Below are 144,179 nucleotides of genomic sequence, written 5' to 3'. Positions count from 1 at the left end.
TAAGGCAAGATGATGGCATTGATGTTCAATAATGCACCGATGACAGTGATATACAACCTACCCCTATATGATAGTAAGAGGAATGCACCTAAGGTCCAATGGATGTCGCAATAGAAACACCACCTTATCCTGTAAAAATCATCCAGAAAGACTAGACCCATGGTTAAATCACATAATGAAAGAAATAAACATGGAGAAGGTAAAAATAGGATCATGTGTTTTTTGATTTTGAATTTTATAATTTTTTGGATTTTTGTCATAAATAAGGCATGAAAAATACTCACATCACACACCAAACAAAAAATGAGATAAAAACATCACACTACTATGTACAATATGTACAAGCGTGACATAGTCCAATAGGTCACGCTAAAGTGTGCCCACAACCGGCCATAGGCCAAGGGTTTCTATACCTGCACTCATGGAGGAGTGGAGATACCACATGGCTCACCAATGTGGGGCCATGCCAAAGGAAGTCAAACTGCCCAATCTGGAAAGGTTGACCATGCCTAGGACATTCTAACATAGTCACACTTTCGAGATTAACTTGAGGACATAAGGGAGGATTAAGACATAAAGGAGGTACAAGGCACTCATCAATAGGTGGTAAGGAGTTGAAAAATTCACTAGAAAGTTCAGTATTAGAATCCAAAGACTTGACTCAGTCCATGGGTGGCAATGCCAAAGAACACCCAGAAGGTGCCCCCTAAGTCGATTCAGGATTGAAGTTGTTGAACTCTACGTATTCCAAATTGGAGAGACTAGAGGCAAAAAGAGGCATAACCTCCCTATGATGATCAGTGGGTGGATCCATGACCTCCATTTTGACTAACCAAGGGGGTTCGTCATCAAGGGAGTCATGTGGAGCAAGAGGAGTGACAGTCCATGTGGGCAAAGGAACCTGATCATATTCCATATTAGGATGGAGTTTCTGACTAGTGTCAGGAGGTACTGACGGGACTGTCGAAGAGGTAATCTCTTCCACAATAGGTGGTAGAGGGTGCTCACTAGCTTGATCAACTTCCATAGGAAAAGGAGGCACCTCCCAAGGATCAAGAGGTCGATGGTGTTCATAGGTGTCAGAAGAGATCATATGCATAAGAGTTGTGGTATAGTAGGAGTGTTGGGTAGAGGGAGTTGAGGAAAAACCCCCATAAGAGATGAGATTTTAAACAAGCCCACACCAACACTTTGATACTGACCAAGGTTACCTCCCACAAGTGGTACAAAATTCCAAGTAGTGGAAACATGAGAATATGGCACATAGAAGTCAAGTTGATCGATAGTGACAATATTGCCTTCATGAGGAAAGCAAAGTAGACGAAAATTAGATGAGAAAACTACAGTCATCACATAAAAGAAACTACTACCAAGGAGTAGGTTGTAATCTAACGTGGCGTTGACAACTTCCACATCAACATGGACATTTTTCCCTCCTATTCAATGGAAATTTTTTTGAAGAACCCCCTTTGGGACAAAATTGTGTCCATCAAACGCTTGGAGAGTCATTTTGGACATAGCGAGTGTTAGAGAACCAAGAGCCTTCTAACAAGATACTGACATAACACATGTGTAAGATCCCTCATGCACCTAAGTGCAAGGAATATTCTGATGGAAAATATGCACAATGATTTGAAAAGAAATCTGATGGGAAATATGAGAAGTGGCTTTCTCAACATTAAAAGCGATGAGACTAGAGTCAGACAAGTCAACTCCACCAAGGGTAGAAAACAAGGCTTTTTGATTTAGTCATCGGAGATTCCACAGTAAGAGAATTGTTCTGCCAACGTTTCAAATCCCAACCGGGATCCATCATCAGGGCAACTTGAAGCTTGATAGAAGAAGAGCAGCTTATTATGTTATAAATAGAGATGAGGAAAGAAGAGGGGAAGGTCGGGCTCTCAATTTCTTGAGAAGTCGGCTGCCTCTTGATTTTTATTTTAATAATTTTTTAATATTTAATTTTTAATTTAAATTTTTTTTTTTTTTTTTTTTTATAATTATTATTAGTATAAAATTAGGAGGTTCTTAATGTTTATAATAACAACATACTACTATATATATTTTGATTAAAATCAATGAACTAATAATTTATTATAGTGATTAAAATAATAATTAGATATGTTAATTATTATAATTTTATTCTATAATAAAAAATAATTAAAAAATAATAAATAATTAATATAGTATTAATAAAATAATTGGTAAAACTTGTAAAATCAAATAATAAATAAAATATTATAGTTATTTTAATTATTATTATAAAGTAATAACTTGTTATATTAATTATTTTTATAATAGTTAAAAAAAAAAATTTATAATAAATATTATAATAATGAATAATATTAATATAAAGAATTAATACTTATAATTATTATTAATTATTTAGAAATTAATTATTATTATTAATATGAATTAATTATTGATATTTATTATTTGTTAGTTAATGGTTAGTTAATGGGAAATTAATCAATTATTTATTAACTTTAATTATTATTAATTAAAATCAATAATTATTAATTGTTATTAAAGAAAATGTTATTAAAAAATATATAGAACTGAAATATAACTACATTTATTATGTTGTTAATCTAATAATTAGATATATCAACTTAATAATAAATATAATAAAAATAAATATAATTATATTATATAATTATTAATATGCTAATTAATATAATAATTAATATTTAATATAATAATTAATGTAATCTTTAATTAATCATATAGAAACATAAATAATAATCTTAATTAATACTATTTATTATTTATTATAAAATTCTTATAAATATTTGAATCTTAATGATTGTTATTATTGTATTTACTATATTAAAAATAGGTTTCAATTAACTACCTAATTAACTAATATTATAAATTTCTAATGGAGAATTATTATTATTATTATTATTATTATTATTATTATACTGTACAATCTCAACAAAGACAACGGTATGGAGATTAGTGGAAGCTGGTTTCCCCTAATCAAAAAAATTAACCCAACAGTATAATAATAATAATAATAATAATAATATAATAATAATATAATAATAATAATAATAATAATATAATAATATAATAATAATAATAATAATAATAATTCTCCATTAGAAATTTATAATATTAGTTAATTAGGTAGTTAATTGAAACCTATTTTTAATATAGTAAATACAATAATAACAATCATTAAGATTCAAATATTTATAAGAATTTTATAATAAATAATAAATAGTATTAATTAAGATTATTATTTATGTTTCTATATGATTAATTAAATATTACATTAATTATTATATTAAATATTAATTAGCATATTAATTAGCATATTAATAATTATTAATTTAATTTATTTAATTTATTTATTTATTATTATTATTTATTATTAAGTTGATATTCTAATTATTAGATTAACAACAATAATTAATGTAGTTATATTTCAGTTCTATATATTTTTTAATAACATTTTCTTTAATAACAATTAATAATTATTGATTTTAATTAATAATAATTAAAGTTAATAAATAATTGATTAATTTCCCATTAACTAACCATTAACTAACAAATAATAAATATCAATAATTAATTCATATTAATAATAATAATTAATTTCTAAATAATTAATAATAATTATAAGTATTAATTCTTTATATTAATATTATTCATTATTATAATATTTATTATAAAAAAAAAAAATTTAACTATTATAAAAATAATTAATATAACAAGTTATTACTTTATAATAATAATTAAAATAACTATAATATTTTATTTATTATTTGATTTTACAAGTTTTACCAATTATTTTATTAATACTATATTAATTATTTATTATTTTTTAATTATTTTTTATTATAGAATAAAATTATAATAATTAACATATCTAATTATTATTTTAATCACTATAATAAATTATTAGTTCATTGATTTTAATCAAAATATATACAGTAGTATGTTGTTATTATAAACATTAAGAACCTCCTAATTTTATACTAATAATAATTATAAAAAAAAAAAAATAAAAATTAAATATTAAAAAATTATTAAAATAAAAATCAAGAGGCAGCCGACTTCTCAAGAAATTGAGAGCCGACCTTCCCCTCTTCTTTCCTCATCTCTATTTATAACATAATAAGCTGCTCTTCTTCTATCAAGCTTCAAGTTGCCCTGATGATGGATCCCGGTTGGGATTTGAAACGTTGGCAGAACAATTCTCTTACTGTGGAATCTCCGATGACTAAATCAAAAATATTGCACCACAGAGGTCTCAAATCCAGAAGGCTTTTTGATGTTGAGGACAACTTTGGAAGAACTCCAAGGTAGACATGGCACAAGGAGCCTGGGCTAGATACTCAATAATATTGTAGTGTTGAGTAGCCTTGGCAGAAGGATTATGTGTTGTCTTCCAAAGAACACTGTTGGGAGGGTGATAAATGGGTTCAAAATTCTTATCCAAAGTGAGAGGTCCAGTGAAGGGTAGTGGAGTTGATGAGTCCTTAGATGGGGGCCTTAACTCAGGAATATCATAAGATTTGGATCACGTAGTCATGTTGACATCTTCCGTGCACATGAAGATGGATGAGTTACGGGAAGATGACCCTCCATTTCCCCCTTGTAGAGGTCAAGAAGGCTTCACAACCATCTTTTGCTAGGGTTATGTAGAGAATGGATGGGTTAAAACAACACGTTGTTGAGTAGACGGTGGTGAAAGAAGCTTATGGACCTCATCCATTCGAGGGGATTCATGAGTAAGGTAGTCAATTTGAAACTTTTACAGGGGAACTTGAATTTATGGTGACATTCACTAGTGGCCCCTCCCTGACTCTAAGGGTTGGGTTGAGACTCCTGAGAATTTTCATTCTTTCTTTTATTTCTCTTATTATTCTTCTTACCAACAAATTGTTGGTTGTTCTTCGACTGAGTGAATTTCATTGTGAGAACATCAATGGATGGCTTAGGAAGGTGTGCTTTAGCAGAGCCAGACACACTTTCTAAGACTTGAGATGTAACAATCAATGTCCAAGTTAGGCAACAAGTTGGCTCACAGGATTGGAAACAGACCCAATGACACCATCAACATGTGGGCCAGGAACAGGTTTGGGAGGGTCAACGGAAGGCCTAGGGGTGTTAGCAAACACTTCATAAAGCATACCCAACTGTGAACAGATAATATCCAACTATTGGGCATCTAAAATAGCTTGTTCCTAGGTAATGGCTCGAAACACAGATACATACTCAGAAATTTGAGGTCGGAGGGATCGAATGAACCATTTACGTAATATCTCATGAGGTAACTTGGTTCTCACTAACCTCTTGCGACGATGCCACTCATAAATATGATTAGAGATTAACGTAGCATCATCTTGCTTGAAATTATACAAGTGGTCAGATTTGATATCATACCGAGTAGGTAACTGGAAGAGTTTACAAGAGATTTTTTAGTGTAAATCACATGATATTTCATTTGTTGACGCGTTTCGAACCAACCAGTGTGGTTCATCGTCAAGACAAGTTGAAGAATCAGATCAAGCTTATGCATGTTAAATAGTCAGAGCAGAACCTCCAACGGCTACAATTCCTAATCAGGCAACAGCTATATGGACCAACGGCTAAATTTGACTGGGGAACAGCTAGTTAGACCAAGGTCATAAAAGTAAGTTATATAGGAAGATGGTTATATTAAGACAGAGGGACAAATAACCATACCTTTAATAAATATATATATATATATATATATATATATATATATAGATATATATAGATATATAGATATATAGATATATATATATATATAAATGAAAATAAAGTAATTTTAAATGTTTGTTAATAGTTAGTTATAAAAGGTAATAACTATATAATAAATACATAAGAAATATAAATTTTAGAATAAGAAAAGTATATTAAGTTAATTTTATCTATTTTGTTAAATTAACCTAGAGTATTATTTAATAAATTAACCAAATATTAATTAATTGCTTATATGAATACACCTAATGGTTTAAACTTTTATATATATATATTATATATATATATTAAAATAAATTAATTTTATTAAGATAATAGTTAGTTATAACCGGTCTTAATAGTTTAAAAATAATATTATTAGAATAAGTCAAGGGATGCAAAGAATAAAAGTATTTTAGATAACTAGATAAAATTAATTGCATATCTAATTGTTAAAATAACTTATTATAATACAAGCAATTAAACTAAATTTTAAATAAATGAATACAAATAAAAATGAATAAAAAGAGGAGCCAAAAAAGGAGGGGAAGGGAAGGAGGAAAGCGCCTAGGAAGACAATGCTGGGACCCAGTAACTATTGATCTTCCAGCCATCCTCTCTATTGAGATTGCTCGGCCTCTTTTCAATCTCAAGGGATTCCCTAAATTTCGGATTTTGGAACTGCGAAACCCTAGCAATGACACTAGCCTCATCAATACAAACATGATGCTTGGTTTTTTCCACATGCTCAGCTAAAGCATGCCGAAAAATATCTTATAAACTTGTTATGGATCACAGAAGCCTCAATTCAATAACTGGAAGAGTGTTAGGAAAGTTTGAGCAAGGGAGGCAAACTCACCGCAGGATGCAGTATCCAACTCAATGTACCACTTTGTGTCATCACCAACCAATGTACATTGGAATAAGTGAAGTTTAACATAATCATCCACCAAAGAATTGGAGGAACACCGCAAATGATAAGTTGTAATGTGTGTGGATGGATTCTCCCCAGTCTTTCCTTCAAACTTGGGAACATCATAAGGTAATTTGGTGGGCATAGGTGGCCACCAAGGATCATGATGGATGGGGTCCTTAGTCAGTTTTGCCAAATCTGGTAAATTGAGAGAATATAAGAAAGGATTTTGGAGCTAACTAAATGGCTCATAGGCGGGAGAGGTCCCTGACCAACCGTGTGGTCCCCCCATATAAGGAGTGGAATCATGCACCTGCTGGTGAAGAAAAGGGTTTGCCCCGGCATAAGACTGTTGCAGGCCAATTTGATTGGAAAATGGAAGTTGCACCCCGGGTAAATACCATTGTAGAGAAAAGGACCCCTAGCATTAGGGGAATTTTTTCATGTATTTCTCATTTTTCATGTAGCAGGGTCCATCAAAAGTATGCAACATGGGTACTCCTTGGATGAGAAATTAAATTTTCATCCAAAAAGTACTCCCATTCGAAATTTGAGTAAAACCTTGGGGAGATATGTTGAAAATATGAGTTGAAAAAGTAGTTTTATTATTTTATTATTTTTTAATATTTTTACTTTTTTACTCTAGAAATGGTGAATCATCCCCCATGGTTGACATCATCATCTTGAATCCTATTAGTTCTTATAAAGCTTATTCTGTTTGTACATTTTTCTTAGGAGGACCATTTTAGACCTTAAAATTCCCCTAATGAAGCATGAATGTTGATGGAGTTGTACCTGAGGATACAAGAAGGACCGCCTCTTGCAGTAGGACTGACAAAAGGAGGATACCCTGTGTGAGAAATGGTACTAGTAGTATGGTTTCCCCTAGGAAAACGAACCTCGCCAGTAAAAGTATTGGTAGGTGGCGCCCCTTCAAAAAGTGAACTGTACCAAGCCTGTGACATAATAGAAGCAGCGTTTCTCCCAGGCTGACCAGGGACAATGGATGATCCTCCCCACATATTGTTGGACCTAACCATGCCTAACTGAGGGACAAGAATAGTTGGTTGGGAAAAATGTGGGGTAAAGATTCCTGAACCTACTGGCTGACTAGGCTAGGGTGCCATGGTCGGCATAGGAGATGGTGTGGGCATGGAAACGTTCGAGAAATTTGCATGAGTCATAGAAGAAACTAGTGGAATGCTCCAAGAAGAAGTAAGAGGTGTGGACGAAGGAGTGGGTATAGCCACACTGAGTGGTGAAAATGATGTCATGGTAGTTGATACTGCTGATGTAGAAGGTAAGGAAATCTCAGACTCTACCATAGGGTAAAGTAAGGACAAAGGAACATGAATGTAGGTAGGTGTGGAACCATCAGGTTTCCACTGCAATAACTCAATTCCCAATAGATCAATTAAAGGTGGGTTGGTAGGAGCGTCAGAGTCATCTGCAAAAGTCTCGATAGAAACCAAATCAGTACGAAAAGGACTAGGTATAGAATCCAAGACAATGTGGTCGTATAAGTCTTGAGCACTGACAAGTACTCTCCATGCAAGGGTAACAAGTCCACCTTGTTCAGGAGGCAAGCCATGAATACGATGTGACCGTCGATGAAAAAATTCAGCCAGGGTGGTAACTTATGATTTGAGTACAATTATGTTAGTACAAACACCCTAAGGCCATAACTATTGACTTGGACCAAACATCACACACTAGAAACATCCTAGAAGATAGCACACACAAACCAAAATACAAAGAAGCTGGTGGTGGAACAATTATACCAGTGACGTGCTTCCCAGCCCTTTTATCTTTGAACTCGGTGCAAGTGCCCTTATTAGCCATGGTGCACCCTCCGAGAGGACTGAGTGATTATGACTAATATCTTTCCTAGGTACATAGAAGACAAACCAAACCTTGCACCTGTGTATGATCCCTAAGAAGATAGGCAGCTATGGTCACCACATACAATAACACGACCTGGGGGGATAGTCGCACGACAAATCCACACGCAAGGGAAGGAAAATTAACCCCAAAAGGAGCTAAGACGAAAAACCCCTTGAGAGTTTTCTCCCAAGTGGTCCCCAAGTGATAATGATACCATTTGTATGCGTGGAGATTCTGCTATATTGAACCACCCAAAAGTAGGAAAAAAGGGTTGTGTCAGTTTGCCTAGCCCAAGTGTGACCTCATGCTTAACCCTCTTGTGAGAAGGGCTTCCTAGACCGCACTACTAAAAATGGATTTAACTCCCTACCGCAAGCTACTAAGTTGATTTTGAAGTCTTGGAGCAGTTAATTCACACTCCTATCTCCAAGACCCTTGCCTAAGCTAGTGTTGGTGTACCACTGATGAAAATAAAAGATGAATCTAGTTAACTTTATTATCGCGTTGATTTTAGTGGTTGTTGTTTACACAAGCGGGATGCGGCATGAAACTGAGATGGTGTGAATGACTCTTACTTAGTTACCCTAATGCAACTATATGTGATTTTTTGATTTTCAATTCGATGAAGGCTACTATAGGAGGGTAAGAGCCTTCTAACACACCAATTCCTATTGTAATGCACCTCTAAATCTTCTTGAATGAAAATTATCCCAAATTTTATGAATTAATCACCCAAAACAAACCAAGGAAAACCAAAAATCCAACAAGAAACCAAAGGAAACGACTCCCAAGAAAGAAAGCAAAGCACTCTAGAAGCGCCACAGCTAGGAAAAACAAATCCCAATCAAAGACACATTGAAAGCAATCAAATTGAAAGCCACAAGTGAAAAGAGGAAGGGAACTGTCATCAAGTTAGGGTTGTAGTATAATTTCCCAACCAAGGCCAGTGGTCTACAAAGGTCACAACCTGACCCTGGAGGCAGAAAGGACTAAACAAGATCAAATGAGGGTGACACAATGATCCAAATGGATCCAAGAACACTCTCTAGGTCTTCAAAAACTCGAAAAATCATGCCAAAGATCAAAACCATTGCATGAAAAGAGCCCTTAGAATGGCAGAAAAACACTATCGGGAGGCAAAAACAAGAGAAAACCGTGAAAAAAATAGAGTATGGGAGGCGTGAACAATGGATGCACAGTAGCTGTCAGATCTGGCCGATCAATGGTCCATATCAGATTGACAATCACAATCGGCACTTGCAGACAGGGGATATCGACGCTTAACATATGTGTGTAGCGACAGCGATCGACAGAGTTAATTAGGACCGTCAATCGAGCGCGCTGATCGACGGCCCATGTTGGATCACAAGATTGCTATCAAAGATTTCAAATAGCACTTGCAAATGGCCCGAGGCATGAGTGATATGCGATTGCAGTTAATCGCATCACGATATCGCAATTGGAGAGACATTATGAAGCGATCTGATGAACTGGACCCGATGGTTTTATCAATATTATTTCATAAGATTTGAGGTCCGCAGAAAAGCCATTTTTAATGCATTTTCACAGTTTTTGTTTATTAAAGGAAATGTGAAGGATGAAGGCCGATGCGATAAGCCAGACCCAAAAGGGTTCCTTAAAGCTATTTCATATTATTGCAGATCTGCCATAAGCCATTTCTAATGCATTTTCACGATTTTTAACATATTTCAAAAATACAAAGGGGAGCCTTGGAGCAAGGCTGAAGCGACTTGCAATAGCAATAAGGATAGACCTGGTAGAGGAATAGACCATATTTAAGGACTTCTGAAGTCTGAAATGAACTGTGTTTTGGCAGACTTTCACAGTCGTGAATGCATTTTCCTGTGTTAGCAGAAAACGATTGCGTTCGGGATTCTGAAGGATTTCAAGGGCCAAGGCACTCTTACATTGAAAATAGATGGCCACCTCCCCTTTAGGCATTATGCAATGATTGTGTAATGCTGGAAGAGGGATTCGAACAGATAGATGCCTGGGAGATAGAAAGCCGAGAAGGAGAAATGAACAGGAAGCCCATATCGGCTTTATAGCCATAGTAAACGGAAGACATAGGAGGCATTGCTGAGACAGAACTAAGACAGAGACAGAGAGTGATTCAGAGAGTTTGTGTACTCAGAGAAAGCTTGAGAGGTTCAAGAAAACTCTTACTATTAGATTTGGTGTGTATTGAGTCTCAAATTGAGCTCATACTGTTGTAAAAATCTACTTTAAGACATAATAGAGAGGCCACCACTGAAGGCCGGACCAGGTGATGTAGCCCATGAGCATTGGATGAACTCCTTATTAAACTTGCTATGGTTTTATGTGTTTGTCTATTATAGTCTTTTACCACTTCATAGTCTATGTATTTCGCAATCTGATCGATCCATTGCATAAGATAACATAGGCAAATCCATGCACATTAGTCTGTAATACCTTATTAATTGTCTTAGATCTCATTATCAGATCAAGTGGTATCAGAGCTTTAGGTTTACTAAGGTTAAGACAAGCTTGTACTAGATTGGTGAATGATAACTAGGTCAAAGCTCAAATTAGGAGGAGAACTGGTTGAAGCTAACCTAGAAATTGGTAGAGTCTATCCTAAGAGGGAAATAGCAAAAGAAAATCTCTTGCAATCAGACTCTCAGTTCATGGATAGTTTCATGACCATGAGAGCCATGGTAGAAGAAATGTATCAAGAATTTAAGAAAGGTCGAAGTGAAGACTCTTCAACCTCCAAAGAAGATAAAGGAACAGAAGAATCTCTTATAGATGGCCATTTTGAAGGCAAAGGGAAAGGAAAAGAGGCTCCTCTATCAACACCTCTTGATAGACCTGAAAAGAAGAAGAAGAAAACATCTTTGATTAAATTAGATGTTAAATTTGATTTGCCAATATATGATGGAGAATTAAATGCAGAGAAGCTAGATAACTGGATTAGAAAGATTGATGTGTATTGCAGGGTGTAGAGAATTGATTTAGACAGGAGTAAAATTCAGCTGGCCAGCCTACACCTTGGAGTAACTGCCTTGGTATGGTGGGAAGGTAGGACACAAGCTGACTTGAAGAAGCATGGTAAAATTCTTTTTGCAATTAAAAAACAATTCTATCCACTATCTTATATGCAACAAGCTATGATGAGTTGGCAAACTCTTCACCAATTAAAAGGGCAAAGTGTACAAAGCTACGCCCAAGAATTCAAAAAAAGAGCTTTGACTCTAGGCATTTCTTTAGACTCACCTAAAACTTTGCTGAAGTATATAGGTGGTCTACACAACTATTTGAGGCACACCATTCTCATGTTTAACCCTACTAGCATAGATGAGGTATCTGTCCAAGCTACCCATCTAGAGGATAGAGGCAAGAATGTGAACCCAAAGATTGGGGGATCATCAAAACCCACTGCAAGAAAGAACAAGGAGAAGAGGAAGCAGAAATGGAAAGAGAGGAAGGCAAATGTTGTACAGAAGGCCAAACCTTCATGCACTCACTGGAAGAAGGATGGACATGATGATGAACATTGTTGGTCTTTGCATCCGCAACTGAAACCCAAGAATTTCGATGGAAAGAAGAAGAAGATTTTTGCTGCTATACAGAAAGATTTGGGGTCAGACTCAGGTGATGAAACAACAATTGCAGCCATAGGTATAAAAGGTAAAAATTCTGAAGCATCTACTAGTAATTCTGTACAAACTATTGATAGTGAAGAAAATGAGAGGAAGAGACATGAGCTTTTTCATATTAGAGTTATTTCCAAGAATCAAAAGATTGATACTTTTTTTTACAGTGGCTCACAAGTAAACTTAATTTTTGAAGCAATTGTAAAGAAGCTAGGATTACTAACCACACCTCACAAGAAGCCATATCCATTAGGTTGGGTATGTGATAAATCAAAGCTACAAGTGACTAGACAATGTAAACTTAGGTTTTCTTTTGGGTCAGCATTTGTAGATGAGGTTGAGTTAAATATTGTTCCCTTGGACATATGTGGAATTGTTTTAGGAAGTCCTTACTTGTATGATAGAAAAGCCATTTTCTATAGAGATGAAAATAAGTATCAACTTGTTAAAGATGGAATCAAATATATTGTAAGAGCTCATAAACTCAAGAATAATTATACTCTCATAAACTCAGGGCAGATGAAAAGAATTGTAAATTCATGCAAGCAATTTTTACTGATGGTTGTAAAGGAAAAGAAACCTGATAAAACCAATGTATTTGAAGGCTATAATGCTAAACAACAAGCTGATTTAGAAAAAGTTGTTTCAGAATATGATATCCTATTTCAAGAACCTAAAGGTCTGCCACCCAAAAGGGAAATTGTACATGATATTAATTTGCAGCAAGAAGCTCCATTGCGTAACATCGGAATGTACAGGTTATCCGCTTTAGAGAATGCAGAGATCAAGAAGCAGGTATAGGAGCTGCTCAAGAAAGGGTTCATAAGACCAAGCATATCACCATGCAGATCTCCAATCGTGTTGGTGAGGAAGAAAGATGGTTTGTGGAGGATGTGCATTGATTACAGAGCACTCAATAAAATAATGATCAAGAATCGTTATCCCCTTCCTCGCATTGATGATCTATTGGATCAGCTGAAAGAAGCTGTTTACTTTTCCAAGTTGGACTTGCGTAGTGGTTACCATCAGGTCAGAGTAGTAGAGTAAGATGCATGGAAAACTGCTTTCAAAACAAAGCAAGGGTTGTATGAATGGCTAGTTATGCCTTTTGGCCTAACTAATTCTCCTGCCACTTTCATGAGAGTTATGAATGATGTACTCGAGCCTTTTATTGATGATTTTGTAATTGTATATTTGGATGACATTCTTGTTTTCAATAAAACTTGGGAAGAACATTTGAAGCATGTAAAGTAGACTCTAGATGTTTTGAAGAAAGAAAATCTCTATGTTAAATTATCAAAATGTGAATTTGGTAAAACATCTTTGAATTATTTGGGTCATATTGTAGGGGGTGGTGAATTGAAGATAGATCCCTCTAAGGTTGCAATCATTGTAAACTGGCCTAAACCCAAATCTGCTACAGAAGTTAGAAGCTTCCTAGGAGCAGCACAGTATTGGAGAAATTTTATTTTTAACTTTTCCTTAGTTGCAGCTCCCTTACATGCTTTAACAGGATTAAACAAGGTGTTTCAGTGGGGAGGCAAATAGCAGAAAGCCTTCGACACCTTGAAAGAAAAAATTAGTACAGCACCAATACTAGCATTGCCAAATCTTCAACAACCATTTGAGATCGAAACCGATGCCAGTGACTATGCCATGGGAGCAGTGTTGATGCAACATGGTAAACCCATATGCTACCATTCTGAGACTTTTAATTCTGCAGTAGTTAATTATCCTACATATGATAAAGAATTTTATGCATTAGTCCAGAGTGTGAAAAAGTGGAAACATTACTTAATGGGCAAAGAAACAATTATACATACTGATCATCAGCCACTTCAGTATTTGCACTCACAAACTAAATTGCAACAATCAAGACACTATAGGTGGATGGGTTTCCTACAGCAGTTTCATTTAGTCATCAGATATAAAAAGGGCATACACAATAAAGTTGCAGATATGTTGTCTAGGCCAATCATAAATGCATCTGCTATACTTAAGCATAACTCAGTAATGCATGAGAGCTACATTGAACAATATGCTCAAGATATAGACTTTAAAGAGCTATATGCAGCTTTAAGTAATGACAAAAGGGTAGAAGAATTGGATTACTATGTTAAAGACCAACTCTTGTATCATTTGGGAAAGCTATGCATTCCACAAACTGAAAGAGTCAACGTAATTAGGGAAGTCACACAGTTCTCTGATATCAGGTCATTTTGGTGTAAGTAAAACAGTTGCACAGCTGCAAAGATGCTGCTATTGGCCAAGTGCATGAAACAGTTTCTAGATATGTAAGAGGGTGTACCATGTGTGCTAAAAGTAATCCCAACAATAGAAAACTGGGCCTGTAGACTCCACTACCAGTCCCTTCCCGTCCTTGGGAAAGTGTTTCCATGGACTTTGTTGGGGGATTGCCAAAATCTAGAAAGGGACATGACTATTTATATGTTATTGTGGATAGGTTCAGCAAAATGTGTATTTTAATACCTTGTAATAAGCATATTACAGCTGAACAAACAACGACGTTGTTCTTTCTGCATGTCTGGGTGCATTTTGGGTTACCCACTTCCATAGTGTCTGATCGAGACTCCCAATTTGTTGGGAAGTTTTGTTCAAGTCTGTGGGAATTGATGGACACCAGACTGAAGAAGAGCACAACCTTTCACCCACACACAGATGGCCAAATAGAGGTAGTCAACAAGACAGTGATCCAGTTGCTCAGGGGTTATTACAGCAAGCATCCCAAGCTTTGGGATGAATATTTATGTTATGTGCAACATGCTTACAATTGTGCTAAACATTATTCTACACATAGATATCCTTTTGAGACCTGTTTTGGTTTTATACCAAGGCATCCCTTGGATTTTGTCTTTGAAAAAGACATAGCAGTTGCTGGACATAATGATGTGGACAAAGCAACCAGGTTCATCGAAAATTTCCAAGAAATTCACTAGGCAGTGCAGGAACGGTTGGAAAAGATCCAAGCCAAATACAAGGCAAGGCATGATAAACACCAGGTGGAGCACAACTTTCAATTTGGTGATCAATTCTGGCTGTATATCAACAAGGACAGAATGCAAGGTGAAGGAAAGAATCTAAAGCCAATAAGGTATGGGCCTTTTAAGATACTTGAAAATTTTGGTGAGAACACTTTCTGCCTTGATCTTCCAGCATACATGAACATCTATTTAGTGGTAAATGCAAAAAATTTAAGATTGTTTGAACCTTCATTAATTGAAGATACCAAAGAGCAAAGTCAATTGCCTTCTATTGATGATCTGTTGCCTGAATATCTCAATGAGTTGCAAGAAGATACAGTTTTGGACAGGAAGGTGAGAACTACGCACAGAGGGGATGTTGAGTACCTAAGAATTGGACTCAAAGGTTCAAAACCCAGCAGTGCAAAATGGATAGAGATTGGGCAAGTGAGGTAGCTGTATCCTCACTTGAGCGATGCTTGAAAACCAACTTTTGGTGGTCCAAAAGCCTTTTTCAGTGGGAAGGTGTGATCCAAATGGATCCAAGAACACTCTCTAGGTCTTCAAAAACTCAAAAAATCATGCCAAAGATCAAAACCATCGAATGAAAAGAGCCCTTAGAATGGCAGAAAAACACTATTGGGAGGAAAAAACAAGAGAAAGTCATGAAAAAAAAGAGTATGGGAGGTGTGAACAATGGATGCACAGTAGCCGTAAGATCTGGCTGATCAACGGTCTAGATCTAATCGGAAATCGTAATCGGCACTCGCAAACAGGGGATATCGGTGCTTAACATATGTGTGTAGTGACGACGATCAGCGGATTTAATTAGGATCGTCGATCAAGTGCGTCGATCGACGACCCATGTTGGATCGCAGGATCGCTATCAGAGATTTCAAAGAGTGCTTGCAAATGGCCCGGCACATGAGCGATATGCGATTGTGATTAATCGCATCACAATATCACAATCGGAGAGACATTATGAAGCAATCTGATGAACCAAACCCAACAGTTTTATCAATATTATTTCATAAGATTTGAGGTCCACAGAAAAGCCATTTTTAATGCATTTTTGCAGTTTTCTTTTATTAAACGAAATGCGAAGGATGAAGGCCGATGCGATAAGCTAGACCCGAAAGGGTTCCTTAAAGCTATTGCATATTATTTCAAATCCACCATAAGCCATTTCTAATGCATTTTCATGATTTTTAACATATTTTAAAAATACAAAGGGGAACCTTGGAGCAAGGCCGAAGCGACTTGCGATAGCGATAAGGACGGACTCGATAGAGGAATAGACCATATTTAAGGACTTTTGAAGTCTGAAATGAACTGTGTTTTGGTGGAATTTCACAGTCGTGAATGCATTTTCCTGTGTTAGCAGAAAACAACCGCGTTCGGGATTCTGAAGGATTTCAAGGGCCAAGGCACTCTTATGTTGCTAATAGGTGGCCACCTCCCCTTTAGGTGTTATGCAATGATTTTGTAATGCTGGAAGAGGGATTTGAGTGGACAGAGGCCCGGGAGACAGAAAGTAGAGAAGGAGAAACGAACAGGCAGCCCAGATTGGCTATAAAGCCATAGAAAATGGAAGACAAAGCAAGCAGTGTCGAGACAAAGGTAAGACAGAGACAGAGAGTGATTCAGAGAGTCTGTGTACTTAGAGAAATCTTAAGAGGTTCAAGCAAACTCTTACTATTAGATATGTTTTGTATTGAGTCTCAAATGGAGCTCATACTGTTGTAAAACTTTGCTTAAAGACATAATAGAGAGTCCACCACTAAAGGATGGACCAGGAGATGTAGCCCAGGAGCATTGGGTGAACTCCTTATTAAACTTTCTATGTTTTTATGTGTTTGTCTATTATAGTCTTTTACTGCTTCATAGTCTATGTATTTCGCAATCTGATTGATCCATTACATAAGATAGCATAGGAAAATCCATGCACATGAGTCTGTAATACCTTATTAATTGTCTTAGATCTCATTATCAGATCATACAAAGCAATGAAAACACACTCAAAAGAAATTTTCTATATGACAGATACACAACCAATCACAACACCACCAATTGTGATGAAAACAAATAAGAGAGAATAGGTGACTTATAAACAAGTGACCAAACCACACAAAGGCAACAAAAGACCAAAGTAGGATATCAAAGAGATCTAAGTAGTTACCAAAAGCAACCAAACAAATCTGAAATAGATATCTAGAGATGAGAACACTAGTCCTCAACCAAAGCACATAAAGAATTATGCAAGAGAAACCTTGAAGAACACAAGCAATGGATGATACCAACCAATAAAAAAGAAATGGCTCAGATCTGATAGAGATTAATAGCTATCAACAGCAAAAACAAATATATCTAACAAATAGTAGTAAGTTTTGAAGAAAAACACTTGGAAAATCAAGTAAATAACTGAAAGAAAACTGAAAATTGGGAAAAACAGATGGAAAATAGGCTGATTTTTCAATCAGCCATATCTTCCTCATACGAACTCCATTTCAGGTGGATTTTTTTTGTTTTTTTAGGTAAAAAATCAAGAGTATTACAGATCTGTAGTTATTTTTACTTAATTCTATATATAAAACAACAAAAATGAACAGACAAATAGTTGTGTGCAAGGGAGAAAGAAACACAAACTGCCCAATTTTCAATTGGCCATAACTTCCTCATACAGAGTCTGTTTTCAATGATTTTTTTGTTTTTTGTTTTGGGGTAGAAAGATGAGAGGAATACAAATATGTTTTTATTTGTACTAAATTCTGTATAGAAAATAACAAAAATTAATAGAAAAAATAGTCCCACATGAGGGCAAAAGAAAAATAAATTGGCCAATTTTCAATTGGCCATAACTTCCTCATACAGAGTCCATTTTTAGTGATTTTTTGTTTTTGTTTTGGGCTAGAAATATGAGAGAAATGAATATCTATGGTTATTTAAATCAAATTGTGTACACAAAATTCTAGAATTTGATTTTAATTCTAGGATCTATTATTCTCTCATACAGTGAAAAAAAATAAAACTCTAGATCGAAGATCAACTTAGATCTGAAGCAAGTAAAATCAAAGGAGATAAAAATGAACCAAAAAAACTACAGTGAACTCAATGGGAAGAAGAAAGCACCAATTATGTTGCATTTAATTATGCAAGGAGCTATTGCTCTGTGATCTCATGTCTGATTGAGATCACCAGACAACAAAATATAATGACTAATACAATATAATACTAGCCCCCAATAAAAATGGTCATGCATGCAGCAAGCAGTCGTATCTATGCTATAAAGATAAGAGATCACACCTAGAATCCTCACATGTCGGGGAAGGGTTTTGAGTTTGATGTAGATATTGCGCTCCTATCAAACAATCCAACATGTATACACAAGATCTCTATCCCTGCTCACAAACACAAATAAATAAGGACAATAGTTGATCTTCCTCAAAATATCGTCAGATCAAAAGAAATAGATACGATCATATAACATACTGAACACAAATTCATGTAAGGGAACAATTTTTTTTTTAACCATATAAATCAAAGTACATCAAATGTATATCTTCAACTACAAATAAGATCCTCTCCTCCAACTTGCACTTGTCCTGCTCTCCCAAGACAGTAGAGATCTCACGCTATAGTTTGGATCCTCCCCCTATTCCCTCTTGGTGAGATTATAAAGGCTCATTCCATCCTCCATGAGAATGTATCTAGACACCTAGGGGATTGAGAAGTTAGGAAACTTCTACAAGAATGGACTCCTAGCCAACTCATACACAAGTGGGTCAAGTTGATCTCCTTGGGAATGAAAACCTATAGAAACCTTTTTCACAATTATGAGCTTTTCTCAATTATCTCAATTATGAAATAAATATTATCTCATAATTATAATATTTTGGTGAAATAATTATGAGAAATTTCTCACTTATGTAATTCCACCCTTTTATCATGGGATAAATCTCACATAAGTAAAAGAAAAGGTGAAAGGGGATGCATTTAAGCCAAGCAATCGAGGTAAGTTGATATTGGGTTTCTCTCACTATAATGGAGTGGAAAATAGGGTTATAGAAGATGTGAAGACAACATTTATTCATAGGGATCTAGAAGAAGAGATCTACATGAAGCAACTAGAAGGATTTGTAGTGAAGGGTAAGAAATAACTGGTATGTAGGTTAAAGAAGTCTTTGTATGGGTTAAAGCAATCACTAAGGATGTGGTATCAAAAAATTGATACATATATATGAGGAATTGGCTTCACTAGGAGCAAAGCAGATCATTGTGTGTATTTTAAGTTAATTGGTGACCATATTATTTATTTGGTCTTATATGTGGATGATATGTTGTTGCTTGGAAATGAAAAATAAATTGTTTAGGATATGAAGACCCAATTGTCCTTAAAATTTGACATGAAGGATCTTGGTGCTGCAAACTATAATTTGGGCATGGAAATTAAATGAAATTGGGCAAAGAGGAAGCTCTAGTTAAACCAGAAAAATCTTGTCGAGCCAATATTGTAGAGGTTTAATATGGAGGATAGTAAACCAATCAAGGTTCCTATTCCTGTAGGTGTAAATTTATGTGCTAAAAAGTGTCCCAAGACACAAGAAGAGGAAGAGGACATGTCTCAGTTCCATATGCGAGTGTAGTTGGTAGAGTAATGTATCCAATGGTTTGTACCGTACTAGACATTTCACATGTAGTGGGAGTATTGGGCATGTTTATGTCAAAACTAGGGAAGGAGCATTAGACAACAATAAAGCGGGCTTTTAGGTATTAGTGTGGCATTAGTGATTATGGTTTGTGCTACCAAGGAAGACTGGGATTGGACAAAGTGTTGGACATACGAGGCTTTGTTGATGCAGAATGGGATGGAGATATGGATTGGAGAAGATCTACAAGTGTCTATGTGTTTAACCTATTTGGAGGAGTAGTTAGTTGGATGAGAAAGAGACAGTCTATAGTGGCACTTTCAACTATCGAGGCTAAATACATGGCAACCATTCATGCAAGCAAGGAAACAGTTTGGTTGCAGAGATTGTGTTCAAATATGGGATTGGTACAAGGATCAATAAGGATACACTGTGACAACAAAAGTGCAATTTTATTTGAAAATAACCTTGCTTATCATTCAAAGACAATGAATATTGATGTTTAGTATCACTTTGTGATGGATATGGTTGAAGAGAAAAAGGTGTTCCTAGTAAAGGTGGACATTTTTTAAGAATGATACAAATGCATTGACAAAGTGTGTGAGCACTGAGAAGTTTTCTTGGTGTAGAGAAACATTGGGCATTACAGCCTTGGACCAATGACTATGCACTCGTGTTCCCCCCTGTGTTGAAAGAAAACAACAAGTGGGAGAATGTAGGGTATGTGTTATATTCTTTCCATGACTAGCCCCAGAATATATTTTTTGGAGTCTGGGGTAGCACCCCAGATTTTTTTTTTGGGACGGACCCAAGGATGGTGGGTGAACCTATTCTTGGTTTTGCACATGGATTTTTGTGCATGGTTTTGGGCACAATGGTTTTTTGCCCATGGTATTGTTTGTAAATCTGGTCAAGGGAACTATGGTTATGTTCTATTCTAGGGTTAATGGATTGGGGTTTATGAATGCTTCAACATGTATATATATGTATTGTAACATTGAAAGGAATATAATGAAAAATCAATCTAGTTTTCCTGGTTTGGGTTCTAGGATAAAATATCTATGTATATTTTAGTTTCTCGCCATTGTTTATTTTATTTTTTAGGAATTCATTTGTAAGTAAGTTATAACCTACACCTAGGACCTGCGAGGTGAGAATTTTCTCATTAATCAACTGGGAAATATGCTATCCAACCTTAATCTCAAAACCTTAGTCATATTTATTGAACATAATCAAACCTACTAGACTACAATAATCTACATCTATAACACCAACATCAACAACTGTTGAGTTCTTGAAAGAAAACATAAACCCAAGAGCTATTCGAGCATATGTGACTTTGGGTATGGCAATGTTTAAATCTGTGGGCAACAAGGCCTTCCCTCATGTAGACAACACATAAGAAGTCCCACTAGAGAGATGATATCTGACTGATGAGGCTGAAACTCTAGAAGGCCAGATAAAATTAGGAGAAATCTTCTTTACATATAATTTTGGCTCAGAGACACCTTTCACACCATTATTATTCAAATACACGACGTTCCCATTCAACTTTATGCCCCCTTGGGTAGCCTGTATCGACCTTATGCATCTTTGGGACATACTCCTCTAGCTCTGGGACTGTTTTGGGATTCGTTGACCTGTTGTAAAGAGCCATTTCCCACCTACAAAAGAAAACAAGTCGAGAGTTGTAGATGGAAAGAATGTGATCTTGGCATGTTCTTGACTTACACAGAGATATTGGAAACACTTACCATATCCCTAAGTCGTTCCCATCGACTAGGAAATTCTTCTAGAATGGATCGAAACAACCCTTTTTTCTTTATTAACGAAGATATTTCTTATCGCAATGATTCTTGGCAAGTCTTCAATTCTTTGACATGTATTGAGGGAATCCTAGGAATGCAGAGGATTCATTATTTCATAAATGCATATGTGAAACTTGTCATCTATAGCAAGAAGTAATAGGATACAGGATAAGAAATCTCCTCATAATCCACAAAGGATTAAATGGTATTATAAGTCTTTTCATGGCCTAATAACTCCCTCTCTAAACCATACACTATGCTACAAAAGTCAGCCACAAATATGCCCTCTATCACAAAATGTAGCCCTAAATCATGTCCTCCATTAAGAAACCTGGTCATAAATCACATACTTTATTAGAGATTTGGAGCATAAATCATGCAATCTATTAGAAAATCTAGCCATAAATCATGCACTCTATGAGAGAACTCAACCATAAATCATGGTCTCCTCAAGTTCAAGCTTAGACGGAGCATGCATGATTTTAATGGAACTGAGGAAAACATCAAGTTAATATCATTTTACATCAAATGAGTGATTTTCCGTTCTCATGGATTCGTTATTTGTTGCTCTTCTTCTTCTTCTTCTTCTTCTTTGTAAAGGAATCAATCTCCATTTCCACCATTTCATGTAATAAACAATCTTAGGAGACTCATAAATGGAACTTAGATGTGATGCTTCAACATCTGGATAAGGAACCTGCTTCGAAGAATTTGAACCTGATAAAAGCGGAGCTCAGAGATATCGAGATGGTGACGGAACATGGTGCAATCCCAGTGGCTCTATGACATTCATTCACAAAGGGTCTTTGCAATTTTGGAAATTATCTAGCAGTCGTCGAAATCCTAAAATGGGTTCAAAAGCACAATTTTTGTTACTTTACGAGCTCATGTACACTACCATAATTCACTAAATGCAGGAAAAATTTGCAAGGAATTTTGGTTAATATATGAGTTTAGCGAGCATGGAAACCATTGGGAGCCTTAACTTATAATTCCTGAATGAATATCTAAAGGCTCTTAATTTGTTCTATAGAATGAGACAAAAAGGCATGCAGCCAGATATTGTCATTTATAGTCTTCAAATTTAGGGTTTAATTAGAGCAAAGGCATAAGTGTGTCTTTATTAATTTATATGAGGATATGAAGAGTGATGGATTTGAGCTTGAATCTATGCATGAAGTAAGGCTAAGGATGCAAATTAGACTATGGGTTTAAATCCCACAATGTAAATATAAGGAGATTTGGAATTCACTACATGATGATACATGATTATATATTTTCTAATGTCAGTCAAGGCTTATACATAGTATGAACCTTGTTCACCAGTAATCCTATGAGCAAAGAATTGTCTCACAATTTACCAACACAAGTATCAAATTGTTTTAGCATTCTCATCGATAAAAATGAGGAGAAAATACAATATCATTGAGGTTAAATCATGATATTTTGTTTTTATAAGCTATTGAAAAAGAAGAAAAAAAATTGTCGCATAAGTACCAAATATTGACAGTTCCATAGGTCCTAGAGGTTGAACCTAGTGCTCTGATACCAAGTGTAAGGACCTTCCCTATGACTATTTTTTTAAAACTATTAATAATCCAGTTAATTTTGGAATAGAACCATAAGAAAATAAGTATTTTCAATTAAACTAATCATTTTGTAGCTACATCCATACCAAGATCACATAATACCTTAAACACCCAACAACATTGGAAACACATAGTTATTAAGTAATTTACATCAAATGTCCATAATATACAATGCATTCCACATATCATCTACTTTTTTACATTCTAGTAACTATACATACAACAAAATCATTTGATAGAACATCATGAATACAACATGTACCATTCACCCCAAAATGGAGATTCGATCTTGGCCTTGCGACTACTTGCACACCCTTCTTATTGTATGTGTCCAAGTGTGAATGTTGATGTGCTTCAACCAAATGTTAGTGACCCACCGGTTGACCTCCAAACCTACTCCTTGGGTACTCTTCCTCCTCGCGGAACCCCGGGCTGCAATAGGGTGGTAGGAGAGGAAGAAAACTAGTTGATGGAGGTGCGCATTCTTTGGCTCAAGAGTCCCCTCTCTAAACATCTCCTCCTCACCAAACTCACTATAGTTCGTATTCACTTACAATAACATAATCTCATCCATCCAACAATAGGGTAAGAAAGAGTCTCCTCTCCCATAGCTTGCCCCTTCTTTTATAGGATGCTTCATGGGTGACACTTCGTACTTCATACCTAATTAATTATTTTTATTAATGCAAAAGTTTGATTATTCACCCACCCATGTGTCACCTTCTCAGAAAGCCTCTCCAAAACTATTTAATTATATTTTAATTCAAAAATAATATTTTCCCTCACCCCAACAAGACTCCCTATTTCTTCTCCTAGTTGTCCCTTGATCCCCCTTTTTTACTCCTTAACATGTGTTCATTACCGAAGTCAATTGAGAAGTCTCAAATTTGGTCCCCTAACTTCCTCCTAATTTAAATCAATTTTCCTCTTATATGAATATTCTTATGTTGACTCTTAGCACATGGAGGTTCTCTAAATTTCTCCAATTTAATTAATTAATATTTATATTTTATTCACCACCCTCTTTTCTTAAAGAAGTTTAACTATTTTAGGATAAATATTTCTAATTAACTCTATGTCCCTCTTAACCCCCTTTTACCTATTAAAATTCTTATGTACATTATCTACCTAATATTTTCAAACATAGGAAGGGTATAGTTTTCAAGTGGTACAATATTTTTATGTCTTCCTATCCTCCCTTTACCCCAAGTTTTATTCTTTATTTAATTGCCTTGGTTCTAGAACCTCATTTACCACCTTATGTGAATTAGTAGGTTTTTCATATCTTGATTATATTCAGTAGTTTCTTCTTGATACCAAGGGTGCCAAGTCAGTCATGTCATTCAAGAACTTCATTTCAAAGTTCCAAGGGTGTCACACCTAATAGTTTCTTCTTGATGCCAAGGGTGCCAAGTCGGTTTTCCCCTTCAAGAACTTCCCTTAAAGTTCCAAGGGTGCTACACCACTTTACCTTCAAGCATCCAAAGACTACGAGGGGAAGATCTAGGTGAAATGAAAAAGACCACTATCATCTCTCATGTTTCCCTCTATAGTGAGATTAATGGTGTTGGGGATCGAGGAATCTGCCTTGATGTGCACGCCTAGTAAAATCATGATAAGCGGCCCAATCTAGGGCATGTCCCCATGACAGCGTGATCTTCAAGGCAAAGGTATCCCAACCCTTCTAGCCAAAGTCACTTCGGGAGTGCTAGTGGGTGAAATTAGGGACACTGTCCCACCCCTCCCATGAAGTTCCATCTATCTATACAGCCTCGTCACCCATGTGTGTGTCATTCGGACAAACAACTAACCATTTCATGTAACCACTAACATGTCATCATAATTTACAAAAAAAATCAAACTAAACTTTAAAATTTCAAAGAAAATATTTAATTCCATCAAAGCAGATGTCATCAACTCATCACATGCAGGTATATCTAGTGGTCTTCTACCATACTTGATAATTATCAGTAATAATATTTCACAGTGATAGTTATTGACATAATACAAAATTTTAAATCATCAACATGACATAGTCATCCACATAGTTTCTCACCGTGAACTAGAACTAATGTAAGTATCCAAAAAATTAAACACGTACATCACCACTATCATCATCATAACATGAGTAGAAACATACATATCCATCAAAGTTATCATTATCATAACACTGACTAGGAAATAAACATATCCATGAGAACTATTATCATCATAACATCGACTAAGAAACAAACACATCCATCACATCCACTAATAATAGAGTCAAGTGTGTGGATCCTCAACCTGAGGTCCTTAAATAATAATAGTGAGCCTTAAGGTTATATCAATGCTAATGTCATATTAGGGTCAATCAACTAGAGCACAGCAATACATACAACTTCCATCTTCAGCTTTGCCCCCCAACTTTGAGTCTGCAATTTCAACTTGCAATCTTCAGCCCTGTAAAAGTGACAGAATCCATAATTCCTTTAGATGTGTGAGAGCATAAGACTCAAAATCAGAGTTTCCTTCTTCCTCTTGAATTCTCCTTGCTTCCTCAACCTTTGGTCTTACTTTCTTCTTGTTTCGAGCTTCAGATCGAACTTCTTTCTTGGGGTGATTGAATTGGTGCAGTGAAAAGTGAGGCCGAAGCTACTTCTATTTATAAGATTTCCATGAAGTCGAATACCCTTCTTTAGGCCGACTTCTCGCTGGTAGAGCCGACTTGTGCTAGGAGGCTTATTTTGAATTTCTAGACTCAAAATAAATTCTTTTACAAGATACAAGTTTACCATTAAGGTATATACAAATGACAATAAATATTATGGCATGACAAACCCTAGAAGCATGAAGAACATGCTTTACTTAGAAGACCAATTAAAAGAAGGGGGAAACTCATGCTTGAAAATAATATTTTTTCTTTCTTGTTTTGCTTGTTACATCACATATACATAATGACATGAGTACAATGACAATTATTAAGGCTGAAACTGGTTACATTTTCCTACATGAAAAACCATAAATTTGATTTGAGAGGTCCTGCACGAACAAAAACTATTATGTTACGAAAAGTTAATTCAAGATATGTTATAATTAAAGTTAATTGACCCGACTAGTTGCATATTCTTTCACAGTTACAGTCATATGTACGTTAGTTTACGAGTGAAGTTGTACCCATTGATAGTAAGAAACAGTGCAATCTTTGGATCTACCTCTGAAGATTTCAGAATTCATTTTATTATTTGTATCCCAAATATCAATTATCTCTATTCTAGGGTATCAATTATCTCTATTCTAGGGTATTCGTTGATTTGGTGATACGGTTTTCGTTTCTCGTTATCTATAGCCTTCTGTCACTTGGTAACGATAAGAAATGTTTGGTCAGATCTCTCAAGAGTTCTATATATGCAACGAGAGAAGTGCGAATATATAGATTTATATTGTCAAGATTAGTCTATATTCAATGAGTCTAGCTTGATTCAAGTGCTATTCATTGAGGAGATGAATTTTATTGGAGTCTAAAAAGTTTCAAAGGATCTCATACATAGACCTTGCTAATCTATGTATTGGAACACGTGTAGATGGTATGGGATTTGGCATGGGTGATGTTGCTTAGCCACTATATTGAAAATAACACCCTATGGAAATAATATGTCCAGTAGGGAATTTCCTTGACAGGGCTTGAAGGGTGCAGTTTCTTTAAGCAATTCAAACAAAGTGAAAGTTTATATATATATATATATATATATATATATATATATTATATATATATATATATATATATATACTCTAGCGAATCTGGGAGGGTTAAACCAACGTTATGAACTTATGTATATTGCTAATAATAGATCATGCATTGTTTCATTATTAGGTAGTTTACCGTACAACCACTCAATCACAACTATGTAAATATCAAATTATAAATAAATGGTCAATGCAAACGGTATAGTGCAAACGGTTAATCATTTCCTACGGCCCATAAAAATGTAATAACAATATTTTCACGGCATGAGCAATAGGAGAAAATATAAGGTAGAGTAGCGTAATCACGATTGGGAAAGAACATGGGTGTTGGAGAGGTAAATCCCTTTGCGGACAGAGGTGATCCCTACTAGCCCAAAATGGGTCTAGCAACAATCAAACAATGCTATCACGCAAGTTCCCAATTGCAAATTAAAGGTGGATAATGAGAACCTACTTGGATTCCAACGCTGGTGTTGTAGAAGATTTGACACTCCCGTTCCTTTGCTCCGGCCGGTCACGATCCTCACGATCTCCATGAATGGACACCTGCACATGCAAAGAACGACATGAATACAAGCATAAAATCCAATAGATGCAATTATATATCAGTCAGAAAAGATATAACTCGAACATCATCACAGTGAACAACAGGAATGGAACCATAATGATAGTCATCTATTATTGATAATCAACAAAGGAGTATACAACCATAGTTATGACGTCAAATCCTCCTTTGGCTGGGTGATCAGCTACATATGTCTTGCAAAGCTTGCCAGGATTGGGAACAAGCCTCTCTCTCTTTGATTATGAATGCAAAGAAGACTCTTACAACAATCTCTTAGACTTCTGACAGTATAATTCTCCCTATGCTAAAAAAACTAGCTTTTCAAATGCAACCGAACAAGCTTTTATAGATGGAGGAGGAGGAAGAGATACAATGAATCCAGACATCCATGGGATTAGCATTATCCTCGAAAAGCTATTATGGATAGAGACACGATGAATCTCGACATCCATGAGATTGGAATTATCCTTGAAAAGCCTCATGAGTCGAAAGGAAAAAACTTTCGGGCGTGCGTTTGTTAAAAAGCTTTTCCAAAATTGGTTGGCACGGGTAAGACTCTGAGACAGAGCGCCAATGGGTGCGCCCTCTTTGGAGAATTTCCCCCATTGGCACGGGTGATACACTATGGATCCGCGCTAATGGAAAAAGGGGACTTTTTAAGGATATTCTGCAGGAGATGTCTTCAAGGCATATGAAGTCCATACTTAGGGGAACATAATGCAAGTGTTTTCAAGTTATGTCACTTCTCACAGGTCCCAGAATGAGTCCTCCAAAGTGCGGGAAAGGGGTAACAGGGACAGTGACAAATGGTGACAAATTACTGTGTAACAGATGCCCCCTAAAGCATGAGGCCCGAGAGAGAGAGAGGGGTGAAATTCTTTACAAGAACACATGCAGCTGCCGCCGGAGAATCTGCATAAAGAGATACAACTGATAGCTCCAGTACATGATATATGTGGGTATGGGCACAACCATCCATAACAGAGTACATAATAATCTAGATCCATGGTATGGGAGCAGCCATCCGGTAAGGATCGATGAATAGACTCAGGTATGGTCGCAACCATCCAGTGAATGAGTCATGTAACAATAATCCACAAAATCACAGCCAGGATTCCAACAGACAGAATCCAGGGTCTTGCACTCCATCTCGACCCAAACAAAAGTACAAGTTCAAGCATGCGAATATATGAGTTGAAGACGAACATGCTTGAACATCGTCTGATTACCAGTCAATAATGAAAACTGTTAACAGACGCGAGAGGTACCACCAATAATGACAATGGCCCTCAAGGTACTATAGGTACAATCTACGGCGTGTGAATCAGTGAGATGGCGTTGAACATCCGTAGAATCATTCGATCGGAGGCCAATGATGAAAACCTCACGTCGAACATGAAGAACCTGCCATTGAGGCATGCAGGCTCCAAGGCACCGGAAGGGAGTCTCTAGATCAGCTTCCTAGATAATGAGATGAAGTCGACAGGAAGTGATCTTGATCGAAGGTGGGCCATAGTGTTTCCCACATCATCGACACGAGATAGAGAAAGAATGTTGTGGTGGATCATAATTATGTGAGCTATCAGAGGGAGGTTGTTATTCTGTAGAGGCCAACTTCTCTTGAACATATCGGCGGCACGACAGTGGACTTGGCAGTATTTGACATCAATGGATCAAAGGTCATGGTGACGAGGCAATGAGTAGATGAGAGGTCAAACAGGATCACCCAAATCCATGGAGGCAAGTGAAAAATGAGATGAGAAGTCCCCATCCAAACACGAAAGCAGACAAGTGCCATGTTCAAGAGCGACATACTGCCGACAGGACAATAATTATGGTTCCATTTTCCCCCACCATTTCTGGCGAGGACCCCAGTTATTTTTATTAACAAGCTTGACGGGGATAGCATATGCTTGTAACGTCATCTCGACGGACTCCAATGTCATCAAGTTTTAACGAGTCTGACAGAGGAAGAACTCGATGTCTTTTCATGTTTAGAGAGTTTGAAAAGACAGCAGAAAAGAAAACTCCAAGGGTGTCCTTTTTCGTAAAGTTGTGTCTCTCGAGCCTGAAAAAGTATAAAACAATGCTCGAAAGAACCGCCCGACCATTACGATCGAGGAGTACTTTTCATGAGTAGTGATTTCGACCTGAAAAAGTAAAAAAACGATCGAAACCACGTTGCTTCGTAACCGTTAACGAACCTGAAACGACAAAGGTCCGACAATCTTTTCGTTTTTACACGGTCGGAAAAGAGTTTAAAGACGACCACCTCTTATTTACGTTTAACGAGTCAAGAGGGATAACTCGGCGATCTTTTCATGTTTAGCGAGTCAGAAAAGAGCTGAAAGATGACTCCACAGTGACTTTTTCGTGTATTTACCGAGTTCGAAAAAGTATAAAATACAACTCGTTTCACCATCGAAGTTGCGTAAAAGACCTGTTGCTGCACAAAAAGCAAGCGTAAAATCCATTTTCGACCAAAAATATATTAAAATACTCAAAAGGTAACTTTTTAAACCTAAGTATAAGTCAAAAAGTTATAAATATGGTGAAAATAGTAAAAATAGAATCACTTTTACTTTTTACCTCTCTGAATAGTAGCAGTGGTCTGTTTGGGGAGTGAACTTCAGACGGTGATTACAGCCAATCCCTGCAACCATTTGGGATTTCGTCGGTTCCAAGTAAGAGGCGCTTCCCTTAGCTCCATTTCCATACATTTTTTATGCATTTTGCTTCCTGATTGACCTCTGCAAGGGGGAATTAAAAAATTTAGGGCTTCGCCCATTAGCACGGGTATCCGGCATGGACCCGCGCTAATGGGGCGATTTTTCTAAAAGGGTCGCGCTCATTGGCGCGACTGTTTTAGAAACAGTCGCACCAACCGCGCAACTCAATTTTCCGCTTAAGATTTCTCAACACATTTTAAATCTGATTGGATTATAAGCTTACCAGTGATCTAATCGTGATTTATATGTTCTTGTGGATGCAGAGAAGCAGGAAAAATGGTAGTAGAATGGAAGGAACGAGAACATGATGCCGAGGATGTTTTGGCCCTTGAGGATGAAGGGTGTATGAATGCCCTAAGGGACTGCGGGCTTAATAAATTCTTTCTTACGCCTTACTTGCGCGCTCAGCCCGAGCTACTACAATTCATAATTGATCTGTGGGATGTTGATGAACAAGTGTTCCATTTATGGGACCAAGTGTTGGGGCTCGATGTGTCCGATGTCTACTTCATCACAGGGTTATCACGGAGAGGGGTGAGGCCTATTTTGACCGGGAGAAGATGACTGAAGTTCGAGACCGAGTGTGCCCAGGGGCGCAATTTGGAAGGAACAGTGCAAAGGTGGATATTCCCACCGTTCCGGACTTGATTCTTAGGGTGATACTATTCACCATTACTCAAGCTGCAAGAGTGCAGGCGCCCCATGAGGCAAGCAAGAACCATCTTTTGTTGGCCACAGAATGCCTAAATCCTACCATCTTTGACTGGGCCAACGCAGTGACTACTAACATCAAGAGGCAGCTTACAAAGTGCAAGCGAGGAAAGGTAAAGCAATTTGGGTATGGCTCGATCGTGGTATCGTTCTTCTTGGAACGATTACCAATTTTTCAGGGACAGGGAGCTATAGTGGCTGATCCTTTGCCACGATAGCCTAGGATGGCTCGATGGGCAGCACTGATGCCCAGGGGAGGAGGGGGCTAGCAGATGTCCTGGAGGCCCGAGTTCTTCATATGGCTCCGCCGTCAGCTGATTGTGGTGGAGGATTGGCCCTATGCAGGGACTGACTTCACCGGAGACCCAGATCTCCCATTGCCAAGGGAGAGGAGTGGGACGAAGAGCTGGGTAAGATCTCTTTTTGTTTTTGATGTTTTATATGTATTTTTTTTGTTAATACATGTTTGTCCTAACAACAATTGTATATACATGCAGATGTTGGCCTAGAGTGACCAGTTGGCATGTCTCCCATCGCTCGGAGGAACCAGCCCACAGCCGACCCTCAGGAAGAGGGTGCCGAGGGGGATGAACTGATTCAGAATCTCGAGGGACTCGCCCGAGGGATTCCTGATTACGCTAGACTGGGAGATATGCCACTAGCATATTAGAGGCACACAGTGGGGGTGCCTAATCGTGTCCATCGTCTGTTGAGATGCTTGGTGCGCGCGGTGTTGTGCTATCATGAGCACCACCGGGACTAGACTCTTAGGTTTCCTTTTCCTGCATATTTTTTGAGAGACATGTCGTCTCCGGATGTATTTGAGAGGAACATGTATTATTTTTTTTGAACTATATGATGCACGTGGTGCAAACATTGCAACACACATATATATACATATGCCTATTTCTATGGTTTTATTATTGCGCTTTATATGCTTTCTTGTATGATGTTTTACATATTACACAAATGTCTATCTAATACATGGTTAGCCAATGCATCAGTTAATGTGTCTAATTGTCTTGGAATATGCTGATATGTGATGAAATCAAAGTTCCTTTCTAACAATCTCACACGTAAATACAACCTTAGAATATGATGGTCTCTGACGGAATATTTCCCATTGAGCTGGTGGACGACAAGTTGAGAGTCTAGGTTCACTACCAATGCACGAATGCCGAGATTAATTGCTTCAGCAAGTAGTTCAATTACAGCACAATATTCGGCAACATTGTTAGTGGTACGTCCCAAACACACACCTTGAAGATCTATCAACTCGCCATGAGGATCATAGATCACCCACGCCGCAGAGGACAAGTTACGAGTACTGCGGCAAGCACCATCAGTGAAACCAACATAAGGTGTATCAGACATCTGCACAAGAAGCGAAAGACACAATAAGTGGCAGTCACGCCTTTAAAACAAAAATACACACACACACAACACACCTGCTAAAGTACATGTATGTACAAAACAAAGTGTACAAGCATCACGCATAGTACTTTTTCAAGTACAGCCAGTTTCGGGGCTTCCCGAGAGGGTTCCCTTCATAGTGAAATAGCTCGTAGGCCCCTTTTTGCAAGACTTTCTTGACAATGTAAGGGCCTAGCCACACAGGCTCGAGTTTTCCTACTCCCAGCTTATCGTTTGCCTGATCGTATAGCAGGACTAAATCTCCCTCAACAAAAGAACGTGGATGGATAGTCTGATCGAAGTGAGTCTTGACTCACTTCTTTTGTGCTTCAATGGCAAAAGAGGCTAGGCGACGGGTCTCATTTAGCCGTTCCAGGTAAAGAAGGCGTTCTTCTAGCGGAGTAGTGTTGGGAAGTAGTTCGACGGCCAATTTTAATGAAGGGATTTCGCACTCGATTGGAAGGGTAGCCTCCAGTCCATAAACTAGTTGAAATGGAGTGAAACCGGTGGCATCCTTCATGGAGGTTCGGTAGGCCCACAAGGCAGGGAACAACATCAAATGCCAGTTAGACTTATGCATGCCAATGGTACGCTGAAGCATTGTAACCAAAATCTTGTTGATAGCTTCAACTTGGCCATTGGCCTGAGGGTATGGAGTCGAACTATCATGCCGTAAGCCCAGCTAGGTTGTTAGTTCTGTCATCATATGATTACAAAAATGCTTCCCATGATCAGTGACGATGGCTTGAGGGACGCCGAATCACGAGATAACATGGTTGAACAAGAATTGCGCCGATGTGTGACCATCTTCAGTTAATGTGGGCATCGCCTCGGCCCATTTAGTGAAGTAATTGACGGCAACGATAATAAACCCATGCCCCCTAGCTGAGCGAGGGTTTCAATGCCCCATTTTGCAAAAGGTCTGATGGTGACAACAGGGTGCAATGGAGCGGGAGCCGCTCGCATCTTCCGCTGGTATATCTGGCACTCATGACAAGAGCAGATGGCAAGAATGCAATCCTTAAAGATAGAGGGCCAAAAGTAGCCAGCACGGAGGATTTTTTGGGCAGTGGCATATCCGGAAATGTGACCACCACAGGCGCCAGAGTGGCAGTCATTAAAAACATGCTCAGCTTCCTCAAGAGTTAGACATCGACGGAGAACAGAGTCGGCGCCGAGGCGGTATAGTGTATCCCCAATGATACGGTATGGTTGAGACTGATGACGAATCCTTCGCCGAGCATCTTTGGACACGCCGGGGCGAAAGGAGGACGTTTGCAGATATATGATGATATCCCCGTACCAGGGATCGAGGGTGCTAATGAGAAACAAAGTCTCATCCGGAATACGATCCTCTGAGTGAGAGGGCGAGGAAGAAGATGGCAAAGAGCAAAGTAACTCAGCAAATACAAGGGATTTCTTGGACTTGGCAGTGGTAAATTCCAAGTCAAATTCTTGGAGGATAACAATCCACTTTGAGTACTTTCCCCCCAGCAACTGGCGTGACAAAATGTACGTCATGGGGTTGTAATCAGAAATCACAGTGGTAGTGCGCAGAAGAATGTAGTGACGGAAGCGTTGGACAGCACAAACGACGGCCAAAGCCAACTTCTCGACATAAGCATATCGAGTTTCTGTGTCTAAAAGGTTGTGGCTGAGATAATATACAACATGCTCAGTTTCATCATCGTCAGTTTGAACGAGAACCATGCCGATAGTGGTGTCGGTGACGGCCAAATACAAAGTGTAGTCGCGATGATAGTTCGGAGGACGCAGAAATGGAGCGGAGACAAGGAGACCCTTGAGACGCTCAAAAGATTCCTGAGCGACGGTATCCCAATGGAAAGGGACATCTCACTTTAGCAACCGTGTGAAACCTTTAGCCACCTCGGCATAGTTTGGAACGAATCGTCTTAGAAAGTTTGCTTTACCCTACAAGCTTTGCAATTGTTGTAAAGAAGCAGGGGGAGGAAGATTCACAATAGCCTTGAATTTAAGGGGATCCAAACTGATGCCCTCTTGGGAGACGATGAACCCGAGAAGTCGGCCGGATTCAATGCAAAAGACACATTTGTGAGGATTGAGTCTGATACGGTAGTGTCGGCAGCGAAGAAAGATATCACGAAGGTGAGTAGGGTGGTCCTGACGTTTGGTTGAATGAGCTGGTAGATCATCCAGGTATGGCTATAAAATGTGGCGAATGTCATGAAAATCGTAAGACATTGCACGTTAGAAGGTAGCACCGGCATTTTTGAGACCAAAAGGGAGCTTCTTATAGGCAAAAGTGCCCCATGGACAGATAAAAGCAGTCTTGTGTTGATCAGCGGGAGAAATATTGATCTGGTTATACCCAGAAAAACTGTCCATAAAAGAGTACATTTCGCTTCCGACACACATGTCAATAATTTGATCAATGAATGGTGTGGGGAAATTATCTTTAGGACAGGCCCGATTAATATCACGATAATCGACACAAACACGGATGGTACCCTGTTTTTTGTTCATAGGCACGATGTTGGAGACCCAATCTGTGAGCGGGATAGGGTAAATAAAACCAACTTTAAGAAGCTTTTCCACTTCTGCCTTAATAGCTGCAACCTTGCGGGGGTGTACAGGGCGTAAACGTTGACGAACAGGCTTAGCACCTGGATACGTGAGTATCTCATGCACCACTATGCTAGGATCAATGCCGGGCATTTCTTCGTAGGACCATGCAAAGACGTCACGAAATTCGCAAAAAAGATTGGTATAGAGTCGAATCTCCTCCGGAGTACAAGTGACTCCAATGTGAAGATGTTCAACAATCCCTGGTTTCGCAGAGATGTCGATAGGCTGGGTTTGCGTGATGTTCGCCATATTTCCTTCAGAGGACACTTGATAAACTTGGATAGGTGTTTGAAGGGTTTGAAATGGGAGACAAGGAGCAAACCGCTCGAGACAAGTAAGCATATCCTGATGGGCAGGGAGAAACGAGGAACGATGGTGAGAATCATGCCAAGGAGGTTCTTCGGGAGACATAGTCTCAATAATGGCTTCGTTAGAAGGGAATGTTTCTTTTAAAGGGTCGGAAGAAGTCTCATCTCCAAGCCATGAGGATGGAACGAATGAGTCGGGAACCGTGCTCGAAGGAGCAGGTTCAGGAGAGGGAGCCGATGCAGCAATGATTTCGACGTAGTTGAGCTCGGCGGGACTCAACGACATCTCATCGCCCCAAGATTCTACTTCATCAGTGGGAGGGAGGATCCACGGACCAGAACGAGTAGTAATCATATTGACGGAAGCGACGTTAGGAGGTGGGAGCGGAAAAACACCCATGAGGGCGGGATCTTTAAAAAGCCTGGATCCTAGACTCTCATATGATTTGGAGGTATGCTCCACAAAATGGATGTTGCCTTCAGAAGAGGAAGCGAAGAAAGATAGCTGGTCTACAGTAACAATCTTCCCTTGATGAGGGAAATGGATGATACGGAACAAAGATGAAGCGACAGCTTGCATCGCGTATGTCCAGCTACGTCCGGGAAGGAGGTTGTAGGTAAGATTAGCATCTACAACTTCAACTTCCATCTCGACCGTCTTCCCTTCCAAAGAGATGGGCAAACGTTGGAGTATACCATAGGGACGGGATGCTCTTCCATAAAAAGCTTCCAAGGTTGTGGGAGACTGGCTCATCATCGGAGAACCAATAGCTTTCCAACCGGCAACAGACATGATGCGAGTTGAAGCACCTTCATCAATGACTGTACGATGAATCGTTTTGGAATTAATAATAACCTGTATGAGGAATGCGATTTGGTGAGGCAGTCTCGGCGTATGGCGTTCCAAGTCAAAAGTAATCAAATCCGAGTCAGCCGGGTCTATGCCACTGATAGCCGATAGCAAGGACTTCCTCTGAGAAGGGCAGCTCTGGAGAACTTCTAAAGCGGACATAGCCGACAGAGTCTGAGCTAAGTCCTCAACAATATTGTAGTGCTGTGCAGCATGAGCGTTTGGGTTGTAAGAAGATTTCCGGAGTACTCCTTTTGGAGGGGGTCAAATAGGCGTCTCAGTGCTAGGTCTCTCAATGTGGAGTGGGCCTGAACTGGACAGAGGAGCACTAGAGGGGACCTCAAGCTCTTTCCCGGCAAATGACAGATATTGTTTTGTTTGAGTACTGATGTGGACTGGTATCGTTACAGCCATAAATACTTGAGAACCGAAGGAATATGGAGGTTGAGAGGGGTCAGCCACCATTTGAGTTTTTTGCGAGGGAAAGGGTTCTTTGAGCACCGCAGGAGTCCCAGGAGCGCCTTTCAACAAACGACTAACTTCAGACCGTCTAGGGCAGTCTTTGGTATAGTGATCGTCATCGCAGATAAGTCAAGGATACTTGGGTTTGCGCTTGGCACCTTCCTCGGGTGGAGGTTTAGGGGAGTCCTGTTTAGGTTGATCTGGCTTATTCTTCCCTTTTCCTTTCCTTTTCCCTTTCGAGGCTTTGTCTGCCGTGGTGGACTGGACGGCATTGACCTCGGAAGTAATATTCGAATTGGGTGTAACCTAAGAAGTGTGTTCATTCGAAGCATTTGATTTTTGCTTCCCAGGGTTCGCGGAATTTTTCTTCGAGGATGAGTTAACAGAACCAATAATACCGTCAACAGTGGGTGTCGACAGGGCTTTGGATGTTCCTGGTCTCAGGGCATCAGGCAAATAATTATACAATGTACCAGACTGGGAATAAACCAAGTCAAGGTACTGAGCGCGCACGATAGCTTACTCTTCAGTGACACATGCCCCCATGGCAATGTCCCGTGCTATTGGAGGAACGAACGAAGTCGTAAACCAGTCGGTAAGAAGTTGGTCGGGAATCCAAAACTTGATCATACGTCGACGCCATCTCCATTCATGGATATGATCAGAGATATGCGTAGCCGTTGTCTGTCTTAAGGATGTCAGGAGGTGTGTACCCATTTCATATCGAATGGGCAACTGAAAATGAGTAAGAAATGCCATAGCCAACGAGTTAAAATCCTGAAAGGATCCGCGAGTGAGCTCAATATACCACTTAGCTACAGAGCCAGTGAGAGTCCTTTGAAAAAGGCGAAGTCGAATTGAATCATCAAGCCACGAATTGGATGAACACCACAAGTGATAGGTCATGACATGAGCTTGAGGATCTTCGTTAGCTTTACCATCAAATTTGGGACAATCACCGAGAATTTTCGTCGGAACCGGAGGCCAATAAGGATTATGGAGAATGGGATCATTGGTCAGTTTGGACACATCCGGTAATTCTAAGGTTGCTAAGAAAGGTAACTGAGGATTGAAGGACATCTGGGGTTGTGGGTAGGATGGAGCACCAGGGTTCCAACCAATTGGCGGTTGCCCCCATGGGCTTTGTCCGGACGGATTTGGCCCCATAGGGTTTTGTCCGTAGGGATTTTGGTTCTGCCCCCCAGCGTTCCATGGATTACCAAACTGTCCTGCAGGAGCACCATACGGTTGCAGATAATTCTGATAAGGATTTGCCTGCAGTTGTTGATAATTTTGATATGGGGCAAACGAAGGTTGCCCTTGGGGTTGCTGGTAACCATAAGGCGGCTGGACTCCAAACTGAGTTTGAGAAACAGGCTGAGTTTGATAGACTGGTTAGGATTGAATTCCAACTTGCATTTGAAGACCGAATGGGGCCTGGGGTCCAGCCTAGGGCAAAAAACCGGGTTGAGCAGTGCCAGAAGGATGTCCTGTAGGTTGGGCTATCTGGCCGAAAGGATGACCTAGTTGATATTGAGGTTGGCCCACCTGCCCAGAAGGTTGTATTTGCTGGGGGTGGAGTTGTTGTTGCACAACTGAGGATTGTCTTGACAAACCAGATGGACGAGTGGGCTGGGCAGTTGGTTGGCCTGATTGGATTTGAGGCTGGCCGACTTGCCCAGGTGCTTGACTATACTGGATGGTGGGTTAACCATACGGTTGACTAGCTTGTCCAGATGTTGGACCATACTAGACATTAGGTTGGTTTGGGTGAACATACGATTGACCAATTTGTCCAGTAGGATAACCTTGCTGGATACCAAGCTGGCCTTGTTGAACAGAAGATTGACCTGAGTTACCAGAAGGTTGAGCATAAGAGGTGAAAGATGGACCACCAGAGGCCAAAGGTTGTCCCTGGAAGGGTTGTCCTTGTTGGTTCCCAGGATGCCCTGTGTAAGATTGTTGGTCTTGATTAGGTGGTCCTTGGGATTGCGCAGACGATACTTGGCCACCATGATAAGAGGTGGGGCCCCAATCAATTGACAACGGGACTGAAATCTCAACAGTCGGTTGAGACGACAAAGGCCTACCAAGATGTCGTAAATACTGGTCGTATGGCCCCTCTGCTGGGACATTTGACGTAGGGTCAAAGACTCCGAATATAGAGGCCGAAGGACCACTAGAAACAGGAGTCGAAGAAGCTACACATACCGTTGGAATGGTTGGGATTGAGGTAACAGACGTACTGCGACTTTGTGGAGTAAAAGGCTCCGTGGTGGGAAAAGCGAGTTGTGACCAAATAGAACTCGTGGAGGGAGTCCTAGAAGACATAACATCCTTTAATGCTTTATAGCCTGGAGGTAGTCTCCCAGTAGTAGGGGTGCTACTAACAAGTATAGGTTCCGTTGCGGTGGGAATTTCACTGCTCGTCGCAACGGATTCTTCAGTCGAAGTAGGGGATACTTCCTCCATATTGGAAGAAAATAGTGGGGCCGAAACACGAGGGGAAGTGTATTCCCAAAAAGGGATACCGTCCTTAGAAGGTTCCCAAACGGGGTTCCAATGAAATTCGTAAGTCTCGTCGCCTGGAGCACGAGAATTAATCGGTTGTATACTCGGAATAACAGGAAGAGTATCACTCACAACCGGTATCTCGGCAAAGGATGAAGACGAAATTGGTAATTCTGCCAGGATGAAAACTTCACAAAATCCTAGGGAAGCTAACGAGAAAGGACCCTACTCAAACTAACGCAAACAAGATCTAACCGGGTAAATGTGAATCGCGGCCAAATAAATTTTAAGACAAAGGAACTGAACTTGACCTTTTCATGTTTTAAGAGTCAAGAAAAGGACAAAAAGATGACTCTAGTCTCCTTCGAATGTTTAGTGAGCCCGAAGTGACAAATGCTCAGGTGAGCCTTTTCTTTTAGGGAGTCCGAAAAGGATCAAAAGTGACTACTCTGGAGAACTAGGCAAAGGGTTTACCAGACAATCCGTAAAACTGCATATACACCTTGGCAATCATATGAAAACCAAGGACTTCCCGTACGGCAGTCAATCTTCCCGAATGCTGTGTTTAGTGCATTACGGCTTGTAAGGCGGCAGACACGGCTTCCTGTGGATAAAGGATGATAACCTAGTGGGGTCTCCACATATACTCGATAGTACGTGGGAGCACAAATCTGTGCTAGACCACTATCGAGTCACAAAAGGAGGAATCACCCAACCATAATGTGAAACAACAGTGACTAGGTTTAACGATGTCGGAACACGTCTCTAGCCTAGACCTCTAGATGTATGCGTTAAGTTCCAATGCGTTTTTAGATTCATTCAGTTCATTTTACAGTTGATCTTTGATTAGGTTTCAGTTTCCAGGTCCTACCGTATGTAATCTCTCACAATTTCCTAAATGCAAGCTATATGCCAAAATATATCATTCCATTCGATGAATACTAACTATGGAAGAGTTGAGATCTTTCAATCGAACAAAATGATCATCAAACAATCAACAATGACTCTAATGCAGCTAATGGAAATAAACGAAACTTTTTTTTCTTTTTTTTTTTTTAAAGTGACTAATCGCTAATAACAATGAAGAACTCTAATTTCCATTAACTAATGCAATGCAAAAGAGATTGTTTGTTTTCTTTTCAATGGCAAAATGCACTAAACAAATTTTGAGAGATAATAACAAAGAGTAAAAAGACAAATTTCACTCAATGAAAATAGAATCAAGTCTGAAACACCAAGACAATCTTTCAAACCAAGAAAAATCACAAAAACCTCAATGAGCTATGTGATATAAGCCCAAACGAAGCCAAGCGAAATCCAAACGAAAAAAGAGGTAGATTGCTCGAAGAACACAATAAAAAGTTTTCACAACCACTAGACAAGTGCAAAAAGTAGCCAAGAAGTCGATTGGACAATCAAAGAACCAAAAACTCCCACGGAAGGCTCGATGTACAAAGCCACTAGATGCTCTAGGGCTGGAATATGAAATCGATGGAAAGAGGCAAACACCCGAAGGATGAAGGTCAAAAACCAGTCAAACAAAGCTCTGACACACTCCAGTAGTTGAAAAAGATGTGACAAGACAGAAATCCAAGCTCAGAAGGCTTCCAAACAAGCAAACTGGAAAAGTTCACAGGCCTGGCGCGACTGTCAGGCTGTAACTCGCGCTTTTAAAGGATTAGCGCGAGTTGCTTTTGTGCAACATGTGCCCACTGGTGCGACTGTCAGGGAAAAAGTCGCGCTAATCAAGTTTTCTAACTTAAAAATAAAAACAAGCAGTCCACGGCTTGATCAACAGTATCCAAATAAACCAGGCAGCAAGAGACAACTTAAAAATTCAACCCAGAAAGCGTATCTAAGCAAGCAAAACAAGAGAAAACCAAAGTGCAAGACAAACTCCAAGCTGTTCGGTTCGTAAACCAAACCGGAGATTGACTGAAGTGGCGTTGATCTACTTCACTAATGCAGAGCAATAGCGTTTCGAAGGCTACCTGGCCGTACTTCAGGCTCCGTCCAAATTTTACGAATCAAACAACAAATAGCGTCCCCAGTGGAGTCGCCAAATTGTTGGAGAGGTAAATCCCCTCTGCGGACAGAGGCGATCCCTACTAGCCCAAAATGGGTCTAGCAACAATCAAACAATGCTATCACGCAAGTTCCTAATTGCAAATTAAAGGTGGATTATGAGAACCTACTTGGATTCCAACGCTAGTGTTGTAGAAGAGTTGACACTCCCGTTCCTTTGCTCTGGCCGGTCACGATCCTCACGATCTCCGTGAATGGACACCTGCACATGCAAAGAACAACATGAATACAAGCATAAAATCCAATAGATGCAGTTATATATCAGTCAGAAAAGATATAACTCGAACATCATCACAATGAACAACAAGAATGGAACCATAATGATAGTCATCTATTATTGATAATCAACAAAGGAGTATACAACCATAGTTCTGACGTCAAATCCTCCTTTGGCTGGGTGATCAGCTACATATGTCTTGCAAAGCTTGCCGGGATTGGGAACAAGCCTCTCTCTCTTTGATTATGAATGCAAAGAAGACTCTTATAGCAATCTCTCAGACTTCTAACAGTATAATTCTCCCTATGCTAAAAAAACTAGCTTGTCAAATGCAACAGAACAAGCGTTTATAGATGGAGGAGGAGGAAGAGATACAATGAATCCAAACATCCATGGGATTAGCATTATCCTCGAAAAGCTATTATGGATAGAGATACGATGAATCTCGACATCCATGAGATTGGCATTATCCTTGAAAAGCCTCATGAGTCGAAAGGAAAAAACTTTCGGGCGTGTGTTTGTTAAAAAGCTTTCCCAAACTTGGTTGGCTCGGGTAAGACTCTGAGACAGAGCGCCAACGGGCGCGCCCTCTTTGGATAATTTCCCCCATTGGCGCGGGTGATACACTGTGGATCCGCGCTAATGGAAAAAGGGGACTTTTAAAGGATATTCTGCAGGAGATGTCTTCAAGGCATATGAAGTCCATACTTAGGGGAACATAATGCAAGTGTTTTCAAGTTATGTCACTTCTCATAGGTCCCGGAATGAGTCCTCCAAAGTGCGGGAAAGGGGTAACAGGGACGGTGACAAATGGTGACAAATTACTGTGTAACAATGGGGAATCTCTGAAGATTGTCATGGTCACTGAACAACAAATAGCCTAAACAGGACATGAAAAAAATAATGCTCCCAAAATTCAATTATATCCTGCACACATATAAAAGCTAAATCAACTAATAGTTGAATATAGATATGGTTTTTTAATATATTTATCAATTAATTTTGTTAAGAAATTAGTAAAATTTTAATTGAAATTATTAAATTTATATTATTTAACTATTTTAAAAAAATTTCAAATTGGTGAACATATAAAAATCACACATTTTAAAAGCTTTTCAACCCGGTGAATATTTAAAAGAAAATGAATATATTTTATTTTTAAAAATAAATTTTAAATTAAATCAATGAAAAAAATATAAAATACTTTGATTATATCATTATCTAAGGGAAAAAAATATAAAAAAAATAAAAGCATAAAATAATTACACTTTCATTTTATAGTATAATATTAAAAATAAAAATAATAATAATAATAATTATATAAATATATGATCAATAATTTGTAATCATATAAAATACTTTTGATAAATGATATACTTTGCTAACTTTCTAATTCCTTTCATTCATATATATATTCAAATTTTACAATTTATATATTACATAATTTGAATCATATAAAATTGGTTTTTCTCTGTATTTTTTTATGTTATAATTTTTTTTTTTTGTCTTTTTACTAAAAAAAAAGTTGAGAGGGATTTGTTGTAATGATAGATTTAACTTATGCAATTTACAAAATCTAAATATTCCAAAAAAAATTAAGTATTGAAATTATTTATACATTAAAAAATGCAAATTTCAATGTCAAAATCTAAAACATTTAATTCAAACAAATTTAATAACTGAAATTTAACATTTTAGTTATATTTTTAAATTTAGAATAAAATGGTGAATAAAAAGTTAAAACTATATATAGATAATATTTTTTCCTTGGTTAAAAGTTTGTTATTTTAGACCTAAAGAAATAGGTTAATAGTCCATTCTCCTTTAAATTTGTTATTTTAGACCTAAAGAAATAGGTTAGTAGTCCATTCTCCAAAGGGATTTGAGAGAAATAGAATTTTGCCACTTTAGACTACCAACCAATAATTCTAAATGGTTTGGTTTTTCTTAAATAACAATAATGAATCAACCTACATTATTGCTAATTTAACAATTAATTTATACTAAAACTTTCCCACTATTAAAAAAATATCTATATATAAACAATTTCACCATTTCCAAAAATTTAAAGTGACGTAACTATGCAACTTGCAAGTCACTTCCGTTCATCCACCACATTGAAGGGCACTTTCCACTTGGAAGTAACGCAAAGAGTTGATTTCATGAATACGACTTGATGGCGGATGTGCATTCAACCGATCTTTTCATCCGATTGGCAGCTTGCTTGAAACATCTCACTGGTCGACTTTGTATAATCAATAATGTTCACAGTCCAGAGCATCTGAAGTTTATGGTCGAAAATAAATATAAAAAAGTAGCCATCCATGTCATGGAAAATAAGTCTTAGGAAAAAACCATCCACTTCCAGACTTTGGAAAGTAACGCAAAGACTTTGCAGACTTAAGTTTATGGTAAAAAATAAATATAAAAAAGTAACAATCCATGTGTTAGAAAATAATCATCCACTTCCGGAGTTTGGAAAGTAACGCAAAGACTTTCCGGGCTTTGGTAAGTAATGCAAGACTTGTCTTAGGTGATGACGGGATATTGACTTAGGTGCGATGTGTTTTCGACCTATCTTTTCATGTGACTAGAACCTTACGTGATTCAGGTGGGATGTATATTCAAATTATCTTTTTATTTCAAAAGCAATCAGTCTTTAACGTCTCATTGTCGACTTTCAATAATGTGAATCACTTCACTTTCAATAATGTTAATCACGGTGGAACACACTTGTAACGAAAATAAATATTAATAATTTTTTTAAAGTGCAAAAATACATTAAAGGAATAGAAAATTTGGGAAGAATATTTTGAAAAACTAAATCATTAAATTTTGAAACTCATATTTTTAATAAAATAAATATTATTTGAAAAAAAATTGAGATATATATAATGTATAATTGCACATACATTTTAGAGTGCAACTTGGTGTACCTGTATTGCATTGAGATAAGTCATTTAATGAAAATGTCTTTAGTAGACAATGCTAACCTTAGCAATAGTCTAACGAGATGGAGAAATTGGCTAGAAAGTTATGGAAATTCCAGTCATATTTAGAGAAAATCCGGCAAAGATTTTTCTAAATCCAAGTTATAGTTGTTAAACTTCAAAATTTTAGGTGTCCTAGACATTTTTGATGTTGTTGAATCCATTCCCACCATCAAAAACATGGTTCAAACACTGGCTCTACAAGATTTTTTGAATTTATTTTGCCTAGATTCCGGCCACTTTTGGCCGTTTGGGCAATTCCTTCGCCTCGTTAGACGACCCCGCTAACCTTATTGCCAAGTGGAAACTAAATAAGCAACCAAGTGTTGTAGATGTGTAGCGACAACAAATTTAGTGCCATTCGTTTTCAACCATGTCAATGATTTTCTTTCGATAGTATATATTTAATAGTGGATCGACTTGATCCTAGATTCATTATGCTCCACTACTCACACACCCAAGTGATTTTGGGACAACCACCGTTATTCCAAAGTCATTTCTTACACCTAACTAAGTAGACTTTTAGATATTTCAGTCTAAACCATCTAGTTTTGATTATTCTGAGGTTGAATAAAGCCTCAGGCATTAAGGCCATAATGAAAATCCACACACTAAATTCCATTTGTCCAATCATAGTATAGGTGAGTTAAAATTAACTAATTTTGACCTAATCTAAAAAATTTATGGCACATCTACCACTAACAAGAAATTTTACATATTTCAATTTTAAAGAATAAAGAATTAGGATTGGGAAAGGATTTCCATTGGTTTGTCTTTCAATATATCATAATCCTTATGCATCAATGTTAATAGGTAGTCTCAATTACAATGGAGTGGTGCCTTATAATGAGTAAGTTGGTTGGGCTATTTTTCTTTCTTTTGTTAAAAAAGGTATAAGTCTCATCTACAATCGTACATGGTACCCTTTCACATGCCTTCTTAAAAAATGCCCATTATTAAGTGTTTGGAAGAGGTCCTTGGTTTTTCTAAAACCAAGGATTCTGAATGAAACCTTGATTCAAAAAGTTTTAATCCTACTCTCTTCGTAATATCCTTTGTTCTGGAAAGAGGTCCTTGGGTTTAGGAAAAGACAAGTTTTGAATGAAACCTTGGTTCAAAAGGTTCAACCCTATTACCTTGGTAATATCCTCTATTTTGGGGGGAGGTCCTTGGTTTTAGAAAAATATAGGGTTATGCATGAAACCTTTGTTCAGAAGTTTAACCCTTTTATCTTAGTAATATCCTCTTTTTCTATTTAGATATGCTCATGAATTTGTCCCATACTTCTCAGTTAGTGATGTGTTTGAATGCCTCACTAATATGATCATAGAGTTCATTCGAGTGTCCAATTCAATGATGGGGAAGCCATTGGCTTCATGTGCCAGAACTTGTTGTTGAAATGCATGTATGAAAAGGGTTGCAAAAAGTACTCTTGTTAGTGTTTGAAGGTGCCAATAGGAAAATGCGGTATTTCAACACAAAATTTTCTAGGTGAGGATGAAAAATTACGTGAATTGAAGATCAACCTAATGAGCCTAGGTATTGCAACAAGAATGCTGCAACTCCCAGGGCTACTAGCTTTACTTATCAACCTGAGGTTCGTACAAACTTGGAGGTGTCTGTGCTATATACACAAGTAGAAGTGAAGGTACTGCGTGATATCACTGCTAATCTGGCAAGAGACCCTAGGGGTTCCAAGCCATACTTCTATAGGGTCAGAAGAAGCTTCATTTTGATGGAAGGAGAGCACACCTATTATAGGGGAGAGCTATTCTACAACAGAAATGAAGAAAACAACATGCAAACCTAAATCAACATAACCTAATTAATCATGAAAACAACTAGACTAAGCAGAATTACTAAGCAACCCTAATATAATGCTAATTATCTAAGTTGTAGAAGTAAAAGAGCATAAAACTAGACTAAGGGGTGAACAATGGAAACTAGGCTAAGTCTGTGTTTAGGTGGAAGAGAAGTCAGAGGTCAAAATGGCGAAAAGAGGACGTGATGAGCAACAACGCATGAGGACCGTTGGATCAGGCGGGTGAAGGGTAAATGAACGGTTGAGATCAGGCAGTAGGAGGGTACATAGGAAAATGGGTGAACATGGTGGACTAACAGGATGAATGACTGGGATTATATCACGGAGGCGATCGAAAGATGAACGGTGGAGATCGGCCAAGCCAGTTGGCAATCAGGTGAAGTGACAACTGTCAAATCAAGAGACAAATCGACGGTGGAGAGTTCAAGGTGATAAAGTGATCGGGTGATGCGACAGCCGTCAGATCTGGTAGGGCAGATCGACGATGGAGATTGGAGCGTGAAAAGAAACGTGTGGAAATGACGAGCGGGTTTGGAGGGCGGTAAGTTGTATCTCGCATGCCCTCAAAGCTGTAAATGGTTTTGTAGAATTTTTCGCGATTAGCCTCCCCGGCCGACATGTAGCACGAGGAAACTACCCATATCACGTGCTCTCAACCTGATAATAGTCAGAGGGAAATCCACGTGATATGGCATGAGGGCCATCGGATCTGGCAAGGCAGATCTATGACGGAGATGTGACCGAGCAGGTTGGTGAGCGGGTGTGCGACAACCATCGGATCTGATAAGGCAAATCAATGGTGAGGATATAAAAGGAAGAAAGTCAAATGCGAAAAGAGGATTGGGCTGCGATTCGTGGGTTTTGCGTGTGAAAGGTGATCGACGATTAAAAATCGTTTGAACGTGAATTAACAACTCTTGCTGAGCATTTCAGGCTGAAGGAGAATGATAGCATGAGAGATCTAGGAAGAGGGTGGAGTTATAAATGACAGAAAGAGAGAGTGAAGGGGTGAATAATTATGAGAGGAATAGAGTGACAATGCAATGAACTTCAGTGACTGTGTTTAAACAACAAACCCTATGAATACCAAAACCCTGTGTTTTTGGGGTTACTCGAGGGTTCCTTCCTCACCTCATGGTCCCAGAGAGAGGAGGTGAGGCCGAGACACCTATGAGCAACCTTCTGGATCTTTTCTTTGTCAAGTTACTAGTTAAACAAAAGCATAAATGGGACAAATTGAAACACAACCAATCTGCCCTGCACTACTTGTAATGAAAACTACAACTATTTAAGCAAATGAACAAGAAATAGAAAACTACTTAAGTCAATGAGCAAGAAACCAGAAATCTGTGTTGAACCACTGTAATGAAAATGCATCTATTTAACCAAATGAATAATCAAACCATGCATCTATGCTAGTGCTGTAATGGAAATGAACTACTTGAGTAAATGAATAGAAAGCATGATTCTATGCTAGAATACAATACAAGAAAGAGGAGCTTTGGCTGCTAGGGTCGGGCCCTAACCCAAGAGCTTCAGCCCTCTGAGTTAACTCAGTGCTGGCTCAAATCAGAACTCATCTTGATTATCAAATAACTGTATTACATCAAAACTGTTACAAGTCAAAAGGTCTGAATACTTGCTAACTGGCTGACTGACTATTGGTTAACTGCCTAAAAAAATTGAGGTCCTAAGCCTCTCTATTTATACATTTGAAGGCTCAACGACTTCCCTCAAAATTAGGGAGGTACAACTCCCAACTTAATGGTAACTTGTCCTTTCACTTTCACTAGCTCGACTGCCTTCTAGTAGGGAGGCTTCTTGTACTTCCACTTGCTTGGCTGTCTTTTAGTACTCCTGATTTGGTTGTGTGTACTTTTAGCTGATGGAGGGATATCTTAATGGATGGGCAGTAAATGAGGAGGATTTACCTCCTGTAATTCCTCTTTCTTGTCCTATTTGAGTTTTTACCAAGGTCTTTTACCATAGTTCCTTGCTTTTACCTTTTATCCCTGCATTTCCCTTGCTTTTATGCTTTATTCCTGCATTACATGCACATTAGACCACAAAGCAAAATATCCAACTCTAACTCAACTCATAAGAAAAATATAATCAAAAGTATGCAATAAGTTGTGAAAATAGTTGGTTTGGCTAAGCTAGGAGGTGAATTAAGGCCAATTAAGGCCCCCAGCATGATGAAAAGGAGAGTCTCCAATAGCCATATGGAAATTTTTGTGGTTAGGTAGGGTGGTTTCATCTACAGAATAGACAAAAAACTTCCTTGGCTTCGTCCGCGAAATAGACAAAGGTGAATGGTGTGTCAAACCAATCACATAACCTACATGGAAATTTATCTTTTCAGCTGGGTTCGTTCGTAGAATAGACAAGGGTGCATGCCCCCTAAGCTTCGTTACATTCACCAGTTTACTCATGGCAATAGGGTGGATGGAATGAAGGTTGGAGATATACTTTCGATGCAAAAGAACCATTTAGGGATGATGTTTGACTTGGAGCTATGCTTGGCCCGGGAAATGAAAGTTGGTCAATGGTGACAATTTTTCCTTCATGTGGGAAACACATCACTTGGAAGAGTGTTGAAACAATAGCTTCCATGTTATAAACATAGTCACGTCCAAGAAGTAGATTGTAATCTAACGGTGTTGGGACTACCATTACGTTCAGGTGAATGGTTTTCCTTCCCAAAGTTATCGGTAATTTAGGAAGGATCCCTAACAGTCGACTGATTCCTTTGTTAAAGCCTGACAAATTCTGTGTAATAGGCATAAGCGATGGTGAACCAAGTGCTTTCCAAGCAGTTGAGGAAAGGATACTCACTGATGCACCTTCATCTATGATAGTGCCAGACACGATCATTTTGTAAACTTGTACTATGATCCGGAAAGGTACATAAGAAGGAAGGCGAGATCTTGCTAGTCGATTCCAATCAAAGGAGGTGACTAGACTACTTGGAGGGGGTACCGAATAAATGGGAGAATTAACCCCTTGAGTTACGAGAACTGGGGGATTTTCCTCCTGTTGTGAAGGAACAGGCGGATTGCCCCCAAGTTCATCGGACTCTAAAGTAACAAAAAGAATTTGAACGGTATCATTCTCACTCTCTTCGGGAAGGGTATGATCTTCTAAAGGTAAAACTGGGTCAACTGTCACCTCAACCTGTTGACTTTGGTCTGGTATAGACTCATAAGTTTCATTTTCAGAGAGAGTGGTTTTGACCGACGGTTGATTTAAGTCAGTCGGTTTTTCAACTAGTAAGGGACTTGGTGAGAGTTTCCTATAACAAAATGGAAGTCGTTGCGGTGAAGCTGGATGGTTGTCCAAGACTCTTTTGGCTTCATCCAAAAAGGGACAATGGTGAAGGGAATGATTACCTTCACATAACCTACATGGAACTTTGACCTTTCCTTTCTATCCATGAACTTCACTATTACTAGTTGATGGTGTGCTGTCAACATGATCACCATAAGTTGATGACACGGATGGTGTGAATAGGGAGACCATTCTCTCAAGATCCGAGGAAAGCAAGGATAGTCTTGATGAAAATGGTCTCCTTTACAAATTATGCAAGGAAATTTGGGTTTAGGAGATTTAGTGTGTGGATTTTCACCAGATGATTCATGGTTGCCCCCTTGTTGAATTGGCTTCTTCTTCTTCTCCTTCCCTTTCTTCTTCTTCTCAGCCACCTGGTTACTAGCATCACTACTTTCACCAAGCGAAGAGGAAGAAGGGGAGGGAGAAACAAACGAAGAAGAAGGCGAAGGGTCAACTTCAGTATTAGTTAGATTTTGATTCGATTGCGGGGGAATCACGGTATTTTGAACCATAGAAGTTGAGAATAGCCATACTAGCAGGCCAATGGTAATTCCTGGAAGGGACAATGTAGCCATATATGGAGCACCAATATTTCCCCAAGAAGAAAAAGGACTAGGATTCCCCTCAAAAGGGATTCCTTGATTGGTGGATCCCGGATTTGTCTCCATATATTTCAATCTAAGAGCAACCAAGGTAGGGATGTTATTCCGATTTCAATTAATTTTAATGACGCTTTGACACAACTTTGCTTTTTCAATTTTTAAGAGTCGAGAAAAATCTAAAGATGACTCTAGTCTCCTTCGATTTTTAATGAGCCTGAAGTGACAAGTGCTCAAATGGACCTTTTCTTTTAAAGAGTCGAAAAGGAACAAAAGTGACTACTCTGGAAAATCTAGACAGAGGGATTACCAAACCAATCACAAAACTGCAATATACACCTTGGTGGTAAATTAAAGAGAAATTACCAAGGACTTATGTACGGCAGTCAATCTTCTCGAATGCTGTGTTCAATGCATTGCAATCAATAAGGTGGCAGACTTGGCTTCCTATAGATAAAGGGTATAAGCCTATTGTGGTCTCCCAATATATACGTGATGGTACGGAGAGCACAAGTCTGTGCTAGCACTTGTCGTATCAAGGAGGAAGAATCACCCAACCTTCGATGAAAACGATAGTTACTAGTTTTTATGACGTCAGAACACGTCTCTAGCCTAGACCTCTAGATGTGTTGCGTTAAGTTCCAAAGCATTGTTAAGTTAATTGAAATTTATTTTAGAGTTGATCTTGTTTAAATTTTTCCTTTCAATGGTTCACTGCGTGATGTTGATTTGAAATTCCTAAAATGCAATCTACAATGATAAACAATCGTTGTTTATTTTGAGCAATGAAAATCCTAGCTACTAGGGAAAGAAGATTACAATTCTTTCAAACAAAGAGCAAAGATCACACACTAGTGCATTTTCATAAATCATTTTTCGCACATAAACTAAATGAAAATGAAAATGCATGTATTTGTTTTCATTCCCCTTAATGTGAAAAATGCCAAAAAGGAAAACTAAGTGTAGCAAAGATTTGAAATATTTTACTCAAAGCAACATTTTCGATGATTTGTTTTTCAAAATAGATAGGAAGACTAAATGACACTTTTCAATTTTGAATAGAAAATGATTTCGACACTTTGAATATCAACAAATCAAATCAAATACATGAAAAAAAGTTCAATTGACTATCTAGGGAAGGAAGAATCCATGACACTTCTCTGACACAAAACGACAATTACGACACTTTTTGTACCAAAATGATAGATCGATTTAAGCAAATTTTCGACAAAGGATTGTAAATGATGAACAAATACAAAAAACATTCACTAATCCTAATCAATGGAGGTTGATCTATGTGATGCAAGCAAGCTTCAGTAAGAAGGCACTGTTCATAAGCAACAAATCAACTAAACAGAACTAAAAACAAGGACAAAACCCTCAATTTCAAGAATGGAAATAGGTTCAGTCAGTCATCACACTTGGGCTTCACATAAAAAGGGATGAAACGCACCTACTACACTTGGGAAGTACGATGCATACTAGTTTACAGTGACAGACAGTGCGATGGGCCAGGGAGCACAATTAAAATGGGTTTTGGCTCAAATATGCAACTGTTTTCAATGAGTTAACTTGAGCTATGATGGACAGTAAAGAGAAAATTACTGAGCTACCAAAAGGGCATCTAGAATTCTTGTAAGTCAAATGTTTAATTCATAAATTAAACCATAGATTGACTGAAGCAGCATTCATCTACTATGCAATTGTAGAGCAAGAGCAGTTCGAAGGCTACCTGGATGACTTTAGGCTCTGTCTATAGTTTATAAAACAAACAATAACAACAAACAAACATCTATTCGCTCCCCAGTGGAGTCGCCATTTTGTTTATGGGAAAACTAGTGTCTTTTCGATTGACTAGCCCTCTAGGTTTGGCAGCTACCCTAGAAACAACAATTTAAAGCAATTCATGATTTCTTCTATGTATAATAGATAAGAGAAAGACAATAGGACCATCCTGGAGCTTCTGCTTAATCCTTTGCTTAATCTCTCTCCCCCTTGACAGAGCTTGCAACTCCTCCTCGTACTTATCCTGCTAGGAGAGAACCTGTAGAAACATAGTAACAAAGAACCATCAAAGCATCTTGATCTATTATATCATAAACATTATAGAATGAGATATGTAATGAACATACAATAGCATTCACAAATGATAACATTCACAATTGCACAGTTATATGGAAGAAAACTTGAAGAACTTTATTAAATAGAAGGGAGAATTACAACCCAGTTGTCTGATCCAACATCATCCTCCCAGCATCAATCCATATTCACCTCATGAAATAGCAAGATCACACCAACAATACAATGCTCTTTCCTCAAATACAAACTATCAGCACTTCCTTGCAATTTACAAAATTCCAGCCTAGATCTCTTAGATGAGGGATGCATTTATAGATGTGTGCAAGGGTGTGAGTCATCTCTAGGTTTTTGATTAGTGTCATTCCACTTGTTGCAACTGGTTCCACTTGGAGGTTTCTTGGATCTCTTACTCATCCTTGGACGAATTCAGAGAGGCAAGTGTCATAGGATTTCTAGAAGATCCCATGAGCATCCACTTAGTAATTTGTCTCAGACATTTGTCCATCCTCGCCTATCGCACCCTACAGAAGGCCTAATCAGTATGCATCGCACCTTAGCAGTGTACCACTCAGTATGCATCGCACCTGGCCAGTGTAGCAGTCAGTATGGTTCAGTTTAGGCCATTTCTGGATGGTTTTTCAGGTGGAACTTTTGGGGAATTATGTAATCATATGACCATGATCTTTTAGGGTATGAAACAACACTTTTAGGGGTTGAAGAGCCCTAATTTATCGACATATAATATTGGGGTTGAAGTGCCCAAATATGTCTATAAAACCTAGTGGGGTAGGAATTCCCAATTCTCCCTCTATCTCCTCTGTCATTTAAGTGTTCAGCCATTGGTTCAGTTGGAATAGGTTCGTCCTAGTCATCTTCCCCTATAGGTTCCTCGAATATGTGAGGTTTCTCACCTAAGGGGGCTTCCAATTCACCATCAGTGAAGAAGAAGGGAGGTTGACTGTTGGATTAGGTGGGGGTATTTGGCAAGAATTTTCCTGAATTATCCCTAATCCTATGAGGCATGAAAGGAAATGTTTTTGGGTTTTTGGGTTTTTGTGAGATTTTTGTTTAAAGTTGGAAAGTAATTGGATAAAGTAAATTGGTGATTAAATGAAAGACAACTAGCAAAATGGAAACTACTTGCAGAATGAAATTGCTAAATTGAATGAAAACTACTAACAAAAGGAAACTACTTGCTAAATTGAAATTGTTGAATAAAAGACTATTGGAAGAAAGAGAACTACTTACTAAATTGAAATTCTATTTGCAAGAAAGGAAACTAGATTAACTTTCAGAATGGAAAGGAAAGAAGATAAATGACAAAATGAAAGAAAGAAACTGGATTGCTTTTGCAGAAATAAACTAATGGAAGAAAGTTGGAAACTAGAAAACAGAAGAAAAGAGCAGTAATCACTACTACTCTGACACCTCCCTGGCAACGGTGCCAAAATGTGATGAGCCTAGGTATTCCAGCAAGAATGCTGCAACTCCCAGGGCTACCAACTTTACTTATCAACCCAGGGTTTGTACAAACTTGGAGGTTGCTGTGCTATATACACAAGTAGAAGTGAAGGTACTACCTGTTGTCACTGCTCATTTGGCAAGAGATCCCAAGGGTTCCGAGCCAGAATTCTATAGGGTCAGAAGAAGCTTGATTTTGATGGAAGGAGAGCAAACCTATTCTAGGGGAGAGCTATTCTACTACAGAAATGAAGAAAAGAACATGCAAACCTAATCACCATAACCTAATTAATCATGAAAACAACTAGACTAAGCAGAATTTCTAAGAAACCCTAATCTAATGCTAATTATCTAAGTTGCAGAAGTAAAAGAGCATAAAACTAGACTAAGGGGTGAACAATGGAAACTAGGCTAAGTTTGTGTTTAGGCGGAAGAGTAGTCGGAGGTCAAAATGGTGAAAAGAGGATGTGATGAGCAATAACGCATGAGGACCGTTGGATCAGGTGGGTGAAGGGTAAATGAACGGTTGAGATTAAGTAGTAGGAGGGTATGTAGGCAAATGGGCAGACATGGTGGACTAATAGGATGAATGACTGGGATTATATCGTAGAGGTGATCGATAGATGAACGACAGAGATCGGCCAAGCGAGTTGGCGATCGGGTGAAGCGACAGTCGTCGGATCAAGAGACAGATCGACAGTGGAGAGTTCAAGGCAATAACGTGAATGGGTGATGCAACATTCATTAGATCTGATAGGGTAGATCGATGGTGGAGATTGAAGCTTGAAAAGAAATGTGTAGAAATGACGAGCGGGTTTGGAGGGCGGTAAGTTGTATCTCGTGTGCCCTCAAAGCCGTAAATGGTTTTGTAGAATTTTGTGCGATTAGCCTCCCCGACCACCACGTAGCATGGGGAACCACCCATATCGCGTGCTCTCAACCTGATAATGGTTGGAGGAAAATCCAGGCGATATGGTGTGAGGACCATCGAGTAAGGCAAGGTATATCTACGGTGAAGATGTGACCGAGCACGTTGGTGGGTGGGTGTCTGACAACCGTCGGATCTGACAAGGCAGATCAATGGTGAGGATTTAAAAGGTAGAAAGTCATACGCGAAAAGAGGATTGGGAAGCGATTGGTGGGTTTTACATGTGAAAGGCGATTGATGGTTAAAAACCGTTTGAACGTGAATTAACATCTCTCGCTAAGCATTTCAGGCTAAAGGAGAATGACAACATGAGAGATCTGGGAAGAGGGTGGAGGTATAAATGACAGAAAGAGAGAGTGAAGGGGTGGATAATCATGAGAGGAACAAAGTGACAATGCAATGAACTTCAGTGACTGTGTTTAAATGACAAACACTATGAAAACCAAAACCCTGTGTTTTTGGGGTTGCTGCAGGGTTCCTTCCTCACCTCATGGTCCCAGAGGGAGGAGGTGAGGCTGAGACACCTGTGAGGAACCTTGTGGATCTTTTCTTTGTCAACTTACTAGTTAAACGAAAGCATAAATGGAACAAACTGAAACACAACCAATCTGCCTTGCACTACTTGTAATGAAACTGCAACTATTCAAGCAAATGAACAGGAAACATGAAACTACTTAAGTCAATGAGCAGGAAACCAAAAATTTGTGTTGAACCATTGTAATGAAAATGCATCTATTTAACCAAATGAATAATCAAACCATGCATCTATGCTAGTGTTGTAATGGAAATGAGCTACTTGAGTAAATGAACAGAAAGTAGGATTCTATGCTAGAATACAATACAAGAAAGAGGAGCTTTGGCTGCTAGGGTTGGGCCCTAACCCAAGAGCTTCAACCCTCTAAGTTAACTCAGTGCTGGCTCAAATCAGAACTCATCTTCATTATCAAAGAACTTTATTACATCAAAACTGCTACAATTCAAAAGGTCTGAATACTTGCTAACTGACTGACTGACTATTGGTTAACTACCTAAAAAAATGAGGTCCTAAGCCTCTCTATTTATACATCTAAAGGCTCAACGACTTCCCTCAAAATTAAGGAGGTACAAATCCCAACTTAATGGTAACTTATCCTTTGACTTTCATTAGCTCGGCTACCTCCTAGTAGGGAGGTTGCTTGTTCTTCCACTTGCTTGGCTAACATTTAGTACTCTTGATTTGGTTGTGTGTGCTTTTAGCTGATGGAGGGATATCTGAATGGATGGGCAGTAATTGAGGAGGATTTACCTCTTTTAATTCCTTTCTCTTGTCCTATCTGAGTTTTCACCAAGGTATTTTACCATATTTCCTTGCTTTTAGCTTTTATCCCTGCATTTCCCTTGCTTTTATCCTTTATTCATTCATTACATGCACATTAGACCACAAAGAAAAATATCCAACTCTAACTCAACTCATAAGAAAAATATAATCAAAAGTATGAAATAAGTTGTGAAAATAGTTGGTTTGGCTAAGCTAGGAGGTGAATTAAGGCCAATTAAGGCCCATATAATTACTCAATGATGAGACTCATCACAACTTGAAGGTATATTTAGGAAATTGAGTCATCTACAAGGGAACAGATGCAACAAGAAGAAATACCACCCACACTTATGAAGGAATCCAATGACTATGGTACAAATATGAGATCACATTCACTTTGAATCCATAACTGATGAGGAAAAGAATATGAGAATGGTAATGGATCGAGAGGATTTATCATACCATTAAGAGGAAATAACAAGATGCAAATCCAAGCCATAGATATTCAAGTTCAAACCTGAAAAGAAAACTCGACAGGGAAATTTATTTCAAAGTCATGAAAGAGCAGGAATAATAGTTTGAAGCAAAATCTTAGTTGCGTCACAAATTTGTAGAAATTTCAAAGTATCTAAGCAGCAAAAGATGAGTTGGCATATGGATTGTAAACAACAATGTTTTGGTATCTTAAAAATTATACTGATCAACTGTAGTGACCACTGCTTGTAATTTCCAAATGATCATTATTAATAGAAATTTCACATAAGAAGCAGAATTATCATATGGGAATTGATATGGTTTTTAAAATTAAATGTTGTGGTTATATAAAGGTTATATTATGCACATGAGTCAAAAAATTCTAACTAAAATTTACTCTCAAGACGTAGTATAATTTCCAATCAAATACAAATAGGCCAAAGGGCCATTCATTAACAATATCATAATTTTCCACAAATATATTATAAAAACAAACAACACATCTACAAACATGCCTTCCATGAATTCTTATAAGCTCTTTCGAGTCTGACGCTTTGTTTAATACAAATCCCTTTTGATCTGGTCACTGTATGTTCCCCCTAAGAATATGATCTATGAGGCTTGGATATATTGTTTGAAAATCATCCTTGCCATTGTTGGTCAATGAAAATCAAAATTCTTTCCAAGACAAGACAAGAGAAATGGATTAGAAAGCATATTTTTTAAACTCATTAAGACAATCAATGTCTTCCTTGAAATTTGTCTTCCTTCTTTATAGAAGACAAGTCTATAATTGTGTTTGGAAGCGTTGATGCCATTTTAATAATGGAGAAAGGGCTTGACAAGAAAAGAAAGCCTAATTTTCCACACGAAGGTAACTTACATGTATTTAAAATAAAATATTCCTATAGCATCTAAATCTAGTTCTATCCATATCTCAAGTGATGAACAAGCAAACATTCATGTGCATGTGATCAGCAACAAGAAATGGTGTCTCTCTCTCATAGAACATGGAGCATATCATGTGCTTTTTATTTATGATTGCATAGCTTGTTCATTGACTACAATGGGATTCATTAGAATTATATTTTAAGGAGAATCTATTTAAAATTTCTATTGCATCTTTTGCCGAAAAGTTCGGCTATTGTATCAGGATAATTAAATTCAAATATATGTTAAAACCATTAATCTCTCAGAACAAAGCTTCTAATTTTGAAAAAAATGCATGCAAGAAATAAAAATGCTAAAATATTTTGCAGCTTTATTACAATACATCTAGCATAACTTGAGTCATCCAAGCCTCTTTTCATAATTAAGCTGCAAATGCCATCCACTTAACCATTAACAAAATAGGCACAAGGAAGGTATCATATAAACCTTTTTCTCAACTTCCAAAATTGAAATAGCTTCAACCCTAATTTGACCTCGTGGTATCCTATCTATAGCTCTACTTTTCCAATAACTTCTTTTGTAGTACCCATATATTTAAGGATAAAAACTTGATATAACTAACTCATCACACTTAGTAAGGAATAACAACTTTTATCCCCATAATGAGGATTTCTTTTGCATGATTTTGATATGATTTCTCCATAATACGTAAGCTATACAAGAAGTAACCAAAATCAATTATGGCACATCAAAAACCATGATTGTTTTTTTTAAAAGAACATATTCACAAGTTTTTATCGAGAATAATAAATTTGTTGTAGGAAGAAACCACCCAACCATGGTCTAATCACAGTTAACCCACAACCAAGACATGGAAACTTTTCCTTTTCTAGTAAGTCTAATGATATCCATAATCTGATTGATAAAAAACATCAATTACAACTTATGATACAAACACCATCAATATAGCTACAACTAAGCGATCTCTAGTGGTAATTGTCTTGGAGTCTAACATCTATAAAAGGTCTACAAAGTAGTCACTTCATTATCCACTCTTGACAAGTTACAACAACAATATTTTGTTCACCCTCATACAAAAACTCATCCAAAGAATCCAAATTTTAAATTAAATTCCATCTTTTTAATTAGTATGATTGAAGAGCATGATGAAGAAATTAGGTGAATTTTGGTACATGTTTCATTTAATTAGGAAAAATCCATCTCAATAAGCAATCCTTGTAAGAAAAAATGGGTAGATTCCAACCATGTGACTGCATTCTAGGATATTAAACAATTTTTTTCAATTCTTAAGTGAATTTACTGCTAAAATTTACACCATGAATTTTATATTCATGTTAATATTAGCTACAAATTCCTTTAAGTTTTTTCTATGATTCCTTATCAATATTGACTGTCTCAAAACAAAAATGTTTCTACCATTAAAAAAATCATTAAGATAAAATAATAAATTTGAGATAATTAATATCATGGTGAATTATTAATGGCATTCCAGAAAAAGAGACAACACGTAACCATTAGCGGAATTTTGAGGTCTAAAATGGACCTCCCAAGGAAATTATAAAATAATAGTGGAAATAATAAAATAAGATTAGATTACATCATCAAAGTTTAGAGAGAAAAAAATAAAAACTACTTTTTCAACTTGTAATTTCAACTTATATCCCTATGGGTTTACTCACATTTTGAGTGAGAGCAGTCATTGGATGAAACATTTTATTCCTAATCCAATGATTACCCATCTTGCGTACTTTTGATAGACCCCGCTACACGAAAAATGAGAAATACATGAAAAACATGATTTCAATCACTTTTTTTCATGTATAATTTCTCATTTTTCATGTAGCAAGGTCCATCAAAAGTATGAAACATGGGTACTCCTTGGATGATGAATTAAATTTTGCATCCAACGAATAATCTCGATAGAAATTTGAGTAAAACCTTAGGGAGATAAGCTTAAAATACAAGTTGAAAAAGTAGTTTTATTATTTTATTATTTTTTAATATTTTTACTTTTTTACCCCAAAATGGTGAATCATCCCCCATGGTTGACATCATCATCTTGAATCCTATTAGTTCTTATAAAGTTTATTTTTATTGCACATTTTTATTAGAAGGCCCATTTTAGACCTCAAAAGTTATCTAATGCAACAAAGAACTTACGCCATAGGTTATGTCCCTTGATTAATATAAATATGTAGAAAAACCATAAAGACATGCATTGTATTTTTTTATATGGAAAACAAATATAAAAAGTACATAGAGACAAAATCTTCCATGGAAAGAATATTACAATTTATGTCAATCAATACTTGCATAAACTAACTTGAGACATAAAGTGAAAATAAACTCTCTGATAAATAAATGATCCTACACAAGTAATATAATAACTTTCTAGACAATATTGTAAGCACAAGGTCTTCAGAGGAAACAAGTATATTTATCCTTATCCTTGCTTACATAGTCATGTAAACAAGTAAGAATGGGGAGAAAAATTGCACCATAGGAAATACAAAGAATTTCAAATGCTTATGCTAGGCAGACATAGCCTTTTACCAATTAAATTCAATGTCTTTTCCAGGAATATCACTGACTATTTAGCTTAGATCATGGAGAGGAATATATAGGAACTACCTATGTCCAAAGGTAGCAAGGGGAAGGGGATGAAACTCAACACCTAACATGGGGCCATATTCTCGAAATAGTCTACCTAGATGAGTTTTGATAGCAAAAATAGCCTAGTGTTAGAAAACTTGTTCTGAGTATATTGGTTCAATGACCATATGTAAATCTTATTTCTCGCTTCTCTTGATCCTTGCTTCAATTTGAAATGAATTCAAACTCCTTGATGGCAGCCTCCTTGCTTCTAATTCATAAGAACTCCCATTCTGCAACAATGATCACTCTTGAGATAATGAAACATAAGGGTCTTTGACAATATCATGAATCCCTTTGAGTATCTCACGATTAATGAGCTCAACAGTGAAGACAACAGATGGATAATCATGATTATTCACAAACTTGTGGTTCTCACTGCCTGTAGCTTTAAAACACCTTTAAAATGATTCCAATTTTTTTCCTATTTAGAATTACTTCCACCAACCCATTTTAAGCCCTTGGCAATATATTGACCTTCGTTAGCCACTGCAAAGTGTTGAGGAGGATATGTATGCCCTATACGAATAGGAATACCTTGTCATCAAAATATTCTCTATCAAACTCTTCATAATATCAATGAGCTCTCTTTCTATCATGACTCGAAGATCTTTTCATGTGTCTGACGACTCTACCATTTGTTGGGATGGAGTCCCCGGGGTCAATTATGTTGAGTTTTGAGTCAATTTTGTAATATCTTTTTGTAGCAAAAGTAAAGTCTCCGCAAAATGTGGAAAGCGGAGCGCGAAGCTAAGTAAAGTCAAAGGGGCTTTAGTCCCTTAGGTGGGTAGGTAATAGAGTTATTCTGAGACCCACCCATGGTCCGCAGGCCATGGTATTGTAAATTAAATGCTATAAATAGATGAGTCATAACAAGTCTTAGGAAACAATTTAAGTGAAGAATCATTGTAAGGGAAAGGTGATAAGGCAGGAAAGTCTATTTCTTGTACTTAGGTGAAAGGGGAAGGCTCCTGCAGCTGAGTGCATGGAGACCTTGGTAAGTCTGCAAGCTGAGTGTGCGAGCCCCTGCAGCTGAGTGTGCAGGGAAGAGAAGTTTGTAATTAAAAGTTTATTCATAATAAAGATTGTTTTGGGAAGCAATTATGATGCAGTTGTGCCTTGTTATTTACTTATGTTTAAGTTTATGTATCTTCGCTCTGTAATCTGTTTAATGTGAATGAATGCTTATTTACTGCGCTGAACTAGTGGACCTATAATCTTTATGCGTGATAAGTACAATTAAGGACCTTTGCGATGATCTAAAGGTACTTTAGTTAAGTTTGTAGTAGTATTCTGTCGAAAGCAGCAGATTTGCACGAAGGAAGATCTAAGCCACAAGGGTATCAAGAAACCATAACACAAGCCTCTGGATGCCAAAACCTGGTTCTATCATCCCCAAATACTACTTCAGGTGAGACTGCAACCTACGCTATGCGAGTTGTTAGAAAATTATATATTATGGAGCAATGGAACACATAAAATATTGCAGAAATATAAACACAGAAAGCGCATAAAAAAAGAGACACAGATATACGTGGTTCACCCAGTTTTGGGCTACGTCCACCCGAACAGCCAGTCTTCCTTTTCTATTATCCAGCAAAATGAAGAAACACAACCTACAGCAGATCCGCTGTAATATCCTCTGTTTTTTCTCACAATTCTCACCTCTCTATTTACCACTCACAGAATACACATCTATCACACAGCCTCAAATACAATGCCCTCATACAAAGAGAGGGGTTGCCTTCTAGGGCAAAAAACCTTAAATAAACATAACTTCTACCGTCAGATCATCTTCCTAATGAGCGACTCAGATTGACTAGATTAACTACCTATTACAAGGAAATTTACAGCTGTTTTAGCTTCGGGGGCGCTGCCCCCGAAAACCCCCCGCCAGGGGGGGTTCCAAAGGTCACAAGGCCCCCACTGGACCCCCCCCCCCCCCCTGGACCCCCCTGCAGCGAATATTTTTATGGGTGGCGTTGCCTCCCCCCATTTCGAACTGGGGTCAATGTGGCGATACCTTTGAATATAGAAGATAATCAGGCTCTACACCCACAATCTCCCACTTGGAGACTGATTGTAGCAACTCCATCTAGCAACTCCACGCTCCATTGTGTTGTTGACAATGACTCCTCTCTTGGACCTGGTTGTTCCTCATCTTCATCGTCATCCTTGAAGACCAATTGAAACTGAGCATATTCTCAGTTTCTCTCCTGGTTACAACTTTTGTTAGCATATCTGTAGGATTCTGGCTAGTGTGTATCTTTTCCAGCTTCAACTCTCCATCTTCCACCACTGATCGTATGAAATGGTACTTGAGCTGTATTTGTTTAGTCCTGGAATGAAATGTCGAGTTCTTTGCAAGATGAATGGAACTTTGGCTATCACTGTATAACATGCCCATATCATGCTCCTTACCCATTTCACCCCATAAACCTTTGAAATAACCAATTCATTTCTTTACTAGCCTCTGTAGCAGCAACATACTCTGCTTCTATTGTTGAAAGTGCAACAACACTTTGGATTTTTGAAACCCAACTGACAGCTATTCCTCCAACAGTAAATACATATCCTGTAGTGCTCCTCCTGTTATCTCTGTCACATGCCATATCTGCATCAACATATCCTTGTAGGGATGTTTGAACCACCACCAAGCATAATGCTTGATTTGTGGTACCTTTCAAATATCTGAGAATCCATTTCACTGCCATCCAATGTTCCTTTCCTGGATTGTTTCATGTACACTGCTTACAACTCCCACTGCATGTGCAATATCGGGCCTTGTGCAGACCATTGCATACATTAAGCTTCCAACTGCTAATGCATATGGAACTTTAGACATATAATCCATGTCTTCTTAGGTCTTTGGGCACATTTCCTTGCTAAGTTTGAAATGGCTAGCAAAAGGTGTACTAACTGGTTTTGCATTGTGCATGTTAAATATTTTCAACACCTTTTGTATGTACTCATTCTGGGACAATGTTAATTTACAATTTTTCCTGTCTCTAGTTATTCTCATACCAAGGATTTGTTTTGCACCTCCCAAATCCTTCATTGCAAATGAATTTGCCAATTTTCTTTTGAGCACATTTATTTCCTGCATGTTAGATCCTGCAACAAGCATGTCATCTACATACAATAACAATATAATATAGTGCCATCATTTTTCTTTTTCAAATAAACACAATGATCAAAGTGACATCTAGTATAACCTTGTTCAGACAAAACTTGTCAAATTTTAGATACCACTGCCTTGGAGCATGTTTTTAAGTTTTAAGCCATACAAGCTCTTCTTCAACCTTCACACTAGTTTCTCCTTCCTTCACCTTTCTTTCCCTCATATCCTTGGCTGCCGCATATATATCTCTTCCCAACCAAACCCCATGGAGAAAGGCTGTCTTACATACTAACTCACTGCTCAAGATGCAAATCTTCAGCTGCTACAAAGACTTAAAATAGTTCTGATTGAAGTCATTTTAACAACAGGAGAAAATATTTCATCAAAATCAATACCTTTCTTCTGTGCAAACCCCTTCACCACAAGTCTAGCTTTATACCTCTGTTTTCCTCCATCTTCTTCCTTCAGCCTGTAAACCCATTTATTCTTCAATGTAGTTTTTCCTACAGGCAACCTGACTAAATCCCAAGTCTGGTTATGCATTAAGGAGTCCATCTGTTCTTCCATGGCTACCTCCCACTTCTTCTTGCTTTCAACCTGCATTGCTTCTCATAACATTCGGGTTCACTGGAATCAGTCAACAATAAAATAATATAATGAAGGAGGGTATCGTTCAGGGGGTCTACTTATCCTGGTAGATCTTCTAACACCACTTTCAGGTGTTTGGGGTGCCTGTTGTTGTTGGTGGTTGTTTGTTGTTGTTGTTGTGGTTGTTGATTATTATTATTTTCAGGCACCTTTACTTTTTCAGTGATTTCATCAAGAACTGCATATTCCTTGTTTTCCTTTTCCTGTTTCTTTTCCTGCAACTGATTCTTATACAAGACCTTTTCATTGATATTACATCTCTGCTCCTAATGATTTTGGGTTTTCGTAATCAGATAAGTGATAACCAAAATCATTAACACCATATCCAATAAAGGTACATTTCTTTGACTTTGCCTCAAGCTTGTTCTATTTTCTTTATCAATATGACAATGGCCTCACAACCAAAAGGCTTTAAAATAGAGTAGTTTACCTTTTTACCTGTCCATGCTTCCTCTGGAACACCACCATCCAAGGAACTTGAAGGCCCTCTGTTTATTAGATAAACAACAGTATCTACAGCATCTGCCCAAAACTGTAAAGGCAATCCTGCATGCAATCTCATGCACCTTGCACGCTCCATGATTTTTCTGTTCATCCTTTCTGACACACCATTTTCTTGTGGTGTTCTTGGAACTATCTTCTCTCTGCGAATTCCATGCTCTGAATAGTACCTATCAAACTCTTTGCTGCAATATTCACCTCCATTGTCTGATCTAAGACACTTCAATTTCTTTCCCGTCTCAATCTCAACCAAATCTTTCCATTTCTTGAAAGTATCAAATACATCAGATTTATTCTTAATACAATAAATCCAAGTTTTTCTAGTTGCATCATCAATAAAAGCAACATAATAACGAGAGCCACCGAGAGATGATACCTGAGAAGGTCCCCATACATCTGTATGCACAAGCTCTAATTTTTCATTCTTCTTTTCTTTCCCAACTCTGCGAAATCTGACTCTCTTCTATTTTCCATAAATGCAATTCTCACAGAAGTCCAAATCAACATTCTTCAAACCCGGCAACAAATTCCTTGAGTGAAGAATCTTCATCCCCTTTTCACTCATGTGTCCGAGCCTAGATATGATAATGCTGCATCTGCTCCTTTGGAAGTTAAAGCATTAACAGAGTTAGAAATACCATTGCATAAATACAATGTACCAACCTTTTCACCTTTTGCTATTACCAAGGCTCCTTTGGTGACCTTCCAAGCTTTATCTGTGAAAGTTGTCACACAACCTTCACCGCCTAACTTCCCTGTTGAAATCATATTTTCTTTAGATCTGGAACATGCCTTACCTCCTCTAATAGCCATTGGTTTCCATTCTGCTGTTTTACAAGAACCTTACCCATTCCAATGATTTTACAGGGTTTATCATCACCCAGACGAACTTGTCCAAAATCTCCTTGAACATAGTCATGAAAGTATTTCTATCAGTGTGGTGGCATGGAATGAAGCCCCTGAATATACCACCCAGGAATCAGTAATATTTTCGAAAGAAAGAATCAAATCATCTTGTAACACCTCACCTGTCACATTTGCTTCATGATTGTTTTCTTGCTGTGCATCTCCTTCTTTTCCCTTCCGAGATCTACAGTCTTTCTTTAGGTGTCCTTTCTTTCCACATTTCTAGCACACTATCCCCGATATGGACTTGGATCTGCCTTTCCTTGATTTACTGCGATATACTGAGCTCTTTCCTCTTTCCATTTTTCTTCCTCTAGACTCTGCACTCAAAGCATTTCCCAATGTCTCACCAGAGCTTTTCCGTCGCATTTCCTCGCTAAGGATAGCACCGACAACATCATCAAACTTTAAAGTACTAGATCCAGAAACGGAGTTACTAATGGCCATTACCAAACCATTCCAACTTTCTGGTAATGAGCACAAGAATAAATAAGCTCTAACTTCATCATCAAAGTTTACCCCTACAGAACTTAACTGACTTGTAACTGTATTAAAATCATTTAAATGGTCTGCAACAGATCCACCTTCCGACATTTTCATATTAAACATAAGAAATACCTTGTTTGAGGCCGAGGGTTTTTCATATAGTTTCGACAACGTCTGAATCAAACCCTTTGTCGTGGTTTCCTTCGAAATGTTGAAGGCGACTGACGCAACAAGGCACAACCATATTGTTCCGAGTGCCTTTCTATCGAGAAGGTTCCATTCTTCATCTGTCATACCCATCGGCATCTTTGATTTTCCGCCCAATGGTAGGTATAGATCTTTCTGATACAGATAATATTCCATCTGCATCTTCCACAACGAGAAGTTTTGGCCGTTAAATTTCTCGACCCTAAACTTACCATCTTCCGCCATTGCTCCCACTCAAACCAGGAACCCTTCTTTCCTGTGAGTTTATCAGCCAAATAGACCTTCGGCTCTGATACCAGTTGTTAGAAAATTATATATTATGGAGCAATGGAACACATAAAATATTGCAGAAATATAAACACAGAAAGCGCATAAAACAAGAGAGACACAGATATACGTGGTTCACCCAGTTTTGGCTATGTCCACCCCGAACAGCCAGTCCTTCCTTTCTATTATCCAACAAAATGAATAAACACAACCTATAGCAGATCCGCTGTAAGATCCTCTGTTTTCTCTCACGGTCTCACCTCTCTATTTCCCACTCACAGAATACACATCTATCACACAGCCTCAAATACAATGCCCTCATACAAAGAGAGGGGTTGCCTTCTAGGGCAAAAAACCCTAAACTAAACATAAGTTCTACTGTCAGATCATCCACCTAATTCTTGTGGGGAAAAGTATCCGATGCGGATGACCCTATCCCTACTCTAAAGGTGACAGTCTTTAGCAACAACTGAAAGTAAAGCTTTGATGTTTTCCTTTATGAAAGTACAGAGAGGGGGGAAGAAATGATCAACCAACTTGGTGTCCTTCGCTTAGTCGATCTTGATCCTCTCTCTTTGTCTCTTGTTCCCAGCTCCTTGCTCTCTTTGTCGGTCCAGCTACACACAAGCCCTGCACAAAACGAGAGAGGAAACTACAAGATACAAGTACTCATAACTGATGCATGGATTAGAGTGAATCAAATATACATGTAAATACAATACATCAATGCAATACAAGTATATAGGAGAACATGCAAAACTTTATTGATAGAAGTAACAGGGTTCTGAGAAGGTTACAACCAATGATGGCTCCAATCCAGCAGCACACTCCCCAGCAGCAAGAACTCTCCTCTTCACCTCTAGTAAAAACAATCACCCAATAGCTCTAACTGTAATCCAACAACACCTCCTGCTTTACACAAAATTCCAGCCTCCTTAGACCTCATAGAAGAGCTCTATATATAGGATAGAAGAAGAGAGGATGAGTCAGCTTGAGACTGACATGAAGCTGCCTTGTGTCCTCTCCCTCTTCAGTTAATCTTCAGTTCTTGAGTCCACTTGGAGATCCTTGGTTACACATGGTGATCAAGTACCTCTTACTCATCATAGGGCGAATCTTATGAACCAAGTGTCAGTTTGGAAGCTTCCTGGGCAGTTGACACCTTGCAGGATGACTGTGCCACTTGGCCAATCTCGCCCAGCGCAGGTAGCCTTCATTACTTTTGACTTCCAGCGCAGGTACAGGAGTGGGACAGTTGCATTACAGCGCAGAAGCTCAATTAAGCAGCTGACATGATCCAAAATAAGCCTGTTTTGAAGTGTTTTCAGGTGGAGAACTGATTGGAAGTGCTGTTGTTTGATGACCTTGTTCTTTTAGGGTAAGAAAACAACATGTTTAGGGACTGAGGATCCCTGTAATTATTGACATTCCATGCTCCATGATGCGAGGCACAAAAATGTCTATAACAGTTGCCCCCTAAAGTATGAGGCCGTTTATCGGGTGAAATGCTTTATCTAGAGGATCCGAAGTTCGTTCCAGTGCTGAGGAGAGTGCCCCCTGTAATACAATACAATACAATACATTATTTTTCATTCATCATTATTCTCATGATCTAGCTGATGCGGGCATTCCCATGCTCAGCTTTTTATAAATACATTTTGGTACATATGACAGACGATCGTCTGAAGATAGACTGATAATTTTCTGTTGAAATTATCATCCTTTGAGTAGGATGATCATCTGCTGCAATGATGTACATGGCAAATGCTTTTATATTTCCTGAATATATATCGCAGCAGCCCGAATGGATGAAACTAGATCCGGGGTCTTCAAACTCGTTCGATCTTCACTCTAAGTACAAGTCGATCCATGTGAGAATTGCGCTGAAGTCGAACATGGAAAGACATCGCTTGATTACCGGTCAATAATGAAAACCGTTAACAAGCGCGAGAGGAATCACCAATAATGACGATGACCCTCAAGGTACTGCAGTACAATTCATGTGGCGTGAATAAAGGACTTGGCGTCGAACGCCACGCAAAATCTTCTGGTCGAAGGTCATCGATGTATACCTGTCGCCGGAAGTGAGAAACTTGCCATTGAGGCATGCAAGCTTCAAAGTACTGATGGGGGTGTTCCTAGATCAAGTTCTTGGATAATGAGCTGAAGTCGACAAGAAGCGATCCGTCAAAGGAGGGCCTTAATGAATCCCACATCAATGACACGGAATGGAGCTAATGACTTTAGTGGAGGTGAAAACAAACTGTGACATATGATTCAGGGTGGCGGTCATGATGGATGAAGGATAATGTATGGCAGTGGATGGGACAGGTTGACACTTTCAGAATGACCTACCTTATGAATGGATCATTAACATACGACACTGATGCGATGGATCGTAGCATTATACCCAAATGTGGATGGTTTGAGAGGACCATGGTGATGAGACCGTGTGAAAACAACAACCCAACCCGATGTGATACGGAGGAAAAGTGTCATGTTCAAGAGTGACTTGCTACCATTAAACTTTGAATGTTCTTCCAATTTTTCCCCAGTCATTTCTGACCAGTACCTCTTTATTTCTGTCAAGCTTGAGGAGGATAACATATGCTTGTTCTATAACCTTCCCTTCGGGCAAGCCCATCGCTATGATTTAACGAGCCTAGCGATAGGGAACCTCGTTCTCGTCTAAAGACAAGTTTGTCGCTATTTAATCATTTAACGAGTCTAACGACAAAGAAAACTCGGTCCTTTTCATTTTTAGAGAGTCTGAAAAGGTACAGAAAGTTAACTCCATGATTCCTTTTTCGTCAGCAAATCCCTTAAGTCCGAAAAAGTATAAAACAATACAGAAGGGATGGCTGTTCGGTACTTTTAAACGAGCCGAACAAGACAAGCGCTCGATCCTTTTTGCAATAATCCCTCAGGTCCAAAAAGATTAAAATTTAGAGGAGGGATAGCGTTCCGTCATTTAACGAGCTGAAGGCCAAATACTCGCAAACTTTTCATATTTTACGAGTCAGTTGAGCTAAAGACTGATTTGAACGAGTCGTGATAGTGAGGATTCGTGTGATTTAATTTTCAGGTGTGGATTCCAGGTACAGGTTGAAATTAATCCAATCACGCAGTGTCACAAGGATGGCTAGGTGAAATCACTCTTCGCAGCTGTTTCTCAAAAGAGGTAAACACACACAATGGAAGTGAATGATGGACCAAATGAACATGTGGAGTGTGATGGATGAAAACACGATCAAGGTTCTTATGGCTGATGAATTTACGATCTCAAAAGAGTTATTTACCGGTTCATTTTTTCCATGAGCTTGAAGAACTCTGGGAATTGCTCACACTTTTCTATTTTTTATCGACATAAATTCAGTCCTAAAACTGTTCTCGGATTTGCGTTTATTTTTTATAACGAGCATGAAATTATGATGCTAAATGCTCAATATCACCATGACATATATGAAGCTCTCATGAACGTAAGGACCAATTTTTATAGAGCTTATGCCTTACCACAGCTGTGCTCACTTTTGGCAAATTTTACTTTTGCCCCACAGGCTTTCTTTCATGCAAGTTTGGAAACGGCTAATCTTAAAACCAGATAAATAACCGCCCCTAGCTTGCACTCCAGAAAGTTTGCATGCCCCCAGGTATAGGATAGAATTTCGAGGCTGCCCCTCCTCTCCCCTACTTCTGCTTTTCTTTGGGTGTTCACATTTATTTGTCATCTTGCTAATCTAATGCTAACGATACTTGTCTTCTCGTTATTTTAAGGGGTCTTACGCAGTACTCAGGCTTCCGTCGGCCCACTTTTAACAAACAGCTATTTATGACAATAGAAGAACACTACTCAAAGATAAAACATTGGTATTATTGAGGGAGGCTTGCCTCTTTCTTATTATTCCAAAGACGGTTCGATTTGCTGCCGCAGATAAATCTCTTTCTTCGGCGGTGCCTATCATTGGGTTGTCCTAAGATGGTTACCCTCTGTCACAACAATATACGGTCTCCTTCTTAATAGACTTCCCCTGCTTATCCTTCAAAACACATGTTTCGATGGGCGAGGCTTGAATTTAAAGATGGTGACTACTTGTTGTAATAAGGGAATTCCTACTCGGGCATTGCCCACTTTTTTAGACAAAGGTGAATGATTCCCAAACACATAACTTTAACAAAAGATCATTTTTCCAGAACAACCCCACTTCCTACGGACGGGTACGGACTAGTCATGTTCTCCTGCGGAAATTCTGTCTTATACCCGGAGTTTCTTCTGCCCGAAGCAGACCAAGGTGCATGCCCCCTGGGTCCTAGTCTTTCTTTCCGAATCACTCGCGCTCATCGGGAAGGAGGACCGGGGGCGGAGGCGAATCTTGAGTGAACAGACCATTTAGGATTGGTATTTGACTATTTGCGATGCGAGATCCCGGAAATGAAAGTTGGTCTACGAGCTTGACCACCCTTCCTTCATGTGGAAAACACATTACTCTAAAGAGTGAGGAGACTATCGCTCCCATGCAATAAATATAGTCGCGTCCAAGGAGTAGGTTATAATCCAAGGGTCCTTGAACTACCAACACGTTCATCTTGACGGTCTTCCCCTTCAATGTAACAGGTACATCAGGGAGGATCCCTAATGGTCGACTGGTTCCTTTATCAAAACCTGAGAGATTTCTCAACTCAGGTAAAAGCGCCGGGGAACCCAGTGCTTTCCAAGCAACAGAGGAAAGGATACTCACAGACGCCCCTTCATCAATGATAGTACCAGCCATAATCATTCTATAGATCTGGACAATGATTTTGAATGGTACACTGGCTGGTAACCGGGGTCTGCCTAGTTGATTCCAATCAAAGGATACAACCAGGTTGCTTGGCGGTGGGACCGAATATACGGCCGGATATGACTCTGATGATGTTCCTTCCTGCGATAAAGGAATGGGCGCATTGCCCTGATGCTCATCGGAGTCGGTGCTGATGAAAAGAACCTGGATGGTGTCATCCTTGTTCTCATCAGTGAGGGTGTCGCATGAAGACGACTCTTCGACGACGGTGTCATTTGAAGACGGGTCTTCAATGACGGGGTCATTGGACGATAGAACCTCTGAAGGAAGAACCGGGCCAACTGCCGCATCGACCTTTAGACTTTCGTCTAGTCTAGATTCAGTAGGTTCATTCTCAATGACCGACACTTCAGCTGACCACTTGAGTGGTTCAACCGGATTTTCAACTATCGAGGGATTAGGCGCGAGTTTTTGATATCCAGGTGGAAGTCGCACCGGTGACACCGGCGATCTTCCAAAACTCTCTTGGCCTCATCTAAGAATGGACATTTGTGGATGGCATGATGACCTTCACACAATAGACAGGGTGATCTTGGTCCCCTTCTTCGTCCTTCACTCTCGCTGGTTGACGGAATGCAATCAACATGACAACCAGAGGTTGATGCTACCGATTGTGCAACCTTGGGGACCAGTCCCTTAGTATCCGGGGAATACAAGGACAATCACGATGGAAATGGATCCCTTTGCAAATGACACATGGCGATTTAGGCCGGTCGGTGCAGTGTGTGGGTTTTTGTCAGCTTTCTTCTGCTTGCCCCCAGTCGCCTTCGCCAGAGGCTCCTTCTGCTTCTTTTCTCTCTTCTTCTTTTCCTTCTTCTCCTTGGGAGGCTGACTTTTGCCAGCTTTACCTTGCGAAGACGAAGGATCAGAGGAAGTATCATAAGAAGTGGAAGGCTGGTGGGTAGTTCTAGATTTTTCTGACTGTTGATTCGAATGCTCAGGATTAGTGGCGATCTGGACTACATTAGTTGAAAAGAGCCATACAGGGAGGCCGATTGTCAATCCTGGAAGCGACAATGTAGCCATATGAGGCGCACCAACATCTCCCCAAGAGGAGAAGGGATTTGGACTTCCGCCAAGGTTACTTCCTTGGTTGGTGGGCTCCATACTTTTCAACTGAAAGATCAACGTGGGAATAACAGGTGATTATGTTCCGCTTTAAAATAAATTTTATTAACGATGCTTTTAGACACAAACTTGCTTTTTCATGTTTTAAGAGTCGAGAAAAAGCTAAAGATGACTCTAGTCGCCTTCGATGTATTAACGAGCCCGAAGTGACAAATGCTCGGTTGACTTTTTCAGTTATAGAGTTTGAAAAAGGCCAAAAGAAACTGCTCTGGAGATCTAGGCAGAGGGTGTGCCAAACCTTTCGCGAAACCACAGAATACGTTTTACGGTACGGGTGGTCGATCTTCGTGAATGCTGTGTTCACTGCATCGCGATCAGTAGGGCGGCCGACACGGTTTCCTAAGGATAAAGGATAAAAACCTATAGGGGTCTCCCAATATACGCGACGGTACGCGGGAGCTCAAGTCCGTGTTAGTGCCACCGACTCTCAGGAGGAATCACCCACCTTCGTAGAGATCGACAGTCACTATGTTTAACGACGCCGGAACACGTCTCTACCTAGACCTCTAGATGTTTGCGTTAAATTCCAAAGCGTTGTTATGTAAATTGAGTTTATTTTAATGTTGATCTTTCTTAACAGTTCGCCTTTCAGGTTCGCCACGAGATGTATATATACAACTTCCTATATGCAATCTAAGAATGAGAAGCAAATCTTTTCAATCTTTCAACTTTGAAAACCTTAATCTACTTGAGGGAAAAGAAGGACACAACTTTTTCCACAGATCAAAGAACACACACTAAAATGCACATCTTCCTAAATCGTCAAGCATACAGTCAAATGCAAAATGCACAATGCATGTATTTCTTTTCGTTATCCTTAATGTTGATGCTAGACAAAAAGGAAACTGTTGTATGATTTTGAATCTAATTTCAAGTAGAAATAAACAAGCTTGTCCACAATCAAAAAGACACCTTATGATAGACTTGTTTAAAAACACAGGAAATGTATAGATTCAAACCATGAAATGCAAATCGAACAAACTCAAACAGCTATGAACAGTAATAAAACTAGCTCTTAAGATCACAAAGACACTTTTACAGTTCAGGATCTAAGAGGTCACAGCTATACTGGTTCGCTTTTCACAATGGGAAACTGTAACTGCAACAAGAAATACTGAAAGAACATTCACAGTTTCATCACACAACTGAGGTGGAATAATGTCAAGGAGAAGTGGCTTACAACAAGTACAATAACCAGCAAGCAATCAGCCAAAAACAAGTGCAAACAGGGCCAAGACACAATAGGAAGACTGAGCAAGACAAGGGCTAACTGGACCAGCGCAGGTTCTAGTCTGCCAATTCCACTCTCAGCGCAGTTCCCGAAGGGAGTACCTGCGCTGTAATGCAGGCTGCCTGTGTACAGCCTGCACTGACTCACGAGAGTTTCGTCTACAAAGTTTTCCGGGTCATAAAAAGCTCAAAAATGCACTGTTTTTGATGAAATAAAAAAGCTATAGGTCAAGTACAGGCTAAGGTATGATCAAGAGGATGAAGATCTATCACAAAGAGTAAAGAGTCTTTTGTAGATAAGCTCTTCAAATCTTGAATTTGCTCAGCAAATGAGTAAGAGTAGCAGTCTCTCTACTTCGCTTTTGATATAGTCAAAAGCTTTTCGATTTGGTACTCTTTTCTTCAAGAAATGAATAGCAAAATACTACAAACACCAACAAGATACTAGGCTTCCCCAGCGGAGTCGCCAGTTTGTTGTGGGGAAAAGTATCCGATGCGGATGACCCTATCCCTACTCTAAAGGTGACAGTCTTTAGCAACAACTGAAAGTAAAGCTTTGATGTTTTCCTTTATGAAAGTACAGAGAGGGGGGAAGAAATGATCAACCAACCTGGTGTCCTTCGCTTAGTCAATCTTGATCCTCTCTCTTTGTCTCTTGTTCCCAGCTCCTTGCTCTCTTTGCCGGTCCAGCTACACACAAGCCCTGCACAAAACGAGAGAGGAAACTACAAGATACAAGTACTCATAACTGATGCATGGATTAGAGTGAATCAAATATACATGTAAATACAATACATCAATGCAATACAAGTATATAGGAGAACATGCAAAACTTTATTGATAGAAGTAACAGGGTTCTGAGAAGGTTACAACCAATGATGGCTCCAATCCAGCAGCACCTCCCCAGCAGCAAGAACTCTCCTCTTCACCTCTAGTAAAAACAATCACCCAATAGCTCTAACTGTAATCCAACAACACCTCCTTGCTTTACACAAAATTCCAGCCTCCTTAGACCTCATAGAAGAGCTCTATATATAGGATAGAAGAAGAGAGGATGAGTCAGCTTGAGACTGACATGAAGCTGCCTTGTGTCCTCTCCCTCTTCAGTTAATCTTCAGTTCTTGAGACCACTTGGAGATCCTTGGTTACACATGGTGATCAAGTACCTCTTACTCATCATAGGGCGAATCTTATGAACCAAGTGTCAGTTTGGAAGCTTCCTGGGCAGTTGACACCTTGCAGGATGACTGTGCCACTTGGCCAATCTCACCCAGCGCAGGTAGCCTTCATTACTTTTGACTTCCAGCGCAGGTACAGAGTGGGACAGTTGCATTACAGCGCAGAAGCTCAGTTAAGCAGCTGACATGATCCAAAATAAGCCTGTTTTGAAGTGTTTTCAGGTGGAGAACTGATTGGAAGTGCTGTTGTTTGATGACCTTGTTCTTTTAGGGGTAAGAGCAACATGTTTAGGGACTGAGGATCCCTGTAATTATTGATTCCATGCTCATGCATGATGCGAGGCACAAAAATGTCTATAACACTAATGAACGGCCCAGATTGACTAGAAATTAATATACTTTTACAAGGCAATTTTATAGTTGTTTTTAGCTTCAGGGGCGTTGCCCCCGAAACCCCCGCCAGGGGGGCTCCCAAAGGTTGCAGCCGCCCCCCCTGGACCCCCCCTGCAGTGAATATTTTACGGGCGGCGTTGCCACCCCCATTTCGAACTGGGGTCCAATGTGGCGATACCTTTGAATATAGAAGATAATCAGACTCCACACCCAACACGGGTTGTTGCCGAAAGGCCCAGTAGTTTGGATTTTGTTGGTTGCCACAGTTAAAGCTAAGCCTGGGTCAGGCCCCTTCAAGCCAACAAATTGTTCCATTGTCGAGACCGGGATCTATCTGAGGAATGTGTGATGTTGAATACGTGGTTACCTATTAAGAAATAAATTGAGAAGTGGCTCGATTGGAAGGAACACACATTTGCAGCTCAGGAGAATAGAAACTCGTGGTTATCCAAGGAATAGTGGTTGAAGAGATACCTATACTTAGATGAAACCGAAGCCTTTTTATGTTTCTTCTCCTATGAATTTCATGAGTGGCAGTCTAGATTAGCGGATAGTCAGGGTACATGGAGACTTGATGGCCCTATTATGTGGACTCCAGAATTGGTGAGGAGCATGGGAGATTCAGAAAACAACATCGAATGGGTTGCTGATCACGGATTGATCACATAATCATAGGATTTGTCACTCAGCTTGTGATTGATATATCCGTCAGTTATAGTGGAGCAGAGCGCAAGCTCTTCAAGGGACTGTGAGGTAAGTATTTAAGATCTCTGGAAACTTAGATTAAGATGATGTTGTGTAAAAAGCGAGTTATGTTCATTACCTCAATGTTTAGGACTATGCAAAGTGAAAAATGCTTCAGAAGGAACGAAGAATCGAGCTCTGAATATATTCCCCTATTTGGATCCTTGTTGAGTGATGATGAAGGCACTATTTAGAGTACACCGTGAAGTGCATTGCAGTTGTTGTGTCAATGTATCCCGTGGATACCTCATCCATCCACTTTGCCTCCACCTCCACCTCCACCATTCAACATGGAAAACATAATGAAGATGCCGATCTTCAGCGGGGTAGGGAGCAAAGACCCCGAGCAATTTTGGTTTGTTACAAATGGTGTGGATAGTGCAACAGATCACTAATGATAATTTAAAGAAAGCACAACTAGTCAAGGTGCTGCAAGATAGAGCGCTGACTTGGTATATCAAGTACTGTCAAGATCACCCTGTCGCGACGTTGGCAGATACTCAACAAGCATTGAACAATGAGTTTAAGAAGCCTAAATCTCAGGCGTAGTCCATTACAGAGTTGAAGGAGATACAACAAAGGGTATATGAATCCTCGTGGGATTTCGATCAGAAGCTAAAATGCCTGATCCAGTAGGCTAATATGAACATCATGGATGAACAACACAAAGATTGGTACATTTCTTCGTTGTTGCCTCACCTAAGATTACCATTATCACAACAAAAGATAGCAACTCAAGAAAAAGCTATGGAGATCACGATGAGGTTGGAAGCCTTGCTAGTACAAGATACGAACATTGGAGTACAACAGATTTACTCACAGCTGGAAAGTCTGCACCTGGAGTTGCAGAGCCTGAAGAAGGGAAAGGAAGCCCAGCCTGAAGTTTGCGTAGAAGTTTGGTGCTTGAAATGCAAGGTCCATGGTCACGATAAGGACCATTATCTGGTTTATCATAATTATCTTATTAGGGGGGCCTATCCCCCTGAAGCTAGAAAATACCGTTGGGCCGAGCATAGGAGCAACGCCATGGTGCGTTATTTGTTAGGTTACAGGACAACATGCGATGGACAATTGTCATCTACTATAGAAGTTTGTACAAACCCCTCAACAGTTGTTTTGCAATTTCTACAAATCTATAGGTCATGATGAGCGCCATTATCGAAGTTATGAATTAATGATGGATAGGAACCCAACCTATCGAATGCAGGCAGAAAATCAACCTGAGGATCAGGGCACAGGTGCAGTGCACAGAGGATTCCAAGGTTGTGGAAGAGGAAGAGGAGGAGGGGATGGCATAGGTCATGGAAAAGTTATTTGTTATAACTGTGGTGAAGCTGGACATTTTTCGTGTGACTGTCCAAACCCAACACATCCATCTTGTCAATATTGCAGATAGTTCGATCATGTGATAGAATATTTCTTGATACTTATAGAAAATATGCAAGAAAAGAAGACGCAAACCCAGAAGCCTATGTAGAATATCTAGATGACGAGGGTGGAGCCTCTCGAAGAAGATCATAGTGTTAATATCATAATGCCCTGTGGTACAGCCACAGGAGAAGATAAGGGAAAGAATCCAGAAACTGAAGGATGGGTGCACAAGGCTACTGAAAAAGAAGTTGGGTTTGACCTCAACCGAGCGAAAGAAATTTTCATGGAGGCTAAGAAGAACTTTGCTGAGGGTTCTATGTCTAGGAATCAGGAGAAATCAACTAGGAACAATGAAGTGAAAGATGTTGATCCCTCACTGTTAGCTACTTTTCTAAAAAGTTGTATGAATCTATTGAGAGATCAGAAGATGGTAGAAGGGATCCAAGAGCTGATCGACAATTACACAGGAAAAATTAAGATTCCTACAGAACATCGCGCTGTGAGGAAACTAGGTAAAAACAATAAGCAGACTGTGCACGAGATGAAGTTAACTGCGCAGATAAGAGAGTATGAACTGGACCAAGTCATCCTAGATCTTGGGTTAGATGCAAATGTAATACCTAAGCAGACATGGGAAAGGATGGGGAGACCTGCATTACAATTGTTTCCTATATAGCTACGCATGGCCAATCAACAAAAGATCATTCCTATGGGGTGCCTGTATGGGGTAACAATGGACATTGAAGGAGCGATTGCGTTCGCTGATTTTGAAGTAATTGAAATAGTGGATGAAAACAATCCTTACCCTATGCTACTAGGAATTGATTGGGCCTTCAACATGGACGTGGGGATTAATCTAAAGAAGTAAATGATGAAATTTGACAAGAAGGCACTCAAGGTTATTGTGCTACTGGACCCTGCTAAAGGAGCACACTACACTTAACTGGTCCGCGACTATGAGGACGATGATGATTTGGATCAAATATACAAGACTACTATGCGTGAAAAAGATTGGATAGAGATAGCTCCTTGTTTCTGGGAAAATTAGTGTCTTTTCGAACGAATAACTCTCTAGGTTTGGCAGCTACCCTAGAAACAACAGTTTAAAGCAATTCAATGATTTTTCCTATGTGTAACAGATAAGAGAAAGATAGTGGAACCAACCTGGAACTTCCTCTTAATCCCTTGCTTGATCTCTCTCTCCTTTGACAGATCCTACAACTCCTCCCCATACTTAACATGCTTGGAGAGTACCTGCACAAGTACAACAATAAAGAACCATCAAAGCATCATGATCTATTACAACATAAACATTACAGAATCAAATATATAATGAACAAATGATAGCATTCATAAATGATAACATTCATAATGGCACAATCATATGGGAGAAAACTTGAAGAGTTTTATTAATAGAAACGAGAATTACAACCCAGTTGTCTAATCCAGCACCATCCTCCCAACTTCAATCCTTCTTCACCTCATGAAATAGCAAGATCACACCAACAAGAATACAATGCTCTCTCCTTAATGACAAACTATCAGCACTTACAATTCACAAAATTCCATCCTTCTGATCTCTTGGATTGGAGATCCATTTATAGTTATTTGCAAGCGTGTGAGTCATCCATGGGGTTTGATTAGTGTCATTTCGCTTGTTACAATTGGTACCACAAGAGAGGGGATTGGAGATGGTTTCCTAGTTCCCTTGTTCATCATTGGGTGAATTCAGAGAGGTAAGTGGCACAGGAGAAGTTTCTAGAAGATTCCATGAGCAACCAACTAACAAACTGTCCCAGAAATTGGTCCATCCTTGCACATCGTACCCATTAGAAGGCCTAAATAGTATGCATCACACCCTGACAATGTAGCAGTCAGTATGCATCACACTTTGACAGTGTAGCAGTCAGTATGGTTCAATTTATGCAATTTCTGGATGATTTCTCAGGTGGAGCTTTTGGGGAATGATGTATTCAAATGACTATGTTCCTTTATGGTATGAAACAACTCTTTTATGGGTTGATGAGCCCTAATACATCGACATATGAGTTTGGGGTTGATGTGCCCAAATATGTCTATAACAGTTGCCCCCCAAAGCATGAGGTCGTAAAAATTCATGTCAGGTGAAATGCTTTATCATGAGGATCCGAAATTTCGAATTGGAAGGTGACCTGCATAAGTTACAATACAATACATCATAATAATATGATTTTCATGATCTAGTTGAGGGAGGCATTCCCATGCTTAGCTTTATAAATTTCATTTCATGTACATAGATCAGATAGTCGTCTACAGATACAGACTCGTGATTCTACAGATATAGAGTCACAATCCATGATTAGGATGACCATCTGTGTAGAGCCTTTGTAAATTTGATGTTTTTATATCCCTGAATATATCATAGCTCGGATGGATGAAACTAGATCCGAGGTCTTCAAAATTGTTCAATCTTCGCTCGATGTACAAGTCAATCCATGTGAAGAGGTGTTCTGAAGTCGAACATGGAAAGACATCGCCTGATTACCAGCTAATGATGTGAGATGTTAACAGACGTGAGAGGGATCACCGATAATGAAAATGATCCTCAACGTACTACAATACATTTCACGTGGTTTGAATACATGATCTGATGTCAAACACCATGCAAAATCTTTAGGTCGAAGGCCATTGATGTCAACCTGTCGTCGGAAGTGAGAAACTTGCCATTGATGTAAACAAGATTCAAAGCACTGAAAGGGTTGTTTCTAAGTCAACTTCTTGGATAATGAGATGATGTTGACAAGAAGTGACTCGTCGTAGGAGAGCCTTGATGTATCTCACATCTACGACATGAAATGAAGAAAATGATTTCTAGAGGTGAAAATGAACTGACGACACAAGGTTCAGGAATGGCGGTCATGAAAAATGAAGGTTGGAGGTATTGCAGCATATGAGACATTAACTGGATGATGACTTCTCAACTGAATGACTTCTCTTGAACATGTCAGCGACACTGAGATGAATTGGTAGCGTTAACCCCAAAAGATGGATGGTATGAAAGACCAATGGTATGATGACTGGTGAACAGAATAACCCAACCCAACTCAATCATGGAGATGAAGTGAAAGTATCATGTTCAAGAGCGACTTGCTACCATAAATTCTTCAAGTTTTTTCCCCTTTTCCCCCAGTCATTGCTGACTAGTACCTCTTTATTTTTGTCAACCGTGAGGAGGATAACATATGCTTGTTCTATAATTCGCCCGAACCCATCGCTATTTGATGTTTCAATGAGTCTAGTGATAGTGAAACTTGGTCTTGTCTAGATGGACAAGTTTGTCGCTATTATTTTAATGAGCTTAATGACAATGATAACACGGTCCTTTTCATGTTTAGAGAGTTTGAAAAGGGACAAAAAGAAAACTCCATAAGTTATTTTTCATAAAATAATCCCTTAGATCCGAAAAAGGATAAAATAATATAGGAGGGATGATGTTTCCAATACTTTAACGAGCTGGAAAAGACAAGTGCTCGACAATCTTTTCATGTTTAGAGAGTCTGAAAAGGGTTTAAAGACGACTCTATTTTGAGGAACAAGTGGTGTCTAGGGTAGCAACTGGTTTCGATGATGTTGGAACTTCTCAAAACATGTTGATTTATGTGAAGAGGCTGGCTAATAAGACCACTCATTGCAACTATCCCTCAAAAAGGGTAAAACAACCAAGTGAAAGTGTATGATCGGCCAAAGAGATGGCGGTGATGGGATGAACAAAACCAAGGCTCAAAAGGCTGATAGAATGGCAATCACAAGGGTTAAAAATTGAAAATGGGTTCATTTTTAGACAAGCTTGAACCATAGGGAACTATGCTTGGATTCAATTTCATGTTTACACAAGCTTGAAACGAAAAATTATGCTTGAGTTGGTTTGCATGCCCCCAGCTTGATGAAAGGGAGAGTCTCCTGTAACCAGATGGAAGTCACTGCAATGAAGCAAGACGGTTATCCAACACCTCTTTGGCTTCATCCAGATAGACAAAGGTGAATGGTGTGATAGACCAATCACATAACCTATAGGGAAACTTATCTTTACCATTAGGTGCATGCCCCCCAAAGCTTCATTACATTCACCTAAGTAGACTACTCATGGCTATCAGGTGGATGGAATGAAGGTTCTTTTACGAGATCAAGTGAAAGACTCGACTAGGATTTTACGAGATCTAATCATAGACTCAACTTGGAACTTTTCTCCAGGGGTCCTTTGTTTCATTTTTTAATGAGGTTGACACAAGACAACTAACTATCCTCGGACTCCTTGTTTCTATTTTTAATGAGGTTGACACAAGACAAAGAACTATCCTCGTATTCCTTGGTTTCATTTTTTAATGAGGTCGACAAAAGACAAAGAAATATCCTCGGATTCCTTGGTTTCATTTTTTAAAGAGGTCGACACAAGACAAAGAACTATCCTCAAACTCCTTGTTTCATTTTTTAACAAGGTTGGCACAAGACTAGGAACTATCCTCGGACACCCTGTCACAACTCATAAGAAGTCATGAAGGAGAGACCTGATTCCAATGCCCCCGGTACACGATGAACAACATCACTGAATTGATCGTCAGTTGATGTAGGTATGGAACAGGTTGCCACATAATTAACCTGTGGTGGGGATGATACCATTAGTATAAATGGACCATTTAGGGACGATGGTTGACTAGGAGCTATATTTGGACCGGGAAATGGAAGTTGGTCAACAGTGACAATTTTGCCTTCATGCGGGAAACAAATAACTCGAAAGAGTTTTAAGACAATAGCTCCCATGTTATAAACATAGTCACGCCCAAGAAGTAAATTGTAATCTAAAGGGCCTGGGACTAGCATCATGTTCAGATAAATGGTTTTCCCTCCTAAAGTAATAGGTAACTTAGGAAGGATCCCTAATGGTCGACTGGTTCCTTTGTTAAAGCCCAACAGATTCTGTGTAATAGGCACAAGCAGTGGCGAACCAAGCGCTTTCCAAGCAGTTGAGGAAAGGATACTCACTGATGCACCTTCATCTATAATAGTGCCAGATACAATCATTTTACAAACTTGTACTATGATCTAGAAAGGCACATAAGAAGGAAGGCAGAATCCTGCTAGTTGATTCCAATCAAAGGAAGTGACTAGACTACTTGGAGGGGGTACCATAGAAACAGGAGAATTAACCCCTTGAGTTACGAGAACTGGAGGATTTTCCTCTTATCTTGATGGAAAGGTGGACTGCCCCCAAGCTTATTTGAATCTGAGGAAACAAAAAGAGCTTTAGTGGTATGATTTTCACTCTCTTCGGGAAAGGTATGATTAGCTAAAGGTGAAATCGGGTCAACCGTTACCTCGACCTGTTGATTTAGATCGGGTGTAGACTCATAGGATTCACTTTCAGAGAGAGTGGTTTCGACTGACAGTTGATTTTGGTTAGTCGGTTTATCAAGTAGTGAAGGACTTAGGGAGAGTTTCCTGTAACCAGAAGGAAGTCACTACGGTGAAGTAGGACGGTTATCCAACACTTTCTTGGCTTCATCCAGATAGGGAAAAAGGTGAATGGGGTGATTCCCTTCACATAAACTACATGGAAACTTGACCTTTCCCTTCTGTCCATGAACTTTACTATCACTAATTGATGGTGTGTTACCAACATGATCTCTAGAGGTTGATGACACAGGATGGTGTGAACGGGAAGACCATTCTTCCAAGATCCGAGGAATGTAAGGACAATTTCGATGAAGATGGTCTCCTGCACAAATTATGCATGGATATCGAACTTTGTGTAGCTGAATGGGCAGTTTATCATCATATGTTGCATTCAAAGCAATGGTTGCTTGGTTGTCCCTTTGTTGACTTTGCTTCTTCTTCTTCTTCTTCCCTTTCTTCTTCTTCTTAGCCACCTGGTTACTAGTACCAATACTTTCACCAAGCAAAGAAGAAGAAGGGGAGGAAGAAACAAATGAGGAAGAAGGCAAAGGGTCAACTTCAGGATCAACTGGAGGTTGATTTTGTCTAGTTGGAGGCATACTCGATTACGGAGAAAACTCGACATTTTGAACCAAGGAGGTTGAAAACAACCATACTGGCAAGCCAATGGTAAATCCCGGAAGGGACAATGTAGCCATATATGGAGCAGCAATATTTCCAAAAAAAGGAAAAGGACTAGGATTCCCATAAGAAGGAATTTCTTGATCGGTGGACTCTGGATTTGTCGCCATATGTTTCAACCTAAGATCAACTAAGGGATAGGGATGTTATTTGCGGTCAATTAATTTTAACGACACTTTGGATGAAAATTTTCTTTTTCAATTTTAAAGAGTCGAGAAAAAGCTAAAGATGACTCTAGTCGCCTTCAATTTTTAATGAGCCTGAAAGGGCAAGTTCTCAGATGGACCTGTTCTTTTAAAGAGTTGAAAAGGAACGAAAGTGACTACTCTAGAGAATCTAGACAAAAAGATTTACTAGATCAATTGTAAAACTACAATATACACTTTGGTGATAAATTAAAGAGAAATTACCAAGGACTTTATGTATGGCAGTCAATCTTCCTGAATGTTGTGTTCAGTGCATTACGATCGATAAGTTGGCAGACTCAGTTTCCTATGGATAAAGGATTTAAGCCTAGTGGGGTCTCGCAATATATATGCGATGGTACGGGGAGCACAAGTCCGTTCTAGCACTTGTCGTATCAAAGAGGAGGAATCACCCTACCTTCAATGAAAACGATAGCCACTAGATTTAACGACGCTGAAACACGTCTCTAGCCTAGACCTCTAAATGTGTTGCGTTAAATTCCAAAGCGTTGTTAAGTTAATTGAGGTTCATCTTAAGTTGATCTTGCTTAAAATTTTCCTTTGAAGGTTCACCACATGATGTATGTTCGCAATGCCTAAAATTCAACTATCATGACAAAAAGACTTTTGATTTAGTTTGAATGATGAAAACCTTAGCTACTAAAGGATAGAGCAATAAGATTTTTGACAAAGAGCAAAGAGCACATCTAATGCAATTTCCCTAGCTATTCCTGTCAAGCATTCACAAAATTTAATATGTATAATGCAAAATGCATGTATTTCTTTTCATTTTCCCTTAATGTGAATGATAGAGAAAGGAAAATTAAATGCAACAATGACTCAAAAATCTCTTTTCATGAAAGCAACGATTTCCGACAATTTCTCTTAAACGAAAAGGAAGACTTTACAACACTTTCAATTTTAAAGAGATGAAGAATTATGACACTTTAAATGAAAAGACAAATCATATGCACATATAAACCAATTGATCTTTAATGAATGAAGATTTTACGACAATTTAGAATTCGAAAGAGGAACGACTTTACGACACTTCTTTCGACAAATAATAATCGACAAGAAAAAAAAAATTCGACTAAAGATTGCAAATGATAAAGTAATACATAAGGAACATTTAACAATCCCAGTCTAAGTGAGGCTATATTAAGTGATGCAAGTAAGCTTCAGTGAAGAGACATTGTTCATATTCAGCAAAACAACCAAACAAAACTGAAAACAGGTCAAAAACCCTCAATTTCTAGATGGAAAAATAGTTCAGTCAATCATCTCACCTAGGCTTCACAGAAATTGAGATGCATTGGACTTTCTGCACTCGAGAGGTGGGATTCATACTGGAACACAGTGGAAGATAGTGCGATGGTCTAGGGAGCGCAACTGAAAAGGTTTTTGGCTCAAATGTGGAGCTATTTTCAATGAATCAAGGCTGGTTTTGATGAACAATAATGAGCAAAGTATGATGGAATGTCTTGAGAGGTTACTAAGCTACCAAAAGGGCATCTAAATGTGCTTACAAGTCAAATGTTTAAATCATAAACTAAACCAGAGATTGACTGAAGCAGCATTTATCTACTATGCAATTGCAGAGCAAGAGCAGTTCAAAAGCTACCTGGCTGGCTTCAGACTCTATCTATAGTTTATAAAATTGAACATAAAACAAACAATGACAACAAAAAAACATTTGGTCTCCCCAGTGGAGTCGCCAATTTTTTTCTAGGAAAATTAGTGTCTAGTCGAATGACTAACCCTCTAGGTTTGGAAGCTACCCTAGAAACAATAGTTTAAAGCAATTCAATTATTTTTCCTATGTGTAACAGATAAGAGAAAGATAATGGAACCAACCTGCAACTTCTTCTTAATCCCTTGCTTGATCTCTCTCTCCTTTGACAGATCCTGCAACTCCTCCCCGTACTTAACACGCTTGGAGAGTACCTGCACAAGTACAGAAACAAAGAACTGTCAAAGAATCGTGATCTATTACAACATAAACATTACAGAATCAGATATATAATGAACAAATGATAGCATTCAAAAATGATAACATTCACAATGGCACAATCATATGGGAGAAAACTTGAAGAGCTTTATTAATAGAAAGGAGAATTACAACCCAGTTGTCTGATCCAACGCCATCCTCCCAGCTTCAATCCTTCTTCACCTCATGAAATAGCAAGATCACACCAACAAGAATACAATGCTCTCTCCTCAATGACAAACTATCAACACTTACTTGCAATTCACAAAATTACAACCTTTTGATCTCTTGGATTGGAGATCCATTTATAGTTATTTGTAAGGGTGTGAGCCATCCATGGGGTTTGATTAGTGTCATTCCACTTGTTACAATTGGTTCCACAAGAGAGGGGATTGGAGATGGTTTCCTAGTTCCCTTGTTCATCCTTGGGTGAATTTAGAGAGGTAAGTGGCACATGAGAAGCTTCTAGAAGATTCCATGAGCAACCAACTAACAAACTGTCCTAGAAATTGGTCCATCCTCGCCCATCGCACACTATAGAAGGCCTAAACAATATGCATTGCACCCTGACAGTGTAGCAGTCAGTATGCATCGCACTTTGACAATGTAGCAGTCAGTATGGTTCAATTTAGGCAATTTTTGGATTATTTTTCAGGTGGAGCTTTTGGGGAATGATGTATTCAGATGACTATGTTCCTTCAGGGTATGAAACAACTCTTTTAGGGGTTGATGAACCCAAATACATCGAAATATGAGTTTGGGGTTCATGTGCCCAAATATGTCTATAACACTCCTGTACCTCAGACTTAGATGAAGAAATCAAACACTAGCAGAACAGGTTGCATCAGGTATCTACACTATGCTGCAATATGATGACCAAATCAGTATGGTGCGTATATACGGAGGTAATAAAAATTCCACATTATGATGGTTTCAATGATGTTAACCTCTTTTTGGATCAATTTGAAAGGGAAGTGCCCGAGGAACATCAATTCTAGGTACTTGAGATGGTACAACGCACTACGCATGCCTACTTATGGGGTATGCATAAGGAAAACTTCGCTGATTGGAAGGAATACAAGCGAATGATAAAGATGAGGTTGGATACACTAATAGCAGGATGACTGAGAAATATAGTGGAAAGGATGATCCGCGTGAACACTTGGCGTGATGGACTAAAGCATGGGGTGAAGAGCTCCAACATGTATGGGTGCACATCTTCTGTCACACCCTAGATACTATTCCCATGATTTGGTACTTGGAAATAGAGCTACGCCATGGGACGACCGAATGGGACATCTTGAGGGAATGCTTCCTATCAACTTTCAGCTTTGAGGATGGGTTCGAGTTCACTGATGAAGTGCCCTAGGAGATTAAGGCCGCTATCTTTCGACAACCTGAAGAAATAGTAGAACAAGTTCAACTGGACTGGAGTACACAACTTCGCCACGCACTTGAGTGCTACAAGGTTACTGCTGAAGAAGAAGAAGAAGATGATAAAAAAAAAATCAACATTCCAGAGACTAAAGGACAGTGGAAGGTTGAAGGACCTAAAGTAGAGAACCCTGATGTATAAGAACCTTTGAATACTAGGCACATAAATATTGGGTTCAAGGCGTAGCCTACATTTGCAAAGATAGGTGATTACAGGGATGAAGATACAGTTGATAAAGTTGCGGAGCTACTGCATGCATGCTAGGACTTGTTTCCTTCCAAGTTCTCGAACCTAAAAGGAATAGTAGGGGATCTGGAAGTGATGAAGATCACTTTAAAGCCCGATGTGAAGCTTTTAAAATAGAGAACCTATCGACTAAATCCTTAGTATAATGAATAGGTGTGCAAAGAGCTAGAGAAAATGTTGGAAGCTAGAATTATTGAGCCAATAGAAGAATATGATTGGGTGAGCCCTATGCTATTTGAGGAAAAGAAGCACTAGGGTGAAATAATAATATCTGTAGAACTAAGGAATCTTAATGATGCATGCGTTCATGACCCATTTCCAACCCCATTTAAGGATGAAGTTTTGGAGAATGTTGGAGGCTAGGAGGCTTATTCATTCGCTGATGGATTCTCAAGATACCATCAAATAAATATTGCGTCGAAGGATCGAAACAACAAAACCTTCGAGATAGAGTGTGGTTGCTTTAAGTATACAGTAATGCCATTTGGGCTGAAGAATGCACCTGCAATCTTCTCTAGGGTAATAGTCATGACATTTAAGGTGTTTATTCATAAATTCTTGGAGGTATATTTTGATGATTGGACTATGTTCGAATTGGTGAAGTGCCATGTTACAAGTCTACACCTCATGTTGGATACATGTCATAGATACCAGATCGCGTTGAACTTGAAGAAATGTATATTTTGTGTGCCTTTTAGAATTTTTCTAGGCCATGTAGTATGTAAGCAGGGATTGATGGTGGAACCTATGAAGATCACAGTCATTGTGAATTTAGAATCTCCCAAGAATGTTAAGCAGCTGCATGCAACGCTGGGCCACACAGGCTACTATAGGAATTTTATCAAGTCTTATGCCCAAATAACCACGCTTGTGGAGAAACTATGAAAGAAGGATGTGACTTTTTGTTGGGATGAGGAGTTTCAACAGAGTGTTGATGTGTTAAAGGACAAGATGGTGACTATGCCCATATTAGTATTTCTAGATTGGAAGAAGGAGTTCCATTGCATGTATATGCCTCATGTATTGCTCTGGGTACAGTATTGACCCAACCTGCTTAAGGTGATATTGATCATCCAATAGCCTTTGCAAGTTGGAAATTGTCAAAAGCCAAAAAGAGTTATTCCACTAAAGAGCGCGAAGGGCTAGCGATGGTCTACGCACTGCAAAAGTTTCAACATTATTTGTTGGGTGCACATTTCAAAAGGTACACAGATCATTCTGCTCTCAAGCACCTGGTCAACAAGCCTGTGTTGGGGGGGAAGGTTTGCAGGTGGTTGTTGTTGTTCTAGGAGTATGAATTTGAAGTAATAGCGAAGCCTAAATGGTTGAACCCAACAACGTATCACCTAAGCCGAATCAAAACAGGTGAAGAACCAACCAATTTGGAAGAAGGATTGCCGGATGTGCAACTCTTTGCTGTGTGCGTTGCGGATAACAATTTGCTGATATCATTAAGTTTTTTACCACAGATACATCCCCGGAAGGCTATTCTACTCAATAGAAAAAGGAATTAATGGTCCTCACAACTGATTTTTTTGTTATAGCGGGACATTTGTATAAGATGGGAACAAATGAAATATTGCATTGATATGTTCTAGATTTTTAGCACGCTAGTATCCTCGCTGAAGAACATGGAGGAGTGGCAGGAGGACAATATGCAGGTAGAGCCACCACACAAAATATTTTACGCGTAGCGCTATTGGGCAGCGGATCCCCCCATAACATGTTTTTGGGGCTTGAAGCCAAAATTTTGGTCAAGTGTAATGTAAATACCCCACGAAATGCAGGCGCAGAGCGTGAGAGTCTAGGGTTGTCAACCCTAAAATAATGTAATTCAATGTATGGTATGTCGGCCTACCCATGGTCCGTGGACCATGGGATTGTATAAATAGAGCGAGGCTCTAAGTGAAAAGACAGTATTAGTTTTTGATAGGCAATAGATAGATGCAAAGGCATGGTTAGAAGATAGAAGTGAATCTAAAGTGTATTGGGTCATAGGAGTAGGTAGAGGCTCTGCAGTTGAGTGCGTAGAGGCCTAGTAGAGTCCGCAGCTGAGTGCGTGGACCCTTGCAGCTGAGTGCGTAAGGCGGAGTCAGGTCTGTAACTGAACTTGAGTATTAATAAAGATAATATTGATTCAAAATATTGTGCATCTACTTGTAGACCTGTATTTCGATGTTTTGGTTATTCTTTATGCATTTATATTATTTTAAGTACGTGCACTAATCTGAAAGTTGAACAAGTAATAAGAATATTGGGCCTGCACAAACTAAGCTAAGCACTAATATAATAAGTAAGGATCAGATCAAAATAATACGGTATTCGTGAAGGCGCGTGTTGTAGCTTATATTGTGTTTAAACTTATTTATAACTCTTATCACAATGTGTGGTCTAAAAATCATTGCAGGGGTTCAACCTTAGTCTAAAAGAAATGAAGCATTTTATTTATTATATATTAGAATCACAAAGGAAGAAGTGTAAAAGAATTGGCCCCGGAGTAGCCAAGGTTGCTATACGAACAAATCAAATCGCTATATAAATGGTGTTAGATCTAATATATATATGTGTGTGTGTGCATATGGAAACAAGAAAGAAACAAAGTAACATAGCAAAATTGTTAAAGGGACAATTATAAAAGAATCGGACCCGATATATATATATCTATATATATATATATATATATATATATATATATATATATATATATATATATATATATATATATGTGTTTAAAAGTTTCCGGGTTCGTCGTATCACAAATCATTAAGGTTTGGATATATGGGTTCCACCGATTGCGATTGTGATAGGCCAAACCCGATATAACATATATTATGTTTGATTCTCCCGTCAGGTTCGCGATCATCGCATAACATTTATGACTTATGCCAATTGTGATTTGCGATAGCGATCTGGACCCGATATTATATATACCATGTTTTATATTTCCGGCAGGTCCGCTAATCGCAGTTTGTTAAGGTTTTGGGTTAATACCCCAATTGAAAGCGCCGATTGCGATTGCGATGGGTTTTGGACCCGATGAATTATTAAATATAGATCTATGTATAATCAAGTCTGTAAAGGTATTAAGGCATATTTAAAAGGCAAATGGGTGGATCCGATAGTTTATGCAACATATTTAATTCATTTTAAGTTCCGCAATTACCAAAGGTTTGCATTAATTCCACTGAATAAAGGGAAAATTAGTGTTGAAGCTGAATCCAAAGAAAAGGTGATTGGTCGGGTTATTTGGTGTTCTCGCCAATCAGATCATTCCCGACATATATATATGGACCTCTTTCAAAGCTTTTGGCGCAGTTTATATATTTTCTGAGTCTTAATATTGTATATATAATAAAGTTGAATAATTTCAAAGAGAAAATAGTTTTATAATTGCTATAAAGCAGTTTATTAGCTGTTCCAAGAAATCAGTTCCAAAACTAATTTGATAGAAGAGATAAAAGCCCGAAAATGGAATTCTAAAGTGTTGGTGGTTCGAATTTTGGAGAACTCGGAGACTAGGCCACTGTATTCCTGATATCATCGTTGATTAATGAAAGAATCAGAAGTTTACATGAGTTGTTCGGTATACTTTTGTAACCTTCTTTGTCATGCGTCATGTTATGTTTTCTTCTTTCAAACATAGTAATGAAGCTGCAGACCTTTACTTGCTTATGTAGATAAAGTTAAAATTACTTAAAAGAGCACTCCTATACTTGAAGTTTCCACCTTCCTTTCTAAGTTATAGATAATAGTTTCTGTGAAATACCAGCATATTATCTTTAACTTCTCCAAGAGTCACAAATAGTAGTTTCTGTGTTAAGGAGCATATTGTCTATGATTCAGTTCTCATTTTCATAATTCTTCTAAGTTACAGATAGTATTTTCTGCGAAAACCCAGCATATTATGTTTAACTTCTCTTTCAAGCTTTCTTCACTCATCATTTATATCTAGCAACAAATGGCATTCTAAGATGTTCCGGTCATACATGTATTAAGGGTTAAAGACCAAGTTTTCTCGGTCCTTCATTTGAGAACATAACAAACAATAAGTGGCAATAAATAATATTTATAATGTCTTAAGCACAATTTCTCTACAGCCAGGAAATTGGTTTCTTAAGGTACAACAGTGCACATGGGTTGCGAAGAACAGAAAGCTGTGCGGAGCAGCGCTGTGTGTAGGATAGGATCACGAACTTCCAGAACCCTCATCAAGACATCCCTAGGGTGTGGAAACCTACTTCCAGCACCCTCCCATACTACTTAGGGTGAGACCTCAGTCTGCGCTCCATGGACTGTTGTTGAAAGGTCCAGTAGTACTGGGATTTGCTTGGCTAAACTCACTGTTAAACCTGGGTCAAGCCCCACGTAGCCAAAAAATGGTTCCATTGCCTGGAACAGGATCTACCTAAGGGATGTTTGATGTTGTGCCGCTAGAACCCAACAAAGAAGGAAATTGAAGAGATAAGAAGATTCATGAGTTCGTGACGCAGGAAAATAGAACTCCACAGGTATCTGAGAAAAGGTGGCTAGAGCGCTACGTGTATGCATAAATCCCTGGGATCTTCTTCGCATCCTTTCCTTCTGAACTGTATGAGTGGACTGCGAGGTAAGTACATTAAATCTTTGAATTCCTGTATTAAGATGTTGTTATGTGAAAAGTGGATTATGAGAATACATTAATGTTTGGAATGACACGAAGCGGAAAGATCTACAAAGGTATCGGGGAATTAGGAAATAGTCCCTTAATTTCACCTTCGTGAGAGAGTGATGAAGAGCTCACTTGGGTCTCTCTGAGATGTGTGGTCATTTTGATAAGGCAGTGCATTCCGCAGTTACCACCTCCACCTATGCCACCACCCACTTCACCTCCTTCACCTCCATCTCCACCCACTCCACCTCCACCAAACCTGGAGTTCAACATGGTGAGCGCAATCAAGCTACCCGTATTCAGAGGAGTAGGGAATGAGGATCCGGACCAGTTTTGGTTCATGGTAAGAGCAGTGTGGCAAGTGCAAGGGGTCATAGATGACAACATTAAGAAGGCTACATTGGTGATCGTGCTATAGGATCGCGTGTTGACATGGTATATCAAGCATTCTAATGATCACCCAAATGTAGGAATAGCAGAGATCCAGAATGCACTGAATAGATAATTTAGCTGGCCGAAATCAGAGACATAGTCAATCATCGGGTTTAAAGAGATCACGATGCTTCCAGGTGAGACCCCCTAGGATCTGGATCAACAACTGAAGAGTACGATCCGTGAGGCTAATATGATGCTCACGGATGCACAACATTGTGCATGGTTCATGGCATCTCTAACACTGCACCTGAGGACGGTGCTATCACAATAGAAAATTTATACCTAGGCTGAAGCATTGGAAATGGTGATGAGGTTGCATGAAACATCGATACAAGATCTGAGGCTGTGAGTTAACCAGATCCACATGCAACTACAGAATCTCTACCTAGAAATGTAGAGCTTGAAGCAGGATAGGGCACAATGGCCAGAGGCGCATGAGGAAGTGTGGTGCATAAAATGCAAAGGCGAGGGCCATGACAAGGACCACTGTCTAGTATTCATGAACTACTTGGCAGGAGGTGGGCCAATGCTGTTGAGACCAAAGGCACAGGCAGGGTCAAGTGCGACACCTATGCTATGGTGTATGATCTATCAGATAGGAGGAAATCACACGACGGATAATTGTCATTTGCTGCAGAAGTATATGTAGACTCCACAGTAGCTTTTTTGTAATTTCTGTAGGTCAGTGGGCCATGACGAGCGTACTTGTCATAGCTATGAGTTAATGATGGATCAGACCCTAGCCTATCGAATGCAGACAGAAACACGAGCCCTCGACCTAGCAGCAGGGATGGCGCGCACTAGATTCCATGGGAGAGGTCAAGGACAAGGAGGAATGGGACCAGGAAGGGGCTGCAGACAGTTAATTTGTTACAATTACGGAGGACCATGGCACTATGCCCACGATTGTACCAACCCAACGAGAGTATCATGTTCATACTGTGCTCAGTTTGATCATGAAATGGTAGATTGTCCTACATTGATCGCACAGATGCACGAGAAAGGGGTACTCTAGCCTCTTCCGACTCAAAATATTCAAATGATGGGGTCTGAACTGTGCGAAGAAGACCAAAACGTGAACATGGTGCTCAGAAGTAGCGTGACCACAAGGGAGGATAAGGGGAAGCAGCTCGAGGAAGATACATGGGTTCGCAAGGTTCCTATAAAGGAACCTAAGTTTGACTTACAACATGCAAAGGAGACATTCATGGAAGCTAAGAAGAGCTTCGTGGAGGCCTCCACTTCAGGTAGTAAGGATCAACTAGAGCTAGGGATGGATCCTTCTATGCTTACTACCTTTTTGGAGACATGCATGAAACTGTTGCGCGACAATAATGCAGTTAGGGGACTATAGGAGTTGATCACCAAGTGCGCAGGATCAAGGGAACCACGCGTAGTCTGGAAACTAGGAAAACATGTGTTTCACACCGGGAGGGAAATGAGATTGATGGTGCAAATTGGCGAGTACAAAATGGATCAAGTAATCCTAGACCTGGGTTTAGACGTGAATGTATTACCGAAGCAGACCTGGGAACATATGGGCAGGCTCGCATTACAATGGTCCCCTATTCAATTACAAATGGTGAACCAACAGAAGATTTTGCCCATGGGGAGGTTGCAAGGGGCAACAGTTGATATCGAAGGCACAAGCACGCAGACGGACTTTGAAGTAATAGAGATTGTTGATGACAACAATCCTTATCCCACGTTGCTAGGAATAGACTAGGCCACTGATATGAATGGAGTCATCAACTCTAAAGAAGTGGAAGATGATATTCGAGAAAAAGTCCCTACGCATAGTAGTTCCGCTAGACCTAGCCGAAGGAGCATGCTACACTGAACTAGTGCGCGACGATGAAAGTGACAATGAGTTGGACTGTATTTACTAGATAACCGCATGAGACCAGGAGCATGTGAACCTGACTACAGATGGGAGAATCTCATGGGAGCACGATAGTTCCTGTACTTCAGATTCAAACGAAGAAGTAAAACGCTGGTAGAACTGACTGCATGAAGTGATAAAGCTAAATTTCAACATGATGATTAGATCCCTGTGTTGTGTGACAACAGAAGCAAGGGAACTGCCAACCTATGATGGGGTGACAGCGGTGGATGAATTCCTGGAAAAATTTGAAAGCACAGTACCAGAACAGCTACTGTATGGTGCGCTGGAATGGACGTTGCATGCAACACTCGCATGATGGTGGAATACACATCAAAATACCATTGTAAATTGGCAGGAATGAGAAGGCAGATGCGCTTGTAGTTTGGAATCCCGCAGTGTCAAACAAGAGCCGAGCAGCCAGGATGAAGCAGCTTGCACACCCACCTGTGTCGATGGGTGTAGATGTGTTCTGTGTAAGCACATCCTAGACTAAGGATCGAAAATCAGAACCAGAAGTGGCAGCAGGAAAAGAAACACACCCCACAAATATTCCACGATGGAGAATTCAAAAATCTATGCAGAATCATGAACAGAGTTCACTAGGCAAGACAAAGTGACTGGGACCTACACGTACCAGCGGTTCGATGGGCCTATAGTGCCATAAGCAAAAACTGCAGCACGGAGATGACCCCAACACTGATGAGAAGAGGCGAAACCATAAGAATAGAGAAGAATCCCCATACAACAACTCCCACAATTGTGACAGTACGCGAGGACTCGGGTAAAGGAATTATACAATTACAGGAAGCCATTTGGCATGGGAACTTGAAACTTCATGAACTCAATGAATATTGGGTACGGATGAGAAAGAAAAGCATGATGTTGGATGAAGAAATCAACAAACTAGGAACCAAAGTCACGCAAGCATGCTGCGTCAAAAAACTAAGCATGATGGGACAAGATCTAGCCAGCCATACTATTGCATTAGAAGAAGTTGTGACCCTGCTACCATGGATGCGACCACACCTTACTAGACAATGTAAACTGGGGAGCACACCACATAAGGAAGAACGCGATGCACTGACGGATGCAAGGGCAATTGAGTGGTGCCCGCAGATCGGGCTAACAGGTAAATTGAAGCCTCGCACCAGTTGTGCGACCACCTGACTATCCATAAGAAGCACGCGCTCCAACAGTTGAAAGAGAGTGTGGGACTATAAAAGATTCTGTACAGGAGATGCGTGAGATGAAGGTTGTGCATAGGATCGGGACATCATAGGGGTCACGGCTGGGCATAAGGGATTGTGCTGCTATGCGAGTAGGCTGGGAGATTACCGTTGGTGTCACTGTTCATGACAAGAGGTCCAATTTAAGGTGAAAAGTAGCGGGCAATGGGCAATTAAGAATGATATTTGGGACGATCTGCCACCAAGAAGGCATTAATGATGTAGAAGTGGGGGAAAGGGTCGAATTCAAATTCATAGGTCACAATAAAAACCCCAGGTCTAGCTCCAAGGCGACACTTGGTTGTTTGAGAATTAATCAAGTACAAAGCATTGAGCGTCGCATACTCTTACCGTCCTCAAGTATAGACACAATCACAGCTGCTAGAACAAGAGTGTGGTTCGCTGAAGTTACTGCGGAGCCCCATATGGCCCATGAGGAGCATGGAGAGGCGGTAGCTATGCCAAAAGTTCCAAGATCAACACACACACCACGGCCACAAAAAGATAAGAAAACAATGGGGCCAATCCGTGTCTCCCCAAGAAACCCACGGTTTGGCAAATTGTCAATTGCGGAGAAAGGAAAAGCCATCACCATTGAAACAATGGAGGAGGAGGAAGACTTGCAAGCCTAATCGCCCAAATTGAGGTGCAATATGATGAAGCGGAGGAATTCTCCCAAAAGCATTCCGCGTCGAAGTTACCTCCTTACATCCTCCTATGGAAGGGGAAAGCCAAGGTACCGAAGGACCTAGAGGCCACGAAGAGTGCACTCCAGACTCCGCTCCTCCCCGATGATATAAGGTTTGAAGGTCCACCGTTGGGACGAGTACCGACTATGAAGTTTGAATATTGGGACCTCATGAACAATAATAATTTCCCACAGTTGGCCACAGAGAAGTTAATAAAGCAAAAATGGTTGCGCGGTGTGGAGAAGGCTGGGTTACTCCATCTACGATGGATACCCCACTACCACCGCGCGCCCATCACCATTTTTGTCATCAGGTAGCTACTGTGTCTGGTGCATGATGGGTATCTCTGGTTGGAGGAGCTGATTCCCATCATGGCCGATCTAATTCACCGAATTTATCGACTGCCAGTCAAAGGAAACAACCCCGCAGCCATAGCAAGAAAAAGCAGTGACTTGGCCGTCGCAAAAGCTATGAAGGCCACGTATAAACTAGAAAAGAGAAAGTAGGGGTATGCAATAGCCAGTATTAAAGACCAAGGGGTGTGTGTAGCCACCCAGCTACTGGCCAGAAAGCTAATGAGGAAATGTCACATCGACGAAGTACCAGTGTCTGTGATTGCGTTAGCAGAGCAATGCGTAGAGGGGGTCCAGTTCAACTGGGCGCAGTTCCTTTATGACAAATTTTTGATAAAATTTAGGGAGGCCCAGGTGTAGGATAAGACCTTCCACTATGTGTGGTTTCTCTTATCCATCCTGTTGGTTGCAAGGGAGTTTTCGACGGACAGTCAGTTTCCCACTACTGAGAGTGACATGCCCAAAGCCATGAAGTACACCTCGCTTTGGGCTACAAAAGATGCGAACAGGATTCACGAGATAAAGGTGTTCTGGGTGTTCGTGGAGGCCAGCATCTAAATGTGGATCAACCGCAGGTCATGCTTGTCCCCTACAGTTCATAACAACTTGCAAAGTGCGACAGAATTCAAGGCAGATATGCGTAACCTGTATATCCGGGTGCACAAGGATCCAGCCCAAACATGGGTGAAGATTCTGTTCATTGCAGCGGATGATGCGATCTTTGCAGTGATGGAGTCATGGCCTCCAGAGTGGCGCACCCCAGACTTGGCGGAAATGGAGAAGATCGTAGCACAACAATAAGAGAAGGACACCAAGCTGCGCCTTGCACAACTAGCTGAGAGGAAGCACCAGGAACAAGAAGCCACATGGCAGAAGGCGGCCGATGTAGTAGCAGCAGCACAAACGGCAGAGACTACAACTGTGCCAACTAGAGAGGTCGAGGAAGGCCAGGAGAGGGCCTCGGGGTAGCAGACCGAGGAAATGGATAGGCAGGAGGACCGTGCGGACCCCAGTAAGACATCAAGACAACTCAAGCAGCCACGCAACTGAGAGAAAATATCCCCCAAGAAGAAAGGGAAAGCCACAAAGACGTCCATCGACCCGATCATGCTTAAAGAAGGTGATCCATTAGATATTAGCAAAATGATTCGAGAAGTTGTGGAGGACATGCTCCAGGATTACGGTTGGAGCAGAGCACTATGTTGGGGTCACTCAGCACGTAGCTATAGGGTTTACATGTACAACACCCCCAAATAGGCACACTGGCCTAGCATGTCACAGGAGGAACCGATGTGGATGAACAACCGATGCGCCCCCGCATGGGTAACACCTTCATCTTTCCCAAAGGCACATTAGCAGTAGCAAGCGAGGATGACCGGGCTGTGATGAGCAGCATGACAGGTGTCGGGTTGAACTTGGCTACCCTGTCGTGTGAAATACTGTACCAGCTGTAGGATGGGGTCACCACCAAACTCCACGCCCAGGAAGGTCGAGCAATCCAGGTCCTGCATGAGCAGAAAATCCACATGGACCATCTCAACATCCTCTAGAGGGATGAGTTGGTGGCGCAGGTTAGCGGATTGGAGCAGGCTTTAGAGGATGCATGCAAGAGTGTTCTAGAGTTGGCCATGATGGCAGAGCTACCAGCAGCAAAACGGGTCCATAGATTGGCGGTCGGAGTCCGCGAGGCCCAGGAGGAAACGAAAAAGGTTCAATTCGAGTTGAACTTACAAATTGTTGGGTTGTGTTATATTCTTTCCACGACTAACCTACGTAGTGAACTGGGGGGTTAGAAGGGGGGCAGATCCCCCCCTTCGTTGTGCTAATTTTGCAGCAAGGGGGTCACAGGAGGGGCGGCAGCCCCCCTATCTAGGGGGTTTGAGGGGGGCGGGTAGCACCCCTCTATAGGGTTCGGGGCAACACCCTATGTTATAGACATTTTTGTGCCTTACAACATTGAGCATGAAATGTCCATAATCCAAGGGATCCAAAGTCCCTAAAAGAGTTGTTCCTACCCCTAAAGGAAAAAGGTCAACCAATGACAGCTTTTCCCAGAAGTTCTCCACCAAAAACCACTCAGAAACAGTCAATTCAGGATCAATTCAGATGCTCTGCTAGCTGCCTACGTTGCAATGCACCCCAGTACACTAGCTAGGTGCATTGCAACGCACCTAAATGCACTACCAGGGTGCGCTAAGCGGGAAATGACAAATGGAAAGCTCATTCAACGAGGTGGAAAGACCATGGAAGCTTCCAGAATCTTCTCCAGTGACACTTGCCTCAATGAATTCGACTAGTGATGAGTAAGAGGCTCTCAACCTCCAAGTGGAAGCAAGAACTGACAAAGAGGAGCCACAAGTCAAAACATAAGCTGACTCATCCTCTCTGCTTACATCTATATATGGATCCCTCATCCCAGAGATCCAGAGGCTGGAATTTTGTACTTTGCAGAGAATTGCTGTTGGTTTGAGATTGAGATTAGTACATTGGGTGATTTATGCTTTGTTGGAGGAGAGGAAGGGATTTCTTTGCTGGGAGGTAGATGTTGGATCGGAACTCACTTGGTTGTATCTCCTCTTGGACTTTCTTATTCTATCAATAAACTATTTGAGTTTCTCCTACATGCTGTGTATCAATGATGTTTTGTTATACTTACATGTTTAAGCTTAATCTGATCTTGAGCTTTTTATGAATGTATATCTATATCTTCGTGTAGTTTTCTCTCTTGTGATCTTGCAGGAATTCGGTGAAGCTGGGCCAGTAAGGGAGCAGGGAGCTGGGAGCTATTGAAGAGAGGAGCGACTGGATCAACAAACTAGCGGAAGACACAGGTTAGTTACATCCTTCCTCGTCATTTACATTTCATAAAGAAGAATACTCGATTAGTTTTCCTTGTTTGTTGCTAAGGCACTATCACACCTTAGAGTGGGACAGGGGCATTCCGAATGGATACTTTTCCCAACAACAAATTGGCGACTCCACTGGGGAACGTATCTAGTTACTTTATTGTGTTTCTATTGTTGTTCTTCTCATAAACTTAGGAGTGGAGAATCGAACTGCATTTGCCATTTACAAATGCAAAGTAGAGATCTGCCACTCTAGTCCACTCACTGGGCCTTTTTATGATCTGAACAGCTGATCCACAAGTGCTCTAACAGCCCTTTGTGATAGATATTAGTCCTCCTTTAAATCATCCTCCTAATTGTACCTAATTGATAGCTTTTATCCGGCCAAAAACTGTAGATTAAACTGCAAACCGTGACCCAGAACCCAGAGACAATTCTCGTTTCTGCTTCAGCGCAGGCTCTATGAAGAGGTTCTGCATTTCAACGCAGGTCCCGAGAGGGCTACCTGCGCTAAAGTTCAGTTTCTCTGTGCTGGGGGTGCGCTGATCAGCCTTTGCCTTGTGCAGCTGTGGTTCCCTGCTTCCTTTTGCTCAGTTTTATCTCTGTTTTTTTGCAGCCTATTATCAGTGTGTGTATCTATAAAAAAACCCCTTTTCTCTACCTCAATTCCGCCTCAGTTGTATAAAGAAACTGTATTTGTTCTTTGTGTATTTGTTACATCATTTGCAGTTTCCCATTACAAAAGTAAACTAGTCATACTGTCGCCCTTAGATCTAGACCTTTCATAAGTGTCGTTTTGATCTTAGGAGTAAGTTTGTTTGCTGTTAACAGTTGATTGCGCTTTTACTTTTGTCTTTTGGTTTGAATTTGTGAATTTCTAGTGTCGAAACAAGTGTTTACTTCAAAATCATAAAGTGTCGTAATCGTCTTTTTGATTTCAAAAAGAAACTTGTTTGTGTTTTCACTTGAAATCGAATTCAAATTTTGTACAACAGCTTTCTTTTTAGGCATCAATATTAAGAAAGCGAAAACAAATACATGCATTTGTGCATTTGCATATTGATAGTTTGTATGGTTTGATTTAGGAAAAGTGCATTTACAGTGTGCTCTATTCTCTCTGAGAAAAGTTTGTGTCTTTCTTTTCCCCTTGTAGCTAGGATTTTCATTGTTGAAAAGAGATAAATGCTTGCTTATCATCTTTAGACTGCATTTAGGAATTGTATATATACATCTCGTGGTGATCCAAAAAGGCAAACTTCTAAGAAAGATCAACCTAAAATAAATTGAATGAACTTAACAACGCTTTGTAATTTAACGCACAACATAGAGGTCTAGGCTAGAGACGTGTTCCGGCATCGTAAAACCTGGTGACTGTCGATCTCGCTGATGGTTGGGTGATTCCTCCTGAGAGACGATAAGCGCCAGTACGGATTGTGCTCCCACGTACCGTCGAGTATATATTTCGAGACCCCTATAGGCATAAAACCTTTATCCATAGGAAGCCGTGTCGGTAGCCCTACTGATCTTAATGCACTGAACACATCATTCGGGAAGATTGACCGCCCGTGCCTTAAAAAGTATTCTGCGGTTTTGCGAAAAGTTTGGCACACCCTCTACCTAGAACTCCAGAGCAGTTCCTTTTGGCCTTTTTCAGACTCTATAACGGAAAAAGTCCATCCGAGCATTTGTCACTTCAGGCTCGTTAAAACATCGAAGGCGACTAGAGTCATCTTTTGCTTTTTCTCAACTCTTTAAAATTGAAAAAGCAAGTTGTGTCCAAGCATCGTTAAAATTTATTTTAAACGGAATATTCATACCCTTTTTCCTGCATTGATCTTTAGGTTGAGAAAATGGAGCCTACCAACCAAGGAATTCCCCTTGGTGGAAATCCTAGTCCCTTCTCCTCTTGGGGAGATGTTGGTGCGCCCCATATGGTCACATTGTCGCTTCCAGGACTGACAATTGGCTTGCCGGTCTGGCTCTTCTCAACCAATGTCGTTCAAAACACCACTATTCCTGAATAGTCGAATCAGTAGTTAGACCAGTCCAGAGTTACCCACCAACCTTCCACTTCCTCTAATTCTTCCTCTCTCCCTTCCTCTTCGCTTGACGGGACTGGTAAAGCTAAAAACCAAGTTCCTAAGGAGAAGAAGGAAAAGAAGAAGAAAGAGAAGAAGAAGAAGGAGCCAAAAGCGACTGGGGGCAAACGAGTGTCGTCTAACGAAAATTCACACACAGCACTGACTAGGCCTAAATCGCCATGTGTCATATGCAAGGGAGACCACTTTCACAGAGATTGTCCCTGCATCCCTCAGATACTAAGGGACTGGTCTCCCCGTTTGCACAATCTGGTGGCGTCAACCTCTGGTAGCCATGTTGAAAGCACACCATCAACTAGCGAAAGTGAAGTCCCAGGACAAAAAGGGAGGGCTAGACCTCCCTGTAGACTGTGCGAAGGCGACCATGCCCTCCACCGTTGTCCTTTCTTAGACGAGGCTAAAAGAGTTTTGGAAGATCATCCGGTTTCACCGTTACGACTTCCTCCTGGATATAAAAAACTCTTGCCAAGTCCTTCGTTAATTGAGAATCCAGCTGGCCTTCTCAAGTGGTCAGCTGAAGCATCTATCATTGAGGATAAACCAACTGAATCCATACTAGATGAAAGTCAAAAGGTCGAGGCGGCAGTTGACCCGGTCTTGCCTTCAGAGGTTTTATCTTTGAATGATACAGTCACTGAAGAGGATAAGGATGACACCATCCAAATTCTCTTCCTCAACACAGACTCCGACGAACAAGGGGGCAATCCACCCATTCCTTTATCGCAGGAAGGAAGTTCGTCAGAGCGATACCCGGCCATCTACTCGGTCCCACCACCAAGCAACCTAGTTGTATCCTTCGACTGGAACCAACTAGGCAGACCCCATTTGCCAGCAAGCATACCATTCAGAATTATTGTCCAAATATACAGAATGGTCATGGCTGGCACCATCATTGATGAGGGGGCATCTGTGAGTATCCTTTCCTCTATTTCTTGGAAAGTGCTTGGTTCGCCATCGCTTTTGCCTGAGATGAGAAATCTGACAGGCTTCGGTAAAGGAACCAGTCGACCTTTAGGGATCCTCCCCAATGTGCCTATCACATTGAAAGGGAAGACCGTTCAAATGAACGTGATGGTCGTTCAAGGACCCTTGGATTATAACCTACTCCTTGGACGAGACTATATTTATTGCATAGGAGCCATCGTCTCCTCACTCTTTAGAGTAATGTGTTTTCCGCACGAAGGAAGAGTGGTCAAGCTCGTGGACCAACTTTCATTTCCTGGATCACGCATCGCAAATAGTCATATACCACCCTAAATGGTCTCTTCACGCAAGAAATGTCTCAACCCACGGTCCGTCCTCCCGATGAGCGTGAGTGATTCGGAAGGATATGACTGGAACCCAGGGGGCATGCATCCTGGTCTGCTTCGGCAGGAAAACTTTGGGTATAAGGTAGGTTTCCACGGGAGAATATGACTAGTCCATACCCCGTCCGTGATTGGAAGAGGGGTTGTTCTAGAATAAGATTCTTTTGTCAAAGTTATGTGTTTGGCGCTCGTTGTCACTCACCTTTGTCTATCTCGATAGACATCGCTGAAGAAGTGTTTTGTTTGAAAGATTAATAAAACAATCTTTGGTAACCTGAAAGAGGTAGGCCTCTCCCGGTTAAACAAATGTTTTTCCTGCAAATTGAGGGGTAACCTTGAAACTCTACTTTATACCTGGGGGCATGCAAACCTTTTGGAGTGCAAGCAAGGGGCGGCTATTTATTTTTTAAATTTTTAGGTCCTCCCTTTAAACCCATAGGTCTAACCATTTAAACTCGTAGGATTAGTCGTTTCCGAACTTGCATAACGAAAGGATGCGGGGCATAGCTTTGTAAGGCGCAAGCTCCATAAAAAATGGCATCTTACATGAGACATTCTTATCATATGACTGGATTATCGAGCAGTTTTAGCGCATAGTTCATGCTCGTTAAAAAATAAACATAAGATCGAGCAGTTTTAGCACATAGTTCATGCTCGTTAAAAAATAAACATAAGATCGAGCAAGTGTTTCAACCCGTGTTTAAGCTCGTTAAAAAATGAACTATCCTCTGGTAAATAACCACCGTGAATGTAACATTATCAGCCATTAAAGCCTTGGTCGTGTTTGCACCGTCACCTCCACTTTTCCATTGGCCGATCATTCACCTCCATATGATTGTTTACCCATTTTGAGGAACAGCTGCGAAGAGTGATTTCACTAGCCATCCTTGTGACACTACCGTGCTTGGAAAATTCCAACCCTTACCTGGAATCAGCTGCTACCCATTTTATCACTCGTTCCTCAAAAGACGAGTCTTCTTTAAGATCTTTTCATTTGACTTGTAAAATATGAAAAGATTGCCGAGTTTTGGCCTTCCAGCTTGTTAAAGCGACCGGAAGAGCTATCCCTCCTCTAGATTTTAATCTTTTTGGACTGGAGGGATTATTGCACAAAAAGATCGAGCGCTTGTTTTGTTCGGCTCGTTAAAACTATCGAAAATTCATCCCTTCTGTATTGTTTTATACTTTTTCGGACTTAAGCGATTAGATGACGAAAAAGGACTTCCGGAGTTATCTTTGCGTACCTTTTCAGACTCTCTAAAAATGAAAAGGACCGAGTTATCTTTGTCGTTAGACTCGTTAAAAACATTAGTAGCGACAAACTTGTCTTTAGACGAGAACGAGTTTCACTATCGCTAGGCTCGTTAAAACATAGCGATGGGTTTGCCCGAAGGGAAAATTATAGAACAAGCATATGTTATCCTCCTCAAGCTTGACAAAAATAAAGAGGTACTGGTCAGCAATGACTGGGGAAAAATTGGGAAGAAACTCAAAGAACCTTTATTGGTAGCAAGTCGCTCTTGAACATGACACTTCCACTCCGTGCCTGAGTCGGGTTGGGTTGTTTCATTCACCGGTCACATCACCATGGTCTCGCCATACCATCCACCTTTGGGGTAAATGCTACCAAACCATCATATAAGTGTCGCCGATATGTTCAAGAGAAGTCATCCAGAGAGGTCAACCGTGTCCCATCCACTACCATACATTATACTTCATTCTTTCATGACCGCCACCCTGAATCATATATCATCAGATCGTTTTCACCTACATCAAAATCATTTGCTCCGTTCCATGTTACTGATGTGGGATACATTAAGGCCCTCCTTTGACGGATCGCTTCTTGTTGACATCAACTCATTATCCAAGAAGTTGATCTAGGAACACCCCCTTCAGTACTTTGAAGCTTGCATGCCTCAATGGCAAGTTTCTCACTTCCGGCGACAGGTATACATCAATGACCTTCGACTGAAAGATTTTGCATGATGTTCGACGCCAAGTCCTTTATTCACACCACTTAAATTTTACTGCAGTACCTTGAGGGTCATTATCATTATCGGTGATTCCTCTCGCGCTTGTTAACAGTTTACATCATTGACTAGTAATCAAGCAATGTCTTTCCATGTTCGACTTCAAAGCATTTCTCACATGGATCGACTTGTACTTAGAGTGAAGATCGGACGAGATTGAAGACCCCGGATCTAGTTTCATCCATCCGGGCTACGATATATATTCAGGAAAAATAAAGACATTGACATGTACAGCATTGCAGAACAGATAATCATCCTACCAAAAGGATGATGATTTCATCACAATCATCAGTCTACCATTAGACGATTGTCTGTCCTATGTACATAAAATGAATTTATAAATCTGAGCATGGGAATGCCCGCCTCAGCTAGATCATGAAAACAGTATGAAAATTAATGTATTGTATTGTATCTTATTACAGGTCTCCTCCCAGCATTGAATGAACTTCGGATCCTCCTAATAAAGCATTTCACCTGATAAACGGCCTCATACTTTAGGGGGCAACTGTTATAGACATTTTTGTGCCTTACAGCATTGAGCATGAAATGTCCATAATCCAAGGGATCCAAAGTCCCTAAAAGAGTTGTTCCTACCCCTAAAGGAACAAGGTCAACCAATGACAGCTTCTCCCAGAAGTTCTCCACCAAAACCCACTCAGAAACAGTCAATTCAGGATCAATTCAGATGCTCTACTAGCTGCCTGTGTTGCAATGCACCCCAGTACACTAGCTAGGTGCATTGCAACGCACCTAAATGTACTACCAGGGTGCGCTGAGCGGGAAATGACAAATGGCAAGCTCATTCAACGAGGTGGAAAGACCATGTAAGCTTCCAGAATCTTCTCCAGTGACACTTGCCTCAATGAATTCGACTAGTGATGAGTAAGAGGCTCTCAGCCTCCAAGTGGAAGCAAGAACTGACAAAGAGGAGCCACAAGTCAAAACATAAGCTAACTCATCCTCTCTGCTTACATCTATATATGGATCCCTCATCCCAGAGATCCAGAGGCTGGAATTTTGTACTTTGCAGAGAATTGCTGTTGGTTTGAGATTGAGATTAGTACATTGGGTGATTTATGCTTTGTTGGAGGAGAGGAAGGGATTTCTTTGCTGGGAGGTAGATGCTGGATCGGAACTCACTTGGTTGTATCTCCTCTTGGACTTTCTTATTCTATCAATAAACTATTTGAGTTTCTCCTACATGCTGTGTATCAATGATGTTTTGTTATACTTACATGTTTAAGCTTAATCTGATCTTGAGCTTTTTATGAATGTATATCTATATGTTCGTGTAGTTTCTCTCTCTTGTGATCTTGCAGGAATTCGGTGAAGCTGGGCCGGTAAGGGAGCAGGGAGCTGGGAGCTATTGAAGAGAGGAGCGATTGGATCAACAAACTAGTGGAAGACACAGGTTAGTTACATCCTTCCTCCTCATTTACATTTCATAAAGAAGAATACTCGATTAGTTTTCCTTGTTTGTTGCTAAGGCACTATCACACCTTAGAGTGGGATAGGGGCATTTCAAATGGATACTTTTCCCAACAACACCCTGGGAAATTTTTTTTTGGACCCTATATTAGGTTGGGTGAACCTACCTATGGTTTTTGGTCCATGGTTTTGGATGCGATGGTTTTCGGTCCATGGAATTGGATGCTTCAGCATGTATAAATATGTATTGTAACATTGAAAGGAATATAATGAAAAATCAAGCTGGTAGTCCCGAATTTGGGATCCAGGGGAAAATCTCTGTGTATATGTGTTTTATGTGTTATGCGCTCACATTGTTTATTTTTCTGTGTTTTAGAATTCGTATGCAGGTAATTTCTGTACAGGGTTAAAACCTACATTTGGTATCAGAGCAATTTTGGCTTGAAGGGGACGCCTTTATTGCCGAGGGGTTTCGCTCGGGCCTATGGTAGACCCTATTCAGTGGGAGATCTGCGAGATTGATTCTAGTGGTGAAAGAAGATGGTGAGCAGTGGAAATATAGAGATCGAGACATTTAATGGTCGGGGTTTTGAGTTGTGGAAACTCAAGATGGAGGATCTGTTGGTGGATAAAGATCAGTGGATTACAATAGATCTAGATACTAAACCAACAGGAGTGTCCGATGAAGAATGGAAGAAGTTGGATCGAAAGGCAAAGAGCACAATACGATTATGTGTCCCAGATTCAGTATTGCTGAATGTATTAGGGGAAGCTACAGTGAAGGCTTTGTGGGAAAAGTTAGGGACTTTGTACCAATCTAAGTCTCTGGTGATTAAACTATTCCTGCGGAAAAAGCTATATAACCTGAGGATGAAAGATGGAGACTCAGTGACAGAGCATCTAAATGCATTTAATATTGTGGTAAGTCAGTTAGCATCTATTGATATTAAAATTTCAGATGACGATAAGTGCATCATTTTGTTGTGTTCTCTACCAGTTCATGGGATAGTCTGGTTATTGCAATAGGTAGCAATGCAACTACCTTGCAATTTGATGAAATAGTCTCATCCTTGCTGATAGAGGAGATGAGATGGAAAAATATAGAGAGCCAAAATGGTGATGCCTTGTCTGTATGAGGACGGTCCCAGAACAAAAGCAAAAATAAGTCATCGAGTGGGAGATCTAAATCTAGAGGGAGATCTAAATCTCCAGGAAAACCTGTAAAGGTGGTGTGCTGGAAATGCGGAAGGGAAGGGCACTACAAAAGGGACTGTAAATCTAAAGCTCTTGACAAAGGAAAGGGATCCGATGATGCTTCTTCTACAAAGGCAAAAACCACCTCAGATGAAGATGGGGATGTGTACTTGGCTTCTTCAAGTGCACATGTAGATCATGAGGCATGGTTGATTGACTCAGGTGCATCCTTTCACTTCACTCCCCATAGAGGTTGGTTCTACGAGTATGATAAATACGATGGTGGTGATGTCTTCTTAGGGGATGATAGGAAGGCTAGAATCGTTGGTCATGGAAAAGTAAAGTTGAAGTTGCAAGGTGGAAGTTGAAGTTGCAAGGTTGCGTGCAACAAATACAACATGCGGTGGAACAGTGTGTTGCGGACACCCAAGCTGCACGAGACCCGCTACATGGACTTCACGCAAATATCACCGTGCTAGTAGGGTGACTTGAGGACGAGTCATGATGATTGTGTTGGAGGCCTGTTGGGCAGTGGATCCCCCCATAGCATGTTTTTGGGGCTTGAAGCCTGAATTTTGGTCAAGTGTAATGTAAAGATCCTGTGAAATGCGGGCGCGGAGTGCGAGATTCTAGGGTTATCCGCCCTAAAATAATGTAATTTAATGTATGGTATGTCGGCCTACCATGGTACGTGGACCATGGGATTGTATAAATAGAGCAAGGCTCTAAGTGAAAAGTTAGTCTTAGTTTTTGATAAGCAATAGATAGATGTGAAGGCATGGTTAGAAGATATAAGTGAACTTGAAGTGTATTAGGTCGTAGGAGTAGGTAGAGGCTCTGCAGCTGAGTGCGCATAGGCCTAGTAAATCCGCAGCAGAGTGCGTGGACCCCTATAGCTGAGTGCACAAGGCGGAGTTAGGTCTGTAACTGAACTTGAGTATTAATAAAGATAAAATTGATTTAGAATATTGTGCATCTGCTTGTAGATCTGTATTTCTATGTTCTGGTTATTCTTTATGCATTTATATTATTTTAAGTACGTGCGCTAATTTGAAAGTTGAACAAGTAATAATAATATTGGGCCCGAACAAACTAAGTTAAGAACTAATATAATAAGTAAGGATCGGATCGAAATAATATGGTATTCCCGAAGGTGCACAGGGGTTGCGAAGAATAGAAAGTTGCGCGGAGCAATGCGGCGCGCAGGATAGGATCGCGAACCTCCAGAACCCTCATCAAGACATCCCTAGGGTAAAGAAACTTGGTTCCAAGACCCTCCCATACTACTTCGGGTGACACCTCAGTCTGCGCTCTACATACTTTTGCCGAAAGGGCCAGTAGTACTAGGATTTTCTTGGCTAAACTCACTGCTGAACTTGGGTCAGGCCCCACATAGCCAACAAGCGCTATGGTGGATGACAATGCATAAAGATTATAAGACATTTTGAAAAGCATACGATGCTTTTCGAAGGACGAGAAAGCCATCATGACAAGATAAATTAACCTTAAATCCTCAAACTTCAATACAAGTGTTTGACAAATGGGATATTGACTTTATAGGTTTGATATAGCCACTAGGGAAGAAGATAGGTGCGTGGTACATTATTATTGCGAAAGAGCATATGACAAGATGGGTAGAAGCACATCCAGTGAAGGACTGTACCACCTCTATAGCCATAAAGTTCCTAGATAAGTATGGGTTGACAAGGTTTGGATGTTTGAAGATACTGATGAGCAATAGGGGTACACACTTCCTCAATAAAACTCTTTCCACGATGCTCGAAGAATTTCAGGTGTATCATCAGAAGAGTATGCTCTATCAACCTCAAGAAAATAGAATAGTTGAATCATTTAGTAAGATCCTGGAAAATGCATTGAAGAAGGTTTGCAACGTGCAGAGGAACGATTGGAATGTGCACATACTAGTAGTCCTATGGGTATATAGGATGACGTGTAAGAAGTTAATTGGACAAACCCCGTTCAGGTTGGTATATGGGATAGAAGAAATCATTCCAATGGAGTATATTGTGCCAAGTCTATGAATTGCATCATTAACTGATTTGGCGAATCGTGAGACTATGGAGGAGCGCCTTGTGCAGTTGTTGGAGTTAGAAAAAGATAGGTTTTTATAAGGATTTCACCAACAGGTGCAAAAGGAGCATGAAAAGGCTTGGCATGATCGACATATTAAGATGTGCACCTTCAAGGTGAACTATATGGTCTTACTTTATGATAGAAAGTTCACGAAGCTCCCTCGGAAGTTCCAAATGCACTAGTTGGGGCCCTGTGTAGTCAAGGAAATTATAGATGGTGGCGTAATTCAACTCGTGAAGCTGAATGGGGAAATATTTTCGGGAAGAGTCAATGGGAGTATATTGAAGTTATATCAAGGGGATCATACCCCTGCACAATGACTATATGATGGTTGGACAATCTTAGTACTCCAGGCAGCTGCGAGGGAGTATGTGACTATAAACTACATTGCCCAAAGACTTAGAAAATGAAGTAAGGAAGATGCGAGAGGAAAAAATAGTAAGGGGGCTACACGACAGATGAAAGGGGTACAATAGAAGAAGTTGCAACAACAGAAGCTATGATGGATGAACTGCGCCATAGCGGTTGGTTCTGTGTGACCGGGTCCAAAAACAGCCATTGAAGACACTGTTCATGATTAGATAGAGAAAATCCCGTGAGAAGGAGCGGGTAGGTGACATTTATGGTGAAAATATTTGGAGATATACAACCAAAGGTGCATTTATGATCAGAAAATGGAGGGAATGGTCAGATTTGAATTGGAAATTGCCTATAAATTTGGCATGTTGGTCTGCTGTAGAACACTTTGCCTTTCGAAAATCACGTATGAGCCCTCTTGTTTTCACTCTATGAATCAGAAGATTTGGGAGGATTTAGTTTTAAGCCTGACATTTACGAGATTGGCTGAGTGGAACAAGAAGATTATCCTTGAACAAATTTCCGTTGAACCTATAAATTTCGAAGCCACTACCTCTCAAGCAGAAGTCTCAGAAGTTGCGTCAATAGAAGGTCCATCATCTATGCCTACGATGTTGAGGTCTCCTAGGACGACACCATCTGCTACTAAGGAAAAGTAGAAGAAGCTCCAAGTTGTACCAGTGAGGTAGTCACCGAGGAAGATTCCAACAGAGGTTATGTAGAAAGGAAAAATGGTTAAGTCCAAGTAGCCCCATGAACCCTTAGATTTGGATGAAGAAGAACTCAATGAATAATTTGAAGAGCTGGATGTTGATGAGGGAGAGCCTCTCACTAGGCTCTTGTAGTATATCCCTCCACGAAAAGGGAAAGTGAAGGTTCCAAAGGATCTCGATAACGCAAAATTGACGATCTCTACACTGCTATTTCCAAAGGAAGTGGTATTTGAAGGCGCACTCTTAGCGCGTATCCTTGTGCTGAAAATGGAGGATTGGGATTTAGCCGATCATGAGAAATTTCCGCATTTGGCCACTAATAAGTACATGACCAAGATTTACTATGAAGAGACTAGGGTCACAAAGATGGAACCATTAAAATGGGTAAAAGGGGCCGACCATGCCGGATTGCTACATATGCGCTGTGTGTGCCACACTTTAGCAAGTTGGTTATCAATAATGTATGCGTGTGCCAATTTATCACGCTAGTGCATGATGGGTGTTTGTGGTTAAGCGAACCCATCCCCATAACATACATGCTAATCCACATAATTACGAAATTTCCCTATAAAGGGGTGGATCCAGCCAAGGAGTTTGAAGGAAAAAGAAAGGAGAAGGAGCTTGTAGATAAAATGGAAAATGAGTTTGGACTAGTTAAGAAGTCATGTAGATACTTTATCTACTCCATTATAGACTAAGCGGTGCCATTTAGGCTCAGATTTTGGCTAGGAAGGTCATGTGGAAATGTCGCACGGATGAGGTTCCGACGCTAGTAATTTCATTGGCTACACAACGCTCAAAGGGGGTGCATTATAACTGGGCATAGTATCTATGCAAGGAGTTCTTAGCAAATTTCCGTGAAGTACATGATGATGGCAAGACATTTCACTATGCTTGGTTCCTGCTATTGATTGTACTCGTTGCATGGTGACTTCTGAAGGATAGTCAGTTCCCTTCGCAAGATGAGGATTTACTAGAGGCAGTAAAGTTCTCTTCGATGTGGGCAACGAAGGACCCAGAGAGGGTCACTAAAGAAAAATTCTTAGAGGCCATTAGATAGAGGCCAAGGTTGTCTCCAACCTTGATTGTTGGCATTATGATACATGTGTTTTCCTTGATGACAACTCACACAGATGAAAGATCACAGTATAACATGTCAACAACAAAGAATTATGGATCAGAATACAAAGAATGAAAAAAAGAGGTATACACAGGTTCACCTTGACCAAGCTGCGTATACATGCAGGTTCACTAAAAAAATTAGCGTATATGTACACACGCACTTTCATAGAAGGAAAAGCATGTATATCTTGGAAAACTAAGTTTTTTGTTTGAGGTACTTGGTCCAAGGTATTTTGATCCAAGGTATTGGTCTAAGGAGGTATTGACCCTAGGTATTTGGTCCAAGGTATTGGTCCTAAGTGGTTTTGGTCCATGGTATTGAGAAAGGCCTAAAACTGTATAAGGAGGAGAAGATCATTAGGCCAGGGGTTCAAGTATCAAATATCTGATGAAGTGTGAGATCTAGTATGCAGGTTATTGTCTTATGGTGTTGTGCTTGATCTAAACCAAGGATGAACCTTAGCGGTTGATGAGGGATAAGATCTAATGATGGATCGAGATCTTAAGGCTTGAAATGAATTATCATTATGTGGTTTGATCATGTATATTCTAGATCTGAATACTCACGCATGTGTTATTCTATAAATATTATGGTCTGAGTATAACTGAAGTCCGAAATAGATGCAAAATTATGAATTAATATTTTCAGATGTGTACGCTGGTTGGCTTTGATAAAAGCATGTATACACGCTAGTTCGACACATGGAAGTAGCGTATACCTTATAAAGTATGTTTCAGTTGTTTTTGTTTTTTGTTATAGAGTCTTGGGTTCTGGTGACTGTATTCTGGTGACTATATTTTGAATGATAATATTGATTGTGATTTGACGATGGGTTGTCAAAGTGATTGATTGATTCGGTTGTGGTTGATTCAAAAAGTGATGATTGAGTTTCAGTGATTGGTTGATGTAGATGTATTTGATTATTGTATTGCAGATATGATGTTGTTGATGGATCCAGTCTGAAAATTTATGAAACGTGGTCCTTGGATGAAGAAAGAAGGTCGTAGCCTTCTACAGGTTGCCCCCTACATACTAGTAAACATATTGGCTAGTACAAGAGTTAGGGGGTTGTAGCTCCCTTCCAGAAGAAGCTAGAGAATGAGAGAAGGTTTTAGCCTTCTGCGGGTAGAAGCCTACGTACTGGTATGAGTCTGCAACAATACAAGATTGTAAACAAATTTTATTATTATGAAAAGAAGACAGAGACGACATCAGCAGGTGGTTTTTACCCACATTGGTTTTCCAACTTATATCTTGGTGTTCATGTGTGTTTCTTATGTGTGATGCTTTATTCTACTTTTATAGCACTCTCTAATAAATCTCTGATATACTGGTTAAAGTTCAATGCATGATAAATTGTCTAAATCAAAAGTTCTCTACATATATGTTGGTTCCTTTAAGTACAGTCGCGTGTACAGACTAGTTCACTTAGCTGAAGTAGCATATACAAATCTTTTTGGGAAATAAAATTATTGATCTGATAATATTGATTCACCCTCCCTCTCAGTATTATTTCCAACAATTGGTATCAGAGTGGGTCCTTCAGAAGAAGCTTGATTGCTTGAAGGGAGATCCATCATCATGAGTAATCAAGAAAGCATGGGATCCATCAGACCACCAATCTTTGATGGGAGCAAATTTGTTTATTGGAAGACAAGAATCACAACCTATCTACAATCACTTGGAACGAATGTCTGGGAAATTGTGGAAGGAGGATATACATTTCCAACAACAATTCCTACAGATACGATAGGTAAAAAACAATATGAAACCAATGCCAGGGCTGTCAATACTTTATTATGAAGTCTGTCACAATCAAAGTTTGTCAAAGTCATGCAACTCAAGTCAACCAAATAAATATGGGACAAAATCGTTCTGAGCTATGAAGGAGGCTCTCAGTTAAAACATGCTAAACTTCAAACTCTCAGAATTTAGTATGAAACTCTTAATATGCACAGTGATGAAAGTATAGCTAGTTACTTCTTACATATAGATGAGGTTGTCAATTGCATAAGGAATCTGGGTGAAGATATAAAGGAAGTTACCTTAGTTGAGAAAGTTTTAAGATCCTTGTCTGCTAAATTTGAATCAAAAGTGTCTACCATAGAATAAAAATAGGATCTGCAGACTATCACTATGACACAGCTTCACGAAATCTTAACTGCCTTTGAGATGGGAAAAGGAGGTCCATCAAATATGAGAAAAGCCTCATTTAAAGCTTCAGCAAAAGGAAAGGAAGAACTCAATGAATCAGGACATATTTCAAAAGAAGAACATGAAGTAAACTTTATCAAGAAGCTTCAACGGGGTCCCGGAAGCTTTAGAGGTAAACTACCCTTCAAATTCTTTGCCTGTGGTAGAGTCGGTCATTATGCTGCCAAATGTCCTCATAAAGATAATTATGAAAAGGGGAAGGAATATGCAAAATGGAATAGAAAACAAGCCGTAAATAAAAGGAGTTACTATACTCATAAAGATAGCGATGGTTTATCAAATAGTGATGAAGATGAAAATAGTAATGACTATAGACTTCTAATGGCTTATGACGATGATAATTTTTGGGATGCTTTAGAATAAGATGACCTTCATGAAGAAATCTCTAAACTCAAAATCTATTTAGAAGAAAAGAATATGATTATAGATACCTTGACATACCAACTTGCTGAAAATGAAAAACACAATGAAAAGCTAGAATGTGAAATTGTGGGTCTAAGAAAGGATCTTGAGAAAACGAAATCTCTCAATCTTAGATTTGCTAAAGGATTATAAACCTTATATGAAATTATCAAAGTGTATCATTCTCCTCTGATAAATATAGGTCTTGGATATACTGAAGAAGCATCTCAATCACAGAAGCCGCCAATCTCCACTAAAAGCTATCCTGGTGTAGAAAAGAGCAGTGAACAATATGACAATCATTAGCAAAGGCATAAAGCATATCCTCAAGTAAATCAGATTCAATTTTCTTCAAGGATAAACAGAAGCCACAACCATCCTCAGGTAAATCATACTCAATTTTCTCCAAAGATGAATATCAATAGAAACTACAATCATCAGGTCAATAGATTCGATAGTCACATGAACTTCTTTAATGGACAATGTTTCTCATGTCATAATTTTGGACACAAAGCTGCTCAATGTGTTTCTTACAAAACCATCATGACTAGAGAAGCACGAAATCAAAGGAATGTGATAGGGATCAAGAAAAGTTCCTATAACAACTTTTCTCTTCTTGAAAATGAAATAGAATGCTCAATCTGTAACAACTTTGGCCATGAAGAATCTGAATGCAGGAGCAAATTTCAGCAAGCATCTCAAAAGGAGAAAACTCCATTAAATCCCAAGATATGGAGAAGGAAAGAATATCAAACAGAAAGATGTGGTATAGCCTTGTATGCAGAAGAACAAGAAAATCAGTGGTACATCGACAGTGGATGCTCAAAACACATGACAGGTGACAAAGAAAAACTTCACTCATATAATGCCTTAGAAAAGGAAAAGAATGTCTCATTTGGAAATGACACTCCTACTATCATAAAAGCTAAAGGCTCTATTTTCTCAAAAGAAAAGGTTAAAGCTGGGAATTTTATGTATGTAGATGGTCTAAAGCATAACCTGTTGAGTGTCAGTCAAATGTGTGATCAAGGAAATGAAGTGGTGTTTTGATCAAACAGATGTGTTGTTCGTGAGCTTGATACAGGAGAACCCGTGATCAAAGGTACAAGAAAACAACTTATACATACTCAAGGGAGGACAACAACAATGCTATCTAAGCAAAAATGATGAAAACTGGCTATGGCATAGAAGAATGGGACATCTAAGCTTTTCTCAAATAAGAAAATACATGTAGATTCAAGGTTGTTCGTTATCTTCCAGGCATCAACGTCCCTGAAAATACAATATACAAACCATGTCAATTTGGTAAGAAAACCAGAGCTCACTTCATTGAAAAACAAGGGTCAGCTAGTAAGCCTCTTAAACTTGTCCATACTGATTTATGTGGACCATCAAGGAAAAAGTCACCTCGTGGATAAGAATACTTTATTTTGTTCATTGATGATTTTTCCAGAATGTGTTGGATAGGTCTTCTAAAGCATAAAGATGAAGCATTTGAAAAGTTCAAAGCCTTCAAAGTTGTGGTTGAAAATGAATCAGATCGCAAAATCAAATGCCTCATATCTGATCGAGGAGGGGCATTTACCTCGAATGAATTCTTTGACTTTTGTGAACAACATGGAATAAAAAGGAAGTTCTCAACTGCAAGGACTCCTCAGCAAAATGGAGTGGTAGAAAGAATGAACAAACATGTTCAACAAATGGCTCGAGCTATGCTAGATGACTCTAGAACTCCTGCAACCTTCTGGGGTGAAGCTGCATTTGCCACCATACTATTCTCAACCAAGCATATGTCGGGTAAACAAAACTCAAACACCACATGAACTTTGGTATGGTAAGACTCCAACTGTAAAATACTTTAAAGTTTTTGGAAGCAAATGTTATATCAAAAGGACTGATGAAAAACTTGGTAGATGAAGGTATTCTTCTTGGTTACTCTTCTCGAAGTAAAGGATATAAATGTTATAATAAAATACTTGGAAAAATTGTTGAAAGTATTGATGTTGTAGTTGATGAAGCATGAAAAAATCCAAAATAGATAAAAACCGAAGATTATGACAATGAAGAAGATAGGGATTATTTTCCCACATCAAATCACAATGATTTTGAAGAAGAAACCAATGAGGCACTAGAAAAAGAGATAATGGTAGATGAAAAGACTCCGTCTAGGTATGTTCAGAAAAATCATCCAGAAACTCAAATTTTAGGGGAAAAAGAGACAGGTGTACAAACATGAAGAACTATTACAGAAACCTCAAGCTATCTAGCATTACTATCCTCCACCGAACCTAAAAATGTAAATGAATCATGCAAAGATGAATGTTGGGTCAAGGCCATGAATGAAGAACTTGAGAAAATTGAAAAGAATAATACTTGGGAATTATTTCCTAGACCTCAAGATAAAAATATTATAGGAAATAAATGGATATTCAAAAACAAGCTGAATGAAAATGGAGAAGTTATTAGAAATAAGGCCAGACGTGTTTGTAAAGAGTATGCTCAACAAGAAGGTATAGATTTTGAAGAAACTTTTGCACCTATTGCTAGACTTGAAGCCATAAGGATGTTTCTTGCTCTTTCTAGCTTTCAGAAATTCAAAGTATACCAAATGGATGTAAAATTTTCTTTCTTTAATGGAGATTTAGAAGAAGAAGTCTATATTGAACAACCAGAAGGATTCATTCTTGGAAATGATGCAAAACTTGTATGTAGACTCAAAAAGGTTCTCTATGGTCTAAAACAGGCTCCAAGGGCCTGGTATTACCGTCTTGACAAATATCTACACCAACAGGGTTTTTCAAAAGGGTCAGCAGATAGCAATCTATATACAAATATTGACACTGATAAATTGATAATAATTGTTGTTTATGTTGATGATATCATTTTTGGTAGCAATGAAGAATCCATGAGTCAGAATTTTGCTTCAGTAATGCAACAAGAATTTGAAATGTCCTTGCTTGGTGAACTTACCTATTTTCTTGGTCTACAAGTTCAACAAAATAAATATGGTATTTTTTTTTCACAAACCAAATATCTCAAACAGATCTTAAAAAGGTACGGCATGGAAGATTCTAAACCTGTATGTACTCCAATGGTAACAAGATGCAGTCTCAGCTCAAATGATGAATCAGCAGCAGTACATCAACCAACTTATAGGTCCATGATTGGTGGTCTACTTTATCTAATAGGTACCCGACCTGACATCATGCATTCAATAGGAATAGTTGGAAGATTCCAAGCAAATCCAAAGGAATCACACCTTCAGGCAGTCAAAATAATTTTCAAATATCTTTGAGGAACACCGAACAATGGTTTATGGTATCCTAGAGATATAGATCTTACTCTTCATGCATATACATATGTAGATTGGGCAGGAAGTGTTGATGACAGAAAAAGCACTAGTGGTGATGCATTCTATATGGGCTCTAGGTTAGTGTCTTGGTTCAGCAAGAAACAAATTTCAATTGCGTTATCTACAGCTGAAGCAAAATATACGGCTGCTGCATCTTACTGCACACAACTACTTTGGATGGTGAAAATATTGCAAGACATTCAAATCACATGTCCTCCACCCATGTCCATTCTATGTGATAATACAAGTGCCATCCGTATTTCAAAGAATCCAGTCATGCACTCCAAGACCAAGCACATACCCATCAAATACCATTTTCTATGTGAACAAGTGCTTGAACAAAAGATCAAATTGGAATATGTTCCCTCCAAAGAATAGGTTGCTGATATATTCACTAAAACACTGCTGAGAGAGACATTTGAATATCTCAGACAAAAGTTGGGAGTAGTTGCTGCATCATCCTACTATTAAATCAAATTTTTTCAGAGAAAGGTTAAATATACGTGTGTTTCATGAAGTATAGTCGCCTACACACACGGGTTTCTGTGGGTAAAGAAACGTATATGTTTTTCAGACAATAAAAATAGTGGTGCAGGCTCTGATATGGGTGCTCTAATTGATATTGATGATTAATGTGCTCTGTTCATTAATTTTATCTTACTAACAAAGATGCCTTGATCATTGACTTGTTAACAATGCACAGGTAACACCGGTTCAGGGGGAGCATTAGCCTTCACGTACATTCAACATTGTTGGCATTATGGTTGCTGAGTCCAGCTATGGCTTCAGATATTTATACCATTTGTTGGTGTGATATGTATTCTCATACATTTGAATGAATCCTCTTGGAAAAATGATGTAATTTATATCCCCACTTTACATAGGATGGATGATGTAATATTTCTTGTTTTTTTCATGTATAAAAAATTGGTATATCCCCACTTGGTTGGGTGGATGAGTCAAATTTGGTATATCCCCAGTTGGTTGGGTGGATGAGTCAAATTTGGTATATCCCCACTTGGTTGGGAGATGGATGTATGTATGAGTCATTGGTGATAGGAAGGTCATCCTTACATAGTTGAGTTATAGAGTCATGTTATTCTTTTAGAAAAAAAATTTGCAGACTTTTCTTGTGCTCAAGGGGAGCATCGACTGTTTCAGTACATCTTAGCATGTACAAAAGCGGAGCTCAATCAGAGAATTCAACATGTACTCAGGGGGAGCATGACTAGCATAATGTATGTCAAAGGGAGAAATTATCTTGGTCCACCCTTTGCCCTTGATGTCAAAGGGGAGAGTGACTTGGTGTTGTTGTTGCCATCAAGTCCAAAGGGGGAGATTGTTGGCATTATGATACAGGTGTTGTCCTTGATGGAAACTCACTCAGATAAAAGATCACAGTACATCATGTCAATAGCAAAGAATTACATATCAGACTACAAATAATGAAGAAAGAGAGGTATACGCAGGTTCACCTTGACCAAGCTGTGTATACACACAGGTTCACTCAACAAAAGTAGCGTATACGTACACATGCACTTTCACAGAAGGAAAAGCATGTATATCTTGGAAAACTAAGTTTTTGGTCCAAGGTATTTGGTCTAAGGTATTTTGATCCAAGGTATTGGTCCAAGGTATTTGGTCTGAGGTATTGACCCTAGGTATTTGGTCCAAGGTATTGGTCCTAAGTGGTTTTGGCCCATGGTATTGAGAAAGGCCCAAAACTATATAAGGAGGAGAAGATCATTAGGCCAGGGGTACAAGTATTGAATATCTGATGAAGTGTGAGATCTAGTATGTAGGTTATTGGCTTATGGTTTTGTGCTTGATCTGAACCAAGGATGAACCTTAGTGGTTGATGAGGGATAAGGTCTAATGATGGATCAAGATCTTAAGGCTTGAAATGAATTATCATTATGTGGTTTGATCATGTATAGTCTAGGTCTGAATACTGACGCATGTGTTATTTTGTAAATATTATGATCTGAGTATAACTGAAGTCTGGAATAGCTGCAAAATTATGAATTAATATTTGCAGATGTGTACACTGGTTGGCTTTGATAAAAGCGTGTATACACATTGGTTCGACACATGGAAGTAGCATATACCTTATAAAGTATGTTTCAGTTGTTTCTATTTACTGTTGTAGAGTTCTGGGTTCTGGTTTGGGTTCTGGTGACTGTATTCTGGTGATAGTATTCTGAATGATCAGATTGATTGTGATTTGATGATGGGTTGTCAAAGTGATTGATTGATTCGGTTGTGATTGATTTAGAAAGTGATGATTGAGTTTCAGCGATTGGTTGATGCAGATGTATTTGATGATTGTATTGCAGTTATGATGTTGTTGATGGATCCAATTTAAAAATTTATGAAATGTGGTCCTTGGAGTAAGAAAGAAGGTCGTAGCCTTTTGTAGGTTTCCGCCTACGTACTAGTAAACATATTGGCTAGTACAAGAGTTAGGGGGTTGTAGCTCCCTTCCAGTAGAAGCTGGAGAACGAGAGAAGGTTGTAAGCTTCTGCAGGTAGAAGTCTGCGTACTGGTATGAGTCTGCACTAGTACAAGATTGTAAACAGATTTTCTTATTATTAAAAGAAGACAGAGATGACAGCAGCAGGTGGTATTTACCCACATTAGGTTTCCACCTTATATCTTGGTGTTAATGTGTGTTGCTTATGTGTGATGCTTTATTCTGCTTTAGTGCACTGTCTAATAAATATTTGATATACTGGTTAAAGTTCAATGCATGATAAATTGGCTAAATCAAAAGTTCTCACATATACGCTGGTTCCTTTAAGTACAGTCACATGTACACGCTAGTTCACTTAGCTGAAGTAGCGTATACAAATCTATTTTGGAAATAAAATTATTGATCTGATAATACTGATTCACCCCCCCTCTCAGTATTATTTCCAACAATCTGAGTAGTTTTCGGCCTATGTGCAATTTCAGGATGATTTTCATAATGTATACATCCACGTGAGGTGAGATCCTAAGAAGATATGGAACAAGTTTCCATATGTAGTTATGAAGGTCGATGTACAGGAGATTGTGGGGACATGGCGAGGGGAGTGGTGGCACCTCACAGATCTTGGAGAATGTACCAGTAAAGGAAGCTGTCGAAAAAGAGCGCATTGTAAAAGACGTTAGAATAGAAGTCAAGGAGTTGACTTCCTACCATACTGAAGAGAAGGAACAGTTCGAGTAGGAAGGAGGAGGGGGTGACACGCAGAGAACTCCCTTTAGGCTGTCAAAGCACCTAAAGGAGACAACTACTGGACCAATGAAAAAGCACAAATCAGACAAGCAAGCACACATTGACCCAATGGTCCTCACAGAGGGGGCCCTTGATGAAATTTGGGATAAGGTCAGAGATACAACAATGGAACTGTGGCAACAGTTCGAGCAGAAGTTCCAAAAATCACTTGAAAGTGTGTAGAAAAGTCTGCACAAGATGCAAATGCAGACAAGTCAGCTGCAAGCGAGCGTGAGCCAAGCGACCGGGGTTCAAGTGAGCTTACAGTAAGTGAGCAAGAGCGTAATGGAAAGATAATGGACTATGGACCTTAAATTCATTCCCTTTCCAGAAGGAACATTATGTGTAGAGTGAGAGGAAGATAACACCCAGCTTGGAAAGATCAAAGGCGTGGGTGTGAATTTATATGTTCTACCACTTCGAACCCCCCACGCGCTTCATCATGGGGTACTAGATGAGCTTCAGATCAGAGAGCAACGTGCCCCATCGATAATTAGCGAAGTCAAAAATGAATAGTGAGCATATCTTCACTGAAAGGGCTTAGGTTCTTAAGGAAAAAGAAGAGCTAGAAGCATGGAGCTAGAGCCTCCAAGTTACAATTACAAAAGCATGTAATTCAGTACCAGAACTACACATTCTAGAGGATGCGACAACTTCAACAAAGATTCTGAAATTGGCTACTACAGTGCGAGAGTCTAAGGATGAGGTAGGTCATGTTACTTTTGACTTTCAGATTAAGATCTCAGAACTCAATTGAAAATGTAGCCAACTACTCCACCATAGGCCAGGGAGAAATGTGGTGTAGCCATCAGAGAACACATGTCTACTTTGGATAATGCAGTATCGAGTTGCAATGGTCTTTTTGGAAATGTAATGGAGCTATGGACCACTTTGTAGGAGGCATTAAACCTGTAGGGACTGGGTACAAATATTAGAGAGGCACATCAGAAAGTTGATGAGATCAGGGCAACTACGCGCCTTGATCAAGAAGGGAAGTTGTTGCAGGCGCAGGTTGAGGAGCTACAGTGTAAAGAAGAAATTTTGAAGGCTCACATTCAACCATGGATAGAGGAAGAGAGCCAAATTACTCTAGCTATCCAAAAGAAGCTCAAGACTTTCCAACAGACACAAAGGACCATGCGCCTCATGATGGAGGGGCCAACTACAGAGAAGTTGGTCTAAGAAGTGCAGCAAGCCGCAATACATAGCACAACGAACCTTGAAGTATTGAAGCTGGAGTTCAATGACCTCCGCAATAAAGTGGATAAGCCAGCTGAGTGACTCGAGCGAAATTCACCATATTTGTGTTGGGTGCCTATTGCGATGGGGTCGTTGGGGTCAATTTTGTTGATTTTTGAGTCAATTTTGTAATATCTTTTTGTAGCGAAAGTAAAGCCTCCACAAACTGTGGAAATTAGAGCATGAAGCTAAGTAGAGTCAAAGGGGCTTTAGTCCCTTAGGTGGGTAGGTAATAGAGTTGTTTTGAGAGCCACCCATGGTCCACGGGCCATGATATTGTAAATAAAATGGTATAAATAGATGAGTCATAGCGAGTCTTGGGAAAAATTTTAAGTGAGGAATCATTGTAAGGGAAAAGTGCTAAGGAAGGAAAAGTCTATCTCCTGTACTTAGGCAAAAGGGAAGGCTCCTACAGCTGAGTGCACAAAAGGCCTTGGTATGTCCGCAATCTAAGTGCATGGGCCCCTGTAGCTGAGTGCGCAGGGAAGAGAAGTTTGTTATTAAATGCTTATTCATAATAAATACTGGTTTGGGAAGCAATTCTGATGCATTTGTTCCTTTTTATTTACTTTTGTTTAATTTTATGTATCTTCACTCTATAATCAGTTTAATGTGAATTAATGCTTATTTACTGTGCAAAATTGGTAGACCTATAATCTTTATGCATGATAAGTAAAATTAAGTACCTCTGCAAAGATCTAAAGGTAGTTTAGTTAAGTTTGTAGTAGTTGTCTGTTGAAAACAATAGATCTGCGTGAACGAATATCTAAGCCGCAAGGGTATCAAGAAACCATCACACAAGCCTCTAGATGCAGAAACTCGGTTCTAGCATCCCCCAATACTACTTCGGGTGAGACTACAACCTGTGCTACACAGGTTGTTTCTGAAAGGGCCAGTAGTTAGGCTTTTGTTGGTTGGTGTAGTTAAATATGAACCTGGGTCAGGCCCCTTCAAGCCAACACCATTCCAACCTCTACCACCAGATCTTAATCCATCCCCAATACCCCTACCAGCGGACCTTCCTCCATCATCAATATCTTCCTAGGCTCATTCATTCGGTCTTCCTCTCTCAATGTGTTCGCAAATTTCTCCTTCATCCCAACCACCATATGCATAATCCCTAGAATTGTTAAGTATTTCACTTTTATCTTCATGTACCTTGTATGTCAGCCTTTTCCCACCATCTTTCTCCCATCTATTAAATTCTTCAAGCATTCTCTCTCTCATTCTACACTACTTGTCATATTTTATATCATCTGACCTATCATCATGGCTTGTGTTAATTTACTTAATGCCATCTACATTATCTGAATGTAGTTTTGACTTACCTCTACCATTATCTCCTTTCAGCTTCGTTTACTCTCCTTTCTTCGCTGCCACTTCCTCTTGTAGGTTTGTTGTTGTCATGGAATGCTTCTCCAAAATTTCTCTTACTCTTGGAAGAGAACTCCCATGTTTCATTTCTTGCTTCATTTTCTCTTTCCATTACATTTCCAAGCTTATCCCTACCCCTTGTTATCCTCCTTTCGCCTTTATCCACATCTATGTCTTCATTATGTGGGTTTGGGTAGACAACAAGAAATATGTTTCATTCGATCTCCTATTTTTATCTTCATTGTCTTCCTTTTCATGTTTGTTTCCTCTGCCTCCTTCACCTTTTTGTTTGGCACTTCTTTTCCTCTCTATATACCCTACATCATCGAAACCTTGTCGAATGAGCCCTCTTTCATATGCTCTTTCAAGGTCATTTTCCCTATATAAATAACCTTTCCCTTTTCTCTTGCTTTGAGATGTCTCATAACTAGATACTTTCACCATGGGTTCTACTTTTGTTGCCCTACTTGTGCCCTATCTTGAATAGTTTATATCATGATAAGAAAAGGAGTAGCTACCTCCTTGTCATCTGGATCTCTCATCCTTCTCCAAATGAATTGATTCTTTAGATCCAATAATCTCTTCCTTGCCTTTCCTACCACCAACTTGCATGGCATCCTGGTAACCGCTACTGGATTTCTGGTCCATTTTATCTCGCTTGTATGTAAAACTACCCATGTTCACAATATCGTCTTTTTCCCCATGTTACCTAATAGACCTTTGTCCAAGTACACCATTATCATCATAGTCGTCGTCGTCATCGCTTCCTACCTTTCCTGAACTGGTCGATTTCTTTTTGTCACTTCCTTGATCCGAACCACTATTCCTCCTATTTCTAGACTTCCACTCCTCAGAATCATCTGAATTGCTTAGCCTCTTGGACCTACCTAACCGATGCCTTCGATGCTTGGAAAACTCCTAATATTCGTCTTCGCCATCTCTATCCAGATCACTTGGTGACTCTAGACTCTCCATAGTGTGTCACACAGGCATATTCATTGCCCTTTTTTTCTAACTATTACTTCCTTTCATTTCCATAGAGTTCCCATTCCTTAATACATCCATTGCATATGAACTCTTACTCTACAATGAGGAAGCTTCTTGGGAAGTGGAAACAATATCTACATGATGAGGTTCTTCTTCTATAACCCTATGATTCCTCTTCAACATGTCTTGATCGATAAGTTCGACGACCATACCACAAATGGGTAATGAGATCCATATAGGATAAAATTTTGCATTGAGTTATCCCATCTAGGATTTTCCCTGAGAATCAATTGTTACTAAAATCCAACTTGCCTAGAGTTAGTCTTGATTGGAAATGATGGTGCAGGAGTAATGACCATTGTCATTTGTACATGCCTTCATATGAGCAACATTAACTTCAAAACATCTAGTTAAAGCATTAAAGCATCCCACCTAAAACTATAAATCCCTTCAGTTGTTTGCATGTTGAGTGTTAAGACAAGATGGGAGGCATTCCACCTCTGTTAATGAAGTGTGGTTGTGGCGCCTTGAACACTTATCACCTCACACGATTAAAAAATCATTAACACATCCTACCTGAAACCATAATTGCCTTGAGTTGTTTGCATGTTAGAGTGTGAAGACAAGAGGGGGGGCATGCCACCTATGTTAATTAAGTGTGGTGGTCGCGCCTTTAACACTTATCACCTCACACATAAAAAAAATATCATAAGCATCCTTGTAATCTGAACAGAGACAGCGGTTTGGAGATTAGCGGAAGCTGGCTTCCCCTCATCAGTGAAATCAAGAAACGTCAGCCCGGCCCCAGGTAAGTTGTCGATCAGGTAAGATAGTTATTAATATAGATATTAACATAAGTTTACATATTATTATAGATATTAACATAGTTTTGATTTTAATACTAAGTTTGTCATTAAGTATTTATATTCCATTAAAACTCTAATTATTAAAATAACTACAAGCATGGATCTTAATTTAGACATTAATGTATGTTTTAAATATAGTTTAGATTTTAAATATAGATTGAATTTAGAATTTAATATAGAATGAATATAGAATTTATGTTATATTAATATTAATTTATTTAGATATTGTTATAGATATTAGGGTTTATTGATATTAATACTATTATCTATATTAAGTTATATAGGTTTTTCAGGTTAAAAATTTTAAGTTATTTAGGGCTCAAGTTTTATAAAAAGCTTTAAGTTATTTAGTCATTAAGTTATATAAATATAAATATAAATATTATATTAATATTATTTAGATATGAGGTTATATAATTATTAATATTATATTAATATTATATAGATATTAGGATTTATGATATCAATACTAATACATATATTAGTTTTTAGATATTAATATTAATATATAAAAAATTTTATGTTATATATAAAGAATTATGATATTAATATTTATATTAGTTTTAGAGTTTGATATAGGTAATAGGCTTTATTGATATTAACTCTATTATATATATATTAAGTTATATAGATTTTAGGTTATACAATTATTAAGTTATATAGTAATCATATTTCATAAATATGAAGTTATATAAAATTTTAAAAATTTTAATTTTAATGTTATATATTAGGATTCATGATATTAATATTAACATATATTTTAGTTTTAGATATTATTATCATTATAGATTTTAGGTTATTTAATGTTTTATGATATTAATATTAATATATATATTTTAGTTTTTAATATTAAAATTAATTTAGATTTTAGTTTAAAGTTTTTATTTTATAGATATTAAATGAATGATATTATTTTAAAATTAAAATTAAAAATAAAATTAAAATTAGGTTTCATTATATATCTCTCTGGCCGACCTGTGCTGTTCCTTTAACATTCATCCCTCATGAGTATTTATTTCCTTCATCTGGCTCTTCTTTTTATCATCTTTCTCTGATCATCTTTCTCTTTTCCCTGATGATGGATCCCATTTGGGATTCGAAACGTTGGTGTAAAAATTCCAAAACTGTGGATTCTCCGGTTAAAAATTCAAAAAGCACAAACCACAGATCTCTGAAATCCAATAATTACACTTATCATCTCACACTATAAAAAAAAATCATAATTTATCAATTTAATTCTATTAATTAAGTTCAATGGTATATAAAGTATTTTAATATATTATTATAAATGAAATGTAAATAAATATATGAAAAATTCCAATTACAATTTTTTAATAAGTAATTATATTAAGATAAATATGGCAATCTTTTTTTGTTTTTTAAGATAATAATTATTTAATGATTTAATTTTAATTGATATTATTTAATTTTACTATTTTTTATTTAGTTATAAATAATATAATACTTATATTTAGAAAATCAATATAATTCTATTGATTAAATTCAAGGGTTTATAATTCATTTTAATATTTGATTAGAATGGTTTATAAGTTATTTTGATATTCTATAATAAATGAAAAGTAAAAAATATATGAAAATTTCAATCACATATTTTTAATAAAAAATTATAATAAGAAAAATATAATATTTATTTTATAGTTTCTAAATAATTAATATGAGATGATTTAAGGTGATTCAATGTTATTTGATTATCTTTATTTAGTCATATATAATATAAAAAAATTATTAAAATTTTAATTTTATTAGAATAAATATTTTTTTTATTATATTGTTTTTGAAAATTAATTTGAAATATATTTATAGATAAGTTAGAAATATATCTTTAATATTTTATGATGATTTTTTTTGAAATTTAATATATATATATATAATTTAATTTAATTTAATTTAAAATCTGTTTTTAAATAAATTGTGAATATATTTATAAAATATATATTAATTAATTTATATGAAAGTTATTCTTAATAAAATTATAAATTCAAATTTTATAAGAAAGATGACCACGATAATAAATCATCTTTCTAACACACTAAAACTTACAGCTATAAACTCCAGCTTAAACCAATCCCCAAAAACATAAATCCATAAACATAGACGCCTGGGACAAAATCCAAATGTCGGTGAGTTTGGATCTTCATGTCTCAAATAGAGTGAAAGTCCCAGATGGTGAAGAGTCTGGAAATTGCTTATCACCCCCAAAATTATATGACGCAATACCTAACTCAGTAATGCATTACTCAGCAAGAATCTGCGATGACGGACCATGCGACAACTATATTTTAAAATAATTTTTTTAATTAATAAATTACAAATAAAGTTTTTGATTATAATTAATAATTAATAATTTTATTTTATTAGAATAAAATTGATATTTTAATTATTAATTATATACTTTATTTTTTTCAAGTTTTATTTCAAATTCACCAAAATTTAATTTCAATATTCTATGGATTTATATATATATATATAATGTTATTTAAATAATTATATTGTCAAATTTTATAAAAAATATAAAATATTTAAATTCTCTTTAATAAATTATTGAAGAAAAAAATATGGAAAATAATTTTAAAGACATAATTTTGATATTAAATTTTGTTAATAATTTTGTTTTATTAATTTATTTAAATTCTACTCAGAATTTTAACAAGATAGTTGGAATTATCTTAGTTATGAAGAATGGATAATTCTAATACCATGGGGTATTTGAGGGTGGTGTTGAATATATTTAGTATTCAAAACTTCCATTTAAACATATATAAAATTGTGATTTCACCACTCATTAATTTATCAAATTTCAAGAATAATTACTGAAAAGAATTTAAAAAACAAAATGTTTACACTAATCATTTAAGAAGAAATTATAGAGATGGATGTTAAAATCATATGATTTTGATATCATATTTAACTATTATATTCATTATAATAATTATTTTTACAATTACTTTAGTTATTTTAAAAAGATCACCCATGGTAATTTCATTTATGATAACCTTTGTTTAGAGTAGGTTTCCACTTACAAATATTTGGGTATAAACTTTCCTCATCAGCTCAACTCAAATTATAGCATCGAGAAAAGGATTATTGGAGGTTGGAAAGCTTATTATGAGCTTGAAAACAATTGTAAGTCACTCGATCTTTGCATTTGGAGTAAAAAAAGGTTCCTCTTTGAGACTCTCATCACCCCTGTTGTCTTATACAGATGTGAAGTTTGGGGTTGTAGTGAATCCAGAGAGTCAGCGGAGAAAGATTGAGATGATTCAAAAGAAATTGATAACCTACAACCTAAAGATCAAGGGAAATACTCCCTATCCTATCGTCTTGACAAAGTTGGTATGTCCCCCATTGAAAGTACGACTGTGTTTAGATATCTGATGTATAAGAAGAATCTTTACAACATGGAATCCAAGAGGCTCCCAAAAATTGTTTCTAACTTTAGTCAAAACCCACACCTTCGCCTCAAGCGCGGGTGCCATAAGGATGCCCAATCTTGGCTCAACCATTGGGGGATTAAGGAGGACACCATCACGAGAAGCAAGGATAGTGTCAATGATACTATTACCTCTAATGTTAAGCACAAGTTGTGGGATGATAAGGAGATGGAGGGTAAAAGGAAGCTCATTTACTATAAGGAGGTGATCAACCCCACCCTTGATAACACGAATTATCTCTCTGTGTTGACTAGGACTAAGAAGAAAATGAACCTCGCTAGGATAAGAACTAATTCTCATGAGCTTCGAAGTGAGACCCGGTGGTGGTCTACTCCCAAGACTCCCTGGGATGATAGAATCTGTCAGATTTGCAATAATAAGAAGGTGGAAGATGAAAAACAATTCCTTTTAGATTGCCCGTCTCTTACTCACATCCACTCTCAATTCACTAACATCTGCCACACTTGCAATCTTCTTGACTTATTAAGCCATCCCAACTATAGTGATCTTGGAGCGCTTCTTTTTCTTTTCACTTAGATTCCTTTTCTTTTCTTGAGGTCTGATAGACCGCATTGGTATTAGTGGACCACATTGGTGTCGTCGTCGTCGTCGCCGCCGCCGCCGCCACCACCATTTCTATTATAATAATTAATATTATAATTAATCATTATTACAAATATTATATTCATTATAATAATTAGTATTACAATTATTTTAATGATTTGTTTTATAATAATTTATTATTATTTTATTATTCTAATTATAATATTATTTATTTTTTTATCATACTCTCCCATTAATTATCTAATTGTTGCTAAATCTTTAATTATTTTATTGATTTTTTTTTATTTCTAATTAACTATTTTATTTTATTTATTTATCTTTAATTTAATTTAGCCAACATTTTACCTTTAAAAATTAAATACTATTTATATACATATTTTATTGATTTTTTTTTATTTCTAATTAACTATTTTATTTTATTTATTTCTCCTTAATTTAATTTAGCCAACATTTTACCTTTAAAAATTAAATACTATTTATATACATATTGATGAGTTGGATATATAGCTCAAAAAATTAAAAAATTCTCCACGCAAAACTCCATAGGCTCTTTAATGAAAACCTGCCAAAACACAAAAACACAAAATAATCTTTGAATTAAAATTTTATTATACCAAACTTTAGTTTAGGTGTAGATTTTGTTTCATATTACTTTTGTATTTTGGGTTTGTATTTTGTTGCACATTATCCTTTTTTTTTTTCATGCTTTTTATCAATTTTATTTCAAGTAGATATTTAAAATTACAACGATAGTTGAAATTGTAAAATTTATGTCAATATCCCATTTTGAGTGCGCTATTTACGTATTTAAAAATACTATTTAAGCAACATAAAATTGTGATTTTACTGGTAAGTGAGTTTTCAAATTTCAACAATAATTGCAGAAAGGGAATGAAATATAGAATATTTAGATAAATGGTTTAAGGAAAAATTATAAAAGATAAATCTTAAAGTCACATGATTTTGATATGATATTTTGTAAATAATCTTTACATTAAATATTAATAAATCACTGTATTTTCTTTTAGTTTCTATTTCATATTAGCTTTGTATTTCATATTAAGATTTTGTTGCATATTATTTTTTTTTTTCACATATTTTTTTTAACGAGCTAGGATAGTTGGAATTACAGATTTAGCTATCAAAATGACATAAATTTAATGTCTAAAAAATTTAACGCCGTAAATTTAATTGTGTATTCGAAAATGCCATGTCACCAATAAAATTTCAATAACGATGCTGAAAAAAAACATAAAAAAATAAATAATTTTATATTAAAACAAATCTTAAAATTATATAATTTATTAAATACCATGTCACCAATAAAATTTCAATAATAATGGTCGAAAAAAATAAATATAAAATATTTAATATTATATTAAAAAAATATTAAAATGAATCTTAAAATTTTATAATTTATTATTACATTTTGTAAATAATATTTAAATTAAATTCTATTACACGAAATTGTATTTAGAATATTTTACCAAACCTATGTTAAAATTCTATATTTTATTATTATATTTTGTAAATAATATTTAAATTAAATTCTATTCCACCCCATTTTTTTTGGAATATTTTACCAAACCTTATTTGTATTTAGTGTTTGGATTCTATCTCATATTACCTTTGTATTTAGTGGTTAGATTTTGATACATAGTACCTTAATAGTTTGTGAAACAGACTCACCACTTTGTCTTTTCATAACATCACTTCATACCTCTTAATGATTCTTGAAGCATATTGACTACTTTGTCCTCTAAACAGGACCCCACATCGTTGCAATGATTTATACTGAAATGAAGTTGGATGTAGATTTTGTGAATGCAAATAAAGACATGGATGATGGTGGCCACCCTCTCTTTTTCTAAATCCCATTTAGTACATCATTCTACTGGTTGGCATATGGCCATGAAGCCGACGTTTTAAATATGTTTTGTTCTGTTGTGACAATCATGCACCCCACTCATTGGGAGAGACCCATGTGACGAAGGAATATTTTGTGGTGATGGGTCACTTCACAATAATACGGTGGATATCTCTCAACTATGGTGGCTTGAGACCTCCAGCTTTTGCCTGTTTTCGGCCGATTTTCGATCTGATTTTTGGCGTCAGGGTCATTAGCTGCTTCAACTGATCTGATGGAGATGCATTTCGATGTGTCATTTCCCAAGAACTCATCATCGTCCAGCGGTTCAAATGGGAGTTGACGGATGGGACAACGGTGAGGTGGGGCCTTGGGCTTTGGAGCTTTGTTGGTGGCGGCAGACCGACGTCATTTCCAAGAACATGAAAAGCCAATGTATACATTAGAAATCTATTAAAAAAATTAGGTATTGTGCGAAAAATTGTTTATGTAAATGCTTCGATGTGATCACTAGATATCATTGCCTAATGACACTGACATAACAATGCAATATTTGCGTCTGCCTCCGAAGATTTCAAACTTCATTTTATTATTTGGATTCCAAATATAAATTATCTCTGTTCCAGGGTATCTTTGATTTGGTGATACAATTTTGGTTCCATGTTATCTATCGCCTTGTGTCATTCGGACCATTCCATGGGTTAATGGTAAAAGTTTCTTAGCCCTTCATAAATGGTATATAGGATATAATCCTCTGTTGAACACCCCGTCTAGCAATCTTATTTGGGTGAAGTTGTCGGGCCTTCCGATTGAATTATGGACGAAGGAGACGCTTACCGACATTGGTAATGCTATAGGAAAATTTGTTTATGTTGACCCAAAGTGTCTTGGGGCAAAGGACAAGAGAGTGGCATGGATATTAATAGAGAAAAAATATAGAGGTGGATTTCCAGATCATATTGAGCTTTTCTGGGGTGACTTAAATATACATCAAAGACTTGATTTCTGGGGGGTCCCGTTTAGATGCTCTGCTTGCCATAGAACTGGACACCTAAAAAGGAATTGTCCTCGTCGTCCAGGTGGTAGAACTAAAGAGAAAAATCGGCAGGATAATTTCTTCACTAATCACTTGAACAAAGATCTGAATGGGAATGGGGGCAATAAATCTCAGTTTATCAGAAAGAAAAATCCTTCAGGTATGTCTCATTTATCATCCTCACAGGTCTCTTCTCATTTATTGTCTAAAAGCTTATCTTTAAAGGAAGGGTCTTTCACTTCCTTTCCCACGATACCAATATCTCCTCGGGTGAATTATGATAAGCATCTACCCTTTCCTAAAACTCAATCTTTGAAGAAAGTCTTCTCGGCTGTCAATATCCGGAGAGCTGTTACTCCTGCTGGGAGAGTAGATCATCTTAAACCCATTCTGTATCCTCCTGAACCATCTGCTGATAAAGGAATTTGTTCCCCCTTACCTATTTCTCCTCCTTTTCTTGATGTTCCATCTACTTCTCATATCACTTACATCCCATCTTCATCTCCATCTCCTGTAAAAATTTCATCTGAAGCTAAAGGGAAGGCACCTTGTATCTCTGTCACGCCTCAAAATTCACCTGTCTCATCTCCCATAAACTCTGTTGGAAGTGATTTAGACTTTTTGTTGAGGAAAAAATCACTTGAGTTGCATCCCCTCACTATCCACAAACCTGATAATCCACCCCCTATTATTAGTCCTTCCTCTGCAAGGAATATTACTGTTAGAAGAAAGAAAAACAGAGGTAGTAGGCATTTTCGAGGCAGGAATGATAATTCCCAGATTGATTTCCGCGACCTCTCCCTAATTGACATTCCTATCATTGATCTTGCTGATAACGGGCCTCTTAGAGCAAGCCAGGCCGGGAGTAGGCCTTCATGATTCACATCCTATCTATGAACATTAGAGGTCTAGGGGCGGACCATAAATTCTTGGCCCTAAAGGATCTATTTTTGTCTTCTCAGCCCAAGATTCTCCTCATTCAGGAGACCATGAATGGAGTTCCTGAATCCATATCATATTTTAGACGTATGTTTCCTTCGTGGCATATTGCTGCTACTGAGGCAAATGGTCAATCTGGGGGGTTGGCTGTTCTATGGGATCCTGTTTGGATTTCGGCAAGGGCTTTCAGATGTTTTGCGGGCATCATACTTCAGGCAAATTTTCGGGGTTATTCAGGCTCTTTTCATATACTGAATGTATATGCACCATATAAGGATCGGTTTTCCTTCTGGAACCGTCTCCTCACTTCAGAAATTATGGAGATAGAATCAATGATGATAGCTGGGGATCTAAACTTCACTTTGACCTCAGACGAGGTTTGGGGATGTGGAAGGAAGAATGATCCGCTGGCAGGATCCATAAAAGAGGCTATGCTGCAGCAAAATTTTGTGGATGTTTGCCCTGCACAGATGGAACCTACTTGGGATAACGGTAGAACTGGAGCAACATATATTGCAAAAATATTAGATAGGTTTCTAATTCATATCAGTTTATTGACCTACTGGGGGTGCCTTTCTTGAATATTATAAAATGTTTCATCTCAGATCACAGACCCATCTCTCTTCAATCGAGAAATCAAGTTTTCAGAAAAGGCTATCCTTTCAAATTTAACAGAGTCTAGCTGGAGGATGTTGAATTTAATGATCTTATTCAGAAACATTGGAAAAGTAACCTTCCTCTAGACCATCCTTCACCCTCTATGTCATTCTTGAGTAAGCTTGTGACTCTTAGGAAGAGAGTTAAAGACTGGCAAGCCAGAAAGAGACTCTTGAATAGGAAAGCACTGTCTGATATACAATTGGAATTGGATAGAACAACTGTGAAATTGATTGATAATTCTATTCCTCTAGAATTACATTGTCATATCAAGGATCTGGAAAGGAAAAAGCATAATTTACTGGCCATAGAAGAAATGACCTGGAGACTCAAAAGTCGTGCATTATGGCTAAAAGATGGTGATAAAAACACAAAATTTTTCCATAGATTTGCAAACTCCAGGCGGGAAAGGAATACTATTTGGGAGATAAAAGATGAGGAGGGCAATTTGTTTCACTCTCAGGAAGACATCACAAAAGAGGTAGTAATTTTTTTTGAAAAAGCATACAAAAGAAATGGGAACTGCAAGATAGAGGATATACTCTGGGGAATTGACTTATTCCCTACTATGTTTGACATGGAGCAAAATGATAGGCTTTTCCAACCTGTCACTGAGGAGGAGCTCCTGATGGTAATGAAGTCTTTTAAAAAAGACAAAAGTCTGGGTCCTGACGGATGGACAATTGAGTTTTTCTTGCATTTTTTTGATCTAATGAAAAATGAATTATTGGGTATGGTAGAGGAATCTAGAGTGAAGGGTAAAATTCACCAGCACATATCATCTACTTACATAGCTCTCATTCCGAAAAAGATGGAAGCCTGCTCGTTTTTGGATTATAGGCCTATATCTCTGTGTAATATCATTTATAAAATCATATCCAAAATCATTGCGGGAAGAATTAGGGGTACTCTATCCAAATACTTGACTCAGGAACAACATGGGTTTCTTCAGGGAAGGAATATCTTGGAGGCAGTTGCAAGCACTCAGGAAAGCCTACATTCGATGCATACAAAAAAAATGGTAGCGGCCATTCTGAAAATTGATCTCAAGAAAGCCTATGACTGCCTGGACTGGGGCTTCTTAAGATGTCTTCTCATAAAAATTGGCCTAAATTCTCAATGTTCAAATTGGATAATGGCTTGTGTGGAAAAAGTAAATTATGCTATCATCATCAATGGTCTGCCATCATTTTTTTTCTCAGCTGCTAGGGGTCTGAGGCAGGGGTGTTCTCTATCTCCTCTCTTGTTTATTTTAGCTATGGATTCATTAAGCCTTCATATCAAAAGAGCGGTCATGGAAAAAAGATGTCGCCCACTGATGATCAGCAGAGGAAATTTCATATCACATAACTTGTTTGTGGACGACATCTTGATTTTTGGCATGCTCTGTCGGCTTACTTGGAATTGCTTACATGAGATTTTGGAAAAATTCCAAAAAGCTACGGGCCTCTTTATAAATGATAGGAAATCCTCTTTCTATCATGGAGAAGTTAATAGAGAATTTATAGAATACCTGGTTCAACTATTCAAGGTTGAAGCAAAGTCCATAAGCGATGGCATGAAATACTTGGGCTTTCATTTAAAACCAGCGGGCTACTCAAAATCAGATTGGCTATGGATTACAGACTGGTTTTTCAAAACGATAAATGAGTGGGAATATAAGTGTCTCTCCATAGTAGGAAGAACAGTTTTAGCTCAAGCAGTGCTGGCTCAGATATCAGTTTACTGGGCTCACCTATTTCATATTCTGGCCAGTGTCATTCATATGCTAAACAAAATGACTGCAAACTTTATATGGGGAGGAAATAAGGAGAAAAGCAAATATCACTTGTCCAAACTATCAGACCTTACCCTTCCTAAGAATCAGGGGGGATGGGGAATAATGGATCTCCGAACTTTTGGGAGGGCTTTGTTATGCAAATCATTATGGAGAGGCGTGTTTGGGGACAGTATATGGAGCAGATCCATTAAGAAAAAGTATATGGCAAGTAGAGATATCTCGTTTTGGTACAGGAAGGGATCGATAGGGTCTTCTCATGGTTCTGCCATCTGGATGAGTTTTAGGAAAATTCAATATTTTTTCCTACAGAACCTGGCCTGGAGCTTTCAAACAGGGAATAAGGTAATTATTGGACTTGACCCTATATCGGGTGGGGGAGATGATATAAATATAACAAGACAACTAATGGAATTTTTCCATCGAAAGGGGTTTTTTACATGGAACCAACTCATCTCAGATTGGCAGGGGCCTTTCCCCATTTGGAAATCTGCTTCGTCTTTGGGCTTAAAAGATTCATTAGCTCAACAGTGGACTCAGATCCAGTGGATTATAAGGAACAGAGGAATCTGTAGAACTGAAGCCGAGAATATTCTTATCTGGAAGGGGAATGGTGGAAAGGACATGGCTACTGTAAAAGATATCTACTCAACTCTCATCAGGTTTCAATATTCAAAATCACTTAGCATTTATCCCTTATCTTTATGGAAAACTGGAAGCCCTCATAAAATCATCATTTTTTCCTGGTTAGTATTCCATAACAAAAATTTAACGTGGGAAAACTTGCAAAAGAGGAACTGGTCAGGCCCTGGAATATGTTTAAGTTGTAAAGCAGAGGCTGAAAACAACCTTCACATGTTTTTGCATTGCATTCACTCTTTCCAGCTTTGGAGGAACCTTTCTTCCTTTTTTGGTTTCAATTTTGTTCCACATCCTTCACTAAAAGAAGCTCTGTATTGGTGGAGCAACCAGAAAGCAATTTGGAGACCTATTCCTCAACTAGTGTTTTGGTCTATCTGGAAATGGAGAAACAACACTTTGTTCCAAAACAAAAAGGAATCTTTTGGATCCATTTTTGAAAACATCATCACTCTTTATAACTCCATCCCTCTCAAGGTTTCTCAGCATAAATCGGAAAAATCAAAGGAGCAGACAACAAGCCAAATGAATCTCCCAAGAGCTTATTTTGATGGGGCGGCACAAAATGGTATATGCGCATGTGGGGTTTTCAGTCATGAAAAAAGATCAACATTTTTCTATATACTGGAATGGGGAAAAGGAACTAACAACAAGGCTGAGGCTATGGCGCTATCAGGGTTACTATACTTTAGCTTATTCCTAAATATTCCATCTTTAAAGATCTATGGAGACTCTAAAATAATTATTGACCATGTCACAACAAAGAGTATTATAAAAAATCAACACCTTTCTGGATGGATGAACAGAATTGACACACTATGGAAAAGGAGGAAGGATTATTCTATTCATCATGTCAACAGATCTCAGAATACACAAGCTGATGAATTGTCAAAGAGAGGACTCCTAACTCAATTGGGAAATTGGAAAATGGACATAAAAATGGAAGTTGAAACATATTTGATTCAAGACTTTTCTCTACCTGGCTCATAATTCTCTTGTTTCATATCATCTCCTAGGTATGTTTCAAAGCAATTTTTTTTTGTACATAAGGCATTCTCTAGTCCAGCTGGCAGTTATCGACCTCTATTGAGGTTTTTTCTTATCCAGGCAATCAATCTGGTAAAAGCACTGCTTTTTCCCTTTGATGTATTGCACATGAATCTTTCCTTTTCCGGTACACTTGGGTACTTTTGGCTTTCAGGCAATTTTGCTTCTCACTATTCCCAATCTGGTTGTACAACCATGTTATTTCTCCCATATCAGACTATACTCATGTATTTATATGATTATTGGTTTTTAATACTATCAAGCTTTTTTCGTACTGAAAAAAAAAAAAAAAAAAAAAAAAAAAAAAAAAAAAAAGAGAGAAATGGTACCGATATGTAGATTTATATTTTCAACGCTAGTCTATATTCGACGAGTATAGCTTGATTCAAGTGCTACTAATTGAAGAGATGAATTTTATTGGAGTCTAAAATGTTTCTAAATATTTCATACTTAGACCTTGACAGATCTTCAAAGGTGGAATTTATTTAAGCAATTCAAATGGAGTGAAGGTATATCTATTGATATATGTACAGGGGGTTAAAGCAATGTTGTGAACATACATGTTCATTGTTTGTTAATAATAGATCATATTTTTTCATTATCATATTTGGGTAGTTTAATTTATAATTATTCAATCACCATTATATGTATATCAGATTATTATTGAGCTTAGAGGTTTATTTCACAGTCGAGTATGATGTGTAATGTTGTCTATCCATCATCAAAGTTGAAATTTTGCTCATGTGATCCAAAAGAAAATTTTTAAAATGTCTAAAAATAAATAAATTAATAACTGCACAAAACATTTAAATACTGTGGGCTCATAAAAAAATGCATGTGAAGAAATTGGATCCTTCTCAGAACGTTAGATTGTATTTAAGATGGATCTATGTTGGTTATTTATAAATTGACAATGCATTAAGAGCATTGGTGTAATTGCTTGAGTGGCTAATTGTCTAGTAATGATTGAGGCATTGTTGAGAGGGTTAGTCATTTCCTTAGGCCCATAAAAAAGCAATAACCATCATTTCAGACCGCCCTTCAAGGTCGTGATGACATTTCATTCAAATGGATGTCGAGTTTAGTTAAGGAAAACCCATTAAAGATAGTAACAAACAATATATACAAGAGTATAGGTATTAACAGAGTTTTCAATTACATAATTGGAAGGGTTATGTGCAATTATGAAAATAACTACTAGTTCAAATATATTGAGGTTACCCATTCTTTTTCCTTGGCATCATTTTATTGCATTAAGAGGCACATTATATGACGGTGATGTTTGAATTTTTTCGTTTTCAATGTAGAGTTGATATGTCCTTTAAAATTTAAAAAGTAATAAAGCTAAAATGTAAAGAAATAATAAATCGAGTTATGTTATTATCATCCAGCAAAACAAGGGTTTCTTTATTAACTATTAGCCTAGAGGGTTTATACTTTTAGTGTGCGGAATAAAGGATGTGTGAAGAAAGGTATGTAACACTGTGCGAAGAAATATGTGTAAGAAAACCTTTATTCGGCACACATCTCTGACTTCATACACCTATTATTGGACACAACTACCTCCACAATTAGATATTTTTGGAAAAAAATGTCACTTTATTTGTCATTGAAACACCTCTTGGTTAGGCACTACATCCTTTCTAGTTACATATCCATTTTGAAATCTGGAGCCTGTAGTTCCACCGATAGATGACATGGATCCAACGCCATATGACTAAGGAGCAAATTCAATAGTGGGGGAGTTAAACGCATTTCGAAATTTGGAGCCTGTAGTTCCACTGATAGATAACATGGATCCAACGCCATATGACTAAGGAGCAAATTCAATAGTGGGGGAGTTAAACGCATTTCGAAATCTGGATCCTGTAGTTCCACAGATAGATGACATGGATCCAACACCATATGACTAAGGAGCAAATGCAATAGTGGGCAGTTAAACGCATAGCTATCAAAGAGAAAAAGTCCAAGCTATTATTAAAAATAGGCTATGTTATGTTAATTGTTGATCACTTGGCAACTTCGATACAAACTGCTACCTTAATCATTACGTGATGATTATCTATTAGATGCGAGGAAGATCAAAATGTCTCTAGAGAAAAGGAGTATCCTTGTTTTCTTCATTTTACGTAGTTCGTTAGTATATTTAAGAAATTCCATAAGTAATCAACTGAATCATTAATACTAATACTCTATTTATAATTAGTTAACTGAATCCTTGATACTGCTCTTCGATCTAAGAATAATTTATTAACTGCATATGTAATACTGCTTTTCTATTTAAGAACTAATTTCTCTAAAGATCTGATAGAACAATAATTATTATTATTATTTTTTTCTCTAACATATAATAATTTGTATTGATCTGATAAATAATAAATAATAATAATTATTATTATTATAATACTTTAAACAAGTCTATTTTGTATTAAAATCCCACCATGAAAAACGATGTCGATATGCAATTGCTTCTGTCTTGAAGGAAAAAGTTGTTAGCAAATAATTTCAATTTGACAAGGATGTCCATCTCTTTTCACCTTGAATACAAGCACATATGTTAGTGGAAGGCGGAAAAGTTGGTTTTGAAGATACAGAATAGTGCCGGCATTGAAATCATATTTACGAATATCGCTACATTTTGTTTTCTTTTAAAACTTTTTGCATCGCCTCCTAAATAAACATATGTTGCAGCAGGAGCCAAAGATACGGAGAGCCTTTGGCCTGCAGTGTCCTCGATGTCGACGAATATAACTTTCGCGCCATGTTTTACAAAAAAATCTGAACGGATGCTTCGCCGATTCCCTGCGCTACCATTAACATAACAATCGATCATATTTATTAATTGAATTTTATATTGCTATACTTAATAATTTTATGCGGTAAAATTAATAGTTATGTGAGAGATGGGTGAAACTATACATCAGAGGGAGACACCTGAAGCATGTTGCGTTAAGGCATGCTTGTAATAAGGTTGCGCAACTAGTGAGTTTATCTATAAATTTATTATTGGTATTGGACATTTAATTTTTTAAGGGTTGGTGTGGAAGCTGAACAATTAAAGAGAGTCCAAAAGACCATAGTTATCAAATTCAAATTCGAATACGAATTCGATACGATACAGAGACTCTATAAAATCAAATACGGAAAAAAAATTCAATAGTATACATGTTACAAATACTTAAACTTACTAATTTTTTTAATAAGAGTTATTTATTTGAAACTGAAATTTACCATTTTATAATTTTGTCCAATATAGAAGTTACAGTTTTTTATTATTTTTATATAGGAATCACTGATTTGCAACTAAATTGCTATTTTATAATTTTTGTTATCTATTTGAAATTGAAATTTACCATTTTTTAATTTTATCCAATATAGAAGTTACAGTTTTTTATTATTTTTATATAAAAATTACTGATTTGCAACTAATTTGTTATTTTATAGCTTTTGTTAAAAGAAAAGTTATTACTTTTTATATTTTTTTAATATTGTTATTTATTATTTTATAATTTTTTTTAATATAGAAATTACTATTTTTTTATTATTTTTTTTTCGAATTTGCAAATTGCAAGTTTTCAATATAGTATTTCTTTTTTTTAATTAATTTTTCCCTATCACAGACTCCCTAAAAATACCATATTAGTTTTCCAGCTTGATTGGATTTCAAACTCAAGCCTCGGGCTACCTGCCTTACACACCACCATTGGCATTGCTCAGCTCTTCATCATTTCTAACTGCCGACAGAATGTGGCGTGGAACAATCTTCGTCTTCTTGTTATCTCTTGCGGCATTTCCAGCCAACTCGAGCACCTCGGCGGCGAGATATTTTGGCAATACACTCAACATAGAACTGAAGAGCTCTCGGAATAGATTTCTTACCATCAATTGATTTCCCTCTTCCTGCCATTGCTCAAGCAATGGAAAAATAATTCATGCACCGTATCGAATTCGATTTGGCCGAATTTTTAATCGTATCGAACCGAATCAGCGAATTTGCGAATTATTTTTGCCAATATGCCCAATTTTGTAGCTATGCAAGAGACCACTTGGAATGTGAAACCAAGGGTCACTAAACTTGTATAAATATGTATCATTGTGAATAATAATGGATTCAAGGTTGATATTTCATATCTCCTCTCTTCATTATTGTTGTATCTAACATGGTATCAGAGTGCAGGCCATGCATGGCTATTTTCAGACTCTGTCAGCTCTACATCAATTCCAAAATTTATCTGTCATTTCTCTATTTATAGAAATATTCTAACGTTATGTAGAAATTTTGAATAATTTAACACATATTCACAGAGATTATCCTGATCATACAATTATAAGCGGAACATGTATAATACATAATCTCCTCTACGTTGATCTTCAATTTACAGAAGCAGAAACATTCACAGGCACACGTAGAAGCATCAATCAAACTCATTAACACAGTATGTATCCCGGGGAAAGCATCTCGCTAAAAACCCCACACTATCTGTATATTATATTGATTGAATCATGTAACATTACAAAGTACAATGCTTATCACAAGCAATCCAGTACCAGCTCCACCTGTTACACACGATACAACTCAGATCTGATCTCCAAATCTATTCCACTGCTTGCCTGCCTCTCCAGCTCAGTACCTGCTCAAGAACTGATGAGAATGGCTTACCAAACTCGTATTTGACCTGCAAATAATCACTCACACTCTATTGGACGTGAGCACAGGCTACAATTCTTGATATTGGCCAATTCATTGGCATACTCAATCCCTCTAATTGTGCAAATCATCATGCACAACTATAGTCACAACTGATAGCAATCTGATCCTCTAACACCTGTCCCTGCTGAATTGAACATGCACTGACATGCAACTGAGTTAACTGATGTATTCTATAGTTGCATTATGAGTTAATAACTTGTGAATTAATTAATAACTAATTCACCCAACTCATCTCTAGTCTATTGATCAGTTAGACTAAATACAACTAGTTTAACAAGGCTAAACTGAACACAACTCCATCAACTACACCTCCAGTCCACTAAACTCAACTCACTTGAGTTCTAACTGAAGTCTTGCATGCAAATATTAGTCATCCCATAGGTAACCACGTATTTCCCTCTGGGATCTGCATGTACCACATCCGTAGCTCATCCTGAAGTGCTCCAAGAGAATAAGATCAAGTTTATAGTCCAAATATTATTATGAGACAATAATATTTGACTTTTCTATTTTTGACAGCCAGTCTAAAAATAGACTTTGATCACTCACACTGTGATCACTCACACTGTGGTCACCCACACTGTGGTCACCCACACTGTGATCACTCACACTGTGATCACCCACACTATGATCATCCACACTGTGATAAAAAATAGAACTTGCGCCATAATTTGCCTGTGGGCCCACTTAGTGAAGGCGACTCTTTTCACTAAGCTCCATCATCTTGTTGAAATCTCAACAAGCATTTCTTGTTGCATGATTTTCAACACTCCCTCTCAACAAGAAAGGCTTCCTCACAAACCCGATCCTGTAACTCTGGAATGTTCTCCATGCAACACATCTGGCCGGTCCACTTGCTCTGTCATCAAAGTCTCTGACTGCTATTGCCTCTGTCGACTGAAACTCTGCATCTCTGTGCTCTTCAGTATCTGACTGCTCTAGCCTATGTCACTTTGATCTCTGACTGCATCCGTGCTGCTACTGGTTCTATCTCCCAGCATTGCATCCGCACTGCACCTCCCAACTGACCTCCCTATTGGGATAGAAACACCCTCTGATGTTGAAGCTCTACCTGCTGCTGACAAGTGCTCCCTCTCTGACATCTGCGCTACTGCAACATCTCCATGCATCTCGCACCATTGCACACCTCTCTGTGCCACCTAACACTGTGCAAAACACTTGTGCCTCTCGCATTGCTGCAGCCTGCTAGCTATGCGCTGTCCTGGGATTCCCTGCACTGTCGCTCTCTCTGTCGCTCCATCCGCATCTGTCTCTACCCAATCAGTTAGTTCCTGCTACTACACATCGGTGCTCCCGTAGCAAGGTCTCATCCAAGAGGTTGGGTACCTCAAGGATCCTGCCCCTCCTCCTTGGGACAATCAATCCACATCACCCCACCTCCTACCTGGAGGTATGGCTGCATGCGATCCCTCAGCCCACCTGGCTCGAAGTTTCCCCCTACTGGAGGTCTCTGGATGAGTAGATGTCTCTACTCAATCTCCTCTCAGCTTCCCTTATTGTGGCTCCTCCACAACCTCTTGAAGTTGCTGCACCAATCGTGGCTCCTCCACAATCGTCTGAGACTTCTTCTGGCTCTGCATGTTGAGATGTAATATACGCTCCTCTCAACCACCAAGTCTCCATCAGTTGCCTTGCTGCTCAAGGCTTCGCATGCATCTTGAACCTCAAGAGCATACAGGTTCCTGACCCGTGAACCAATCTCATGACAACGAAAGCATCTCATCTTCGTCTTGTCAACCTTCTTCCCATCACTGGAAGAACTGGATTTGGATAGAGAAACCTTCTTCTTTCCCTTCTTCGCCTTACTCGCTAAGGCACAGTTCTCCTCATCCTGTATGGATGAAGAATCGTCTCTGGCGCTTCGTCTAATCTCCTCCTGCACAAGATCTGACCAAAGTCTCTCCCATCCTGGCAGTTTCTCCCTTCCATTCACTGAGTCTTGGTAGCTATGCCAACTCTTAGGAAGGTCAAGGAGTGCTAGACTCACCATCCTCATCTGACAGTCACCCCCACACTTCCCAGCTCATCCCGGCATTGGATGAACTTCGTGAGTTACCTGGGCATACTGTCTCCATTCTCACACTGAATGTTTCTGAGTTTTATCTCTTGCTTTGGAATTTAAATTCGAATTCCACCAGCTCAAAAACTCAACCACTTCCGATCTAGAATTCGTGAGAACAAAGTATTTCTTGTACAAAGATTGATTGTCTAGGCATTCACCGGATATCTCACCTTCCAAAAGAAGGATGAATCCAGAGGCTACCTGGCCCGATTACAGAGTCTGCCTGAAGCAATAAAATGTAAACACTTTCTGAATAATAGATCTGATGATCAATCCTCGCTTGATATCCTGTAAAAATCTCTTCTACAAATCAAGCAGCTCTGATACCATGTAGAAATTTTGAATAATTTAACACATATTCACAGAGATTATCCTGATCATACAATTATAAGCGGAACAT

The 144,179-nt window shown here is 38.6% G+C and overlaps 1 pseudogene; it reads right to left on the bottom strand.

Moving 5' to 3' along the window:
* Positions 1 to 59,877: 59,877 nt before the first annotated feature.
* On the bottom strand, positions 59,878 to 124,351 carry LOC149152073 (uncharacterized; annotated as a pseudogene).
* Between the last annotated feature and the right edge of the window lie 19,828 nt (positions 124,352 to 144,179).

This window comes from Pinus tabuliformis, chromosome 9 (genome assembly GCF_031772625.1).
Source record: "Pinus tabuliformis cultivar Carrire ecotype Pingquan chromosome 9, CPIR1, whole genome shotgun sequence".
In the NCBI taxonomy this organism is placed as follows: domain Eukaryota; kingdom Viridiplantae; phylum Streptophyta; class Pinopsida; order Pinales; family Pinaceae; genus Pinus; species Pinus tabuliformis.
Note: the sequence above shows the minus strand (reverse complement) of the source record. Positions and strands in the feature narration are given on the sequence as shown.